Source organism: Pelecanus crispus, chromosome 3, assembly GCF_030463565.1.
Source record: "Pelecanus crispus isolate bPelCri1 chromosome 3, bPelCri1.pri, whole genome shotgun sequence".
Lineage (NCBI taxonomy): Eukaryota > Metazoa > Chordata > Aves > Pelecaniformes > Pelecanidae > Pelecanus > Pelecanus crispus.
Genome location: NC_134645.1, coordinates 20,287,507 through 20,399,067, shown reverse-complemented (window position 1 = coordinate 20,399,067; position 111,561 = coordinate 20,287,507). Strand labels below are relative to the sequence as shown.

The 111,561-nt window shown below is 41.0% G+C and overlaps 3 protein-coding genes across 4 annotated transcripts; 1 reads left to right on the top strand and 2 right to left on the bottom strand.

Moving 5' to 3' along the window:
• Nucleotides 1-1,645: 1,645 nt before the first annotated feature.
• Nucleotides 1,646-16,872, bottom strand: EDARADD (EDAR associated via death domain). Its single transcript, XM_075708208.1, has 6 exons — nt 16,842-16,872; nt 12,290-12,351; nt 10,583-10,622; nt 7,463-7,578; nt 4,572-4,617; nt 1,646-2,022 (listed from the first exon to the last, which is right to left on the bottom strand). Exons 1-6 carry the CDS (start codon nt 16,870-16,872, stop codon nt 1,646-1,648), a joined length of 672 nt encoding a protein of 223 aa, XP_075564323.1.
• Nucleotides 16,873-26,156: 9,284 nt separating this feature from the next.
• ERO1B (endoplasmic reticulum oxidoreductase 1 beta) lies at nt 26,157-57,101 on the top strand. Its single transcript, XM_075707121.1, has 16 exons — nt 26,157-26,264; nt 30,987-31,106; nt 36,837-36,920; nt 37,311-37,352; nt 43,179-43,261; nt 45,224-45,297; nt 47,928-48,048; nt 48,139-48,185; nt 49,309-49,320; nt 50,156-50,182; nt 51,556-51,648; nt 51,799-52,045; nt 52,879-52,948; nt 54,125-54,211; nt 55,691-55,824; nt 56,826-57,101. The coding sequence occupies exons 1-16, from the start codon at nt 26,157-26,159 to the stop codon at nt 56,884-56,886; spliced, it is 1,410 nt and encodes a 469-aa protein (XP_075563236.1). The 3' UTR covers nt 56,887-57,101.
• A 5,866-nt stretch (nt 57,102-62,967) lies between these two features.
• Nucleotides 62,968-88,315, bottom strand: GPR137B (G protein-coupled receptor 137B). Of its 2 annotated transcripts, none has more exons than XM_075707611.1 (7): nt 87,947-88,315; nt 79,150-79,199; nt 73,823-74,045; nt 69,810-69,963; nt 67,529-67,653; nt 64,500-64,624; nt 62,968-63,175 (listed from the first exon to the last, which is right to left on the bottom strand). In XM_075707611.1, exons 1-7 carry the CDS (start codon nt 88,313-88,315, stop codon nt 63,064-63,066), a joined length of 1,158 nt encoding a protein of 385 aa, XP_075563726.1. In that variant the 3' UTR covers nt 62,968-63,063. The 2 variants fall into 2 exon arrangements, with proteins under 2 accessions (XP_075563726.1, XP_009479455.1); XM_009481180.2 differs by having other exon boundaries at nt 67,529-67,657; nt 69,814-69,963.
• Nucleotides 88,316-111,561: the final 23,246 nt, after the last annotated feature.

Sequence of the window (111,561 nt, the reverse complement as noted above, 5' to 3'; positions counted from 1 at the left end):
TAAAGCTAATTTACGTCACCCCAGAACAAGTGCCTGACATTGAAAATGTTAGTCTTTAGTTCTAGCTCCTCTATAACCATATCGCTCAGTATCTATAGTATAGTATTACTAGAGGTCCCTTTTCATTCTCTTACAGTAAAAAACTCAGTATACAGCATTAGACTTCCCTCAGCTTTGCTACTAATTCTTAGTCATTTCTACTCAAGAAAAGTAAACAGTGCATCAACCTGTACCCCCATTCTAGTTTTGCACCACATCTTGACATACTGTTCACCAGTGCTTTGGTATGTACACCTATATACATATTAGTATTGTCTGAGATGCTTTTAGTAAGTGTAACAACTAGAAATATTTTTAAGTCACAACATTTTTGTGTGTGGCATTATAGCTATAAGTACTTTATACATCGTATTGTATAACTGATTTTTCAGGAGTTTTTTTAAAACATTAGAACACAGAAGAATGGTAGGAAAAAGACACAATTTCTAAAATATTTTAAAAGTAAACAGTGTAATTCAGAGCATCAGAATTCTTTGAGAAATATTAGTCTAAACCACCATAAGTGCTTTAATAACCGTCCACCTGGACTGTAGATGAATTCACCTGTTAACTTCCCCATTAGAGTGGCTTTAATCAATACATAAACTTGTGCTAGTTTTACCCAATTGTGCAACTACTTTGGTGTGGGACAGAAAGTAGGTCAACTCACAGGACTGTAAAGAAAACCACAGCCTGTGAAAAGGGAAGTTATACTCAATACAAAGGATATACTGTGGGTGAGGCATTAGCCATCACCTCACACTGCAAAGCAAGAGGCATTTGAGATAAACAGATAAGTACACTCAGACTGTATGCTGTCTTCAAAACTTTGGAAAGTAATTTTAAGTACAAAGCATTTTAGTTGGTTTTTTTGGTCCCTAGTGGTTATGGGCTGGAAAGTCTCTCTGAATTGCATGATTTCTTCTATAGCAAATATATGCCCTATGATGTAGAAGTATGCAAATAATTATTTTGTTTAACACCTATTCTAGTTTATAAAAGAGATTTAAAGCTTAATTTGCCTGAATGTGATGTTGAAACATTTAATCAATTGTAACATTCAAATCCAAACTGCTGCTTGGAACACTGAGGTGTTCCTGTGCCGAAAACAGTGTCATAAAGCTTAAAAACCATTTTTTTTTTTTAAAATAGGAAGAAAAAAAAATAACCCCTCATCTTGTACTAGGTAGAGCATATAAAATTGCAGAAGGGCTGCCAGAAAGGCCAAAAGACTTGCCTTCTAATTGTGGCTTTCCCAATAGCAACAGCACACAACTGACATGGTTCACAACTGCTGCCGTAAAACCAGTGGTCTGGCTTGCTCATTCCTCTTCTACTTAGGAAGCCTACAAACAGCAGCAAAGAAACTGAAGGCATTTGTAGACTCAAGAACACAACCTGCATTATTCCATCCATTTTTTCGAAGGTTATCTTTGCAACCCTGAGGGCACAAAACATATGTATGTGTATACAGTATGTAAAGCTTACACAGTATACAAACCGTCAGTACAGGCTCTCTCTCTCTCTCTTGCAAGGGAAACTTCCCAGGTACTAGTGGCAGCTAGTCCCAGCATTTAACACGTACGGACTAACAATTTTCTTTGACCTAGAAGTCATTCTGGTAAGTTCTGTTCCCTCTCTTGGGCCATTCCTCCTCCACCCATTTCAGCAGCACTTTTACAACATCAACTCTCTTATAAAATTTACAGAGATCAATCAGCTGCTCCACAGTCCTGTCACTATTCCGTAGCAAGAACTCCAAGGTGGGACTTTGGGGCTTCTGTTCAAGGAAACACAATTCATCATAAGTCATCCCCCACTTGCTTGCTAAATTTCTCCAGTTTTTCACTGTTGGGTGGCAGGGATCCAGCTTTAGCCTCACTGTGTACAACAAGTCCTCATCATTGAGCATGTCACTGATGGTCGGTGCACGGAATAAACACAAAGAGCAGGTGCCATTTTCCTTGCAGGTTTTCTTAAGATCTGCAGTAAAAACCATTACATGGGGAGAAGTTAGGATCTATTGCTGTGGTTTCACTGGGAACAAAGAGTTAAAAGCGCAAAGGTTTGAAGAGTATTATGTTCCTGTGAATTGTTTCTGAAAAAGTCAGAATAGTGACATGTAATGCCTTTCCTTATGAAGTAGTCATGAAATTAACTTTCTAAGACTTCTCTCTTCACTATGCTCATGGCTATAATCAAAAGGACAGTAATTTTAGAAGTACCATATTTATACTTTTATAGAAAAAGCATGCAATTCAATCCAGCGTGTGAGCTGCGATATTCCCCTTTCTGGTTTTTGGGAACTACGTCGCTTCCTTGAATCTGCCATAACCCCTGCTTACATCACCAACAGGATTATGCGCGCATTATGTGCATCTTGTATACATATGTTGTAGGATGAAGGAAAAGGTTTTGCACTTCTGAGCTGCTGCCTTCATAACAACATGAAATATTTGCACCCGGAGAATCTTTGCTGACAGCCGCAAACACAACTAACATCTAGTACTTCAACACAATTAAAAAGTGGAAATGTTCCTTTGCTTTGTGAGGGCTCTTACAATAAAAGCTGTCCCTGTTCTACCAAGCAAGCCTATTTTAAATGTACATTATGAAAAGGAATAAAGTGCATACTCCTCCATGTGTGAGAAAAATAAAAATACCAAGTTGCTGGAAGTAGGTGGTGATATGTTCTAAAATCTGCATCAAATACTGAAAATTGCCATTTAGAGGTCTCCCACACACAACAGTCAGTATCACCCTGGCATTGTGAACAATGTGGTGCTATCAGACTGTATTATATATTAATAACCCGTAAAAGCACGTAGAAACCAGTTCTAGTCATACTTCTAGTTAAATACTAATACTAAGACCTTTAACATTGCAGTGTTTTTTTAATGACTCAATTAACATCGAGCATTTTGGCTGCAGATATGACCTTAACTCTCCCTGCTCTTTTTTGAAGGCAGGGGGAATTTGGTATGTCCAAAGAGCAGTAGATAATGGACACAGCCTAGAAGCACTTTCTAAAGCTTCTGCCCTCCAGCCTCATTGTACAGCTTGGAATAGGGAAGTACCTCATTCTACCTGGGATAAAACTCTTTGAAAAAGGGACACTACAATAAGAAAACTGGTACTGATCAAAAGAGTGATTAAAAACAACAACAGAAAACAGTGACACACAATTTACAGTGCTGGATCAGTGCTGGTCTAAGAGACCTGAACTATATCTCTAGCAAAGGGCAAATCTGGTGTTTGGTGCCACCTACTCATACAGACAACAGCACCTATTAGGGTTTTTTTTGTTTGGGTTTTTTTCATTTGCAGTAATTATTGTCAGATTGTGTGAAAATTCCAGAAAGACCATCAAATTGTGACTTTTTTATTCTGAATATTAGTGCTGATAAAAGCTACTCAGCTGAATGTAGCTTCTGCATGCACTTTGTTCTTTTGTTTTTAAGGGAAGAACAGGGTATTGTTATTTTTGTAATATTGCTCACTGGCTTGGCTTTTTTAGCAGGCCAAAGACAACTTCTGAAGTTTTCAACAAGTTAGGACGTGCAGCAACAACACTGCTGCAGACACATAACTTCATACAAATGCTTAGATTCCCTGTTAAGGGGAAACATGTTCTGGTGACAGCTTTGCTCACCGGTATTCCACAGGCCTTGCAGCTGTTCTCTACAGAAATACATACGTGAACTATTCTGTTCTTCTCATGCACCCTAAACTCTCGCTGAAGCGAGACAAAATTTGCTTGCTTCGCTCATACCAAGATTTAGTCATACAAACAAGGCAAAATGAATGTAATCCAATCAAAGTTCTGGCTGAGCTCAAAGGGCAGGAGAGCACCCTATCTGAATTTCATCTTATTTTGCTTTGCAAGGATGCCAGAGTAAGTTTTATCCTCCAATAGAAGCAGGGAAGAAGGGGTAAAGAAAACACAGCGCACAGTTATAGGTAAACAAAACTAAACCAACCTGCTTCTTGTGCTATACCGTGTGCAGACTATCAAAAGCACTATAAAGAATCCTGCTTTCCTAAGATGCCCTGTGTTATATATGAGCAAATTATGATCTACCCACCTCATTGCATGATCCTAATGCTACGTGATAGTACAAGCTTCTTTACTAACAGGAAGTTCTCAGTTGTTCACTGTTAGATTAACAGGGCTGTATATCATCCACGCACACCCCACCCCCAGCTGAGCTCATAGAATTATGGGATAAGCCCCCACAGCCCACTGTGAGCTTCTGCTCTCTCCAGGTAGCTGTCTACAGACTTCTTCCAAAGATGGATGTACTAGATGTATGTGGAAAGCCCAACTTACACACTTTGTATGATCTGCGTGATTGATCACCACCCCCTTTAGAACAAAGAGGAAGCTGTAAATGACACTGGTAATGAAATGAGCTCCACAAACATTGACTATCCAGGCTGTCCTTGGTTATGACAAATAGCAGTTTTTAATAAAGTACTTTCAAAGAGAAGCTAGGAATAAAATATGTAGAACAGTAAAGCTGACATATTACCTGAAAGTGATTCGTCACTATGGTTTTGCGTGTCTTTGTCTTCTGGCTACAAAACAGAAAACAAATATAAATCTAAACAATGCCTCTGAACACCAGAATAACTATTTCACTAATTTACAAGTGGCAGGACATTACTTAGAAGAATCCTGAGCTACTTGTAAAGTCAGACAGGGAATATATCTGGTTTTGAGGAATTACTGACAATCTGCAGTCTTTTCCGGCAGCATTTTCATGCTTCGGCTCACAAAACTGCCCTGTTGGTTGTATCCACTGAACAACGTCATCTTTATTAATGATATGCTATGGGGTTACGTCTTTTGAATAATTTGTTCCTAATCCCTCAGCAGCTCTTCAACCATTCATATGGCTTGATTAAAAAGATTTTTTAAATGCTTTGCAATGAAAAAAATGAGAATTTTGCCTGTAACATGCAGCAGTAAGGGATTGTTTCATTGACCTAGGAAAAGTGGAGGAGTGTTTTTTACAATTTTCTTTACATACATAGGAAGCTTTTCTAGACAACAGGTGGACTTGAACATTTCTGCTGGTTTGCATGTAACCCTCCTCCTGTTTGAAGTAAACATTCCCTCAGTGGCTTTTTGCCTGCTAGTTAAACATAATGAAATTACTTAGCAGCTCGAGACTGCAACACACATTGTAACATTTCAATTCTAATATTTAGAGAGCAACATCTAAAAACTGCAAGGACAGCACCTTGATCCTAGAACTGGGGGGAAACTGCAGATGCCCTTACTTTAACTACGCGGGTGTGGAGCCAGGTGAAATAGCTTTCTTCTGTTGAGGATTTAAAGATGAAAGCAGAAGGGGGTTTTCCCCTTAGATAGCTGCAGTAAAGTATTGTTGATTTTTTTGTATTGCGTCATTCTTCCAAAACTACAACAGCAGGCTTCTTAACATTTTGCAGGCTGTGCATGCAAACACAAGTCAACTGGGTAACAATATAGTGTAATAAGATACTCTATTCCTGCCTGCTACACCTTCTTTACTAAGAAATCCACTAAAAATAGAATACAGGCAGCTTCAGTTGATGTGGTGAACATGCATATATTCACAGTCCAATTATAAAGAAGGTAAACTATCTCCAAAATATTTAAAGACTTTGTTAGGAAAAGAAAAATTAGCATGCTGTTTTCAGCATTCCTTTATTCCCTGAAAACTGCAAGATGATACATGCAACATCAATTCACCCCACAAACCATCTGCTCTCCGCTCAAGAGAGATCTAAAACTGCACATGCCACTTGCAACAGAATAATCCTTGCCATTATCTTCTAGTAGTTTACTTTTCCACTGGCACCACGTAAGCTTTCTCTGGACAGAGCTTTTTAAACATGAACTTGGCCTTCATGGCAACACGTCAGCACCCAAAGTTTAAGAAAAATTAAATCTGGAGATCCTGATTATAGTCATTGCCTCCATTCCCACAAATTCCTTAAAAATTCAAGGTAGAAGATTATTACTGAGCCCTGAGGAGCAAATCCCCAGAAGGGTAACTCATTGGGAGAACGAGGAGCTGCCTACCACAGCTCAGCCTCTCCAGAGGTCTGTTTCAAAAGAAACAAACAAGCAAATAAAAAGGAAAGGAGAAAAAAAAAAAAAAGGAAAAGTGGACAAACTTAGTTTGCAATAGATAAGTTGCTGTCCTGAGTTTCAGTAACATTTCCTAGACTTTATGAATTCAAGAAAGTTCAAACTGTATTGCAAAAGCTAATACATAAATGCCTTCAAGAGATGTCATTATACTCACGTCTTGTGATAAAAAATAACAAGAGTGGCGAGTACTGCAAAAAGTACAAACAGGGATACTTACCTGTGCCATACATCCGTTTTCAAAATTTGTATTTTTACTGATCAGTTATTATCTACTTTTGTCAAGTCAGATGCATTCAGGTTTATTCAAGATCATTTTCTTGTAATGTAATTGCAAGAAGACAATGTAGCGCTACTGCCCATGAAATTAAGGTATTAAGCAAGAATATTTTTTGCCCACAACTAAAATCCAATCAACATCTACAGGTCTATGCACAGTCTGAAGATAAGTAGAAAGTTTTTTCAGCTCTGTAGAGCCATTAACACCCTAATACATGGAAATATCTTTATAGTGATTCTAAGCTGGCAATAAATGCTCTCTTCTTGATGATGGGAATAAGACTGTTACCTCCATCATCTGTGAAATGCATACCAAACCCATGTTTGTTTCTGATGAAATTCAGCTGGGACTCTGGCATAAGGAATTCCTTTTAATTCTTCGTCTCGCTGGAAAATGCTCATTCATTTCTCTTCTCCAAGTTTTCTGCTCAACCCAAAGAGAATCAATTTGAAATTCAGCAAATAACATTTCACTTGAAAGATGGTAACTGTGGAGCATGGGGGTCACTCAGTATTGCCCACCCTATGGCAACGTAAGATTCCACAAACAGTGGAGAGTGTTTCCATTACGGGAAGAGCAGCCTCCCAACATGAAAGCAGAACAAGCCAAATGCCTCCCTAAGGGCAAAACACAAGGAGTCCAAAACCTAGGATTCCTTAGTACTTCTCTTATTCTCTGCCCTAGCTCTATTTTCAGCAGGAAAGAGGGAGAGCATGCATGACAAAGCCTTAACTCTTTGTCAGTTCTTCTTCAGAGCATCTACACACTAATCAAAACCTATTTAAACTACAAACTACATGTTAATGATTAAATAACCTTTCTTTTGCTCTTCTCCACAAAAGCTTACTTCATTGAACTCTTGAAAAGAGAGTCTATTTCTGGTCTGTTTTACTGAGTAATTCCAGGCTCTCCAGATACAGTCAAAAATATATTTCTTTGTTAACATACTTATTTAATCAATAGCAATAACTTAGTTCACATTCAGGTATCATTTTTCTTACCTGTTGGATTAGGCCAGAATCTGACGTAAGGGTCTTGATGTTCACAGATGCAATTTCCAATGTAACTTGATCTGTTAGGTATTCCTCATCTAAGACAAAGACTGTGAAACACTGGTCTTCCACCCAAATACAAATTTAAATAGTAAGACTATCAAACGTAAATTATAGGTGTCTAGCATACAAAATTTAACTCTATATCATGATCAGTCACTGGGAAATGCTGGATTAAAAGCCCAAAATATTAAAACAGCAGAGACTGCAACAATCATGCAGAGCACGACTGTGTGAAGAAAAATAATCCTTGCAGAGATCAGATATTAGCGTAGCAATTGTTTTTTAAGCAAACGCCACACTATTTTTGAAGCAAGAGTCATGTTCTTCTTTCAGAAAGCTGACCAGAGAATATTAACCAAACTAATACATCAAAGTAGGCTGAAGACAACTGTCGGAAGTCAATAAAATCCCTTTTTGCTTTGCTTTTCTCATCACACTTACACTGGTCATTATTAAAATATGTACTTCACCAATATTTACCATTTTTTCTACCCCTTTGTGAATTAGGCTATTCCTACTTATCTCTACTACACAGGAGTTTTCTGAAACACTGAAATAATCCGTTTCAAAGTGTGTTTATCAACTGCCCTGGGAGTCCACTGAAAAGCACAACATTCTCCAGTACAGCACAAACTCTATCTACCTTTCAAGCTTCACTTCAGCCCTCAACATAGGGTACAATGGATGCATAGCCCTTTGTGAACCTTGTGCAAACAGACAAATTTCACTCTGCATGATTAATAAGGTCCTCATCATCAAACCATTTGCATAATTCCCCCGGGTCAGGTACTGACCAACCATTAACATGAGGTTAAAAGAGGTTATATTCTACACATTTTTACACACAAGAACTCTCCATGGTGGCAACTACATTTGTAGCGCTGGTACATTTCCATTTGCTGTTCGTTTAGTGGTAAGATCTCATTAAAGAACAGCTTTTAGCTTTATGAATCATCAGATAACAGAAAGAAGACATATTTCCTTATCTAACTCAAGAAATTGATCTGAATCAAATAGTTCATCCTTACACTTGCAAGGAAAAAAAAAAAATCATGATTTTCCTCTTTTTCTGGTTTTATAAGACTGTTGAAACTTAAAGCCAAATAGTATTCCACCCCAGCAGGGTAAATGCTTAATAAGGATTATCTTTATTCTTTATGACTGTAGGTCCAGAGACAACACCACCACAAAAAAAAAAAAAAAAAAAAAAAAAAAAAAATCAAAAAAAGTCTGTCTGAAAATGCAGAGTATGGGCATCAAAATTCCACTTCATTTCTGTGGAAACATTATGTGTGAAATTTGTTCTGTATCTGGGTGGAGGTAGAATTATAATTAAAACATGATGTAAACATTAAGCCTAGTCCTGCAAGATGAGAAGTTCCCTCAACCCACCTTTAATGCATAATCAGTAGAGGGTGCTAAGAACTTTAATAAGTTATGGCCCCAAAATGGTCCATTAATTAATTGACCTAAAAAGCAACAAACCAGCCCCCACCCCACCCCCGGACAATGTAGTGTTTATTCAAACATTATATCTGAAGCAAACATAATTTTGTGTTACACAGAATCAGACCTGCATATCTGTAACACTTTTTAGCTCACAGATTCGTATTTCTAAGTCTGTATTTTTATGGAAATAGTTATGAAAAGTCATTCTCAGAAAACAATTTAAATCATGGAAATGAACAGAATATTAAGAGGTATTTGTATCACTTTCAAGTCCTAAGGGGAAGTGTCAAGATATATTAGTGCGTACTCTTTTTTTTTTTCTAAACTTAGCAAGAGGAAGCATAGACTAAAATTAAAAATAAAGTAAGTTCATTTCCTTTATACAGAAAGTGCTGAAATTTCTACTTCCTCTCAGTTTGCATTCTTAAATGAAATGCATTTAAAACATGCAATCTCAGATTTCAAACAGCTGTGACAAATTTGAAATTCAGGAATTTATCTAATTAATTTTGAGGGGGACCTGATGTCACAGGTGAAATAAAAGGACAGGACATGGAAAAGAATGTTACAGAGAAATTGCTTTAGTGTTCATAAACAATTTTGAAGGAACAAACCACCTGGCTGCAAATAAACAGAAAGTAGTTTATGATTTCAAATTAGTTTTCAACACACATTCTCCCTTCCTACCAAGCAGCACTTCTGAGAAGATGCTCGTTTCCTCTGGCTGGCTCCCCCAAGCCCCCAAGTTTAGTCTCTAACTTTTCTTTCACCCCAGTGGTATATTGCTCATGCTCCTCAGCAAAAGTTCCCATTATGACTAGCCTCTGCGTAGTTTCCTGTGTCTGTCCCTGCTGCAGACCTGCTGTGCAACACAGGATGGAAAACACACTACCTGCAGAGCACTCCTCAACTGAGCCCCTGCCAGTGCATTCCCTGGACAAAAAACAACGGTGAAGCCTGGGATGACAAAAAAACCCCACCCCACATGTCAAGGAAACCATAAAGGGGATATGCACACTATGTAATCCAAGTATTTTACTTCAGTGCAATGCAGAACCTGCACTCCCTCACTCCATTTTCAGTGAGGAGAGGCAGGAACTTGTGCAGAGTGGACCTATATTAGGTGCCCAAGTAGATGGTATTAATACCTACTGAAAGTAAAACATGGCATGAAGAGTTAATTGGTTATAGGGCTGAGAACGCAATCAGAGGCAAGAGATCTGGAAGGTATTTCTGGATTATATTTCTGGTAACCTGAAGGCACTGGTAATCTCTTCAAAACCACCTTCTAACATTACCACATCTCTACCATCTGTTCTTTGAACACTGTTTTTGATGGCACCACTGTATTTTCCTTCCAGATTGAGAACCAAGATCTTCTGATGATAGTTTTAGACTGACTTTTAGATCAAAACTAAACTTTGGAAGCAAATTTCAAAAGTTATATATATATACACCAAACTGACCTTAAAAATACAGAAGACGACACTACATTTAAAACTTAAAAATCTAGGAAAAAGTAAGAGTGTTTCAACCTGCTGGATAACACCAATGGTTTCATTGCACATAACACCACAGATCTATGACACCTGAATAGACAGAATTCACAATACTTACCTTTAGGTACTCCTGTGTCTTGGACAGGATATTTTTCAGTCTGTCACAAAAAGGCAAGAGACACAGATGTTTCTTATTTTGAGTGTAATTGTGCTGGAGAAAGAGTATATAAGACTGCATATATATAGTTACATAGTTAAATTGCTACTAGTTGATCTGTCTGCAATCAGACATAGTAACTTCTTATGTGGGAATTGAGATGCTACTGACACCACTGATTAGCACATGCAAAAGTAAGAGATTGCTGCTTTGCTGCAGTATTTTTAAAGGTATTACTTTTTAGTGAAAAAGCAGAGATTGGAGAAGAAATACTGCATTTAAGTAGCAAGATAATCTAGAAAAGGTAATGCATACCAGGAGGAATAGGGACGACTTCAAAAGCTGTTTTAGCAGATATAAGATTTTACTAAAATGTTACTGTACTGACAGAAAAAAATATTTTTCCCTTCTGCTTGAAAATTAAAGAGCAGATTAAGATGCGATAGAAAACTATTATTACTGAGTTTAAGGGGATAGCTGCTGATTTCCAGGCGTGTTATAACTTACTCTATTATACCTGAAATACACCTCTTTCCCTATGACCCCTACCCTTATATAAAAGTAGGTGTGGCTTTTATAGAAGCTCATAACCAAGCAAACAGATTAAAGACATCTTAATTTAAGGGAGTGGGGGGGATAAACAAACTTTTATTTGTCTCAGACATAGCAACTTTTCCCCACCTTTTAAAAACTCCCCTTAGCAAAACATAGCATCTAATTTAGTCAGTCCACAAAAACAATCACAAAGTCTATTTCATTTATTAAAACCTGCTAACACAAATGCAGGTACACAGACTGCAATAATGGATCCCAGTGAAGGATCCGCATTTAAAGTACGAGTGAAATTTTCAGAGTTTCCTGCTGACTCCCTGTTGCAAAGCTTCAAAATGGGAAGAAAACACCAAGGAAAAGCAATAGCTTGCTCACTTGCCATCCCACAAAATAAACGGATGCATTTCAATCTGTTTACGTAAGACATTAGACAACAGTCTTCTCTGGGCTACAGGGCACTGTAGCTTATCCCCAGAGTAAACAATCCATAGCAACATTAAAAAGAGAAACTCTTAAAAGACCTCACAGAATTTCGTATTACTTTTACCTGATATACTCCTGTCTCAGCATAAGACTGGCATGTTTAATATCCTGGGACACAAAACCTTGTCATAAAGGGTGTTACTCTGGCAGCAAGCACCAGGGAGCACTGCTTGGTCTCGCCCTAGGTTCACCCATGGTCTTACCTCTCCATGACTTCAACTCATCAGCCAAAATAGGTGCAGGAAGGAACAAGAACTTAGTACAACTGAAATTTTAAGCCGTAGGTGGGTTTTCTTATCCCTCCAACCCACATAGACAGAAGAAAGTCAGCACCCATCTTTCTCGGTTGTTGGGTTTTTTTAAATTAAAAAAATGGTACTGTCATAGCCTCTAGAGGCTCTCCCATGGATAGCTCAGCTGATACCACCCAATTCAGCTCACATACCTATTGGTATTTTTACTTACACTTGAATTGCACAAGATTAATAAATTAAAATTTGTTTGTACAATCATACAGATAAGCAAAACCCCCGATACACTCACAAGTTTAACATCCTTGAATGTTTTACCTCAGTTCTGCATTACATAACTGTAGAGAGCTATAATGATTTGAACTCTATTAGAAACACATACCATTGTTAAGGAAAGAGTGCTTGGATCTGTATCCTCCACTGGCTCTTTTGCTGCATGATCTGCTGGAAATAAGAAAACTTTATTACTGCATAATCCTCAAAATAGTTCTGCCTGGCAATTCATATTTTGCTTCTGTCTGACCAAGACAAAGCACAACTGTGCAGCCATTACATGCATTATGTCAAATTACATTTCCACAAGAAAACATGACAAACTAGAAAACATCAGACCTACTAGCACACAGATGAGAAACTACATGGAACAAGGAAATCCAACTCTAAGCTAACAAAAGACAGACTTAAATGAAAATTCTAAATTATTTTTAGTTAAAAAAAGAAAATCACAAAACAATTCAGCAATATCAGCAATAAAGAATAAAATCCAGTAAATCTGCTAAAAGCTAAGTTTTGTTCTCCGAGTGGCAGCACTGTTTTTTCTTTAGAGCAATAATTCAAACAGTAAACATACCCACTAAAACAAAAATTAATACTATAATAAACAGCAGACTGTAGTACAAAACCTAATAAAAAAAAATATGAGGTAAACATTAATTATTTGTGTACAATAGAATCATAAACTTCAATTATATTAGCATCAAAAAGATACAAAAATAAATCTTCAAAGCACTTGCAGGCGAATCATTAAATGTCAACCCCGCTGCACCGATGGCTAAATTGACAAATAACAGTGGGGTACTAACCAAAAGTGCACAGAGAACCTGAAACAAATCTCATACAGAAGTCAGGATTCACAACGCCACTCCTGTAATTTAACATCGTCATGCCATTTCCTCAAGGAATCTCTTCTGTTGATAAGTATCAAGTTTTCAGAAACTGAAGAGCATTTTAAATTATGTAGTAGGATTTTCACTCCATTCTTGTCACTCTCATTCTAAAAGTCCTTATACTTACTACAAGAACACATTAAATGCTTTCAAGCGCAACCAGAAAGAGGTGGCTGGAATCAATATTTGGTGATTACCTTCTCCCAAATATAGAAAATTTTGAACACAGCTTAGTCCCAGAAATGAATTACAAAATGCCCGGTATAAACACGGAGCCACAAAATATCACAGAAGTTACATAGGCACTATTCTAACCAACTCAAATTTAGCATAATTGTTTATTTTGGGGCCTGCTCCTACAAATCTACTCAACGCAACAGAACAACCTAAAGCATAAGACAACACAAGACAGCGCAATAAACAGGCCGGAAAATAAAAAAGGTGGCAGCAGCAGGACAGAAGCAGCGCCAGGGCTCCAGGACCAAGCTGTCCTCCCTCCTGCTTCTGTGAGGCAGCCCCACCAGCAGCGGTTCCTGGGTGTCCGGCACGGAGCCCAGCCCCTCTCCGCAACGCCAGGAAGAGCCTTCCCCAGTGCTGGTGCCCACAGGAAGACCACGCGCGTTCCCCAGGCAGGTGGCACACGATCCGAGGGGTCAGATCTACGAGGCTTGAGCACAGCGTTTGCACGCAGACACGCTGAACATCTTACACGGGCAAGATGTCTTTGAAATTTCAGATGAGCATGTTCACACTGCAGTGCAAGTGTAAAGTTTAGGAAGTTTAGGAAGACATACACAGAAGAGGAAAAAAAAACCCCAAATGAAAACCTCATAATCTTGTCACACACGCCCTTTTTGGTAAATATTAAGTCCCTGCTCCAGAAACATGGTATTAACAGAACATTCTGGATAAAGCCTGCCCTGATGGCAAGGGCCAGCACAGACTGCCATAAGCTTCCCAACTCAAATGCAGAGAGGGTGGGCGTCAGACTGGGATATGAGGAAATACAATAAGCTGGCGCAAGACCTTGTGCGAGAGTAGGGCCAAAAATGGAGGATCCAAGTGGGAACTGTAGCGGAGAGCTGCGAAAAAAATGGGAAGGAAGCTGGGGCAAAGAGAGAAGCCCACCCTGTAAAGGAAAGCTGAAAAAGGAGGAGGTACTGGGGGCCAAAGAAAGGCTCCAGGGAAGAAGGCCAGCCCAGGCATCCCCAGTCTTGCTGTTTCTCCACTGTCAGCAAAGACCCAACAAAGCCAGTGGCAAAGCATGCAATTTATCGTCAGTTTATTCTGGAGGTCTTACAGGTCCTCCTTATGGATTCGTGGCTGGGTTTAAAAAAAAAAAAATAAAAAAAAATAAAAACCTTTCTTTTGCCTTTGTAATCTAAGAACAACCTTAAGATAGATGAAAACAGACCCCACAAACAGTCCATGCCCTGGTGAACCTTGGTGGCTACTGTAGCTATGGTAAGGGCTTCATTCCCTGTCTTCTGTAACATCTCCAAGATATGGCCAAGGTACATTGCGACACTGGTAATTATTTACTTTCCACAATCCAGAGGGAAGCACTAAAAAAAATGGGAGAAGCTCCAAGAATATAGGCATCTGAAGTAAGGATTTGACAGACCCCAGGGTGACCCTACAAGAGGGGATGGGGTACAGGGTGGTACCTTTAATTGACTCCTGCTTTCTAGGTCTCACACAGAAACACAGTCACCATGAATCTGTGACTCTTCATCTTTCTTGCTTAGTATCCATCCTGAAAAATATTTTAAAACTGTATTTCTGTCCCTATACCTCATTTTCTTGCCTTTTGTTTTTTCTGGCTCTTTATGAAGAACAGCAGTTTCCATGTTTTTTAGGTTGTGGAGCACTACCAAGTCCCAACATTTTCTGTAAGTGGCATGTATGTGTATAAATATTTGTACCTAAGAATAAACGCTGCACATACTGGCTGCAGATGATTCACCATGGTCTTGTTGATCACTGATAGTTGGCAGATAATTTGAGAACCGCAGACTTAATATTTAATTGTGAATAAGGCAATTAAAATGCCATGTCCCCTCTCTCTTTCCCACACGTACCTCCCACAGCATTCAGCAGCTCATCTCCTACAGCTGGATGCAGGTGCACAAAACAGCAGGGAGGAAAGTTCTCTGTTTATCTCAAATGTGAAACATCCACAGTTTTGCATGTTGAAAGGCCAACAGGTGCAGACCGTCTGATTTCACAGTTACTTTGACAGACAGCTTGATGACAACATTATCTGGGACCCCTCAAAAAAATCCCTATCACCACACTCCCCACTGACAGCATACAGCCAGTGGCCTGCATTGATTTCCCCACACTTCTGCCAGGAACCACACGTGAATTGACTGAGATGGACATAAATCAGCACGTGCGAATTGACTCGGACAGACATAAGTCAGGTTCGATGGTCGCTCCCAAGGTTCTTTTCTGCCGCCCAGCACCTGCACACTGACCGCTCAGCGGCTGCCATGGCTCTTCTGCCTGAGCCTGTCCAGTATAACCAGTCTGCAACTGGAGCAGCAGGCTTGAACCCATCACCACCATATCTCTCTGCTCAATACCACTACTCTAACGGGGATGCAACGCTGTGCACTTAACAGTGTGACCAGTTTGCCAATTTTATATATACACAGGTGTATATATCTGTATACGCATACATATTCAAACTTCTAATCCTGCATCTGCTCTTCATCCTTGCATTGGAAGGAAGTCTGAAGGTGAGTTTTGGAGACCTCAGCATTCTGACCTTTCAGCAGGAGGGGGTTCACAAAGCACCATGTAGCAGAGACGGCATTCCCCTCTGTCAGAGTTTTTTCCCTGCAACGTAGCCTTGATGCCACCAGTAGCAAGTGAAGCGTGTAAAGTCTAGCGTAGTTATGCAGTTCAACCATACACATATAAGATCTGTCTCACGCCAAGGCAGGGCATACGCATGAAGAGTACAACTTCGTACAACTTGATGAAGTGATCACCCTAATACTAATGTTGCTCATGGCGATGAACCCTTTGATTAAACCCGAATCAACAACGGTGCTTCGACCAGAGGCACGTGACTTTCAGATTTGAGTAAGAGGAGGAAATATGGCAAATTAGATTAGAATATTCAGTTCTCTGAAAAATCAGATGGAATCACAGAAGCACTCACGCGTTTTTGTTCACTATTAACTACGGAAAACTTTGCTACTGTCTGAGCAGGTAGGTGGGGACAAACTGTGATGCTGGCACACCTGGGATGAGGTACTCAAAAGTCATTTGCCATTAGCCCTGCCAGTTAAAGAGCATGGGCTTCTTAAGCACCCAGAGCCTGGCGCTTTTGAGAAAACGGCTTTTTAATGTGCTGTTAGAAAGCCCAGCCTAACGCACGCACTAAACGCCGGAGCAGGCTTGACAAGACAAGTTGCACTAAATCGCATCGGCAGAGCACATGATAAATTATTACCATGTTTAATTGGCGCGTGCGGGGGGGGGGGGGGGGGGGGCGGGGGGAAGAGGTAGGGGAGCAACTAACGAACCCTTTTAATCTCGCCCGGGGCCAGGCTCCTCACCTGGCTCCCCATGAGCCACGGCCGCGGGTCACCCCCGCCCGGGGCGGGGGGAAGGAGGGCGCCGGGGGCCGCACCCCGCGCAGCGCCTGCCCCGGAGCCGCGGGGCAGGGGCGGGGGGCTGGGAGCAGCCGCCGCCGCCCCTCCGGGCACCACCCCGCCCGGCTCCCCGCCGCCACGGCAGCGGCGTCTTCCTCACCTGGGGGCAGCGGGTCCTGCGGAGCGGCCATGGGGCGGGCGGCGGCGGCGGCGGGGTCCCAGCGTGAGGAGCGAGCGGCGCCCGCCGACGTGCCCGGAACCGCCGCCCCGCCCCGCGCCGCGCCGCGCCGCCCCCTTCCTGCCGCCGCCGCCGCCGCCGCAGGTAGGGCCCCCCCCCCCCCCCGCGGGGCCGGAGGGAGGGCGGTGCCGCCACCCGCGCCCCCACGGGCACCACGCGGGTGGAAAGCCCGCTCTCCCGCCGGCACGTTAAGGGTTAACCCCCCCCCGGAGGCGGGAGCGCCCCCGGCTCACAGCCCAGGGGCGGCGTTTCGGGAGCCCAAGGATTGCGGAGCGACAATCAGGGAACCGCACCGGGTTTTCCACAGACATTTAAAATTCATCTTCTGATGCTACAGGCGCTTCCCGTGCGGTGATGATGTCAAATCTTTGTGTCTCGCTGCTTTGGGTCCCCACTGTCACCTCTGGCAAATTCACTTAAGGTTTCAATATACTTAAAGTAATACAGATTTCTTAAATGGGGTCCCTGCATGAAATCACTTTCTAAATAAGAAATATCATGTATTGCTATTTGTTGTCCAATAAACAGCAAAAGCAACCAGCACAACTCAATGTGCCATATAAAGACCGCATCTGTGTGTTAGCCACCTTACTCCTTTACTAACAAAGTAACTTTACAGCCAAATTCTACTCCGTTACACAGGGAGAGCTCCAATTCGGTCAACTGGCTTACACTGGAGTAACTAAAAGTAGCCTTTGGTCCATAAAGCATTAAAAATTGAGTACTTTTCCACAGATTATTTTCCATCTCTCATGCATGTTACAAATCTTAAAAAAAAAAAAAAAAAAAAAAGACCCACAACAAAACAAACAGTGATACACATTAAATTGCTCTTTTTTTCAGAATTCAGATTGAATACAGTGGCTCATCCTGCTATTTGGCTTTTCATGAATGACAATAATATTAATGTTTTTCAATGATTCTGTTATTGTGAGAGTACTGACATGGTATTTAGAAGATTCAGAGCATCACCCTTACTTCACCTAGATAAATGGAGGTTTTGCCATTGGGTTATACACACACAAACACATACATATACCTCTATGTATCTTAAGCTCCAAGCTAACAGATCACTAACGTTTCCATAATTCATGATGTGTAAAAAACAAGTATTTTTTTAGGCATATCATTGGAGTCCAGTTGTTCATGGTATGGGTTGACTCTGATTGCTTCCACATTAATCTTGAAACTCAAAGAATGGAGGCATTTCTTAGTTTAAAAGGGTAACATCAAGTCTAATTAGAAATAAAATTTCTGATTCTGTATGTTTCCCTAGATTTCCTAGGAGGCACAATGGTTTTGGTAATGGATAATCAGACTGAGAGTTAGAGGGTGGAAAAAGTGTATTCTTACCAACACAGAGCTGCACAAATGCTAGAGTAAGAAGTGGAGCCTCTCCTGTAAGTGTAAGGAATGACAAAGCCACAGTAGAGCTAAGAATTTTCTGGATTTTAAACTTGCCATATTTATGCCTCAATACAATGAATGCCATATCTGCCCTGAGGACCTGCACATATGTATTGCCTCTGCGTGCTGTTTGAAGACTACTGGTTTTAACCCCAGAAATAGATATAGTCAGCAACTACAAAAACCTTGGATAAATACATGTATAACCTATATAAAAATGCATTCATTAACATCCTGCAAAATATCTCTAGGGTACTATTGTTACACAGGTGGCTGTAAACTGCAGAAACATACAAAACATTGGCTTTGGGGGGCTAAGCCAGGTTTTACCACCAATGTGGCATTTACTCTTCTGATAACTTACAACCTGAAATCTTCCTATATTAGGATTAAAAAATTATTTTTGTAAAAAATAACAAAATAATTTTAGCAGAACAACACTTGTGCTAGCAGCCAAAACTGGTTACTGTTGTTAAAAATCATGTATTTTTAAAAGCGTATTGGTAAATTCCATTGGCTTTTCAATTTGGAACAGTTTTTTTTAACAAATTATTCATAAAGAACTCTTTAAAATAATGGCATTTAATAATAGAAACCAATACTCTAGATAACATTACTGCCTCCAAACTTAGGTTAGTCATCATATTTTAACATTTTTTTCCTAGTACTGAAGGAGGAGCCTGCAATTACATACAAACATCTCTAGAGCACTGTCAACAGTACAGATTAATCTGGCTGTTGCATGCCTGTTCTTGCATTATTCTTCAGTGAGTGATATAGAAGTCTTTGTTGCTTAACTAACTGACCGGTATGGAAAGCCAGCAATTATTTTGGCAAAACTAAATATAATTGTATCATAAAAACTAAATCCAGAATAAGATAACTTTAAGCAAGGGCATTCTCTAGAATAGAGCAAAAGAGCTCTCAGTCCCCAGGTGTAAGAAATCAGGCAAGGAAGGGAAGAGACCAGCATGGCTGAGTTGAGACCTGCTGGTCAAACTAAAGAGCAAGAGGGAACTGCACAGGCAGTGGAAGCAGGGACAGGTGTCCTGGGAAGAGTACAAGGAAGCTGCCCGGTTGTGTAGGGATGTGGTCAGGAAGGCCAAGGCACGGCTGGAGCTGAGTTTGGCAAGGGATGTAAAGAATAACAAGAAGGGCTTCTACAGGTATGTCAACCAGAAAAGGAAGGTTAAAGGAAGCGTAGCCCCCCTGCTGAACAAGAATGGCGACCTAGGATCAACAGACAAGTAGAAGGCTGAGGTACTCAACAACTTTTTTTCTTCAGTCTTCACTGTCAACCTCTCTCCTCACCCCTCCCGAGTCTGTGGACCGCAAGATGGGGACCAGGGGGGTAAAGCCCCTCCCACTGTAAGGGAAGATCATGTTCGAGACCACCTGAGGAACCTGAATGTACACAAGTCTGTGGGACCTGATGAGATGCATCCCAGAGTCCTGAGGGAATTGGCTGATGTAGTTGCCAGGCCACTCTCCATGATATTTGAAAAGTCATGGCAGTCAGGTGAAGTCCCTGGGGACTGGAAAAAGGGGAATGTTGTGCCCATTTTTAAAAAGGGAAGAAAGGAGGACCCTGGGAACTACCAACCTGTCAGCCTCACCTCTGTGCCTGGGAAGATCATGGAACAGATCCTCCTAGAAGCTATGCTCAAGCACATGGAGGACAGGGAGGTGATTCGAGACAGCCAGCACGGATTCACCAAGGGCAAGTCCTGCCTGACCAACCTAGTGGCTTTCTATGAAGGAGTGACTGCATCAGTGGACAAGGGAAAAGCAATGGATGTCATCTACTTGGACTTCTGTAAAGCATTCGACACGGTCCCCTACAACATCCTTCTCTCTAAATTGGGGAGATATGGATATGATCAGTGGACTGTTTGATGGATAAGGAATTGGCTGGATGGTCGCATCCAGCGGGTAGTGGTCAATGGCTCAATGTCTAAATGGAGACTGGTGACAAGTGGGGTCCCTCAGAGGTCCGTACTGGGACCAGTGCAGTTTAACATCTTCATCAATGACATAGATAGTGGGATCAAGTGCACCTTCAGCAAGTTAGCAGACAACACCAAGCTGAGTGGTGCAGTTGACACGTCAGAAGGACGAGATGTCATCCAAAGGGACCTGGACAAGCTGGAGAGGTGGGCCTCTGTGAACTTCATGAGGTTCAACAAGGCCAAGTGCAAGGTCCTGCACCTGGGACGGGGCAACCCCCAATATCAATACAGGCTGGGGGATGAAGGGATTGAGAGCAGCCCTGTGGAGAAGGACTTGGGGGTACTGTGGGGTGAAAAGCTGGATATGAGCCGGCAATGTGCGCTTGCAGCCCAGAAGGCCAACCGAATCCTGGGCTGCATCAAAAGAAGCGTGGCCAGCAGGTCGAGGGAGGTGATTCTGCCCCTCTGCTCTGCTCTGGTGAGACCTCACCTGGAGTACTGTGTCCAGCTTTGGGGCCCTCAGCACAAGAAGGACATGGACCTGCTGGAGCGGGTCCAGAGGAGGGCCACAAAAATGATCCGAGGGCTGGAGCACCTCTCCTACAAGGACAGGCTGAGAAAGCTGGGGTTGTTCAGGCTGGAGAAGAGAAGGCTGTGAGGAGACCTTATTACAGCCTTTCAGTACTTAAAGAGGGCCTATAGGAAGGATGGGGACAATCTTTTTAGCAAAGCCTGCTGTGACGGGACAAGGAATAATGGATTTAAACTCAAGAAGAATAGATTTAGACTAGACATTAGAAAGAATTTTTTTACAATGAGGGTGGTCAAGCACTGGAACAGGTTGCCCAGAGAGGTGGTAGAGGCCCCATCCCTGGCAACATTCAAGATCAGGTTGGATGGGGCTCTCAGCAACCTGATCTAGTTAAAGCTGTCCCTGCTCACTGCAGGGGGGTTGGTCTAGATGACCTCTAAAGGTCCCTTCCAACCCAAAGCATTCTATGGTTCTATGATTCTAAAACAGTGGATTAACTTTCTAATCAAATTTCTATACTTAAATACAATCTATATCTTATCTTGCTGTAACCCTGCAAGCTGCTACATTCACTGTAACTAATGATAACGTGAAGAGTTCAGGATTTTGTAAATTTCCATTCAAATAGAGAATTAATATTTTCAAATACTTCTTACAAATCAAGTCTACACATGCCTCTTCTCACCCCTTTCCTGGCCTCGTCAAAAAACCAGTAATCTTTGATGAGGACAGACTTTTCCCAAAGATCTGCAAACTATCTGGTAAGACATAGCCAGTTACTTTATTGTTTGAAATAGCAATTAACCCACAGTCTCGAGGGGTTTCCCTGCCTTCTGAGTGCAAGGCTGCAGATGAAACCTTTCTCCTGCCATGGACAATAAATTCCTGTCCAGCAAAATATTACTGCTATCTCCCCGCAAAAAGATATAAAACCTTTTTCTAACTGATCCTCTACAGCTTTTCCCCATGGAAATAAAGAATTTCTGTTCCAGATCACAAATGCCACTAACACAGTGGAACACTAATCTTCCCCTCCCTGACGGGGGTTGCTAATAGTCACAGTAACTGTGGGCCTGTCAGTATTGCATGGCAACCTCAGTTATTCTTCCTCACTCATTTGCTTTATACATTTCAAACATCTTTATTTAAGGAAGTTCATATTGAGTAAAATACTTCTGTTTCAACGTAAGCTTTTCACCTCTAATGTATTTCAGTAGAGTTAGGAAATACCTCCCTGCATTTTATTTCCCAGATATCCTATAGATAGCTTTCAACTGTCAGCAACTGACAGTGTGTTGCTAGGCCGGTTCTTTAAAATTCTGAGACCGTTTTGGAGTAGGAAGAATTAACCAGCAGCTAAAAAGTTAGAACTACTTTCTTTGCCAATAATTATACCGGTTTGTTCTTTTACAGTTGTACAGGAATGTCACAATTTTGACATTCATTTGACAGAAACAACATTATATGGAGAAAATACAAGAAATGACACACACCTAGCCCATCTTACGTAAGCCTGGGGATAATTTGTTTGCCTTACAGGACTGCATGATATGGGAATGTTCCCACCACTCTGGGAGCTGTGTTCTGTCCAAGTCAAACATGCACCACAGAAACAGTAAAACCTTGCTTTCTCTAGATTGACATACTGAAACTGAGCCTAATATGATTGATTTCAGGCTGCAGCTTATCCCTCTGCAGGGGCATTAGCAGAGTCCCTCTGCCTGCCTGCTTATTTCCACAAAATGTGTAATAATTTACATGAGATCTCTGCCTCATGATCAGATTTGTCGAAAGATAAGCACACAAAGTGCAAGTGCATAAATCTTGGGGTTTTTTTTAGAACAAGATTACTTGTATTCATCTGCACCTGCTATATTCAGAAGTTTGACAGCGTTAGTAGACTCATTTCTTTGTTAGCATTCCTTCATCAAAAACGATAGGTACTACAGGAATGACAGTAAGACTCCAGAGATTACTTTCCTCCTGTACTCTTGATTCAGACCATGCAGTCATACACTACACAGTGCAGTTTGTTAACATTCAACTATAACACACACAGGAAACATGGGAACGAGGATACAGGTTTATAGCTAAGATTTGTAGTTAATTTTTCACCACCTACAAAAACTTTTGAAAAAAATGTACTGCCCCTTTGTACTTTGCTATTCTTTATTTTTACTGCATTCTATCTTCCTTTCTCCTCTTTTTCCTCATATTCATTGTGAAGATATTGCTGTACGAAATGTTTATATTAAAAATGTTCCTTTTTTTCACTATACTGAATTTGACCTATTGTTTTGCCATTTACAGGCCACAGTCTTGACATTTCTTGTTTATCTAGACATCCATGGGTACTTTTCAAAAGTTATTTGCAACAGTTGCCTCAGACTCAAGCATATCTTGTGGTTTTAAGGCAGATATCAGTAGGTGAGAACAGGATGGCACTGAAGCATGACTTGCAAGGAAACATAATAACTTGCATCAGGCCTCAGGACAGCTGGATAAAACAGGGTCTGGGGCACACAAGTTCTTCAGTTGTAGCAGGCCTGATAGACCGCAGAACTCACGTGTTCCAGTACTTCTCTGGTTTTTGCAGTTACATCAGGTGGTTCACTAAAAGTTCTCACCCACAGCTTTGCCTTGCTGTATTGTCAAATCTTCATAACTAGGCTACCACAAGAGTTCCATTGCTCAACAGGCACTGCAGTCCCACTGCTGCTGTTTGCCAGACTTAAACAGAAGTTTGTGACGTATTGATTCCTCCAGTTTACTCTCCTAAGTTTAGAAAGGACTCATTCAAATGTTAATTTGGAAAAATAAATAAAGGTAAAACTTTCAAGGGCAAAAAATTTCCAGAAATCCACGTTTCAGGTTACTGAAATCTAGTTCATGAACTTGGCAAAACAGCTAGGATTTACCAAGCTTCTCCTAACGTGACAGGTGAAGCTACCCTGTTTTGCCCGTTCGTTCACTTAAATTGGTCCATAATAATTTCTAAGATACCTTTTTACATGGTTGATGACCACAGATCATGATTTCTGTGTACAATCAGAGTGCATAAACTCAATTCTGGTAAATAAGAGCTAACTAAAAAGCACCGATGGAGCTAATACATGAAAAGTAGCAGCCTACTGCCTGTACTCCAGAGAGGAAAGGAAGGAGCAATTACATCATCTCTCTGGGACCAAACTATAAAACTACTACCTACTCCATTTCATGGTCTCTGCAATTCATAGCTATCAATCCTTCATCTTTTCAAGCCAATTTTAGCAATGCAAAATCTGTGACATACTGGCACTTAAGCACGAATATGATGGAAAACTAATTTGAATTAATTTTTAAGTAAATAACAATGGCCAATCTAAGAACTTTTAAGCTCTCTGAAATAGCTTCCTCAACCTTAAAGCTTGTCTCCACACTCCAGTAAAGGAGTATTTTCCTCTAACTGAAAGGGTATAAGAAGAACCTGTGTTAGCAGATGGATTGAAGATAAAATCCTTATTCCAGCAACCCTGCACATGAAATCAGTGCAACGCTCATGTTTTCCAACAGGAATATGAATTTTTGCAATGCTGGAAGTGAATTACATATGTATATTTAACCATTGGGAGCAAAAGATTGTTTCTGCGCTATTATGGTTTTGGTTTCTTCTTTTTTTAAAGATTTTGAAAGGAACTGAAAAGCAGCAGCAATAACAGTCTTAGACCAGTTCCAATAGCTATTGGCAAAGCACAGCTAGACACATTCAACTGATGTCACACCGTAACTTTCAACCTCTCAAGCGCCAGCCACTCTACCTAAGGGGGCAGTAAAAAATTCATAAATAATAAAATGAAACTAGGTGTAGCTAAACTGACCTAACAGCAAGCAGCCACTGGAAGGGATGGTCCTACCCTCTCTTATTGCTACCAGGATACGCACCCTTGCCTCTTCGCCTGGATCAGGTTGAGTGATGAAGCAGACACACAGCTGGCTGCTCTGGCAGAAAATTATCCCTAGGGGGGGGGAAAAAAAAAAATCGCTCAAGTAGCTGAATTGATTTAACATGCACCTTTAGGACTGCTAGCTTAGATGCATGGGATAGGGAACCTGAAATAGGACTGCCTCTTTCCACACAACTCAGTACTTCATAATCTTAGCTGTAGTGAGAAACCACATCTTGAAAGCACCTTCTTCCCCTCTTGTAGGCTTCAATTTGCTACACAGTAGCCTATGCTTCCACTGAAAAAAAAAGTGTGTGCGGGGGGTGTGTGTGTGTGTGTTTACAACTGAAAAAACGAATTAGAAAAAGCCAGCGGATGGAGAGTTTATTGCTTTTCCATTAACTTTCAGCCTTGCTCTCAAAGGGAACAGGTAAGAGACTCAGACAAGGCAAAGCTGTATTTATTTCCTGCCTCCCCGCACCTGTTGCTGTTAAAAAAAAATATAAATTATGCGAGCCCACCTTTATCTAAATAGCGTCTCACACAAGAAGTTGTGCCCAGAGAAAAGGGCAGTTTAACCCCAAAGAAAAAAGCCGCTTCTAAGCACCCAACACGATTCACCTCTGGGGCACCTCCCAGCACTTCGCAGCAGCAGGAAGACGAGAAGTCTCTAGAAGCACTTTCTGCCTCTGCGAACACCCGCCCGAAGGCTGGACGCGGGCGCCCGGCAAAACACCGGGCATTTCAACCCCCCGGCGGCGGCCCCCTCCCGCCCGAAGGCGCGGGGGGGGCAGGACGGGGTGCGGGGAACCTGCGGGGTGCGCTGCTGCTGCCTGACGCGACCGCGCAGGGACAGCGCGGCCCCAGCCGTGAGGACGCCCCGGGGGCCCCCCCGGCGGCCTCCGCCGCCCCCGCCCCGCTCCTCGCCTCCCCTCGCGCGTCAGCGCGCGCGGGCCCGGCGCGCTCCGCCCACCCAGCAGCCGCTTGTTTTGGAGGCGCGCGTGGTCCTCTCCGATTGGGCCTCCGCGCCGCGCTCCCGCCCCAGGCGCGGGCTGCGCGCGCGCGGACTACAGTTCCCGGGATGCCGCGCGGCCGGCGGCGGTGGCGGTTACGCGAGAGGCGCGGGTGCGCGCGCGCGCGCGTCGGTGCTGTGGCGGCGGCGGCGGCGGCGGCGGCGGCGGCAACGGCAGCGGCAACGGCAGCAGCAGCAGCGCGCGGGCAGGCTGAGGGTGAGCGCGGCGCCCCCGCCCGACGGCTCCCGCCGCAGGCAGGAGCGGCCGCGCCGGGAGGAGAGGCTGCCACCGCCGCCGCCCCTCGGTCGGTCCGTCCGTCTCCTTCCTGTGGCGGCGGGTGCTGCGCGACGGGGTGAGGGCCGCCCTCCCCCGTCAGCCGCGGCGGGCGGAGCGGCGGCGGCAGCAGCGGCAGCATGAGCGGCGGCGGCGGCGGCGGTGCCGTCCGGAGCACGGTGGCGAGGGCACGGCCGGCAGCGCGGCTGCTGGCGGTGCTCAGCTGCGTCCTGACAGCGGAGGCCCAGGTGGGAGCCAGCGGCGGACGGGACGATGCGGCTGGGTCCCCTCACGGCGGGGTGAGGGACGGATGGAAGAGAGCGTGGCCGGGCAGGGCTGCCCCCGCGGCCGTGGGCAGGGCTGCGGACCCCCCCGAGGGGAGGGAGAGCAGAGGTCCTTCTGCGGCGGTGAGGGCGCTTCGGAGGGGCGTGAGGGAGAGGGCAGCTTCGGGCCGCGGTCTTGTGCAGCCTCCCCGGCGGGGAAGCCTGGCGATCCCTCGCTGGAGTCTCTAGCCCACGTCCTTCCTATGTGGTCCCCCGCGGCTGCCACTTGGTGGGCTCCAGCCCCGGGCCGGGCGGCTGGGTGCCTCCCGAACGCGGGGCCCCCGCTGCGGCCGGGGGAGCAGTGGTTGGACCTGGGGAGCGCTGGCGGTGCCTTATGCAACGGTCCGGCTGCACAGGGCAGTTGTTTAATCCAGGCAGCGCTGCTGGCTGCGGGGCGTTGTGTTGAGGAGCCCTGGGCTTGATCATGCCCTGGGCTTTAGCCAGAAACTTTGGTGTCCTTACGAAGTCGGTGATAAGCTATATGTTCGAAGGGTAATATCGTATGCCTGGGCTTGGCTTGTGCTTAGGTCGTGTCTGTTTGCCCCCATTACAGAGAAGGATGAGAATGCACCTTCCTTCTGTAAGCTGCCTTCACGGCTTCAGAAGGACAAGTGCCCGTAGTTGGGAGTTTGCTATTCAGCAGCAGCATGACCGCGACTGAACTGATAGCTGGTGTCAAGTAGGGAAAGATTTCAGCTGGGCCAAAGACATGAGAGTGAGATTATATGGAAATATGATGTCCACGTGGAGCGAAGTTTGCCTTCTGTAATTGATTATTATTTTTCTTATTTTCTGAATTTCTGCTTGCATAACATGCTATATTGTAAGTGACCATCCAAGGCAGTGAGTAGAGTAGCCTAGCATAAGTAGCTTTTATTGCATTTTTTTGTTGTTGTTGTAAGTTGAGGTTTTCTCAGGTTTAAAATTCCCTTATTTTAGTAGCTATTTCAGCGTAACTAAATGCTAATTGAATTGGGAGTCTTAAAGAAGCCATTAACAAACTGGCATGGTTTTCTTATGGTGCTTGGCAGAGAGATTGGTTGTTGCTATTTCAAAAAATTGTTAGCATATTGTATTCAGAGTTTAAATACCTCGAGTTTGACTTGCGTAGAGAAAAGATAAGCTAGCCATTAGTTCTTTGAGTCGTTACCTGTAGCTTTTCTCTTAGCCTGCAGCTATGGCAAAGTAAAACATTAAGGAACAAAACAAGGTGTCCCAGGTGGTCTTCTAATTGTTGAAGCAATTAAAGTACAACAAGCTGATAACACTAATAAGGTTGTTTGTATGAATAGACTGCTTGTTAGTATATGCATTTATTCAGTTTTTTCTTAATGTTGAAGTGCTGAATACATTTCTCTTCCCAGGTTTCATAAGAAGAAATTGATGCAGGTTGGACGTTGACCTTTTCTTTTGAAAGGTTGATTTATCTTGGCAAAGATAAGTTAGAAGTTTAACATCTCCAGTATAGCTCTGATATCTGTACAAGAACTAAAGTAGGTTTGACAATACATGGAAATCCTTTGATGAGCGTATTGGAAATACAGAAGTAGCAGCAACTATTCAATGACAGACAATTTCTTGAACGCAAATTACAGTAGGCTAATGCTTTTAGAGTTCCATCATAGAATTCAAAGTAATTAACAGATGAAAAGAAAGCTTGATACTTGGCTGTTGTAAGAAAAGTTGTCATAACTTACAGTACAGTTTGGCTCTGTATTTGTGGACTAAGTTGACTACTATAGTTCAATTAAAAAAAGGCAAAATACCAATTGTATGAATAGCAAAGTAGGTCTTGCAATACGTAATTTTAGCTGTGTAATACACTGTTCTTGTTTTGATGTCTCCAGTTTGAAAAAGAATTCACTGGAAAATCCAGATGTCAACAAAAATGAAACAATTTTCTGCATGTTCTTAGAGCGTTCCATCATTATGCAAGTGAGAGCACTGAAGACTACACCTGGACTAATAAAAAAACTCTAAGTGGGGTACTTGAAGCCTGTGTTGCTGTTGTATTAGCGTGCTATGAACTGACTCCACTGACGTGCAGTATTGGTGTTTCATATGTGCTGTCAAACCATTTTATAAATTGTGGTTTGGTACAGATATAGCACAGTTTAATTTTAGAGCATGCCTTCCAGGGAAGCGTTGATTTTGCTATTTTATGTATACAGGGAGCTAATTGTTCCAGTTTTGAAAAAGTTGAGAGAAAGAAATGGAGAATTTTGTTTGCTTGCTCTTGTTACTCTAAATTAATTTTTCTCTTAATAATTTCTTAGACTGGTTCTAGTTTTTGGGGAGGGTTTACTTCTGAAACCTCATAATGCCTCGTAATGTTTTAAGTAAACTGTACTGCATTCTGAAAGGTGTTCGGAGAATTGAGATTTTATCAGAGACAAAGGTGTGACAGCCATTAGTTTGCCATCTTAGTTGAATAAAAAGACTGCAGCTTTTTATTTTTTCCACGGGGATTTGACACTGAGTGTAATTACTGCATGTTTATTTAGAACATTTTCCCCTGAAAAAGCATTTTCAGTTTTGCATAGATGGTAAAAATATTTTTGTAAGCAGTGGATAGCTCCATGAGCTGGTCATCAAAATAGTTTCCTATTCCTTATCTTCTGAGTCCAAAGAAAATTCCTCAGATCTTTCCTACTGCTTTCAGCTTAATAAATTATTGCTCTTCACGTAAGGTTTATCCTGTTTATACAGTTTAATAATATTTGAGCAAAATGTTCTGAGTTATTTTTTTGCCTTTTTATATTATAATGAAATGTACTGCTGTTTGTTTGGTGGTATGGTGTTACCTGTAAAGACTGCAAAATTAATTTCTGCCTATGTGTGACCGATAAGAAAATTTGAAATTTTATTTCTGTAAGTATCAATAATAACAAGTTTCGTCTTCTGACTTTGAAGTTGGCAGTCATGTGGGCTGTGAACTTTCTTGGCTTTGTGAAAAACATGTAATTGTACGTAGGCTCCTTCATAGCTGTTTGCCCAGGTTTGAAGTTACGTAACGGTAACAAGGGAAGCATAACAGGATGGAAGACTTTGAGTAAAGTAACTTCCCTTAAATGGGTTTTACTTCATTGCCATATCTGCTCTGCAGAATTGTGACAGCCCATTTAGTACCTCAGGAAAAGTAGGATCTACATAAGGTGAATTTTCTACTTAAATGCTTTATTGCCATACCCTCACCTCTTTATTCTCATAAGGGGTTGGGGGAAATCCATTCTCCAGGCCTCCTTCATGCTTCATAAAGGAGCAGAAGCCTACAATTTGGTTTCTAGTGTCTCTTTTACATCAAGCTTGGTTATATAAGGGTATCTGTTCTGTAAAGCAGTGGAGTTATTTATCATGCATAAAACAGATTAGATGATTTTATAATCTCATCTATGTGAAATCTGTGGAGAAAAAAAAAGCCACAAAACCTTTTTAGTCTCCTTTTGCACATAACCTTTTAACAGTTAGAAGTTCTTCTAAGCCCATGCAAGATAGAAGATGTGTGGGCTTTCCTATTTTATACGCTTTCTAGGCCATCATGTATGTTGATGAATTTCCTGTCTGGCTGAAGAACAGTAGTAGTAAACAGCAGTGTTTGGTTCCATTCCCTTAGTTATGGTCTGAAGCCTTCAAATTTAGGTTTGAAAGGCCTTTCCAACATGTTTGTAGTTGTTTAAGAAGCTATGCTTAGGGGCAGTTAGTTTAGATTTAATGAAATTTATCATACAAAAGTTCATAGAATGACACTTTCAAGTGTTTCCACCTTTCACTAAGACACTGTCAGGGTCCCAGCAAAAGTGTTACCCTAGCTTAGTCTACTAAGTTAGCTGGGCCTGTCCTCTCTGCTACTTGCACAGTCCCGCCTTCCTCTACTGTGCTGGCAGTAGCGCTTCTGCACTTGTGTGCACTCCTTTTCATAGGGATGGTCTTAAGCTAGTGCAATACCTTGAACCAGCTTGCTCTCCTGGCACAAGAAAAGGGATGGGACGTGGAAAGTTCAGACTTACTTTCACAATAGATTTACAGCCTTGCAATATAGGTGCCTGCACCTCGTTTTCCTAGTATTTATTTGTAGAATTTAAGTGTGAAGTTACTAACTTCTTGGACACAAAAGTACCGATTCCCCTTTCTCCCGTGCCTCTAAAGAAACTAGCTGGAGTGTTCTTACGCTTTGAGAAGAATTATAAAAATAAGATGACAATGCATGATTGTGGGGTTTTTTAAGCAGTTCAACTAATGAGCGTTTGGTAGGGAAATACTTGGTATGCAGCTCTGATGTGCTGATATACCATGTGTTCGTAGTTTGGAAAATATTACTGCTTACTCTGCAGAAAGTTCTGTATGTTGAATCTGTCAAGATATTTCAGGGCTGAAAGTGTTAATCTGACTAACATTGATTCAACATTGCATTTGGAGGTGGACTTAAGCTCAGAAAAAGTGCTAAGGTCTGTTAGTTTCTAATTCTGAGTGTGTAAGGTATATTGGAGAATATTTTAATGATGAGAAATAAATTAATTGCTATGGAACTGCATTTCTCTAGTATTTCTTTTGACTGACATCTTTTTCTCTTTAGAGGATATTCCTGTAGTTAATATGGCATTTCTGGATTAAAAATAATTTTTTATGTGTTTTCTTGTTTTTAAATAGCTCACGGGGGTCCTAGATGATTGTTTATGTGACATAGAAAGCATTGATGACTTCAATACTTTCAAGATCTTCCCCAAAATACAGAAACTGCAAGAACGTGATTACTTCAGATATTACAAGGTACAATTAGAGTGGTATTTTCCTGAATAATTATTTAAATTTAAATCCAGAAAATATAGGGAGGATTACATATCAAATCAACTTGTCTATATTAAGTTGTCTTTTAGAAGCTCCCAGCTCTTTAATTTGGTTGTAGCAGGTTTTCAGTCCCTGACAGTTATGTTGGTAATAAGTCATGTTTGCTGTGTTAATCCTGGAGTCAGTAACAGTAAATCATGACTGCTTTCATTCAACTGATAAGTGGTAATTTTAAAGGCAGTATCTTTGTACTGCTGCATCTAGAAAAGGATTGTCTATTAGCAACTTTCTGACAGCGTGCAGTACTTGTCTTCTAAGAAATGTGCGTAATTTGAAATGGAAACATTGCAATGATTTCCTTTTCTTGTACGTTGCTGTCTTAGCTCTGATTTTAGTGTTTGCTATCTAGAGAACCGTTATTCCTTTGAAAAATAGGTAAAAATATTCAATTTTCAAGTGGTATGTAATCACTTTTTTATGACTTTAAACATTTTTTTCTCCGTATTAGAATCTGATGAACGAAATAAGACTTTGAAGCCTGATACTTGAGATATGCTTAACTTGAGAATGAGGTTGCATTTTGACTGAGCTAATCAGATGGTTGCTTGCCACTGGAAAAAGGAGGTTACACCCCTTTAGGGCAGACTGTCCTGCCCCTTCCCTACTTTTAGCTCTTGGGCTTGTCTGACTGTGCATTAAGCCATCACATCTCTTTAACCTGGTAGATTTTTAGTTTGGATGTTTGGGTTTGGTTGGGGTTTTTGGAGAGTTTTTTGTTTTGTTTTGTTTTGTTTTTTTCCCAGGGTGTAGCAAGGTATCTAGCTGATGTGGAATCAGACAAGTATTAAACTCAGGCAAGATGGGGTTATGAATGTGAGGAAGGAGAAAAAAAGCAGTAGAATATTCCCTTTCTAGTCTGAGCAAGCAGTAATGTGTAACTTCACCCTGAATCTCTTCCTGCTACATGATATAGTTCTAACTGCACTTTTCAGGAGAAACAAGGTATGTGCAATTTCAGTGATAATACATCACGTAGTAGTGATAATTAGATTCTTCAGAGGCAACAGAAAGATACAAAACAAAATATTTGAAGAGGAGCAGCAACAGGTATACAAGGTTTTGTACAACAGTAATTTCATCCTGCAAATTTAGAGCTAATCTTCACTTCAACAGCAGTTCTGCAGATCATACTTTAATGTGTGTTGCAATTTTTCATACTGATCTTCCTAACAGATGTGCAATTATAATGGCCAGTGTGCAGTGCCACCCATCACCACACATTATTTAGTACTTCCAGTTGTGACAGGGAAGAATTTGTGTTGAACAAATAAACTGAATAAGTAAGAACGTTTTTCACCCTTTCCCCTCTGAATAAGCAACAGAGGCTTTTTTTTATGTGCCTGCACAGAATCAGGGAAGTACTATTAAGCACATAAATGGATGTGGAAATTGTGAGGGTAGGCAATGATCATCTAGGTCAACTATAGTGTAGCTAAATACTGAAGAAGCACAGGGGGAGTACACTTGTTCTGGGAGTGAAAACACTCCTACTCTGAAGTAATTTAATTTGTAATTGGAATTTGGATCGTGAACTTTTCCCATTGTGTTCAACAGCCATAAAAGACCTCAAACTTTAATGTACAATACTGAATGGACTAGCTAGTTTCATTTAAAGCCCAAAGAAAACTTTCTTATTAAAGCCTTGCTGAAATTGTGCTAGGTGGTTTCTAGATAGTTAGTGGAACACTTCTCAATGAAAGAAATAAAGGAAAAAGAATTTTGTCTCTGTATAGTTTTATACATCAAAACACACAAACTATGGAAGCCTCATGATAAGGAGTCTAACTTTTAATCTGTGACAAGTATTGAATAATACTTTAAATGATAATAATGAAATCTAATACTTCAGACCTTAAAGAAAGTAGAACGATGTTCTATGTAGTCAGTGCATGATTGGTATTGATTAAAGTACAAGTGCTATACAACCTGTCCTGGTTTCAGCTGGGATAGAGTTAATTTTCTTCCTAGTAGCTGGCATAGTGCTGTGTTTTGGATTTCGGATGAGAATAATGTTGGTAACACACTGATGGTTTAGTTGTTGCTAAGTACTGCTTATGCTAGTCAAGGACTTCTCAGCTTCCCATGCTCTGCCAGGTGCACAAGAAGCTGGGAGGGGGCACAGCCAGGACAGCTGACCCAAACTGACCAAAGGGCTATTCCATACCATATGATGTCATGCTCAGTATATAAACTGGGGGGAGCTGGCCGGGGGGCAGTGATCGCTGCTTGGGGACTGGTGGGTATCGGTCAGTGGGTGGTGAGCAATTGCATTGTGCATTGCTTGCTTTGTATATTGTTATTACTATTATTATTATATTGTTATTATTACTACTACTATTTTACTTTATTTCAATTATTAAACTGTTCTTATCTCAACCCAGGAGTTTTCTCACTCTTACTCCTCCAATTCTCTGCCCCATCCCACCAGGGCAGGGGGAGTGAGTGAGTGGCTGCATGGTGCTTGGTTGCTGGCTGGGGTTAAACCACGACACCCACTCAGTTTGTCTCTTAAGTGTATGTGCGTGCTGGTGTTTAGTGCTCTTGAATCATTCTGGGACTAGTATATCTTGATTTGCAGGTGTTCTTTGTGAATTAATCTGCAGTTTAGACAGCAGTATTCTTTTATTTACAGTGTTCCTCTGTGTGAGAACAGCAACTGCCTAGTTACTTGTATCTTCATGAGTGTGTTAGCATTTATTATTGTTAGAGTTTACTTTGAAGAAGGTTGTAGTCTGACTATGTTAGCTGGTCTTTTTTTTTTTTGGTAGAAGTTGGTGGGCTGGGCATGTTTTAGATAATAGGTCTTATTGTGAAGGTGATGTAAAATGTAACACTTTTTTGTGCTTTATTTAAAAAAGGAAGATGAGTGAACAAGTACAAAAAATTCTAAAATTTTACATATTTTGTCCTAGGGATGGTGTTTGTGGATTGAATAGGAAATGGGGGGGGGAGGGGGATGACACCTAAAATCTCTGCTTTTAATGTATCTGTGCTAGCATGGCTTGAACTGTAACTAGAAGATAGTTGTCATAGCTCCTAAGAAGTCGTACCATCTGCTTATTGTCTTGTTAGGGGTTTTTTTGACTGAGGAATCTCTTCAATATTTTAAAGCTGAATTTATAATTCCCAGTCATGCTGAATAAGTACATTGAAATGGAATCCTGGAAAACAGTCTTTCATTTAGATGTTATATAGCAGTTAACTTTGTGTGCGTGTTTTGAAAATGCAGAAAGAACTTTCTGAAGGCTTGGTAGAGGAATTTAGTATAATAAAGGGCAGTTGAGCAAGTCAAACATTAAGTTTTGCTCTTTGGGGATCTTTTGTGGTATTGACAGAACATTTGAAGAGGGAATTCTTTTTGTTTTGCTTTAATTTGGGTACATAGTGCCAGAGAACAATTTATCCTTCAAGTATTAAAGGTTGTTTCTTTATTTCTGGTATATAATTTTGACAGCCAAGAAAAATCAAAACTAAGAGAATAGACTGGAGGGAGAGTAAAATCTGGAAATCTGGCTATAATTCATTTCAGATTCTTCATATTGTGCCTGCTTTGTATCAGAGGCATAATGATCTTGTTTTCCTTATGCTTAGTATATTATGTATAATGCTGGGGAAAAAAATTGAATTGGATTTTTTTTTTCCCCTGAGGCTCTGGTTTGACATTTCAGTAAATGTAGCCATTGGGCTTCTATTACTGTATTCCCCAAAAAACCAGGCCACCTAAACCAAATCACTGGTCCAGTATAAATATGCGCTGCCAGTTAAATGTGTTCAAAGCGTAAAGGTTTTTTTAATGGAGTAAGTGTTCAAGATGGCGCAGTGATTTCAGTTTTCCTCCAAATTAAAAGATTGAGTAGTGTGTTTCATCATAGCAGGAATCCTTCAGGTACCACATGCAGTGGACTCCAAGTTCATCAGAGCATGGGATTTATTGTTTGTTCAGTTGCCAGTTCTTTGCCTAAGGGGCTGCTCTGGCACTACTGTACTAGTTGTTTAAGCTTTGTTTCCTGGCTATGTTTCTCCTTATGTAAAGTGAAAGTATAGAGTATAAATTACATGAATTAGAAAAATGTTCCTACATGTAAGGAGAAAACATGTTTTTCTGAAGACTAAATTGATGAAGTGTTTAGTCTCAATCTTTTAACCTATTAGGTATAGCAAGAATACCGTTCTTTCTAGTGTGTGACTATTAATTTACTGTACAGCTTGTATATATTTTTTTCCAGAAGCTAGCATAAGGATTAGTTTTCTGACTTAAGATTTATAGATTTAAATAATCTTTATAAGCACCTTTATATTTCTTAAATTTTTGTGTTGAAACTGCTGTAGGGCCTGATGCCATCCTTGGGGTATTAGGCTTAATTTTACAGTGTGTTTTATAGCACTCTTGCTGTGTCTGACTACAGAATCAAATTCAATATCTGCAGCATTTTCAAATAAGAATGATACATCATATCATGCAAGATGTGGTTTGTTGGATATAAGTAGTGACTTCAGTTGAATATCGTCACGAATAGTATTGATCAACTGAAGAAAACGAGTACAAGCTGTGCTAAAGAAAAATGAAGTAAAAGAATAGAAGTAATTTTTTGTTTGTGTGGGTTTTTTTTTTTACTTTGAAAGTTTTAAAACCGACTTTTTATCTGGAAAGTAGTTGTTGCTACTGAGAATAAATGCTTTGTATTTTATTTGTAAAGTTAGATTTCAAAGATGGCATACTTTTGCCTTCTGCAGTGTTTCTGGTTGATCATGCAGGAAAACCCTTAGTCTGTAGTCTTCAGTTTAGGAGTGATGAGGTCAAAGTGGTTTCTATCACTAATCTTTGTTGGTATGTATAAGGCTAAGGTAAAGGAAAGCTGGGGTGTGGTGTGTTGTTTTTTTTTCCTTCACTGACTTTCACTTTGACCAACCAAGTGAAGCACAGTAAAGTGTTTGAATCTCTTGCTGTGTAGTATATACTAATATATGTGGTACTCCCTGCCTTTATTGTGCTATTTAGTGACAAATAGGAGCACTAATCATCACAGGATTTGCGGCTAATGTTTCTGAAGTGGTTTCTCTTCATTATTTATAATTGTGCTATATCAGCTCTCTAATTTGAGGCCATTATGATACTCATTCTTCCTTGACTAGCTATGATGTGTAGTAAAGATTGCCTGTTTTTATTCCTTGAAATCTGAAATCATCCAAGCACTTATTTGAATTAGTAAACTTGCGCACTAGTCTGTCCTCCATCAAATGTATTTTCTTGATCAATATAGTACAACTGATTCTAAGTACAACTGTTTGAGCTGCATATGTCTGGTTTGCCTTCTTTTTAGTAGTTTATTTACTGCTTTGAAGTTATGTTAGTGGTGAGAGATTTAATTTGTGCTTTAATATACTATGTGTTTGTGTCCACCGGAGACCATTATCACTAATAATTCCACTGCAGCAAGCTTCAGCTTATATACTCAGAGGGAGAATAATTAAAAGAAACCAACTGACTGACCAAACCCCCACAAAACACCCCAAACTTAAAGTACTGAATGTAACCCTTTTTTGTTGTATCATCCCCTTTAATTTGAAAGGATTTCCTGATACTGAGAGCTCTTTCTTTTAAAGTTGCCTTATGTAAATGTTGATTGTAAACTTTTGGGTTTGTATGTTTAGGTCAACCTGAAGAGACCATGCCCATTTTGGGCTGATGATGGCCATTGTTCTATCAAAGATTGTCATGTAGAGCCTTGTCCCGAGGTATGGATCAAATAATATAAAATAGAAAAAGGTTATTTGGTGTCAAAGTTTTCTGATTTGCAATGACTAATACTAATAATATTTACTAATGAGAACTTAAATTTAAATAGAGTGACAATAAAATTATTTTACATTTCAAAAGCAAAAATACAACCAAAGTATTTTAATGTCTTAGTCATTTTACCAATAAAATAACTTTAAAAATAAGTCTCTTCTAAACTCTAGCACTGTTTTGGGTATAACATGTTGAGAAGGTAAAGGAGCAAGTTAATTATTTAAATCCAAGTTTGCTTTGACCTCCGTAGGAATGATACTTAATTTGTAGGTTTTAAGCAAGCATAATCATTTCTATGAACAGTGTAAAAACTGTGGTTTATTTTTTGTTTTTAGAGCAAAATACCTGTTGGAATTAAGGCTGGGAACTCTAATAAGGTAAGTAGTAATTTATTTTCTAAGTTCTGATTTTTTTTTTTTTTTTTTAATCTTAACATTACAGTAGCGGTGTGACTTTTTATTACAAACCTTCAGCCTTGGCATAGTGATGAAATTGTTAACATAACTGATCAGTTCCTGTATGTGGCTTCAGATTTTTACTTTCCTGTATAATAGTGTTTCTGACATAGCTGGTACTGTCATGTCCTTCTGAGTCTGTCATAGCTTGAGAGCTGGTGCAGACTGAATCAATGAATGACCGGGAACAGCAGCACATGGCCACAGAATGCCTGATGCAAAATTCTTTCTTCATTTCTGAGTACAGGCCACCGTCTATAAAGCTATAGGCTAAGATGCACAGATGCAGTAGCAGTGCAGACTTCTGTAAGAATCATATATAACCACAACCTCTAATATTAAAAGAACCTGAATCATTACATGTAGTTTTGCCATGTCTAATCTTGAGCAGGTCATTAGTCTAAAGATAATTTGGTCATTATTCTAAAGACAATTTAGGCTAAAGTGGACAGTGCAAGCTTAGGTAGTCAGTCTGTGCTGTTGGCTTTTGCTTGCTTCTCTCCAAGCTGTCCTTCCTAGACGACCAGGTGATCTTAGCAAAGCCAAAAAAGTAAAGAGGGTATATACACCTAGAAAAGAGGTCAGAGCAGAAAGATAAACACCCCACCCCCAAATCCCAAACACAACACCCAAGAATAAGGATTTTAGCAGTTGATGGGATAATGGTGCCCAAATGAGAGCTCTTCCTGTTGAGTGCCTTGGCTGTGTTGGTAGACTCAAACTTACTCTTGCTTAACTATCATAACACTGTTCTCCCCAGTACTTTCCACGTCACTGGGCAGCCACAGTTGCTGCTTGTCTCACCTGAGTGTAGTTCACTGTATCATAAATGACCATTTGCCTTAGGTTTGGACTTTATGCCAAGAAAGATTACCAAACATAGCTGAGAGGAATACTTCATTGTGAATTGATGACTTCTGTGTCCTGCTGTCATGAACAGCGCAAGCAAGTCTGTCCAAGCTTTAGCTTGAGAGGAAATCTCGTCTCTTGTTTATACACATATTGTTAAGCTCGCTCTGAAATAAAGTCCACCTCCTCATTTAAAGGTTTCTGGTGATCAGAGAATAAACATCTTTTTCACTGACGTGACTTAAATGTCAGTCATTCACCGTTCCAGCACAAGCAGCAGTAGTTGTTCTGGGAAAACTTTGGCACTAGCTCTGGGCAGAAGGTCTTGAGTTTTATTTAGCTGGATAATCTGTTGCCAGTTCTCTTTTTCATTGACTCTGTTCTCTTCAAAGTTTGATTGTAGAGAAACTGACTCCTGGAATACCATAATGCTTCCTAAAGAGGCATTTTAAGACTTTAAAGACTGTTTTAGAAAGGAGTCTTCTAGTAGGCATTTGAGCTTCATGACTTACTAATCTTGAGAGCCTTAAGTAAGATGTTAATCATAGAATAGAATCATAGAATCGTTTAGGTTGGAAAAGACCTTTAAGATCATCCAGTCCAACCATCAACCTAATATTACCAAGTCCACACTAAACCAATTAAGTGTAGACTAGACTAAACCATGTCCCCAAGTGCCACATCTACCCGTTTTTTAAACACTTCCAGGGATGAGCACTCCACCACCTCTCTGGGCAGCCTGTTCCAATGCTTGACTACCCTTTCTGTGAAGAAATTTTCCCTAATATCCAATCTAAACCTCCCCTGATGCAGCTTGAGCCCATTTCCTCTTGTCCTATCGCTAACTACATGGGAGAAGAGACCAACACCCGCCTCACTACAACCTCCTTTCAGGTAGTTGTAGAGAGCGATAAGGTCTCCCCTCAGCCTCCTCTTTTCCAGGCTAAACAACCCCAGTTCCCTCAGCCGCTCCTCATAAGGCCTGTGCTCCAGACCCTTCACCAGCTTTGTTGCCCTTCTCTGGACACGCTCCAGCACCTCAATGTCCTTCTTGTAGTGAGGGGCCCAAAACTGGACACAGTATTCCAGGTGCGGCCTCACCAGCGCCGAGTACAGGGGCACAATCACCTCCCTGCTCCTGCTGGCCACACTATTCCTGATACAAGCCAGGATGCTCTTGGCCTTCTTGGCCACCTGGGCACACTGCTGGCTCATGTTCAGGCGGCTGTCAACCAGCACCCCCAGGTCCTTTTTGGCCAGGCAGCTTTCCAGCCACTCTTCCCCAAGCCTGTAGCGTTGCAAGGTGTTGTTGTGACCCAAGTGCAGGACCCAGCGCTTGGCCTTGTTGAACCTCATACAGTTGGCCTCGGCCCATCGGTCCAGCCTGTCCAGGTCCCTCTGCAGGGCCATCCTACCCTCCAGCAGATCAACACTCCTACCCAGCTTAGTGTCATCTGCAAACTTACTGAGGGTGCACTCAATCCCCTCACCCAGATCATTGATAAAGATATTAAACAAGGCTGGCCCCAAAACGGAGCCCTGGGGAACACCGCTCATGACTGGCCACCAACTGGACTTAACTCCATTCACCACTACTCTCTGGGCTCGGCCACTTCAACCAGTTTTTTACCCAGCGAAGAGTACGCCCATCCAAGCCATGAGCTGCCAGCTTCCCAAGGAGAATGCTATGGGAGACTGTGTTAAAGGCTTTGCTAAAGTCCAGGTAAATGACATCTACAGCCTTTCCCTCATCCACCAGGCGGGTCACCAGGTCATAAAAGGAGATCAGGTTGGTCAAGCAGGACCTGCCTTTCATGAACCCATGCTGGCTGGGCCTGATACCCTGGTTGACCTGCACTTGCCTGTTGAGTTCACTCAATAATAATAATGAATAGCCAAAGAGTATGCTGTTCTTAAGATGCTTCACATGAGCATGTTGAACTGGACTTCGGAAGTGAAAAATCAGCCACCTTTTGCTTTCACCACAACAAAGAAATTGGGTAGCTTCTTTGGGAAGCTATTGTTTGCTGGTGTATTTGCTGTAGTTGTTTTCTTTTTGTAGGTTGTTGCAACCAGCAACAGTACTGAAAGTTGGGCAATTCTGCATCTTTAATCTGTAGTAGAACAAGGACACTAATATCTGCTGCTTCTCTGTCAGAAAAAAAAAATATTTCTGCAGGAAAATTGTCATCAGGACTGACATATATCTCGCCTACACCATTTTCTTACTACTTAAGATTCAGTTAAAGATCTTTCTTGGAGCCAATTAAAAATTTACAATCTCATTTAATATCCCTTTTAAGGAAACATCAAATATCTTAGTATGAATGTTTTCTTTCAAGGACCATGCAAGTACTGTGCTATTAGCCTGTGCTTGGTCCATTTGGGAAAGTCCTGCATCTTGTGGATTATCCTTAAAGTGTTAGTTTAAAAAAAAAAACAAAACAAAACAAAAAACCAAACAGAAAAGTGTTTTTCCTCTGGGGAGATACATGTCCTGTTTCTGTCTTTCATCCTGATAGTGTCTGCCTTGGAAAGGTGAAAACAACCAAAGGCATCTTTTTAATAATGAGAGCTATATCTCTTGAGTAGATACACTCAGGGTAAAATTCTGTAGAGAGGTTTTCTGTGGTCTAAGTGCTTGGTTTCTGTGCAGTTTCCTATTGCCCTTCTCTTCTAATGTAGATGAGCTTGTAAACTTCTAGTTTTAGGCTATCGTGGGGGATTTTTTTTGTGTGCTGAACCATAGAGAGAACAGTTCTTCTTTTGAAAGCTCATCTAGCCATGAAGACCGGGGTTACACTTGCACACCTTCCCCACAGAGGTGCAGTTAGCAATAGAGGATCTCTTTAATTCTTAGCACCAACATAAGCTTTTTGAAATGGTGCTGGAGAGGCACAAAGGAGTTCCGCCTTCTATAGTCTTTTTTCATTTGAGTGGTGAACACATTTTGGGGGGCTAGACATGAAAGAACTGTCATGACAGCTGCTGTATTAATCTTTGAAGCAAGGGACAGGATGCAGTAACTCAAGGTTACAACATTTAACTTAATATTTTACTTCCTGCCCACCTCTTTTCTGTTTTCTTCCAGAAACTGCTCTTAGGAGATCCTGCTTTGGCAGGAACAGATCTAGTCCTGATCTAGTCAGTGGTCACAGAACACTGATCCGATAGCTGTTGCTGTTAAACACTGGAGAATAGTGAAGCCTGGAAACATGTTTTGAGACTTGAATGTTCATTCTGTTTGAAACCTTAAATTTAGGATTATATGCTTGCAGTAATTTTTTTTACTTCAGGGTAGGGATTGGTTTGCAACTCTAGACATGCAGAATGTTTACTTCAGCATCTCAGTATGTTATTTCATCAGCAGTATCTGTTTCATTCTAGGTCAGATCCATTCCTTGTTCAGATTTTTCCATTTAACATCCATATGATGCTAAAGAATGAGCCACCACACCTGGCAAATCCAAGAAAATTGAGTGAGAAGTTCCTTCTAGAGTAAATATTTGTTATGGGCAAGGCCCCTAACAAGGTTTAAATTATTTGGGTTTTTTAATCTTCTTCACTTCTTTGGTCTTCAGTAGGTTCTGCTATTTTTCTTTGTATTGATTCTGGCAAATGCATTTTTAAAGCAAGTCGTCTTGCTTACTCATCTGAACAGTTTTAATTAAATACTTTCTGTTTTGAGAAGTATTGTGGTATGTATTGTGGTGGTACTTTGCCTCTGGCATCTTGACCACAAGTCTGTCCTCAGAAATGAACTATTCTCTTTCTTTTAAAACTTATAAAATTATTATTGTTGTTTGCTATTTCTGAAGGGTTGACCAAAGCCTTTAGCTTATGTTTTTATTTTGAGCTGTTGTTGGATAGTAATCCTTCATGTCAATATGTATGTACCCTGAAGTGAAGGGAATCCAGCAGTTTAGCTTTATACAAGCTTTCAGTTACTTAACATTAAATCATTTACTGTATTTCTTAAGGACTGTGATAAGGTAGAAATCTGTGTAAATGTAAGGCTCAGTCTGCAAATGAAAACACACACACACACAAAAAAAAAATCCGGATGCAAAAACCCCCCAAAAGAGGAAATTTGGTTTGTTTATCTTTTAAGGGAGCACTGATACTATCTATTATGTTCCAGGACTGTTGGACGGATTTTTTTGAGCTTTAAGCTGACAGACTTAACAAATACCCTGCTGACAGAACCATGTTATTGTAGAATAGTGGAGTTTAATCTTTAATTCTTCCAATGTTTTCCTTAGAAGTATTCTAATAGTAAGTCTATTTTAGTGGATTACTTTTTAAAATATACTGTAGAATCAGAGTTCAGCTTACATACTTCAGTTCTGGCTTTAAAATAATCAAAATTTGAGTTCATCTTGAAAAGCCTGTCTTCCAGACGTGTGCACGCCTAAAGCATGCCAATGAATAGGATTAAATGAAACATGGGGAAAATGGCCAAAACTGATACATTTTGATACTGAAATGACCTGCGAAACATGGGGTATGATTATGCTTGCAAAATACATGGTATGTTTATAGGTGTAACACTGCTTGTCTTCCAAGGTCCTTTTACAAGAATGTAAATAAATATCTGAAACTCTTCAGAACTCCATTTAATTTAAACAAAAAAAAAAAAAGCAAAACAAACAAAATTGTGACATATTTAGTTGAATTTTCTGTGGTAGTTAAATCCACAGAGTGAAATTGGCCTGATGAAATTAAGTAAAGAAAAATAGAAATAAGAAATGTTCCAGAATTACTTACTGCTTCTAGAATCTGAGGATTTTCCCTGATACTAGTCAATTCACTGCTAAACCTAGAAATACCTTTCACAGCACCTGTTCTCAGAGAATTTGAAGTCATTCATTTGTATATTAAATATGAACTTTCTTACAGTATTCAAAAGCAGCAAATAATTCCAAAGAATTGGAAGACTGTGAGCAAGCTAACAAACTGGGAGCAGTTAACAGTACCTTAAGGTATGCTGTGATTTACAACAATAGTACAAAAATAGTAACAAAGGAGCATTTCGTCTGTCTTGTTTTTGCAATGTGCTGGTTTTTGTTCTTCATTCTTTCCATAGCCCATTAGAAAGTAAATGTCAAATGATGCAAGAACATCTGAAGGTAAAAGTGTTAAGTGATAACTAGACTTTCTTTTTTTAATTTAAAAAAACCCACTTCGTTATTATTTGAAAGATGTATCTTACAGCATCAAGAGTCAGAGGAAACGTGCAAATAAACCCTCCTTTTTTCTGCTTTTTACCAGTATCAGTCTTTGTTCTTGATGACTGTGCTGGATTAAGGGATTCTGTCCTGCTCTGTCCCTCTGTTACACTGATGTGCCTGTTTGTGATCATTCAGTGAACCAGATCAGGGAGCTTGTGAATTATTTTGGTTTTGGCAAAGTTATTTTTAGCTTGGATCAATTCCCTGATCTTGCTTATTGCATGGCATAGTCAAGGTTGGGTGGGAGGAATTCTGCAGGATGGTGTTGTCCCTGAGTAGGACAGTGTGGGGAACAGCACTTAGAAAAATGTGCATTCTACTAGATTCCCCACCTTGAAAAAATAGAAATAGAAAAATAAATTCTTCACGGTTGATGGAGAGGTGTGGTGTCTTTGGCCACAGATTTCAGCAGTTCTGCCTGATAAAGATGTTGAAACTCTTTCCTGTCATCTGACAAAATGGGACTGCCATGAAAAAGTGATGGCTTCTGCCTGGTGTGCAGTGTTTTAAACCAAACTGGGTAGAGCCCTTATCCAAGGTTTTTTAGGGGAAATAAGAAACCATTAGCTTTCTTCCACTCCTGCAGGTCAAAAGGATATGAGTTTGAGTACACACACGAAAAGCTAAAGAGAATGCCTTTTGTGAGAGTAGGATGGATGATTAAAGTTGGGAGAGGGCAGGTAATGGATCCTGCAAATGCAGGAAGAGTTTGTCCTTTGTAGGCAGACCTCCATGTTCTCTACCTAGTAGTGCATCATCCTCACGGTTTTGGGTTATTTTCCTTTATCAGCTGTATTTCTTGTGATTATCAAATCTTGCCTGCTAGTAATTACTAGAGAAGTTCCTCACCTAATGCCAAGTATAAAGTCTCCTATTATGATTTGGCAGAAGCTTAGAAATGTATCTTGTTACAGAATTGCCTCTGTTTGTAGAATTGAGCTAGTACTAATTTGATCAAACAGAATAGGTTGTTTTTATTATTTCAAGGTGTTTCACTGCACCCTGGAGCAGAGTTCCCAGTCTCAAATTTGCTTACGTTTTGCTGTCAGTAGTGTGGCATCAGTAGTTCTGTGCTGCACATATGCATAGAAGAAAGCATTCAGCTTTTGGCACTGTTTGTGTTTCGCAGCGTGGGAACTTCAAAGTACTTGTCTCTCTGGTACAGTACACCTTTGAAAATGCTAGGGTGAGTGAAATACCATTATTATTTAAAAGGCTTAAGACAAATCATATTCATAGAGTAATTTAGGTTGGAAGGGGCATTTAGATGTCCAGTCTCTCACTGAAATCAACTATTGTGATCTCATTGAAAGTACAGGTTACGAAAATACGACAATTCCACACACATCCCCATAGTGACAGCTGCTAAAGTAGTACTTTGAAAAATGTTAAAAATGTATGCTATGAACGTATTTTACCAAGCACTTATTGAAGGAGAAGTCACTGCCACTGCACAGTTAGTTCCAATAATGATGATGAAATCTTTCTTGCTGTCTAACATTAAGATGACTTTCTGAAGTATTACGGTTGATGCCTACTTGAATCTCTGTGCAGCTAACAAGGGGTAACTCCATATGTTCTTGAGTTTCAGATCTAGGAATTCAGAATTCAGTTCTAAGTTAACTACTATGTGTGGATTGTGTTTCTTTCAGTAGCTCTTATTGATGTTGTTTGTTTAAAAGTTTAAAATCAAATGTATTTTTTTCCCCTCAGTAACCAAAGTAAGGAGGCTTTCATTGACTGGGCAAGATACGATGATTCACAGGATCATTTTTGTGAACTTGATGGTAAAATGTTTAAGCTTTTTCAGAGTGTTTGTTTTATTTGCTGTTTCTTTAAAAACACAAAAGATTATAGTTTCTCTGCAAATAACCATTTCTAAAAGGTTTTAATTTTGTGCTAAATGTAGATGTGACAATTCATATCATCTTACATGCAAAGAATGCAATTTTTTACAAGGAGCGTTTGATAGTCTATACGGTGCACATTCACTGTTACATCCTGTTAGTATAGTGAGCAGGAGGCTTTTATGGAAATAAAAAAGAAGGTAAATGGGAGGGGATTAGCATATATTTTTTAAAAAAAGCTTCTCACAAGAGTTGCATCTAGCACAAATATAAGACAAATTACTTGCAGCTGAGTCAGTTTCTTACTGCTATATTATCTTTGTTGCTATTCTACTGTCTATGCTTGGACTGAGTTTGTTCCTCTTCCAGACTTGCTATGTTTCCAAATGATCTCTGCACTAAATTCACCCATGTTTGTAAGGACTTTCTTGCTGCTAAAACATTAGGATACTAGATTGTGTCTTCCCTCTGCTCCACATATGTGAGTCTCTTTATTTGCTTGTAACATTCAAAGCTCAAAGGAATGTTTTTCAGATAAACATGAGAATTGCCAAGTTCAGGAATGACTGCTAAAGGCCTTTTTAATAAATACCTTAGAAAGCTTTCTATATTAGGAAGACTTAGGGCATAATGCAAGATGTTTTAATCTACCTTTAGGCTAATGTTTGGTGTCACCTGGGAAAGTAGCAGCTGTAGTGGACTTACCAACTGTGGTTCTCTTTCAGCACTTTTGCTGCGTCCTATGTATGAACATTTTTTATATAAGCTGCTTCTGTCATAAATAGGCAGTGAGCTGTAGATCTGAACTGTTATATTCAATAAGCTGCTTTTGTCTCTACTATCTTCAAGTTGCCTGCTTACATTTTTAAGAGGACTCAGCTGGGAAAGGTACAGTTTAGGAGCATTTCTTTTAGAAGTAATACTAACTTAAGTAGTTCCTGATTCTCCCTCCACCTCTCCTTACATCATGCCCTGCTGAAGGAGGATGTACTGCCCCCAGCTGTGTTCTTCCAGTGCTTTTTTTTTTTTGCACTGGCTCTGGTGTACATCTTTCTGCGTGGTAAGCTGGTTCAGCTTACTTGAATAGTGGGAAAGTAAGTTGACATCTCCCTCCTATCTCCCAGATGGTTGTGATGAACTGGCTTATCAGGTGAGTTTGTGAGCTGGAACAGGGAGAGGTGAGAGAGAAGAACTACTGGGAGTGACTGGGAGGAGGTGGAAACTCTTGTTCTCTTCCTCTTCTCTCTTCCTGGTGGTGAAAGAGCTCTTAATTCACTCAACTGTAGCACGAAACCGTATCATCAGTTTTACTTTTTACTAGCTTTTTGTTGGGCTTAGTGATAAACTAGATAAGGGAATTGATCTAGCTGAAAAAAACTTCATAACCAAGGCCAGCTTTCCATCTTTGTGTTGCACTGCCCCACAGACTCAGTTGTATGTGGATAACGAGAATAACAAGTGGAGACCTGAAGTGACCAGGAAGTGTAGGAACTGCTTAGGTTAGCCATGCTGTCAAAGAAATAAAGCTGTAATTTGACTTTGTCTCATTTGGCACTCACTGTGTTGTTGTGCATCTTGTGTCTGTTTCTTTTCTTTGTTTTTGCTACTACTGCGGAAGTGATGCTTAACTGCTCATGCAGAATCATCTCTTCTTTTTAGAGCTGTTTTCACTCTCCATTTCTGTGGCTTTTTTTGACATCTGAGGAAATAGTCAGTGGCACTCCTTGCCCTATTCCTGTGAACAAGTCTCTGGACTACTGGCTTGTATTGTATGTGGGGTTTTTTGACCTAGAATTTCAAAGAGGAGAGGATTCTTCCTGCATTTTACTGGTTGTAGCTCAAAACTTAAGTTTCTATTCCTACAGAGTTTTTAAGCAGAGAGAGTACTGTTTCACAATTTGCTTTGGATATGTTGCCTGAATTTGTAATGAACTTTAGAGATGAAGGTATAACTTGTTGAAATGCTGCTTAAATAACACGGTGCTTGCCATAACCAACAGAGCGTTCTGCAATATGCTGAACGTTTGTTCACTTAAGCAACGTGATCCAGACGTTCTGCCACTATACAAGGGTATCTGGGGAAAAAGGGAACTTAGCTAATAAATATACAATACGTACCAACTACAAGATGCACTTCTTTGACCTTGTCTTTATTAAGAAGCCACTGTAGCAGTATAACCATTTCAAAAAAGCACACCCCCCCACCCAAATACTGCTGGACAAATAAGCCCATTTAAAACAAAACGACGTTTATACCTTAGCATAGGGTGAAAGAACATGTTGCATGACAAGTGTTTATGGTGGAGTTGAAGAAGCCGCATAGAAGGTGTTCAGACATTGTAGAAATTATGGCCACACAAGAGACTTTGGAATAAATTACATATTTCTGAACTTTCTATTTAGTGTGTATATTGCTTTATTTTTATGTACAAGACATTTATAATCCGACTGGAAGACAGAACAGTATTATATGAGACCTCTTACTTATATTTAATTCTGTGTGACTTTTTAAAAATCAAATCTTTTTTAACTGATCAGTTAGAATATGTAACAAAAGGTTTCCTATTTAGATGAGAGATCTCCAGATGCACAGTATGTGGATTTGCTGCTGAATCCAGAACGTTACACTGGATACAAGGGGCCTTCTGCTTGGAGAGTGTGGAACAGCATCTACGAAGAAAACTGCTTCAAGTAATTGGAAGGGAGAGGAAGCACGTTTCTTATACTTGCACTTCAGTTTAGCCTAAAACTGATTTCTGTGTTTTCTAACTTATTTTCTAGGCCTCGATCTGTCTATCGTCCTTTAAATCCACTGGCGCCTAGTAGGGGTGGGTCTTGCCTGTTTTATTTTCTAATGCAGTTGTTTTAACATAGTGACTATTGCAGTACAGGTGATATCAATAGTAGTCTTCAGTCTGTAGGTGTGCTTTCTGCTTTTTTAATTTCCTCTGTAGAAGTAGCTGTCCATTTTCAATATTTAGACTAAGGTTTGTGATACTTGATTACATACATGCTTAATCTTATGCATATGGATAGGCTTATTAATGTCAGGGGAGCTAATGTGAAAACTAAAGTCTCAAACTGTTCAGTAAGTGTTACAGTAATTTTGCAGTGTGGATGGGAAGGAGTTAAAGTTCAATAAAAATTTAATCACTCTTGTATCCTTCCCTTGGTTTTTTTTTTTTTTCCTAGAGCATTTAATTTAATCACTTCAGCTCATAGTCATCCTAGTATAATGTAGCTGTATGTTTTCCATCCATAATATTTAGTGTATTACAAATGTACAAATAATTGCATTATTTGAAGAAAGAGTGGATAGTTGGGGAGGGTCAGTTACCTGTAAGAATATTTAAAAAAAAAAAAAAAGTAGTATGCCAATGACTTGGGGTTTAAGTTTTCAAATTTAAATTGATAACTATAACCTGGTGTTCCAAATGAATCAGCTTTCCCCTGTCAGTGTGTCTCATTTCCCTTAAAAATTAACTATTAGCCAATAGATTGAGTTAGGAAACATCACCACACATTAGAAAATCAAGATAGTAATTATAAATGTTGAGCTAATATATTGCTGGTATACACAAATAAGAAGAATTGTAAGAGCAGTTTAACTTGGGGGATCAGAATTTCAGAAAGGAGCACTGGTCAGATTGTTGAACAATGTGAACTGAAGATGACAACTTCCTAACCATCTTTCTGAAGCTAAAACATGGCTTTCAAGAATATGTAAATCAGCTGCTACTAAGATTTCAAATCTTAGTGACTTCCATTATTATAATATATTTAGTCTCAGGTGGTCTTGAGGAGGAGGAAGAGTAGCTTATTTTTTTTGTAGATTAAATAAGGTTTCTTGCACTTTTTCAGTGTTTGTAGTAAAGCATGTGTTTCATTACTATTTTGCTGTGGAAATTATCTTTTTAATGCTTATGGATTTTTTTTTTTTCCCCCCCTAAGGAGGAGATGATGGTAAGTCATTTTGCTTGACTTGCAGAAATGAAGTAAGCGTTAAAGAGTTTTGGACATCTAATTTATTCACTTTATAGGTATTGCATTAGAGGGGAGGAAAGTTATGTTTTTATGCAGATGATTGATCAGAAAATGTTTTAATTGGGATAATTCTTTCATTTGGTGTAGGGGGAAGGAGTGGGTAAGACCAAAACATGGTTCTGTTGTTGGTTCTTATCCTTGTAAGAGAATATGTGTTGTGATAATGTTATTAGTGAGATAACTCGAGATGCATAAATTAAAGGATTCCTGGGTCTCCTCCAGAGCCCATTGATACTGATGTCAGATCCCTTAAAAGAAGAGGGATGTTTTTTTGTGTACTTTCTTGAATGGCCTTGATTTTGGGAAGGTGGGGAGGAAAATCATTTGGTCTGTCTACAGTGAGACAGACTTTAAGATTTTTTCAGCCAACTGAAAATTCTCAGGCAAAAGATCTAAGCCTACTGGAAACTTTCAGACAGTCAGCAGTCAAGGTAAAGGCTGTCAGCTACAATTACACTCTTTTGTCGCATCTTTCACCACTAGTGCATATAATCAGGCTCACGCTTCCATGCACTGCTGAATGCCCTGACCAGTAGCTTAGTCATGCTCATTCTTGTATTTCTCCTGTTATGACCCCAACAGATCTAAAGTAACCTCAAAGTCCAGCCACTTCAGTGCCTATTCTCACTTTAACAGCTAAATTATTTAGCTTTATGTCCAGATGGCAACTAATGTTAGTATGAATAGTAATATAAAGATACTGTAATGTTGAAAATGAATAGTCTTCATTTAACTATATACTTTGTTTTTACAGGAGAATCTTTCTACACATGGCTAGAAGGTAAAGGCTCTTGGATGGGTTAATAAAATGTTAAATTCACTGGAAGAAACACTGTAGTTTTGGGGTTTTTTTTATCTCCCCAAATGTTTTTCACAGTGTAGGCTTTTTAATAAATTGTGCAGAACTTCTGTGTGTCATTCAAAGAATATTTTTTTTTCCTTGAGGGTCTTTGGAAATTTTCTCATTCACTTAGATTGTATACTCCTTAAACCCTTCAGTGTTTTATTTTTTATAAAGAGGGAGTTCACTTCAATACCAGTTACCTGGAATTTTCTGCTCATTTTAGGTATTTAAGCAGGGACATTATTATTAGTAACATTGCTAAGCGTTTTTATTTGAAAACAGCTTTAAAAAACATTAAAGTTTCTTATGGTTCTGTTCCCAGTATATAAACTAACATAAGTATAATGTGTATTCAGAAGGCAAAGCAATTTGCTTTTTATTCATATTTAAGTGGAAATTATTATTAGAGTGGTAGCAATCAAAATTGCATTTTGGAGGTGTACAGAGAAGTAAATGAGTTAAATGTACTTAATTTTAAATTTAGTTCATTCTGCCTTTCATAAGCCTTTAGTTGTCTAGTTGGAAATCTCTAACTGGTGCTATTGTAGGAAAGCATACAAATTTACACGCTTTTTAAAATGCGGTGTCTGTAAATGAAGCCGTATCTCAGCCTCATAGATAGGCTTCACCATCAGCTTTTCCTGCTTCCACTTGTGGAGATTGGAGTGGCAGGAAATCACCCAAATATATCTTTGAGAAAGGAACAAACTCCTACATTCCAAGCGTAGTGTCTGTCTCTGGGTCTAAGTGGTATTGTAAGTAATTTCTGCATTTAAATTATATTTTGGCCGCCCAGTGCCATTGCGTTTCTGTTTATGCTGTAGAAGTCTGTATCCATCAGTGTCACATTTTTCAAGGTTTTGCTCTGTGCATTTAAATCTTCAGTGAATTTACAGTAGAGCTGGGAAGAAATATTTTTGCTGCTTCCCGATGCCATAAGGTTTTCTGGGGGTTTTGATGTTTTTCTGTAAGGTCACTACTCTAATTCAGTGGTAGCTTTAATTCTAATTAGGATGGATCACAGTATAGTTCCGGTTTCCAGCCTGTCAAAATTCAAGACTATTTGAAATTTCTTGCTCAAACAATGTAAGCATCTTTTATTTTTGTGTGGCAGTTTTTCTGTATTAATTGACCAGACACTTATTTGCCTATTTATTAGAACAGTAAAATACCAAGTAAGAAATGTCAAACATCACTCTTAGTACTTCTTTATATAAAAAATAAGAGATAAACTTCTCCTATGATGGATATACGGGCTTGTTAACAATGCTGAACTACTGTTCTTTTTTCCTGTCGTTTTTCCTGGACAGGTCTTTGCCTTGAGAAAAGAGTGTTTTATAAACTCATTTCTGGACTCCATGCTAGCATCAACTTGCATCTGTGTGCAAATTATCTTCTTGAAGGTAATTTAAGTCTAGGTAAAATTGCTGAATGGAATTCTACAATATCTGTAACATGTATTTGGGTTTTTATGAAAATTTTTCATGTATACTTAGTTGCTTTCTTTTTCTAAATACGTATGCTTTACTCCTACCCTTTTTTTCTCTGTGTAGAAACCTGGGGGAAGCCTCGCTGGGGACCGAATGTGAAAGAGTTCACTCGCCGCTTTGACCCTATTGAAACAAAAGGAGAAGGACCAAGAAGGCTCAAAAATTTGTATTTCTTATATTTGATAGAGCTGCGTGCTTTGTCAAAGGTTGCACCATACTTTGAGCGTTCAGTTGTTGACCTTTACACTGGAAATGGCCATGAGGATGCTGAATCTAAAGCTCTCTTACTAGATATCTTCAGGGATACAAAGTAAGGCATAGTGGGTTTTTTTATCAATAGTTTGAAATTCTCAGTTATATTTGCAAGTGAGAAAAGGTGACTTCTTGATAGGAGAGGACAAGGAGGAGAATGGAATGAAAAAACAAAATTAAGTAATGGGAGAGAACAAGAGGAATTTGTACATTTGACGGGAAGAGATTAATATTTTTGAGGTTTGAATATACCAATCTTGAAAAAAACCAACCAAACAAAAAAAACAAACCCCCACACAACACACTGGGTTACTCCCTATTTGTTGCTTTTTCTGATTCTTCAGTGTAAGATGCACATGATTTATTCTGAAAAGGAAAATAACACATATAGTCTTTTAATGATCCAGTGAGTGATCCAGCTTTTATCATAGACTTAACCTCTGGGGTTTTAGCCATCCCTTCTTCCTTCTGTTTATTCTGTAAGGTTCTTTAGTTCCTTTGCTCACCTTCTCGCTAATTTTTGTGATTGCTAAAGTGCTGTGTGGCTTCATTGCTGTCCCTAATCATAATCTTGCTAGGTCTTTGAGATGTGGTCAGACAATGATCAACTGAAAGGCAAACATGAAAACAGCTTCAGTGTGTATTAGAAAGAAATCTTGATCAGTGGAAATGGAGTGAAGAAAATTTTCAACAAAACTGTAAATAAGGGATTTCAAGTTACAGTGATTGAATAGTAAAACTGATACCATTCAGTAAATGTAAGAGCTATTCTGCAAAGACTAGAAACTCTGAAAAGTATTTTACACTGGTGGTACTAGCTGCACACCAAGCTTGATGGAGCACTGTAGTTAATGCCAGCATTTGGTTTTTTTTGCATTTTGTCTTTATTAGGTCCTTCCATATGCACTTTGATGAAAAGTCCATGTTTGCTGGAGATAAAAAAGGAGCCAAGTCATTAAAGGTAAAGCTAGTTTTCTGAACGGCATCCAGAATATCCATTTTGAAATTAAGTTGTGTTATTTTAGAAAACCTCTCTGCCTATGAGAAGCATACTGCTGCGAGTAGAAAAGGCAGGGATAAAAACTTACAGAATTGTATCTGAGGCCTTTTAATCTACTTTATAGTAGATGAATACAAGGTGTTGTCCTGAACCAAGCAGACTGAAATCTCTGGTTTAGTGCCTTGGGTCTGCCATCAGGACTGTGGTGAGGCAGATGAGTTGAATTGGTATTACCAGTAGATGCAATGCTGTGTTTTAAATAGGGTGTCTGTTTCACATAAGTATCTGAAAAAAAAAAAAAAAGTGATGTTTGCTTAAAAAACAGATGCCTAATAACATATCATATTATACTTAACATTAGAATAGCATAGTTCCTAGACATGGGAACGTAATGTGAATGCTGTTACTACCTAGCAACGTCCAGCGTTAACATGCTGGCGTTCAGATTGGTACGCACTACAATTCCACAGTTGGAGTGCGGCTCAGTAGTAAAGGTCTGTTTTAACACTTATTAACACTTTTAATGGTTATTTCAGCAGTAGTATAGAATTTCATCAACATTAGAAAGAATGCTATTAGAAAGGTGCCAGTAGTTTATCAGCCCAGCTAGTGTTTTTCTGACCTTAAATATTTAATTGAGATCATCTTAATTAGTTCTGTGCTGTGCTTGCTTCCACTCTGACTGAAACTGCAAAGCAACCATCTACCCATAGCTTTGGACCCGAAATGTCTTTTGTGAATTGTAACTTGTTTGCCTGGTTTTTGAAAAGGTAGGTTGATTCAAAAGGGATTTGAATAATAGAAGAAAAATTGGGCAGGGACACAGATACAGGACTTGCAGCTTAGAAAATTTTGAGAAAGTTGGTAGAAACTCAACGTACAGAATCCAAGCATTACCTTGCATGTCTTGTATCTTGCGGGGTTTTTTGAGGAACTAACTGTTAGCAGTGGCTTGGAAACAAGATTCTGGGTTAACGTGGACCTTTGTTATGGCCTGACCACATAACGTAGTGGTTTTGTTCAGTTTTAGTAACAGAGAATTGATATTTTAGTGGAACTAGATTAGTTAACCTTCTGTTTTTGTAAAGCTAGGAGGTACTTTAAGTTAACCTTTTTTATTTTGTTTTTAACTGCTAGGAAGAATTCAGATTGCATTTCAAGAACATATCCCGCATAATGGATTGTGTTGGATGTGACAAATGCAGGCTGTGGGGTAAACTGCAGGTACAGTTTATTTTATGTGTATAGGCGTGGTGGAGGTGGAGGTTAGAAGATAAGCATCTATTTCAGTTTGGCAGGATGCCTCTTACCTTAGCATTCAGACTTTCTGCACATGGCTGGTCTTTTGATATCCTTACCAATATATTAAAAATAGACATGTTTAGCTCACTGTTAAACACTTTAAAAACAGTAATTGTTAAAAAAATGTTTATTTTGCTTAGTCAAGAGCTGTTTAGTTTACTAAAGGTACAGTTTGTATTCTCAAAAAAAAAATGTATTTAAAACAGATGTTTCATGGCAAAGTCTTACTGGCAGTCAGTCTCGTATCTGTATTCAGTGATCAGATGAGCCTTTTAGAATCACCTATGGGAAGCCTTCCTGGAAATACAACACTTGCTTAATTGTTAGAAAAGCCAGCATGAGATTTAAGTCCACAAACTGAGCCATAAGGAAAAGAAGTAATTCAGATTTTCACAATTTATGCAGAAGGCAACAAATGAATGCAATGGTGCACAGTAAAGCTGGAAGTTGAAAAACAATTTTAGTTTCTGGACACACTGTTTTTATTTTGTTGAGAACAAGATTTTAAACCTCAAGACTAATCTTAAGTCCAGACTGAGAAGAGTTTTTGCTTTGGGGTGCTTACTGTACTGTCCTGCTCTATAGCATGAAGCTTATCAGAACTCAGTTTTCAAAGAAATGTATAACATTAAAAATTTGGTGGTGTCTGCTGAATTTCTGGAGTTCTGCCTACCCTGTCCTAGTTAATGCTTCTGATCTATTATTGTTTTTTCCTTCTCACACAAAATGAAATAGGGCCAGATTTCCTGACCTATAAAATTCTCTTGCAGCTAGCCTCAGCCACTTTTTGTCAAAATCCAGTGGTTGTTTCTGTAGCCCGATTAAAAAGGGAAATAAGAATAGCTGCTTCTGTTCTGTTTCTGTGTAGAAAAAAAATAGGGGTTGAAACTGAAACTGCAATGTCTGCCACTGGGGCTGGAGGTGGAAAAAACAGAAGTGTTGTGATACCTCATAATAAAGCCTAGTTTGACTTTGAAGGGGGAGGGGAGAGGAAAAGGGGAGATCTGATCCAACAGCTCCTACAGCAGTGGGGCATCTGTAAGGTAAGGGGTGGGAGGGAGCTGGAAGTGTTGCAAGAGGCGCATTTTCATATGCATCTGCTGTGGCTGAGAAGAAAAGAGATGGGAAAGCAAGAGATTAAAAACACGAGGATGAAGAGCAAATATACCTGAGGAAACAAGTGTTCTTAAATAAGTGACTGAACCCAGTTCACAATTGATGGCATGCATTTGCATTAGTGTCCTGGTTTGTGTGCAGTTATTTGGGTTGAGGGAGTGTCAATATATAAGAATTGGTACTACAGTTTGCCTGGATTAGTAATTTTTTAACTTTTTTACGGTTTTCTGAGCCTTCAAAGGAGTGATCTTGTTGATGTTAAAACATTGGACTTTGTTTTTGTAGACTCAAGGCTTAGGAACTGCTCTGAAGATCTTGTTTTCTGAGAAAGAAATACAGAGCCTTCCTGAAAACAGCCCATCAAAAGGTTTTCAACTCACACGTCAAGAAATAGTTGCTCTTGTAAATGCCTTTGGAAGGTAAGTTTTTATCATTTGTATAGTAGAAAACACATAAAACTTCAGTGTCAGCACTCAAGGTCTGTGGAAACATGGTATTGTACATGTAGCTGTAGCTTTTTAAAGGTTGAATTACTCTTAGTGATATTGATAAACAATGCCATCATACTCAGTATGTGGAGTGTTGATTATTGAGCTTGGTCATCATTCTGTGTTTGGATCCAGTTCAACTCTTTATCTCAAATCTCATAAATTCCACCTTGTGAAAGATGGATTTAAGTCTCTTAAACAGTCGTAAGCATTAGACTTTGAGTATGTCTCCTCCTTTTTGAACACTGACTACAGCTGTTCTAGATTTTGTATTTCTGTTTTAAATGTGTGTATGCAAGAAGTAGTGAAAAGGAAGAAAAATACTTGGAGACTTTTTTAATGCTAACTGTTATTTAGCCCTTAAGTTTTTGGATTTTTGTGTATGATGTGATTATTTTCATTAAAAGTTTAGTTTTGATTAATTTTTTGAAAGTTGACCCCATTGAAGTGATGAAAAAGAACATTTTAACAGCTTCAAAAGATGTGTAGAACTTGCTTTGTTCATCATGCTAGTTCTTTGGATCTTGAATATAACAATCTGTTCCTGTTTAAAAGAATTTAATAAACATTATTACCTCTGGTTAGATTTTTAGATGTTTAATGAAGTTGGGACAATTAAACATACACATAAACTTGAAAAACTTACGATATTGACTTGGTAATGTTAGGTTAATGGTTGGACTGGATGATCTTAAAGATCTTTTCCAACCTAAACGATTCTATGATTCTAAAGTTTTATCCCTGTCATATATTATACAACTATAATGGAGAGTCAGATAGTAGATCTTTTGAGGGAAAGTAGTATCTTAAGTGTTCCCCTTTGGAACAGAATTGTGTTCGGGACAAAAAACAAACAAAAAGATGGAAGAGGATGATTTGCACTTCTCTTTCGCAGTTGACTTACTAACACTTCAGGGGTTTTTGTTTTACAGGCTTTCCACAAGTATAAGAGAGTTGCAGAATTTTAAAGTTTTATTACAACAAACTAGGTAATGAAGGCCTTTGCACAACCCATTAGTGAAGACCATTTACGTGACTGCATTGAGCAGAAGGAACTGATCCTTACAGGACTCACATGAACTGAAAAAAGTAAAATCAAATACCAACTTGAATATTTATGTTTAAACTGGGAATGGTTATTAATTAGAAAAGATATTTATGAATAAAATACATAGTTTTTAAATGTGTAAATTATGCCGATCTGTTTATTTCTTAAGTTCTCTGCTCACAGTTCTGTTGTACTGAAACTTCATGAATTTTCTTTATTTCCTTGTCTGTCTGAGACAATTGTTTTATATGAAAATGTATGTACCTCCACCCTGACTTGGCCTGTCCCGAGAGGGGTGGTTCACCTCTCCTCTCTCCCCAGTACTGAGCTTCAGTATATTCTGAGGATTGGGTATACTGATTCTGGCTGTCTAAAAGGAGGAAAAAAAACCCAAAACAAAAAAAAAACCCACCCCAAAACAAAACAAACCCCAAACAAACAAACAAACAAAACCCAAACAGAAAAGGAAGTAAGGCTCTTTTTGAGTTCTGACTTCTTGCTGTAATAATGAAACTTACTTAAAAATAGGAAATTTACTGAGCAGAAAACTGTATTTTGTACTGACCTCCTTTGCATTATGCTGAGATCAACATTTTTTTCCTTATGTGCTGCTTTTCAGAATTTTCTTCTTTCTTTAAAATAACTGCCATGTCTCTGATGCAGCACAGTTGGAAGTGACTTTCCTGCAGCCCCTTGGCTACCTCTATTTGCTTGGGGGCAGGGATCAGCGCAGGGGGAGATGGTTAGTGGAGTGCTGCTAGCTGAAAAGCCTCAGTCAATCAAATTCACATCTACCCCATTTTATTTTCTAGATTGTAATCACAAGTTCAGTTTCCAGAAATTGTCTTTTTAATGTGTAAAAAGTTAAAATAGCACACCTCAATCTTTGAGCCGTGGAAATAGATTTGCTCTTTATTATGGGCTATGGTTCAGTGCTATGTTAAAAGGTCAGTGCAAAAAGTAAGAACTTGTTTTTGTAGTCACTTTTAAAAAAAGATGCTTTTTAAAATTCATAATCACACTGATGTTTAATACCACATATTCTATCTATGCAATCCCTAACTGTATCTTCTCTAAAAGGATATTCACCATGAAAAAACGGGTATGTTAATAACACAACTTTCATAAAATAAGAAATTACTCATGTATCATCGTCCACAAATGTCAATGATAACTTACCATTGTCCAAAACAGAATTCAGAAACGGCACTACTGATAGTAGCAACCAAATATTGGTTTAAATTTAAAATGAAGTAATAATTTTTTTTAAACCAGCATGTTTCAAAGTGAAGTTAGGAGTTATGAATGTAGGAAGTGCTGGTACAGTGTAGATACATCTCTTGTTTTTAAAAATAAGTCTTCACAAAATAAAGTGCTCTTAAACATTTTTCACCCTGCCAGACATTTAGTGACCTGTTTATATAATTGATTGTAACTGTATCGGCTTCCATAACGTGGTCCTTTACAGCTGAGATTTTCTGAAAGCTGGAATATGCTCTATGTCCTTTGTTTCCAGACTAGCCTCAAATTTCTACCTGACTGGAAATGAGATAGACTAACCTGCTGACACTTGCTGTTATAAAAAATACTGTTTCTCAAGAAAGTAAACCCTCTTGAGTCAAACTCAAGATAAGCTAATTGGCAAACTGGTATCCAGTCGGAAGTCCCTGTTTAAGCCAGTAGCTAATTTAACATGGTTTCAGAGAAAGCTGATGCCAGTCTGGGAATGTTACGTTCTTATCCAGCAGCCTCTCTTGCCTGTGGGCACCCATGTCTGAGCAAGTCACCACCGGCTTCCTTTTTCTAGTTAATGGAGAAGGGCAGGTGATTTCTAGGTGGTTTAATCCAGCCTATTCCGATCTCTCTCTGAAATACTCCAGGATGCAGTGATTTGCACCCTAGAGTTTTATTTTTCTCCATTAAATTGAAGTGGGAATCTAGGTAACTAGCTCAGATACGAACAGCTGTGTTTAGTAAATGACTTACACCCTGAGTATCTAACTCTCCTGAGTAATTGTATATATTGAAAGTGTGTGTTTTTCTGTTGGCCATTAATTCTTTGCCTTTTGGATTGACCTGCAAGGGCTAGGACCTGTAGGCTCACTTGTGTGAAGAATGCTGTATACCTGGGATTTATCTGTATTATATATTCTAGTGCCTAAAGCTTTAGGCAGGATTTTCTAGTTGAAAATAAATTGTGTTGTCTGTGCTGCCCCAGGAAGGATCTGAGTCTCAGAATTGTTTCTTCCCTTTTTCCTCTTGCTTTATGGGAAAGTGAATCGCTTCCAACCTTCTTCTGGGGATGCAACTTGCTAATTTTCTTTTTTTCCACCTGTGCCTGCTAAAATCTACGGACACTGAAGCAGCATCACATACCAGCATCGTGCACTTGCTCATGGGACAGGCGAGAGATTCAGGCGTGCAGATCTTGAACGCCTGCTACTTGCAACCCTCCTTGACATGATGCAGGCAAGGTTCATACCGTTGGGTAAGGATGTAAAGAGACGGGAAGCTTTTCTGCTTTTCCTTGGTGTCATGAAAACACAGGAATGCAACTGAACAGCAAATTCTGTGTGCGGGGAAGTTCTGTTGCATTTGAAGGTACATCTCGCTTGGTGATCAAATACGGAAGGCATTCCACTTCACTGTCATTGGAGAAATAGGACGTAAGCTTTTTCCTGTTACAAATCTAGTTGAAACAATTTTCCTGTCACCATCTTTTTTACTGTATTTGATGTACATTCTGTGACTATGCTGCCTATGAAGTTTTGCCATGTAAGTTGGATGACTTCTTTATATGTTAAATTAAATTTTAGAAATTTACAGATCTGTTTTTGTACTAAAGAATAAGGTTAGTGACACTGTCCATGACCTGTGAACTATTTTAAATTCCATCTCCCCGTTGGAGATCAGCTTGTTAACATTGTCTGCCATTCATTTCAGAGTAAAAGTACGTTTCGTTGTACAAATGACACAATGATTGTAATCCCAGAGGTAGCGAGAAGACAAAGACAAAAATGTTTCATTTTTCCCAAGTCACGAAGACTTGGTACAAGCTGCATAGGTAAAATGTAGGGCGCTGTTGCTGAACAACTTGCTCTTCAGTGCCTGAGGAGGAAGGTGAGAATATGGATTTAAAACAGTAAAACATAGAGACTCACGTAAGCTGGACTAACAAGTGTTTTCCTATTTCAGCTGGTGATTTGTGCTGTATGTCATTGTATGTGCATGAAATACACTGTGCCACACTTTCTTGAGTTGTGTTTTGATGGTTGGGTTGCCTTTATCTGACCTTGCTTTGTGCTTTTCTGGGAAATGACCTGTAATATGTTGTAAATAATCTAGATGCTTACGTTTATAAAGTAGCAATCAGCAATTCATCACTTTACAATTCTTACATATAGCTAGCCTATTAAAATGTAATATTTATTAAAATAAAAATCAGTGTTGGAACTGCTTACTGAGATCTAAACACCTCTGAATCTTTCCTATGTTTGAATCTATGAAATGCAAATTAAAGTATTTTCTGCTACAACTTCTTTTTGTGAATGTAATTTTTGGGTTTTCATTTGAAATTTTTTTTTTTACTTTTCATTTCACCTACTGTTCAACTACACTTGGTAGAAATGATATTACTTAAATTATTTACATGTCAGTCATTTAAGCTTAAGATGATGAGCAGGCTTTCATTCTCTTAATTCCGTTCCAAAGATGAATGTAACCTGTGTACCTGTTGCTGTGTACAGCGTATTGTAGCGTGTCAGAAATTCATGGGGCAGAATTGCAATATGTTTCTGTGTGAATACAGCCAAGTTTAGCCACTGTTTAAGTCCAATTGTTTTAAGAGGCAAAAGGCCTTATTTTGAAATCAAGTTTGGTCCGTTCTGTCCCTTTCTCAGAATAGCTTATAAAATCAATTTTGTAAATATTTTTTTCTGGCTGGTTTACCCAATGGGGCTCTTCATGTGAAATTATTCCCCCTAAGGGTTTCTGCAGCTTTCTGTTTCATTCCATGTATGTATTTTTAAGAAATTATCTTACTAAAAATTTGATACACGTTTCATCCTCAGATTAGGTGGGTAAGTACCTGTTACCCATGTGATGTGGCACAGTGTGATTATAGTGATTTAATTTAAATTCAAGATCTTACCTTGCACATTGTTGTTTAAATCTCCTGTGTGTGAGAGTATTTAATTCATGACTATGATTGGTTATAGTCACTTGTAATTCCACTTTTTTGCATGCATACTGTGGCATAGGGATTAAGCTTGTTTTAAGCGCAGAATTCTCATAATTAAATTTTTGCTGTGCAGCTATATCTACTGTGAAGAAAATGTAATTCCTGCAGACTTTCCTTGCACTAGATCTTCAGGCAGTTTTGTACAAACATGATTGTAGAACTCCAAAGGGTTTAATAAAATTTCTGTTCTTCTCCCAACCCTGTGGCACCTCTTTTAATCTCTGGCTGATAGTGTAATTGGCTTTTTTTCTTCAGTGAACATTCAGAAAGAAGTGAAGAAACTAATGGAAGCTCTGGAGGGCAAACAATTGGCAGAGCACTTCTGCCAGCAGCAAGGCTCGTGCTTTGATTTTACTGCAAAGGCCCCAAAAATCAAAGACCCTGTGTAAGACTTGGCATATGAGTGTGGCACTGCTATGCTTTCCGCTTCCAAGCAGACTTGATCTTTTTTTCCTGTGTGTCCTCTGTGAAATGTATGCGAGAATTCTCTACTTGTACTTCCTGAAGTTGCATATGAGGAAAACATCAAGCCTGTCCACCATTTGGGGATGCTGTAGTACACCTCGAAATGAACTACTTTTATAGAAGTAAAGATTACTCTAAGAAAGATGTTTTTCTCCTAGGGAAGTGTGGATTGCATTACAGTATTTGTTTCACATGGGGAAGGAGAAAGAGACGTGGGGGGTGCAGAGTTCTTCACAGTAGAGCACACAATAAAAAGGCCTGAAGTGTAGAGTTGGGGTTCCTGCTCACTGTAGATTAGTATTAATTATTTTTAGGCTTACTGTGTGCAAATGTCACGTATCGGAATGGTATTTATCCACCATTTCCACCACAAAACACCGAATTTGTTCCTGAATATACAAGGCTGAAGCACGGCTTTGCTGACCTTCTGTTAGTTCTGCAGAATTTATCCTCTAGGTCCACTTGAGGTTTTTCTGCTTTCCGTATTTCTGGCTCTTGTTCTATTCCCAGACTGTACTTCCTAGGTTTTTATATTTATATAGGTTTTTATATTTTTATATTTGTTATACTCTATCCCAGCCGAAACCAGGACAGTATTTGACTTACTCTTCTACGTAATGCACCTAGAACTCATGGACAGAGATGATCACACAACTTTAATTTTTCAAACTTACAAATTTTCAGCCTGTTTTGCAGTTCACAATGCTCCACCCAGAGCAGATGCCCATCTCTCTCGTTCTGCGACTGTCCCTATAGCAGCTGAGAAGATACGATTTTCTTACTTTCTTAGAAGAGTGCAGTGTGTTTTGAGATCATAACTAGAGTACAGATGACTTCTAGCCTCCAACCATCTTTCCATGTTGAGTAAGCAGTGGTGATCCAAAGAGTAAACTGTGCTCCAAGACCGTAGCAGTAACTTGAAAAGACAGTATTTAATCGGGTTGATATTTTTCCCTTACAGGCTTTTATGTGCCTGTTGTAAGGATTGCTACTGTCATGCATTTGAACAACCATTCGTGTGTTTACAGTATATTCATCATAATAATGTATTTCTAACCTGATACACAGTGTAAAAATAAAAAATACTTAGAAAATAATTATGCCATTTCACTTCATGAAATTTGCTCTTTTAAAACGAGCATAAAATGATTAAATTATAGCCTCTAACAACTCTATTCAAAGCCAAAAATACCATGGCTTAGAACAAGGTATTAATTAGAACAGTCTTCAAAGTTTAAATCATTAGCTTATACTTCTCCTTGAACTACGAAAAGCTCGTGGCAAAGACAAATTCTTCATTTATCTGTGCATAGGAACACTTCTAAAAACCAAAAGGTGAAGAAAAATTGCTAAGCTTTGTTTTTGAGAACATTTGTTTTAATATTGGAATGTCCTAGAGTGCTGTAGTTGACTGCGGTTATATAGGGCTCGGCCGGTCTGTGTCCAGTGCTGGATCTTGTTGGAGGGATCCTATGTAAGCCGTGAAGCTGTTGTTCTGATGGCCCCAGTCGTAGTAGTCTGGAGAGAAACTTAAAAAGAAAACAGAAGAATTAGTGACTGGCAGGTTGGTTCTGTAGATGCCTGGCTAGCGAACGTGGGCAAAAGGTAATCATGTAGCTGTAGTTCTTACACTGCAGTGCAAAAATAAAATAAAACCCCAACCAGGGGTTCGGGCAGCTGTTTATTTTCCGGTCTGCCAATTATTTTGGCCCATGTGTTCTCAACTCACTGTTTCCTGATTCTTGTAGTTCACTAAGGACCCACCCCTTTCCACTTTGCTAATCCAGAAGGTGTTTGGAAACGCTGGAAGCGGTGCTGCTAATCCGGGCCGAGTCCTAGCACCGCACGGGCCTGTCAGTGACAGACCCGACCCTCCTGTGTCCGTGTACAAGGGAGCGGTGCTTGGTTAGCCGCTCCGGCATGCCGACTCTTCTCCCACAAGCAGCGTGAGTCAGCGCACGTGGCCGGTTTGGGCCTGCGTTACCGGCGCGGCTGGTTCCCTCGCGCCTCTGTGCGGAAGGGAGGGCGCCTTCAGTCTAAGATGACCGATTACACTAATCTACTGCTAGCGTTCTGTAGATACAGAAGCAGCAAATGAGTAACGTGTGACTGAGCCTCCTTGCAGGGCAGGATAGTGTCCTGGCAGTGCCTTGCCTTCTCCGCGCTGGATGCTATGATTCTTGCTGTGAACTGCTCCTTCCTGGAAGGGAATCCTTAGCTAAAGCTCACAGTTACGCAGAGAAAACAGGCTTTTTGTGCCAGTTCCGGGTTGTGTGGGATCTCGGCAGTTAGGTGGATCCGCCTAAGCTTTCGGCAAGCGGGAAAGCAAATGCCCCCTTCATTTCAGGTAAACCCCAAGACGTTTAGCCATGTTACAGGGCAACCTAAGTTGAGAGGCTTCTTACTACCACATCGCAAGCTGCTGCCTGCGCTGTCGAGCTTCTCCCTGCTCTCCCTGAAGTCAGGGAGACAGCTGTTTTTCTAGGTTGCCTCACTCGCACACTTAAACTAGTAAATGGCACTTCTTAGGCCACTCTTGGAAGAAACGGAGGGTGAAACATGCAACCCAAAGGTCTGACCTGAGTTTTTCAAAGAGCGGCATGCTGTTAGAATTCTTAAATTACGTAACCGTTTTCATTCTCGTGTCCTTGCAGTCTCTGCGGGGCCCCCAGATCCCTACAGTCACTCGGTGCTGCCTTTCCACTTCAGCTTGCCCCTTCACGTCCTCTCACCCCCTGGAATTTATGCAACGATCGGAGCTAGACAATTTACATTAGTCTTGGGCACTGCGTGAGAGTTCTTTCTCCTCCAGCTTCTGTTACAGGAAGCAAGCGGTTCCCTCTCATATCTCACCTGCCCTGTGCCCCCTGTGGTGCAATATTCCATGCTAGGTCGTCATCACTGTCGTATCTGCGAGGATTGTCAAAGAAATAAGATCTGGGACTGAAGCCATGGCTTGGGACCATTCCTGCATTGGCCTGAGGGAAGGGAAACCTTGGTCAGTACTTGCAACGGATAGATAAACTACTTGGTGCCTGACTTCTAAAGGAAGTTACTGCAGACTTACCTCCTGGCTTCCAAAATATAACAGGCAATCTTACATTTGCTGTAGACAAGAGACATTTTTTTTTGCATTTTGCATTTTCTCCACCAGCATAGTCTACTGATCTTAATGCCATTTCTTCTTCCTTCCTTCCAGCTAACAGATCTGATCCATTTCTGAAACCACCCTCCAGTATGTGTTTAACCTGTCTGCTGAATTCCTGTCCATCCTGGCCACTGTGCGTTTTTAGCTAGCTGACTTGAAGTGAGCAGTAGGGAAGCGGCTGAGGAGCTGAAGGATATGAAACACCTAAAGAGATTTGGGTTTACCTCCCACATTTGTAATCCTTCCTCCTGGTGTGTTACCTCCCTTGCGTCAGGAACTGGTCATGCTAAACCTTGGCACCCTGCTTAACAAAACCACAGCTGAAGAGCCCCCTAGGACCTCTCTGAGCAATTTCAGTATCTACCCTACGGTGCTGTGAGGGTCAAATCCCAAGGAAAGGTCCTTTGATAGAACAGGGAAAGGGGTGTACATGTAACTCTTTCATTTACAAAGCATTTTGCTCTTATTTCACTATGAATCAAAACAGAAAACATACAAGATTCAAAAGGCCAGTTTGATTCTGGAAACAGTGCAGAGAGACATCTAGGACCCAGTTGAGCCCCTTCCACCGATCCGCTGCTTCCATCCCCAGGGAACAGGCTTCCCTGCACCTGTGGATAAGCCAGGATGACATCTCCTCCTTAGCCTTAAGCAGGAGAGCAGTTTAATCTCTCCCTATTTTTTTAGATGTTAAATAACTTTGACAAAGAGGAACTAAAAATAGGTCCATCTCTGTCGTCTCCCCATTTATGACATTTGTCTGGCTGAAGGTATGGCAAGGCGAAGGACCACGCGCTGCAGTTACCCTGTGTCAGCAACAAAGCACACAGACAGCTCCTTCCAGGCTATAATTGTCTGTGGGGTGGAGCTTTGCATTTGAACAGTGCTGAACGCAAGCTGCTTCTACTCAAACTTTTCATTTCTGAAGTCCTGAATGAAACGTAAAACCAAAGAACAAAAATTTCTTGGGATTGTTCCTTATTAAAAAAAAGAACATTTTTGATTTTTACTAAATTGGAGTTGTTGTTAAGATTTTTTTAACTAAAAGAGTGTTTGTTTTAATTCTAACCCCATGCTTTCTGGCCAAGTATTTTCAACCAGTGCTGTAACAGTTAATCTCCTGAACACATTAGATTTAAGTCCTGTGGCCTTTGGTCTCCCTCTTGTGGCATGCTTGCTCTGAAGTTCGGTTTTGCCTTGCTACAGAGTTTCTTCACTCTTTGTTTCTTTCTAACATTGTTGTTTCCAGTTCTCCTCTTACCGTGATATTGTTTAGCATAAATATTTGTCTTGTGTAGAAAAAAATCCATATATGACCTATCCACTATGACAGATAATGTCCATCCTAAAAGAGATACCCATAAAAGAAGTGATATCACTGATTGGCTCTTCTGAACTATATCTTTATGAAGCTGGAGATTTAAGGCTTTCTGCAAATCACAATGCAAAAATATAATATTATATGTATTACTGCAGTGTTCTTTGACTTGTGAGAGAATGCTGCCTGGTTGACTCCATTTGAGCTCTTCTTTGAGTAGGATTCCAAGTCTTTATGTGATCAGCTTTTTGAAAGGCGAGATTAGACCACATCCCTTATTTTCATTCTCTGGTGAATCTCTCCCACACTATTCAAACTTGACCATCAGGTCTAGCCTTACTAAACTCACTTTAAATAAAATGAGATCTCTCTGTGGTCACTTTTTAGAAGAGGAGCACCACTGGACTGTACTTTAAAACATTTTTCTTTGCAGTTATCCTGGCTAACTCCTAAGCAGGAGTGGGGCTGAGGGTTTTTTTTGTAATGGACACTGGCGTCCATGGGGTTTCTTAGTGTGATGTCAGGTATCACAGGTGAACAGTAAGAAGGGCTTTATACAGGACAGGTGGGGATTTGTTACTTCCTTGTTCAGCTTGGCTTTATCACTGCTTCTGAAATCTGCACGTGAGAATAAAAACCATCGCCTTCTCTAAAAAGTTATTCTATTAATTGCTTCTCTTACTTGTGACTTTACCATTCACATCCTTCTTGGTTTGGTTTGGCCTACAGAAAGAGGCATTACCTCGGTAATCCTAGGGCAGGGCTTATGTTTCCCATGTGCCTGTCAACCAGCATACCCTACGCTAACCTGGAGATGTTGCCTACAGCTATAAAAAGATGCTTGTCCATCTATTAACTACCTAGATAGTAAGGATACTTACAGGAAATTATCCTTACAACCCACCCCTTAATCTCTGCTCTGTTGAAATAGCAAACAAAAATGTCAGCAAGTGCTTATTATGGCTACTGGTCTTTGATGTGGAAACAATTCAATGGATATAGGGCTGAAAGAATTCAATCTATTATTTCATACATGCCATTGAACAGTTAGCGCACAACCATTTTAACTGCTATGTGACAAAAGATCCCAATTTTGGGTAACAAACTCCTTTTCCACTGACTCCAGTGAAGTACCATATTAACCCAAAGGGAAGATGTCCCTAAATTTGAGAAGGTTTCTGATTTTTAAGGTAAGCTATCTGAGAAACACCTTGTCTTCCTTTGGGGTAAATACGATGAGTTTCTCTCATAAGGACTTAGTATAAAGAAGTGGGAAGTTTGCATTGCTTTTATTCTGCCAAGGACACGTTGAAAAAGATCAGTCAAAATTTAAAGAAGCAAACCTCCCTCAGAAGCTGAGCCCTCCAGACCTGCCTGGACATTACACTAACAAATACACTAACAAGTTCCACTTACTAGGTCTTTTGTAGGGTTTCGGACACGGAAGAAATACACAACCAAGGAAGTAGGCAAGAGCTCCCAGATGAAAAGGATCACACCGAACACTATGTAACCTGCGTCTCCCAACTGACATTTCAGATCTGCCTGTTGAAAAGTCAAAGAGAAAAGCATTTAAAAATAAAGATGGCAGCTCATTTAAAAGGTGCAGGAGGGAACATGTCTTCTTATGAAGACCTGTATTTAAGTGGCTGAAATGCTTGACAACATGCCCAGAAATTCCACCCAGTAAAGCCAGATTAACGTGGCTAATGATTAAAGGCATACTAAAAAAAAAAAATCAATATTCTATCTCGTTGGGTACATGACTTCCCTTTTACATTTCTTCCTCTCTCATTCTCTTCCTCCTATCTTTCCTTCAGTAAAATCAAAGTTTAATGCAGGGGCCTTCCCAGTCTAAGAGCCTGGCAAGCAACCATTTGATCAAGTGATCAAATCGAGGTAATGAGAAACTAGTTTTCCAGTTCTTTTCCAGCTGGGAATAATATGTGAAGAAACAATCAATGCCCAGATGTTCAAGGGCATTGCTGGCAACCTGGCTTTGAAAAATTAAGGCTTGGATTCCTTCAAATTGGTGCACACTGATAGCTTGAATAACCGTGCTGTTACTCTAGCATTAGCGTTGAACTGCTCCTTAGATTTCCCCTCCAGCATTCACCATTACTAGCAAAGGGCAAATCCTGTCTTTTCACGTGTTTTGTACAGAAGAGAAAAGGGTAATATTTCTGACAGGTGACCTGAGGCAGTACCACAGTACAAACATTGGGCTGTACTTTTAAAAGTGACTCGATTCTGGTATCAAATTGAGTACCTCCTCCTTAGTTCCAGGCCCTTTACATGTCACTCAAATCATTCACTCCAAAATCCAGGCAACTCTAATGTCACAAGTCAGATCAGATGTTCAAATATCAGTAGTAGTGACCTAAAGCCTAAAGCATTCCACTGAGCTCCCTGTGAACAACCTCTGCCTCCACAGAGGAAACAGGACCAAATATTCTGGCCATAAAGTTCCAGCCCCTGTTACTGCAGACTGTAGGAGTCGGCACAAGAAGTGTCCCCTACAAGGGGTCAGCAGCAGCAGCAGCAGCAGCAGCAGCAGCAGCAGCAGCAGCAGCAGCAGCAGCAGCAGCAACACTCCAGGCCCCAACAACAGGAGGGAAAATATTTGATTCAGGAGGTGAATCACAACCTAGTGCCCTTCCGCCTAAAACCTGTGTCTTCTAATTACACGGAGTGGCACCACCTAGATGCACTCCTCCACACCGCAGCAGGGTTGATTAGTGGTCCCTTGACAGACCCTACTCAACTAACTCATAATGAGGTCCTCTGGGCAATCCTTCCCTACTGTTTACCTACTTCTTATTTACCATTTTATCTACTGCTCGACAGAAACTTGTTAATGGCTCCAGGTTTGCTTGGCCACCCTGGCAATACAAGGCCCTTGCGTGGCTGGGAACACTGCTTTTGGTCTGCAGGTGCTTGCTGAGAGGGTGGGGAGGTGTCACAAGTCCAGGATTTTGAGGTCAAACAAAATGTACTCATGGTCCAGACCCAGTCCTGCCATTTTGCCCAGGCTTGACAGAGCTGGAAAACTACCGGGACTTAACTACATGCTTCAAAGCAGAGAAAGGAGCTGGATGCCCAAATTTCTTAATATTCAACAAAGAATCCCCTGCTATTTCCTTCAGTGTTTTTATCATTGTTAGTTTTCAGTCTGAATTCTCACTTGCAATTAAAGGTTGGGAAGAATCATAGTCTTATCCTCAAACTACAGAAGGTATCACACTAATGACAGAATTAATAATAATAAATAACTCCACAGTAAATAACTCTGGATGGCAATTGGAGATTTGATTATGATTTCAGAACTAAGCATTTCAGTGGAATCAAGTACTGTTTTTCTGCTTCTCCAAGTACAGTACATTCTTTCTAATGGACAAAAACACCTGCCTCTTTAATAAAAGGATTTTTTTACCAATAAAATCAAGGTATATAAAAGATTGATTTTTTAAAAATTATTTGGCTAGTGGTTACTTCTTTTGTTTAGCACTGGGATTTTTTTTCCTCCTTATACTGAAATTACCAGAAATTTGTATTCCTGGAGCAAAACAATCTTAGTGCATTGAATAAAAGAAAAAATTAATAGGATTTTAATATATTAATTCCTCTTGTAACAGCATTTAGGAAATCAGCCATCACATACAGGATGAGTTTTTCTCGTTAGCAAATATTTTCATACTTGCCTGATCTGATACGTTGTACCAATCGTAATCAAAAGAATTGACTTTCTTGGTTTGGGAAAATGATAAGATGAACAAGTTGTAACAGGCTCGTGAGGTATAAAGTAGTATAACAGTCACTCCTATACTTGTCACCTGACAGACAGATGAGCCCTGGAAGAGATTTAAACACAGGTTATTATTCAGAAGGGCAGTTGACAAGAATATTGCTTTGCATGGACTCTGAGCGTTGTCATGCTACTCTGCCTAATGCGACTGACTTCTTCTCTTTCCTTCTTCAATCAGTATATCCTATGCTACCTACATTCCTGTGTTTTATCAGTACAGCGGTTTCCAGGCAATGGTAGCAGTTCCAGCCCTTACCAAGATGGGCTGCGACTAATTTCTACAACTTATTGTACAAGCACTGTTTTCAGAGCAATGAAAACACATAAGAACTACACTTGGTATCAGCTGGAGCAAGAGAATTCAACCTTCAGCTGTGCATTAGCTATAGAGCATCCTGTATCAGATGCTGGCTAGCTACCATGATGCAATCTTGCATCTTTTTGCAACTGCTTGCCGTGCACCTATTTCCTAAGTACAAAGCAGATCATAACAGTCAGCAGTTAAACACAGCACAGACAGGAACAGAACATCCTGCCTTGCCTAATGTCAACACAGAGGAGACAAAGTAGAAGCGCGGCCTACGGGCAGACCACGGCAGGGCAGTCTCTGAGTGACCGCTTGGGCACAAGGGGAGGAATGAGACTGCAAAGTGTGAAATCAGCACAAGTTCCTAAGCCCTAGAGAGAAAAATGGACAGAGCAGGGGAAAGAGCCTAATCCAGTGTGAGGAATAAGTGAGACACCTGACCACTGTGTCAAGTGGGGACGGCCACTGTGGGGGACTGAGACGCCAGCCCAGGAGTTGTTGTAGCAGCAGGAAAGGAAGGAATCCAGGAGCCATGGCTACAGGGATCTGTGTGAGTCTGATCACGGAGGCATGCCAAAGTACAAAAATGGGACTGGCTTTGAAGGAAGAAGCTCAAAGTTAATTCTGCGCAGTTGACTCTATGCCAACTGGCTTCATGCTTCGTACAGCCAAAGGAAGTAAGATGGCTTAAAGTGCTGTGTGCTTTCAGAGGAGCAAAATACCTTGCAGTCATTTGCTTCATGAGCCCTGCCCTCTCCCTCTCCTGGCAGAGATCCACACCACCACGAGGATGGGCTCCTCTCACCTGTGTGAGACAGAGAGGCCGCGAAGGAAGTTGCTCCTCCCCTCACAGGACTTTTTACACCAGTGCAGGAGATGGGAAGGTCTGCACCCTGTTCCCTGCACTCACACACTCTGCCTCCAGGTTTGCAGCCAAGGAGCAGAGGTCCAAAGCACTGGGGCAGGTAGAGCATAGGCATAACTGAATGGCTACTGAAGAATCAGGGAACGTCACCAAGCCATCATGTCCTGAATCCCTGGCCTTCAGGAGACTACCAGGGCCCCTCCGCTGCTCACCCACACTGGTGGCCATGATCCCTGCAGCTCTGCCAGCCAAGCTCCTCGGGCTGGGTGTTCCCTGATGGGTGTCAGTAAAGAGGAGCTCAGGGAGTAGACAGAAAAGCTTGCAGAAAACTAGCTTGCCTGTTTTCCCAGCAAAATAATATTGATTCAGGGAACAGTCAGGCTCGGGAGTACTACAAAATCCCCAGTGCAGTCAACCTCTCTGACTGACTTCCTGCTTAAAACACACTGGAACTACCACTGCCCACCAGGCTGTAACCTGCAGCCGTGTCAGGAGTGAGCCAAGAGCCCGCTGCTATACGGGAATTGAAGCCAGATACATCGTAGGCAGTGGTGAAAGCTGTGGCAAGACCAACAACCAGGAAATGCCACAAAGAAGAAGTGTTTGCTAGGCACTTCTCTATTCCCCTTCAGTATGAGCAAGTCAGCGATGCTGCCATGGAAACCAAGGGTGAGAGAGCAGGGAGAAGCTGCTGACTGGCACATACCATGTCCCAGCTCAGTGGCATTTACAGACTGGTGACAGCAGAAGTGAAAAGCAGAATGGGGTCGGTTATTTCCCTATAGAGGTTTCCCTACATAGTTGTCATTCTTTGATAGGTAATAGTTAAATACGCTAGAGATGTAACAAACTTCAATCCCACCAAATATAAAAAAGGGGGTAAAAGTGTCCTGGTTTTGCTGCCAGTCAAATATACTTAGTGGCTCAGGGAAGGGAGAGTGCAGCAGTAAAAGTAAAGCCAGAGGAATCCTTTTTCAGTCACAGGCCCCTACAGAAAAGAGGGGGAGCTCTGAGTTTGTAGCATGTCCCACTACATGATGCTTCTGGCCAGCCCAGAACTGGCCCAAGTTGGCACCTAAGGGCAGGGCTGTGCACCTCTTTGTGCTGCCGTAGCCTTGGCACAGAGAACCAGGCCGGTCCCCACACCAGGTCATGGAGGTGAACGTGTTTTCACTTGTGGTCAGAAGATACGTGCCAGCAGATGGGAGATGCAAATAAAAGGCTGCCAGTACCGATGCCTATCTACATGCACCGCAGAGCGTGTGTTATCTCCAATGCTACTTCTATCACATCATGGCAGAGAATGGATTTTTCTTTAGCTAGTTTTTTCAGCACAACAGTAGCAGATTAAACCAGGATGTTTTTTCACTGCCAGAACCAGCCATCTGTATCCCTAAGTATGCGCAGTCAAATCCTACTGGAAGTCCCCAGGGGAACTCCCATTTCAGGTCAGCAGAAAGGAGCAAAATGCTTTTTAATTCTCATTTTCACATTCAAATTTTCATCAGCTGAGCGTTCTGTCCTTTCCTGTCTGCAAGAATGTTAAAAGTTTGTTTGGGTTTTGTGAAATAGCTTGAAGTAAAGAAGATCGAGTTTCCTGCAGGAGGAGGAAACGGAACAAAGTAATCTACCAAAGCTTCCTTTAGGTTAACACTGCTTTGTTACAGAGATTTACGCTTCTGTGATTTGCAGCAGTAGAAAAACTTCTCTCACTAGTAAAAATAATCCATTGCCCATGCCCTTTGGTCAGCAAGTGACAGGCTTGAAAGAAACACAACAAGCTAATCTGTGTTTTTAAATCGTGTATTCATCCCTGAACTTTCAGTTGTTGTGCAGTACAGCCAGATTTGATTAAACAGGAGAAGTACCCCTTTCATCTGATTAAGTAAATGGAGAGAGGATTTTTATTATAAGATTTTCTAAATAGTAGCTGAAACTTACATTTTTTAAAGGTTTGGTGTGGTAATGTGCTATTGGTTAAACTAATAATTTATTTTAAGATTTAACTATCTACTGCAAACACAAGGACCTTTGAAAGCCCTGTTTCATTATTTATAAGTACAAACGACCTTCACTGATTTTATAATAAACACCGCAGGCTTATGTGATGCCACCCAGCGCCTTGACCACTGAATGTGTCCAAAGCTGTAAACCTAACAATATTTCTTTAAAGAACATTTTCTAGAGCGATATGAGAGATTTCTTTCCGCTTCTCCCCACTTGGCTGAATTTATAACGCATTAAGTCTTTTAAAACACATTCTCATTATCTATAGGACAGTATGCAAACATATAAAGGAAGATTCATGTTCCTCTACCTGGCTTATCTTCAGCACACCGCTACCTTAAACATTTAACTTAATCAGGCAATAATTTGACAAGCTGAAGGATCCCAAACTATAGACCACTTCTAGGTAGCAGCACTGAAACGAAGTGGTCTTCAGACGGGGATCTGGAGAAAGCAGTGTCTGCTTGAAAAACAGCTGTGAGAAACTCCAGCCAATAAACTGTGTAAACTCTGCCTCAGAAATATGTATTTTGAGGTCACTGGTGTTAGCCAAAAGCCCCCTTGCTAGCACTTAGTATTTAATTCATATATTGAGCAGGATGGCCAGCCAAGCGCAAGCTGTGAAGTTTAAGGCCTCCAGCTGTCAGGGGATCTCAAGAACTGTGTGGCTTTGCCTTGCAAAAGTCTCTCAGAAGGTACTTGAAAAGAACTGAAAATGTACCTTACCTTGGACTCCAAGTAAATGTTGGCTAAAGACATCTTGGAAATCTTATACAGGCAGATGGAGAGTGAAACAGCGCACAGCACAAACAACGTGTCATTAATTGCCACCCGGACAGAGACAATGACTTTTCTCTCTGAATTCTGTGTCCTCACCAATACTGCACATGTTAAATTCACCAAGAGGAAGAGGAGACTTATGAAAAGAGAAGCCAGGTAGAGGGGCAACCTGGGAGAGTGAGGAGAAAACAGTTTTAGCGACATTGTTTGGCAAGTGTCAGTCATGAGATGGAAGTTGCACTCTGAGCAATGAAAGCTGCACGTGTTGGGGCTGCCACAGCTGACAGAATGACCAGCTGCCCGAGCCCAAATCAAAGTGCTCCAGATTGCTGGAGAGATTAACTTATCTTATTTCAAACCTATTTTTACTGTTACACAATAAGCTGTAAGTAAAGAAACTAATGTCAAGCAGCAAAACATGGAAGAGTGTTTGCAGCAGAAATACAACAGCGCAGTTCTTAAAAACTACTTAAAATACACATGTACTTTCTTAGAGCGTGCACTTCATATACAGCACAAACCCTCTGACTACTCACTAACAGGAAAAACACTGCAAAAGGTTGAGTTGCCTGGAATGCATGGGTTTTGATCCTGGTTTTACTACACCACCACCGCCATGAGAAGCGTCACTGACTGCTGATGTTTGCCATCAGATTTCATACTCAATTAGAGATTTTTCCTACTGTTAGACACTTCCCTGGATCACTGGCTCCCCAGCATCTTTCTCTGCCCCTTTTCCTAAATAACTTGGTCATGAGAAACCTCTTGAAAGAAACATCAAGAAATATGCATATTGATTCTGGGTTGGCATTTTGCCATCTATGCCAGGCAAAAGGTTTGCTTGCACAACCACAGGAGCAGAGCTGGAACAGAAATGTGACAGACAGAAGCCCAGAAGCTGGGCTGGTTTTCTTCATCTGTTTTTTCCCACCTACCCAGCGCTGATACCTGCAATATAAGTATACTACGTACTCAAGGAAAGCTGCTTCTAATTCCTCTTTACTCCTACACACAGCTGTGGAGTTTTCACTTTAAAAAAAAAACCAAACCCAAAACCAAGCACATGTTTCATTTCAGGTGTTTGCTTACTTCATTATCATTGCTGACCAAGGCAATTACTGGTAAGGGTCATAATTTGCAGTAACTGAACAACAGGTGCTGGCCACAGCTTTTCATGCCTGCTGGGAACTTTGAATTTGGCTGACAACAAACATCCAGACTGTCCCCGAGGAATCAATTTCTGATTGCTTAAAAACTCTTTACCCAATGGTGATCTTTTTCTTTCACACGTTCATATGCTTTTGGGATAGAATCAACCCAGCTACAAAGCTGAAGCATAGCTGTGTTCTTTTCAGAGGCTAAGAAAGGAAGGGGTATACCTTTGAGACTCTTAAAATGTGTTAGAGGGAAAACTGAAAGCCTAAAAGTCCCTGCTTGTGAATCAGTGCCCTTCTTTCCAGCTCTATCTGGCAGTGAGCAAGGATGCTGTCTTTTCCTTGCCAGTCACGGAAATTCCCTCTCAGGGGGAAGATTGTGCTCATTCTTAACCTTCCAGGGCATGGCTCTCTTTTTAGGATAAGCCACTAGAGGTAGTTCCTTTAAACTTCACAGTCTAATGTTGGAAGCACTGCAGTCCTGAAGCTCCTGTCTCACATAGTTTCCTCTGAAGAATGCAGTTCCCAGTTGTAGTGGTGGTACATTTACAGCTTTCATTAATACCTCAAAAGTCTTTAAGTGACTGTCATGTGTCTTCATTTCCCTCCCCTCCCAAAACCTATTTAATAGTCACATCTCTGCTCCCCCATTGTAGTGCAGGTAAAATATTCTTGTGGGGTTTGGGCTTACGAGGAAAGGTATGCTCTTACATGCTGCCTGCTTGAGGGACTGTAAGTACATGCTCTCTTTTTGCTCAGCTTAGTCAGAGAGACCTTCTGCTTCAGCACAGCCTGCATACCTTTGATGCTGGCTTGCAATCAGCAAGGCTTAGAGGCTTCCAGGCCAGGCTCCTCCGTGACAGTGTTTAGCAAAAAAAAAAAAAAAGCACTGTCACGCTCTCATGCCCATACACTCCCGTACGTGCCAGGGTGAGCCGTCATGGCCAGTCAGTTGTGCAGCTCTTCACATAATGATCTTCCATCCCCCTTATTAACATGATGTGGCTGGGGAAACGGCTGCCTGTTTTGACAATAGAAGCATTGTTGCTGAACTTCTGAATAAGCACTGATGGAGATGCAGGCTGCGTCTCTCAGAGCAGTTTTAGGGTCTCTGCAGCTGCAGAAAGCATTCCTAACTCACTTAAAGGCAGAATGTATCCTTACAGCTCAACTACAAGGTGACCTACAAGGCTTGAATAAGCATATGGGGTTTTTTAGAAAATAGAAAGGCAGGGCAGGAGAGGTGCTTCCAGATTGCACCAGTGACTTCAAAAGCCTATTTTGCCTAACCCTCATTTTGGGGCTAGTCCCTTAAAAGGAGCTGTGTGTAATCTGGCTTGGTAGGGGAAGGCACGTGCCAGGGTGTTCTGTTCTTTCTGTGTCAGGCTGGATGCACCCCTGCACTTTTCTTTGAGCTTAAAATCAAACTTCAGATGAACGCAGTGAGTTTTGCCTTGTTTAACTGGAAAATCTGTTTGAAACTACTGCATTTGGTATGCGGTTTCCTCAGAAACCATACAGTGTCTGAGGCTTGTGTGTAACAAGGCATGCACACACAGCGCAGCAAGCCTCATCCAAACCCAGTGACTGTAAGAAACTCCCAAGCCCAGGGTGACGTGCAGAAGGACTTATTAAATATGAAGTTGGGCTGGCACAGGCTTCACCTTGAGCTCTTTTGCCACAGTGACTAGCATCATGAAGGCTGTGCTGAGTAAAGTTTGCTTGAGATTCTGAATCTCTGATAGGATTTTATCAATTTTTTCCATAACTGAAATGATTCTGATTTCTGAGACCTCTGCCAATACACAAATAGCAGTCCTACCTCTCTCTTGCCCTGTTTATGTTGCCATTATCTATTGCAGAAATGCCAATACCAGGCAATAAGGTCTGACACTTATTAAAGAAAATGAGGAAAAAAAAATCAAAAAGTCAATGAAGAAAAATCAAATTCAGTAAGTGCAGACTCCAGCCCCTGTTTGTAAGCCATCCATCTTTCTATCATCCATCATCCATCTCTCCATCAGGATTTGACCAACCTGATCTAATGAAAGTTGTCCCTGCCCATAGGAGGGGGGTTGGACCAGATGATCTTTAAAGGTCCCTTCCAACCCAAACTACTCTGTGATTCTATGATCTTTCACCAGCCTGTTACAATTAAGATTCAGGACCTCAACTGCAGGTGTGCATGCATTACACCATTTCAATTGCCCTGTATAAGATAGGAAACGAGGTCAGCTTTATTTATATGGCTCTTTTACACAGGCTAACCACATTCATGTTAAGAGATCTAGATATTAAAACAAAATACTACTGAAGTCCTTCACCAACAGAGATGAATAAGAGAGAAAAGGCTAGACCAGATCCAAGAGTCATCTGTGTTAGAAATGCAGTAGGCAAGAGTCAGGGTGGACATGGAGCTGTTGTGGGAGAGGTAGTCTGTGCATGACTAATTCCAGTCACAATACATAAATGTTTAGGAATGGAGACGCCCCAAGAGCTATACATGGGGTGCTAATGTAGTCAATTCATAGGCATCGACTAAATATCACAAGATCCCTTTGCTTGAAGACAGACATTTTCAAGCAGTTTTCAGGAATAAAGCCTTGCCACAAACATCAGTAACAGATGAGGTTCAAAGCTTCTACCTCTCACCTCTAAAGCTAGCCAGGACCATGTTCACAGACCTGCCCTATACCACCCTGACCTGCAGCCCAGGCTTTGTGCAAAGTTGTCCTCTTTGTTCCTCCTGCCTATGCGTACCATCAGGAGCAGGCACGCAGGGACTGGCTGGAGACCTGGCTGGTGTGTGCTGTGCTTGTCTGCCAGCCCTTACTCCGGGATTTCCTTCCCACAGAAACCGGAGCGCAAAGGGGGTGAACATAGTTGTATGCCACGGTGTTTACTGGGGAGCATCCAGCTCTTGCCCTTTGTGGTTTGGGATGTGGCCAAGGTATGCACGCAGACCCACTAACTTGAAAGCATTCCTGAGGCCACGAAAATAGATGCAGCCTCTCTGTTCCCATCCTGACAATTTCTGCATCAGCTGCAGTTCAGCGTGGAGTCCACATCGCTCAGTCGGCCATCACACCCTGCGTGTCCCATACCTGCACCAGCCCAAGCACAGCCCACCCCAAGCCTGCTCTCATTGTACTGCCATTCTACCAAACATGGTTTCTGAAGCACTTGCTCCAGATGATCGCCTCTCCAGCTGTATCAAAATCCAATTTGATAACAAACTTTCCAGAGCAAGGACAATATTAATATCTGACCTGTTGATACAGTACTGTGTTCTCCTGAACAGTCAGCAAATAACAGATTTCAGTTTCAAATTACTCTACTTTCCCATCCTGATTTCAGATTGTAAATTTTTTCTTTAGAATGGAGACAACCTCTCTCTCTTCCCCTGTCTAAACAACATTGCCCCCGACTGAGGCTTTTAGGCATTGCCACAATAAACATTAATTTATTGAGCTCTTCCTCAGCTTTCTGGATATTACTGCCCTTTGGGGAGCTTTCAAGTAATTCTTGACCATCCCTCCTGCTCAACAAAATCCCAAACGAATCTCTCCACCTAAATTCAAAGCTACCATAACCTCAACTCTGTGGAGTCAGGGGAGGTCATCTGTGAGCTCCCAAACATCATCAAGTTGAATCCATTCTCTCTACCTCTTTCCTTTCACAACTCTTCTCTCATCTTCCCAAAACTTTTGAGTCTTTTATTACCACTGACCTCACAGATTAATACATACCCAGTCCCACTCACTCCTGTCACAATAAATACATCACTCAGCTACCTTTACCAAAGCACTGGATCTGAATTTACCTAGCAATACAACTGTTAAGAACCTGTAAACAAATGATCAGGGTGAGTGTTTTCTGCTTTCATTTGAAATATTTACCTTTGAAATATGTGAATGTCTAAAAATGGTGCTTGTGTTGGGAAATGACACAGACTTCTAAATGTCATAGGAAGAAGCTGGCCTCAGAACCATCACCATAAAACATTGATATATAAATATGAATAGCTGAGATACGAGCACCACATTATCAAAGACGTAGTGTTTCTCAAAGAGCATGGCTACTCTTCTTTACCACATTGAATGTTTGCATAGTTCTTACCTGTATTTCAGGAGCTCTGGGGAATATTTTGACTTAGCTTTGAAAATCACCTGCAAAACAGAAAAATACTGCATTAAACATAGGATACATGTAAGTAAAGAAAGATGCTGTGATCCGCAGGAATCCTGTCTCACAGGTCACGAGAAATGTAATGATAGGTTTCATTACATAACAGATTTGCATTTATGGCTTATCCATGGCAGGCAAGCTCTAAGCAAAGTATTAAAACCACTCCGCAGGCGATCATAATGTACTTGTATACAAATTGTCTACACTATTATTTTCACTTACTCTGGCTTGTGAATAAGGTTGTTTATACCAGTTTTCACAAGAGGACCAATGCCAGTATAATCATAGAGGCAAGTAATTATTAGGCTCTTACATGACCTAACAGTACTTGTCTCTCATGTAGGCCAGCTCATACTGGCATAGTGGGTCAGATGCCCTGTTCACATGAAGAGCCTGTCATAGTACCCTGGCCTGAAATTGGATATGTACGTTTGTATCCATGTTACATTGCTAAAAGGATGCTATCGAGAACCAAACTCATTGTTTTACTCTGAGGTATACTTGGCTTCTGCTGACTGTTCACTATACAACAATATGTATTTTTACAGAGAGATAGCGCATGCCCAGTAGTTACCTTGCTGTAACAGAAAAGACAAAATACTGACCTATTTTCCGCAATGTACCTAGGTAATATCAGTCACAGGCGTTTAACCACCATCAGAAATTATACAAAAATATATTAGCATATTTTGTATCTTATTTATTAAAAAAATTATAGGGAAGCATCACTGTTTTTTCATAAGCTAACATGGTTTCCAAACACACTCAGTTTACAAATGTTCATTTAAACCAACACCGAAGCACATTGATTGCTAGTATTACAAAAAAACCATGCTCTATGACTTATTCTGGGTTGTTTCCTAATTGTTTTCTCCTCAAGTTATCCTGCCTTATCCCTTTCACTGGGTTTTGCATGCTCTTTAGTATAGCTTGCATAATATTTGCTGTGATTATCATGCTTTCCCAAGGAAACAGGACTTACATGATCACTATGTATGTGTAGGCATGTGTCTGCCTGTCAACCTGTTTATCTGTCCTCCCGCTAATCTTAAAATACTCTGGTCAGAGAACTGACGGAAAAATACTTGAAGCATCAAAGACATGATTCTTTATCACCCTCCTAAAAATTAGTGGCCCAACAGAAGTAAGGAACCCTATAAACACATCTGATATATGACCTCTGTGAGGAGAACCCTGCATAATGATCCTACACATCACCCAATACGAGAAAGTCTGCATAGGAAAGTATTGTAAGAAATGCCCCAGTTACAGAAACAGCTCCAAGTCAAGCATGAGACATAGATCTGGAGAAAATCAGGCTTCACTTGTTCCAGTGCTCCTGGAACAACTTGTCATTTAACTCCTATTCACCATAAACAGCTGCCTTGACATGGAAATTATTTTTGTGACGCATCAGCCTGCTTAGCACTAGCTGAACCAGCAGAGAACAGTGAGCTTTTCAGCAGGCCCTAGAAAAATAATAGCTGAGAATGAAATTGAAAAGTTGGGGAAAAAAACCCTAAAAATATTCTGCAACCATTGATACTGTTTTCAAATAGTTAACATCTTTGGCAGCATCCCTTACAGAAGATTTTTGTGATTCATTCTCCAAATTCCTGGATCATGAATTCTCACAGGAGTTCAGGAAGGAGTTTTATGTTGTTTTACTTACTTGCTACTGAAAGAAGAGGTACAAGAGGCTTGTGAGTGTTCCGCATTTCTGTGGCACACAAAGAGGGGCTGTCAGTTCTTAGAGAAGAGATGGGATTCCAAATACTCCCCGTACGCTTTTTGTACAAGATTTGTTGCCTACCCTGCTTATTCTGGAAGACACTGTGGGCAAGCGGGAGAGAACAGATTCCTGACCTCAGTGAAACTAAACAGGTAAAACTTGTCTCTAGGGCCATTCCACAATCCTCACCTGTTCTGAGTAGCACTTACTCACACATATTGTACCGTTAATTTTGACAGCTTTCAGGAGTAGCACTGAACAGAAGTGTTTAGAGCCTGTGCAAAGAACTGTGCAAGACAAGCAATTTGCCGTGGGCAATGAGCTGTGCTGGGTCCACAAAACCTAGAAAATTCACAGGTTCCTCAATACCACCTCCTGTGGTTCCCCAAAAACGATCCGTTCATCCCTATAATGTCACAGAGCAGTCTTGTCACATAAAGCACTCCAAGGCTGCCATACCCAGTAAAAGCTCCATGGGTAACTTAGCTAAAACCAAACATGATGTTCCTGCTGCAGATCCAGCAGGATTTCCAGATGTGAGATCACCAAAACAGTTGTTCCTGTGATTCTACATTTGGTGGACCTGTCCCACCTGATAAATGCTTCTGAATTTTATCAGGGAAAAATGACCGTTAAGAAAGAAAATGATCACTGCATAGAAAATGGATGCTACATAGAATGAAAGCTACAGTATAAGGCATGGACACTCTTACAAGTCCACTGCTAGACAGAAACACAGGTGGCCAAGTTCTGCCACGTTTGCTTAAACACTGATGGGGCCTTATGTCGTGAGTAGCCTTGCTGGAAGCAATGGGATTGTCACAGAATAAAGGGCTCTTCAGTGGGAGTAAGGGTGTCAGAAGCTGATCTCAATATACCTTACATACGTGGGTGCAGCTTTTTGCTTTTAACAGTCATTTAGCTCAAGAGACGTGTTGCTCAATGGCCCCTCCCCACAAGAGTGTTGAGAAAGCTTCCAGTCAATATCTGAGTCATCTAAGCAAGTCTTCCAAACCAGAGCAAACCAGGCTATTCCTAAGAATAGACTAAACAGCAAGCAGACAGCAGACTTTTTTAAAAAGACCTTTCAGAGAGCCCCAGGATGAACAGCAACATGGAAAACTCAGTGAAACTCCGTGCTAATTTTCTAATGTCTAAAGGCTTACTTCTTCTTCTTCTTGAAAGTGTTTCCCCTTTTGCTTGTTCTTTAAAGGAGAAATATCCTGTTTTGACTCCTTGTTTTTGCCGAAGGACTGGAAACCTTAAATGAGATTCTCACACTCCCTCCTCCACTCCCCTGAGGTACATGTCTGGCTTATAAAACTGCAGCAAGTACAAAAGGACTCCAGAAAACCCTTCCTACAGCCAGGGGAAAATTCTGTTGCAGGAACCGACGTAAACAGCTGACCTTAAAGACATTTTACCAGGCCCCAGCAGAGGAGCAGTGGGGATGGCATGGGAGTCCATCAGCAGCTTGGCCGCAGAGAGCTCTGCAGAGCTGCTGGGCAGCAGAGAAAGCAGAGAGGGCCAGGCTGCTGTAGCTTAAGGGGGTTCCAGCTATGGTTATGAAAGTTAAAAAAAGAGCCACTCTGGCCCGGTAAGTACCAATGAAACAGGTGTCAAAGCCAAGTCACGTATTCCCAGAGCAAAAGAAAAAGAAAACCTCACTGGAGCAATTTTCAGTCCATGCTCTGATTTAGCTGAACTGACATGACGGCGGGTCTCCACTGTACCTCTAGTGCTAGCTGATCAATTCACTTTTACAGGAGCCACAGCTCACCTCACCAAAAAGCCTCAGGTATATGTTAAGTGCTTGCATGTCTCAGTCTAGCCCTCTGCACAGGAATGAAGTTCAGCTTTATTTACCAGTTCTCATTTCAAAAACTCTGTAAGGAGCATAGCATGTACTTTTCCTTCCCAGTTTCTTTCACCACGGCCCCTCTCTTCCTCTTCCACGCTCCATGCAAACTTCTCTTTGCACTCTGAAAATATGCCACAACATCATGCAGGCCCAGAGCCCCTCATCATCATCACATACACCTTTCCTCTGCTGTGTATCTTCCAGCCCCAGGCCCACCTTCCCCCCGCCCTCTTTCTCCCATGTTCATTCTTTCATTTGGATCAGATTCACCAAAACATGCAAGTTTTCCTTCTGCTTTCTAAACTCTACACAGTTTGTAGGGCCTACAGACACGGGCAACATGACTCACTACCACACTCAGCCTTGTGTAAATTGGTAAAAATAGTCCTGAAAGTGCAGGGACCATTGGAGGGCTGGCAGCCACAGTAAACTTGCATGTGTAGCTTTCCGATCAAATTATTTTCTAAGTCAAATGACCTCATTCTTCATGTGAGATGCTGACAGCCAGCCAGTCTGCAGTTGCAATTTGTCTCCTATAGATCCAATACTGAGGGCAATGTTTTACGCCAAACGTATTTGCTGATGCTTTATCATCCATAGTTAGACTCCTGTGTGGTTCTACGTACATCTAAAGAATGCTTTAAATTAATAACAAGCTTTATAAAATATGGCGTATTCATTTCTACTAAAAAATAAATATTTCTCCTAAATAAAAAGCCCTCTCTGTTCTCTCACTGGTATTATTACTTTTGAAATGCTATCCCCAGTAATTAAAGGATGAGAAGTTCTCTTAATTTTCTTCCCAGAACTAACACGTATCCCAGTTCCACTGAGATACACGTAACCTCTCTGAAAGCCTTGTGCTGATTTTACCCCACTCTGGCAGGCACTTCCAGCACGGCCAGCTCCCCTCTAAGCTGCCTTACACTGCACAATTTCTCTTCATTTGAAAGTCCCTGATTTTATCAGCCCTGCCTGGGAGGCAGGGTAAGCTTCTCAATCTGGATGCCAGAGAAAAGGGAAGATGGTTAGGGAGGAGGAAAGAGACGTAAATCTGCCTACCAGCCCTTCTCCACCCATACAGCCTCACAGTTCTTTAGCTCAGCACCATGTTCCCTAGGTCCTGGAGAACTTCCCAACCTGGTGATTAAGCCTGCAGCCCACCAAATGGTTTGCTGTGCCTGGCCACAGGGGAGGCCCGGGATTTCCAGCATCCCCTACGGCTCACAGTCTTGGGCCCTGACCTTGTTTTTTGAGCCTGTAATGCTCCATCTTAGCCTCCCTCCTGCTTCATTTGTATACTGTTACCCAGGGAAATCTGAAGTCTGAAGCAAACAGGACAAAGTGAAGCAAGCCCTTCTCTGCCCACCCCTCACACACACCAAAAAAGGCAATTTCTTATTTTATTTCCTCTTTACACTTTTGCCCACAGCACTGAATAAAGCCTGAAGACTCATTTCAGTCTCCCCTTGTCAGGGGCAGGGAAGATTTGGCTAGGCAGGACATAAATAAAAGAGCATCTGAGTCTTGGGATCCTCACTGTCTGGAGTCACTTAAAGTGGAAAATACGTTATTTGCCGATTTACAGTCTTAGCTTTATCGAGCAGCAAAATAAACCTGTGGGAGCTGCAGGTGTGAAGTGAACATATATATGGGCTTTTTGGTCTCTGTAGATGGAAACACACTTCAGCTCCCTATCTGGAGGATCAGGACAAGGGAGCTGCTCTGGCTTGGTACAATGCAGTTATTTGCCGGTGTTGGGCTACTGTTTTATGGACGTGCCACTGGATCTCATCTTCACTTGAGATTTATTTTAATGATTTCTAAGTAGACAGAGGCTTATCCTGAGAGGGTTAGTCATGTTATTTTTTTTTTTCTTTAGAAGAGATTGAATACAGACACAGGATTAAAAAATCCTAATAAATTTAGCACTTTCATTAGAAATCATATATATTTTCTGCAGTATGTGATTTCTGAGTGGAGCTAATATTATATAAGCCTTATCTGCAGCAGCCTCATCTTCTATTCTGCCATAAGTAGGGCATCAAGACCATAGCGAAGGACCCTGAATTTGGCTCTTAACCCAGAGATCACTCAGGATTTGTTCTGAGTCAAAACTCATTTGATTGTAACTTGTCTTTCATCCACCTGCCCCAACACATTACAGCTCTTTCTGCTGTATCTGCTGATGGTAATGCTCAAGTCTAGGAACAACCCCTGTTGTGCTGACACCATCATGGCTTACTTGTCTTGCTACACATAAAATACAGCCTAAATTTGCATCCCCATTGCTTTGGGATACCTATTGAAAAGAGAATAGTTGTGGCTAACTTTCTGTCAAGTTCAAAGGTACTTATTATTCTGAAAAATGCCCCAGGCACTTGCCAAATGAGTTTTTTTGTTTGGCCAGGAGGATTTGCAATATTTTTGGAATCACTTTTTCTTCTGACATCTGTGTCTAAAAGTTTTCCTAGCAGTGCCACATGTCTGGGTGCTGCACAGCAGATAATAAACACCTGCAAATTCCAGAGACCCATGAGGTCTCTTCCAGTCCTCTGTTCCTATACTAGACATAGATCACTTCTTTCACTCCAGCTAAGCACCAGTTAAACAGCATGGTTTTCATGCAATGAGACACAGCTGCAGACCCTTCCTGCCTTCCTTCTAGAGAGAAAAGGATAAAAGTTGTTTCTGTCTGTGAAGTTATAAACCATTACTGAAAACAAAATTCTCTCTCCCCACCCCTTTCACACTAGTTCTTGCTTGCCTACTGTGGAAAGCTAGATGCACATTTAAATATACAGTCTCAAGAAGATGCTGAATTTCAAGCCAAACCACCTTTTAATGGTTAGAAGTAAAGAATTAATAACAGTGAATTAAAAATATGTGCACTTATTCTGTGTCTTACATTATATTCCTACAATGGCTGTGCTTGTATTTCTTAAGGCTTTGTTTTGGCTGGGGAGATATTTCAGATGAAATTTCACTGGAAGCAACCAGCTCTAAAGCAAACAACCATACTAGTAATATGCCTGTCTACAGTGACCCACGATCTGTAAAGATTGTGACGCACATCACAAACTCTGAAAGTCCCTTGCAAATACTGTTTCAAAAGCCTCACAACAGCTCTTCAAGACAGGTAACTATTATACTCTTTTACAAAGGGGCTCAGAGGAAGATTGTGAGGATTCATGGTGACAAAGCAGAAATTGTCTCAAAGGCAGAACCAATAACCTTAGCATTTTTTCTCTTTCCAACCACTGACTCGTACTTCCTGAATGATATCAGACAGCAATGCCAAAAATAAGTTAAAAGGACATATGTGTGCATTCTGTACGCTCTCTTTTTAGATCTTGCTCGGACAAAAGGAATCAATTACTCACCACGCTAAGCCCCCAAGTGCTGGCACTCTAATGTACAGAGTGGGGACTGCTGTGCCCCCTCTGTGCTCATGCCAGCCTCAGCTTCTCCTGATGAAGAGCAAGGACGCTGCATTCTGCCTCCAGACTTCCACAGCAGCCCTATGTGTGTGTCTGAGGGAAGAACCTAGGGCTATGACTTAGTCCCAGCCGCTGCGATGGGGATGGACTGTGTGATGATGGACGTTTGCCCCTGGGGAACTGCACCATTATCAAATGACTCTCACAATAGCTATGGGATAAAGCATAGATCACCACATGCCTGAGCTGGATTTGAGTAGCATGTAGATGAAAGGTGCCTGTAATCCCTTAATAGCTCTCAAGTCCCAGGGAGTGGAGTGCAGTGAGTTAGCAGTGTTTGAGACACTGAATGCAGAAAAGTAAACCTAAGCACAAAACTGTGTATGTGGTTCTAAGTATTTAATACCCTCCACAACTCAAGCGATCCTCTTATAGCTGTCATGCTTACCGTTGCTGCTTTTTCAGCTCTGAGTTGGCAGCTCTCACAAGGAGCCTGATGTCTCCAGTCAGGCTGTTCAGAATTGACAGGCCTGTAATCACTAGGGCACTGTTAAACACTGTAGGCACTAGAGAAGCACCCAGACCCAGGCAGAGAGCTGGTTCCAAGTTGGGCACACAGCAACACCCGAAGACTCCTGAGCACTGCCGGGGGTGCTCCAACGCTGGCCGGTGCTCTCCTGGCTGACTACCCCTGCTCTGGGAAAGGGACTTCCACAAGGGTCATCTGAGTGCAGGCTTGGCTTCCTGCTCCAGGCACTGTAGTGGGATTGAGGAGACAGAGAATCCAGTCCCTGCCCTCCCGCAAGCTTCCTGTGAGATCTTAGGCAAGCCCGGCAGCCTTTCTTTGTTTCAGCATGCCAATATCCCGTCCTGTAGCCCAGTGCCAAGATACCCAAGCTCACCATAAATACTTCCAAGCAAGTCTAACTGCAGCAACCAGGAGTGCTGTGCAGCCTAACTCATCTGGCTTCTTAGCTGTCCGTAGCACAGATACACTCTCAAGACCTTGTTCAGAAATGGAGATACTATTTCCTTTACCCCACTATGCAGCTAATTTACCTTTATATCACAGTATACTTGAAATAGAGGGTATATCTCTGTACGGCACTTAGCACTTACTGGGGTCTGGAGTCACTGTTATTTGTCATACATATCATTATAGGAATTTGGGTCCGCAACAGGACTCAATCAACAGTCTTGACTGTGATACACAGAACAGAAATTGCACTCAGAAATGTATTAGCCAACTTATGAAGAACTGGGGTGGGAGGTCGCCAGCAAAATTAGAAATTACAGTTGACTGCACACAGAGATCAGGTCTGCTAAGCCAGGCAGTTCATGAAGTCTAGTAACAACAACCACAATAATAAAGAATAATAATAGAACTGCATTTTGGATGTCCAGCTTTCAAGCTCTCCTACACATTTTTTCCCTAACCTTTAAATTAAATGACAGCCATTTAATAGACAGTAGATATATTATTTGCCATTCCTGAAATGATCACTTCAGGCTCCACTTTCATTGTAACACTGATCCCTTACATATAGATCAAAAGTTAAAATTCCCAACTAAATAACCGGAATTTGCTTTTTGCATTTCCAAGGTACATTAAGAAATTACATTTTTCTCATGATTCTTACAAAATAATGCTTTATCATTCTGTCAGATTTAATCAACCAAATATCTGTTGCTTACCTGTGTGAAGTAAAGATTCATCAGGGTCAGGGTGAAAAACTGGAGGCAGACTGGGAAGCAGTAAAGAAGCCAGAAGATGAAGGGGCTGAGAGAATTTGCTGTGACAAAGTCTTTGAAGTAAAATGAAAAGAGCACAGTCCTAAGAGAGGCCCAAAACAAGCACAGAAACAGAAAGACAGTTTGGTAACTGAACCTCTTGTGCCTGTAGTGAAGGACCAGCCAGAGCTGGACGTAGATGAACACAAAAAGCAGTGAATAAAAAACAGTATATACAATGGTCAGGCCCAACTTCACATACGGAGGGACAGCTGGCGTCAGGGTCGGCGGAAGGGTGTCATTTTTCAGTGGGTCCCACTCAGGGGCCTCCATTTGATATCAGGAATCGTCAGAATTATTTATTAAGTTTGGCTGCCGCTGTTGCCTCCTCCTCCTTCTCCTTTCATCTTCCTACAGCATAGGAATCAAGAAAATGAAAGAAAACAAGCTGCACTTCCTCTTTGGCAGCTCACTGTGGGCTGGTAGCACATGATCACAATTCAGAATGATTCATTAGGACTGCCTTTGTCAGCAACTGGCAGCGAACAGCTCAGAAAGCTGCCCTTCGCTGATGTTTGTGCACAAATCTTTACCATCCTTAAGAAACAAAGAAATCCACCAGCCCCTGAACAGTTTACTGCTGATTTTTTTCCTAAGGAAAATTATCTGGATTTTAAATTAGTTAAGCAATGTTCTATTTTCTACAAGAAGCAGGTACCTGGCATTTTCCCAGTGGCAGCCACATTGCATCTTTGTAGGATTTTTTTGTCTTTTTTCCCATTTAGCAAGTATTTTATTTAGCTGCATTTCATTAGGAATAATTTTAAGCACCTTAAAGTACTCATGAAATTCAAACCACTGTAATAAGCTCTAACAGTTCAGCTCTGCATTGCAGAAACCTTTGTGTTTATAAGGAAATACACAATTTGCACACCAAATCTAACACATTCAGTATCTTCTTTTTCTTCTAACATAAGGCATTTCATTAGAATGGGAGGAAAGGCACATCAAGGCTTCCAAACATGGTGGATACAGGAATAAATAAAACCCCCTAAATACCCAAATTCACTAAACCGTACATGCAGCTACAAGTTCTGTGCTTCTTGGTGGTTGTCTATTTGTGCCATCGCTGTGGCAACAGCTGACCAGACACGCCTTCTCACAAGTGTGCAGATGTGCCCTTGGGATTAAATCTATAAATTAATAGGTGCTATGGCAGGCTGCTGGGTTTGACTCACGGGGGTGAGAAGTGAGAACTGAAACTGAGTGGTTTAGACATTTGTAGCATGGTGGAAATGCTTCATATATCTCTAGGTCATGTATAGCATCATATACCATCAAAACCCAAGGTTTTTAAAAGATACCTTGGTTATGGCTGGAGCAATGCCATGTTTTGTTCTATCGTTTTTAGTAAGCTGATTACGAGAAGTACTTGTTACCTGGAATAATCCCCAGGGAGGACCCCACATGTCTGGTGAGCAGTGAAAAAAGATTCCTTTAGTGAAAGAGTCCATGTAGTGCACTACCACAGTGCTCAGGGTATGCAGATACTGATACTGACACTGAGTACTAACTAAACTAATGATTTCCATTATTAATGCCTCACCCCAAGAGGAGTTCAGAACTACTATTTTGACAATCATTGTAATTGTGCTTATTAGTATAAATACAGCATACATAAGTTTGGATAGTTCTTTAAAAAGATCTCTAAGTGAAGCCCATCCTGCCCTAAAAATACCCACATGGAACACTTCAAGCTATGTTCGAAAATCCATGTTTCGGTACTGAAACATAAGCACTTTGATTTTACAGGTGCTAAGCAAACTCAGCTCCCATTGACTGGAAAGGGATCTGTGGGTTCTCTGTGCTTCTGTAAATCAGGTCACTTCTATTAAGATGTCTAGATATGATTTTGAGACCCTTACCAGGAGCAGTCACCTTTGGAAATCCTGGATAAACAGCTCACAGAAGCAGGGTGATAGACAGCACCAAGTGGCTGTGTCGATTTGACTATGTATAGAAATACACAGAACATACAATGAATGATGGGAAAGAGGAGGGAGGATAAGAAATGTCCAAGCACTAAAAATCATGTACATGTACAGAGATAAGTTATAGCTTGCACAGAAAGATAATTTTATGGCTTCAACATAAACAAACTTGGACTTAGTTTTAAATTAGCACCTGCTCCTAGACCCTGCGTATTTCCTGGAAAAAAGTAAAATTGACTCAATACCAGGGTAGAACATGGAAAACTGAGCAGTTTCTGAAGCAAGTTTGTCAGAGAAGCTGTCTGGTGTCAGGCCATCACATTCATTAGGCAAAGATGGGGAAGGTAAAGGGCATGGACAGGAGTTTAGACAATATGTATAACAAATAGAATAGATACAACAAAATATATTTCAATACATACTACAGAAGGCTCCGTCTCCCAGATCAGGAAAACATCTCCCCTAGACTGATACATACTTCCTTCTAGCAGACAAGGAAAACCTAGCCTTTCCCAGTTCCACTAACAGGCCTGCCTTATACATCCCTTAGCCGCCACAACCCCAGTGCACACATGCACTATCTAGAGGCCAGAGTACAGTGATAATAAATTCAGAGGGTTACGCACCACCTCCCTGCTCTCTGCACAAACCTTCTGATCATGCTTGTGGCTAACATTAACCCACGGTGGCCATAAGCACTCTATTGCTTTTTATCAGTGACCTATAACAGCCCTTCACATCTTGTGCTATAAGACTTTAACCCGCTAAATGAGCGTAAAGGCTTCCATGGCATGCCATCAGCAAAACCACCAGGATTTTAAGACTGCCACATGCCTGAAGTATACTCTGAAATGTACAGAGAAGCAGGAATCCATTTCCACTCAACAAACTGATGGTCTCCCTTAGTGCCCCTGTGGATGTGATTGCCAACTCACGCTTCGTGGGCAGCATGTTGTAAACAGCCAAATAAAGCTGCTGCTCCCTTGGTCAGGTGTTGACAAGGGACAGCAAAGAACAGTGGTCGCACAGACTGTGTCACAGATGTGTGTCCTTGCCAGCAGGTGAGCAAAAGTTGGTTGGGAAACTCTGCATTGCAGCATTACAAGAAACTTCTTAATAGACCAAACCTCCCATGCAGCTCTCCAGTGCTTAAGAAGTTCAGCCACTGTTTGGTCTTCAGCACATTCCTGCTGCTGTCTAGGGATGTTGGGCAATTCCAGGCGATTTGTTTGTGTTACTGTTTTCTTTCTAAGGGTCATTGTCCAAAGGAATAAACTTGAGTGGAGCTTGAGGGTTCAAAAAGTTGTTCAGCTAGGCTGTCCCACTGTTATTTGACTGGAAACGAGCAAAAGTAGATAACATAAAGTACCTGGATTCTGCTTGTTGAACTGCTGCCCTGCTCCTAAGCAGAGAGGTCTAGAGTTCTCATCTTTGATGTCACTTGCAGTTAATGAATTTGCTGGCAAGACTGTTAGCGAATCACTGTGTGCTAAAGCACCCTGCACCTAATGATTCTCACTAGTGCGTAGTTCAAAAAGTCTTTTGGAAAGGGTTTTGTAGAAAGAGGCACTTCTAGGAAGTGAAGAAAATAAAGTGATTTAAGATTTTGTTAGATACTGAACCATCTTCATCTTTGATTTCATATGGTGGTAGTCCTCAGTAACACCGGCAGGTTTTTCATTATTTTGAGCTTTCATGATTTCTTGGATTGTGTTTCTTACAAATACCTGGCTCTCATGGTTTAAACCTCAAGTACTGAGTAAAGTATCATAGCTGGACCTTAAAGTCTGTCCTTCTTCAAAAGTTGCTTTTCCCTAAAGTTATCTGAAAAATTATGAGAGGCCAGTCTATCCAGTTCCACCCGAACTGAGACATACCAGGAGAGGTTGACAGATAGGCAGGCCTCCTGCCAAACCAAAGAAAAAGAAAATGGTATTCTGGTTCAACATTTTCTTTTGCTCCATGCTCCATGAGGTCTACAATTACAAAACTCAACAACAACATTTTGAAGGAAATAATTCTTGCTGTTTCTACTCAAAAAACAAGTGGGACAGAAATCTGCTGTTGAACAAGATCCGTTAACTAGCTGGTGGAGAGTGGGAGTATTGAGACTCTTTGAATTAGACAAAAGATACTGTGGAATTCATGATGATTTAATTCACCCGAATTTGTCACAACACTTATACCTCCTCTCTCTTCATTTTGTGTCCTGCAGAGATACCAGCTCACATCCTTGCAGTCCACTTGTCAATTCAAATAATTTTTTGGGAAGGCAAATCCCTCTGAAGCCCTTAGTAATGTGGCTATTAGAATAGATAAATTTAACTATGTGGTATAAGCACAGACCTTCTGCGTCTAATACTTAGGCCATTGCAATTTGGTGCATTATATGACAAGATGTCAGGTTTCCTGATGAGAGATTGTGGCCAGGATGCTGAAAAGAATGGAAATTCCCTTGGAACAGGTTCAGGAATCTGATTTAACTACAGGGCAGGCACCTAAACTACTGCCTGCTCAACATGATGGATGAATTAACCAGTAAATCCTGAAACTGAAACTTCTCATTTGTCTTTGGATTCTGAAAACCTTATATTTCAAGCTTTTTGAATGCTAATGCATTGCAGAGCATGAGTACTTAGCTCTGGAAAATACCGCTGATGGGATACTTCCGTCCTTCACTCAGTGTGGACTCCAAGTCGTGGACTACGTCACCATCTTTGGGATCCAGCGTCTCTGTGCCATTCAACATTTAGCAACTCTGGCAAAAGCCAAACAGAGGGTTGGGAACCAGTTTTCTCAAGGGAAAAAATGTCCTTTCATTGTTAGTCTTTCTCTGTGCGTGGGCATGTTAGATTTCACTATTAGTTCTGACACAGACCTCATACTCAAAACATGTCTAAATAAAGCCCTCAAAATAAATCAGTATTTATTATTCTAATCGCATTTAGGTCATACAGTGGCGTACAACAGTACAAATGTGCAGCCTTAACCCATAATCCTTAAGGCAGCCAAAGCTTCCATTGGCTTCAAATAAAGTAATGCTTATGCACAGAGGGCAGGAACTCACCCGCACAAACTAATCAGAGCAACGCAAGTAGCTTTAAAGCAAGAAAACTGTGGTTCCATGGTTCCATAATTTCAGCCAATACTTGAACAGAAGAAAATTTCCTAGAAAAATTGAATATGTTACTCAGTGAATAGAAGGTGGAAAGAGACATATTCCGTGAAATAGAAGCATCTGTTCTCATCAGTGCCTTTGTTTCATTTTGGAGTTTTGTCTCTATTAGGGTGGTTATACATAGATTTCAGGCTCTCCTGCAGACTTCCCCATTGCACAACATGCAACAGGAGCAGACTCAAGCTTGGAGATGCAGTCTGCATTCCAGACTGGTAAGAAAGTCTTGAACAGCCTGAAATTTCTGTCCATGCTGCACGTTCCTTGGGGTTTAAAACGAGACTCAGCAATCTGTAGATCTGAGATTAAAAAGCACTGAAAAGGATTTATTGCTTTTCACTGTTTAAATCGTTCTTTGCAGCCTTCAGTTTCCCTGATGCCTCCATAACCCAGAAGGATACTTTAAATCTGTGTTAGCTCAAGCAGAAGATATTCTCTCCTTTGCTAGCCTTCTCTGCTTTCTGTGACCTAGGCTTTACCTTCTCCCTTGCACCCCTCCCCACCCCCCACTGGAAAAACCCATAAAAGAGGAACTAAAGCAATTAGGTATTTCCCTTCAGTGGGGATTCCCTTAGATATATCGGTCAGCTGGGTATGAGCTGACTGGAAAAGGGAGGTGGGCTAGATGTGGGCTGACAACAGAGGGAGGTGGATTTGAGTGCTAAAGATCACTTTGCCCAGTGTCTTCTGATAACCCAGGGGTTTCATATCATCTATGACACATCCTGGCAAGTTACATGTCTTCTCTTCACAAGAACCTTGATGAGTAAAGAATAAAAGCCCATTTAGAGAGGGGTGATTTTAGCCACATCTAGTAAAGGGAGTTAATTCATTTTCTTCCCTTGGCTTCTGGTACTTAGATAATATGAAGCATCTGGCTCACAGCAAGTAAAGCCCCACATCTTAGAAATCATCTCCTTCAGCCCTGATTATCTGCTCATTCAAGCAGCTGAGAATTCAGCTGTGGAAGCAAAAAGTCCTGAATCTTGTCAAATTTTTCTCAGACTAACCCCAGTATCCTCAATCTACTCCAGTTGGTGCTGATATCCATACTAGCTCAGAGGACTGTGCAATGTTAGGAAGTGCGCTCACAGACAGTCTGAGCAGCTTGATGTTTCCTCACCTTCCTAAACTGCATTTGGCAAGGCTGCCTTCTAAATGGTCGCTGCAGAAACTTTTCAGCTGTAGGGCTGTCCTTGGAGTAGCGATGAAGACCTTTTTGTTGGTGAGGGGCCTACAGAACTCCAGTCTGGCCTTTCCGGGATAAAAAACCAGAGTGGAAACAGGTAGTCAGTGTGGCTGGAAGCAAAGGATTGAGTCTGGGGCTGCAAGGTGACGTAGCTGTGCAGAGGAATAGTAAATTCTTGAGATACGTCAAACCTACGGCTCAGGGGTGAATTCACACAGGACGAGGTTTCTTCGATCATTAGTGAATCTGTACTTAAGACATCTGCAAAGACCTGAGAGAGAAATGTAACTCCTGGGCTAAAACCAAAGAGGAACCAAACCTTTACAGCAAATTTGTGTTCAACATTTAACACACAAGATTCAGCCAACAGCACCCTTCCTTGACCTGTATGTGTGTATCGTTTGTATGTTGTATCCTATGTTTGTACGTGTGTATTTGTGCTGTTACTTCCCTGCTGCCATGTGACCTGTACAAGCTGTTAGCCTACACCTGTGGGTGAAGGACTCTGGTAGCCCCTCCAGGTTCAAGCAGAGGAATGGGAGAGAGCTGGCACCCTACTTGGCAGGGCAGAAGGGCGTCATCTATAGCCCCCAGACTGAGCTGTGTCCTCACCCCCTCCGAGGTGCCTCTCCATCAGCAGAAAGGAGGCGAAGACAGCCTGGGACCCCTCGCCCCAAGCCGCCGGCTCCCCATCCCCGTCCACCTACAGCAAGGGACAGGTCGGGCTCATCACGGCCTCCCCCAGCTGCCCCGCTCCGGGAGCGGCCGCGGCACAGGCCCACGGTGGGGGGGGAGCTGGGGGCACGAAGGCAGCCCCGGGCCCTGAGGAGGACGAGGAGGGGCGAGAGGGAGCGGTGAGCTGGAGGGAGGCGGGTTCTGCGCGGCCCTTCCCCTCAAACAAGGCGGGCACAAGGCCGGTGCCACCCCGGCCCGCTCCCCTCACGCCGGCGCGGCGCCTGCCCGCGCCCGGCGCTCTCTCTTCGGCACCACGGCGCGCCCTAGTGGCGCGGCGCCGTGCCTGCAGCTCCGGCCGGGACCGGCTGGAACCGGACGGAACCGGACGGAACCGGCTGCCGGCGGCGGTGCGGTGGCCGCCGGGGTGTCGGGGCTTGGCTGCCGGCCTTGCCGCTGAAGGCTGGGCACGGCTCTGTGAGAAGAAAATGAGAAATGGGAGAGGTCTTACCGGCTGCTTGCCGATGGGTTTAAATTCCGTCTTTGGGGTTTCTTTTCGTTGTTGTTATTATTTTGAGGGCTCGCAGGGCAAGCACAACAATTTCATAGAATCATAGAATCGTCTAGGTTGGAAAAGACCTTTAAGATCATCCAGTCCAACCATTAACCTACGCTACCAAGTCTACTCTAAGCCAATCAAGGGTAGACTAGACTAAACCATGTCCCAAAGGGCCACATCTGCCCATTTTTTGAACACTTCCAGGGATGGGGACTCCACCACCTCTCTGGGCAGCCTGTTCCAATGCTTGACCACCCTTTCCATAACGAAATGTTTCCTAATTTCCAACCTAAACCTCCCCTGGCGCAGCTTGAGCCCATTTCCTCTCGTCCTATCGCTAACTACTTGGGAGAAGAGACCAACACCCACCTCACTACAACCTCCTTTCAGGTAGTTGTAGAGAGCGATGAGGTCTCCCCTCAGCCTCCTCTTCTCCAGGCTAAACAACCCCAGTTCCCTCAGCCGCTCCTCATAAGGCCTGTGCTCCAGACCCTTCACCAGCTTCGTTGCCCTTCTCTGAACACGCTCCAACACCTCAATGTCTTTCTTGTAGTGAGGGGCCCAAAACTGGACACAGTATTCCAGGTGCGGCCTCACCAGCGCCGAGTACAGGGGGACAATCACCTCCCTGCTCCTGCTGGCCACACTATTCCTGATACAAGATTTCCTCTTGGAAACTAAAGGGCAGGAGCGGGGTTGGGCCGGGTGCCGGAGGCGGCGCGGCAGACGGCCTGCCAGGCCCGACGGGTGACCCTGGGGTGCGAGCGGCGGTGCCGCACAGGTACCTCAGCGTGTGCTGCGGCCGCCATGTCGCTGGCCCCAGAGGGTGCGAGGGTTCTAACCCGTGTGCTGTGGGTCGTTGATTTCATTATTTGTTAAGGCTGCCGCATATGTATATATGGAGTTATATAGGAGCCAGGGGGCTAGGCAGGTAATTGCCTCCTTTTTGCCGATTGCCTCCTTTTTGCCGATTGCCTGACAAGGACACATTGAGAAGAGATGGCAGCTGCTTGCTTTCCCCTCCAGCTCTGTGTGTCCTGAGGGTATCTGCTTTTCTGTAATGCCTGCCTATGAAGATGCCTGTTTTCTGCATAAAACTCCCCTGGAAGAGGAACAGAAGCTGTTCGTGTCCTTCAGCCAGCTCCATTTAGCCAGGCTGTTTCCTGTCCCGACCAGCAGCTTTTCCCGATTTATCCCTGTTGTGAAGCAGTAACCAGCATTGTCCCGCTCTTTGTTTATTGCTTCTGCAGGATTTTATTTGTTCATGAACCGTGGCTCAGTGGCAGACATCAACTGAGCTTTATCTCATCCTCCTTAACATCATTAAAATATATTTATGTGGAAAACAAAGTTAATAGTAGCTGGCTTAACAAAATACTGGTTTTATTGGGGGAAATGTGCCAAGAATATATATTGTGTGTGTAAATGGAGCTGCTTTTGCTTTTCTAACACAGTAAAATAAAAGGGGATCATTTCATGAATTTAATAATCATGCCAACTATTTATGTTTGTTTATACCATGACAGAACATTAAATGCATTAGACTTAAAAGGGCCCAGCTGAATAAATTGCCCCAGTGGGTGGAGCAGAGCAGAGAACTGTAGAAGTGTGAAAAAAGAAAATAGTGAAAGAGGAGGAGAAAGTTTGAAGAAACAGAGCTGCAGATGTTATTACAGGAACTACATTAAAGAGAAACTGCTTGGGGAAAGTACTATGCAGATATCTTAACCTTTGGGCAATTCTTGTGAAATTCTCACAAGCAAGTTGTTTGATGATACCATCATGTGGATAGCAAAAACTTTGTCTTTCTCATTTCTTTTCATAAACCTGTGTCTATGTAAGTTTGTTATATTAAACAAGCAACTTAGCTACAATTATAGTTCCTTAATAATCATATTTGATAATACATTTATACTAAAGAATAATTATAAAAATAACTAGAAACATGTAGCTATATTAATTTTATACATTAATGTATTATTAAATATAAATATTTAAATTATAACTAGATAATAAATTAGGAAATGGTGGAATTACGGTTGTCAGTGCCAGTTTTGTTTGAACCCCTTTGCAAGTGCTTTTTGGTGTTACCTTTAGTGATTGTTTTTCTCCCAGAATCCTTGCTTCATTCAGAGGGCAGAGTGGTAGTGCAGCAAGTGTTCTAGGAGAACCAGACTTGTAAGGAGGTGATACGGTTGTTTGTAGGGTGTAAGATATATGCAAATTGGGGTTTGGTAAAACAAGGGTTTGCATAAGGGCATATCAGCTCTTTGTAACTCCAGGATGAGGAGAGCCGAGGAGCTTTGCAGAGAGGAGAGAGTAGAAATTGTCCAGTGCTACATGCTGTGAAAGGAAAAAGGATAGAATGATTTAACAGCTGGGATGGAGGGCAGGGAGTAGGTATTTATGCTGGACATACTTCTATCACCTCCAGCTGTGCTGGCTGTAGCTTATTTTGGAGCAAAATCCAGTATAATACAATGGCAGATTTCCAATCCTCTTATAGGACAGCATTGCAGTAAAAGGACTTCAATCATTTTTGCTATTAAAATGTTTTAAGAGGTGTGTTCCTGTGTACAGCTGTATCTGTTTCGTCTTAACCATGCCATTGCAGAGAATGGTTCATCAGAAGCTGCTGTCTTTTGGTTTATTATTCACATTTTGTTGGCCCAGAGTTTTTAGAAAAAGTAATGAATGTCTAAATCTGAGCTAGGCAAAGGTGGTATAGCCACTTGATGAATGAATAGAAAAAATATACAGAATTTCAAACTACCTTTATGAAAGAAACTGAGCAGCTGAATTTGAGTCTGATTAATCAGTATGAAATGTTTTGAGATAAGCGTAACCTAATTTCTCCGTTCAAATGTGAGAGATGTCCTAAAGAGACCTCCATCAGTGACATCAGTGACAAAGCTAAAATCAAAAGTGATTTTAACTAATTGACAATGCTTGTTGGGATTGTCATATGTTGGGACTGCTTGTCCCAATTGTTTCTCAGGTCGGTGACATCAGGTGTCCATCACATGTGTCATGCTAAGTATTGGGTTTTTTGAGAATACAAATTGTAGAGAACCACAAGTATAAAATGGTAGTCTTACAAGGCCTACAGCACTAGGCTGTTTATTGCATCTTGCTGAAAGTGTGTCCTGTGTTTAAAGACATGGCAAAAGAGTATAAAGATATAGAAAGGTACAAAGAAGAAAAAATTTCCAGGACTGTATCTTCAAAGGTAGGATATGGAAGCCTCTGTCTGTATCTTCAGACAGCTTTGGTTATAATTTAGTTAGGATCTTCTCAAATCTATTCTAATGGCCTACCTATTTTATTGCGTTGATGTCTGTCAATAATTTTTAATTGAGAGAAGCAAAATAGTCATGTCAGAGAAAGTTTGCAATAAAAAAGACAGTGTGATCTGGTAGCCAGAAGTCAGTTGGCAGGTGGGGGGGTCAGTTTCCCCCATAGAGCTCTATAAAAATGAGTTGCACAAGAAAAATTCAGCCTTCCAAATGTTTTCATTGACACACAGTAAAGGTAAATTGTTTTCATTTGTTCAGTTTGCAGGACTTTGTAAAAAGGATGTGATTTTTGTTAAACAAATGTGAAAACACAAAAGATGGTTATTAGCGCAGTATATCCCCTTTATAAAAGGCTTATAGTGGTATATCAAAAGTGAGTAACAGTGGTATATCAAAAGTGAATTTAATGTTAGAAGAAATGAGGTATATTTTGGAAAGAAAAGTCTTTTCATTAAAAAGTAAAGCAACGACCTCTCCTTCTGTGCTTTCTATTGAAACACAGTGACTGAGAGAGACCCTGGAAAATTCTCAGTCTTTTTTAATTCACTGTAAAATGCAGAGATTAATGAGGAGAAGATACAAATGTCTCTGTCACATTTTGTGATAGATACCTGTGTATGTAAAGCAGTTAAAAATCCTGAAAACTCAGCAGTAACAAATTCCATCCTTTTAGGGGGATTCCACTGATACAGACTTAACAGCCTGACTGGGTGTGTTAGCTCTCATTATATATTTTTTGCTTTTATTAGCTTCAACCACATTTTTCATAATTTTTTACATTTAAGCAATTTTATGAGGTTTTTTTTTATTCACTTTGATAATACAAAATCTGAGCATTTCTAAATTCCGTAAGAACCTACACACTGCCAGACTGTTAGAAAGAAGCTTGAGCATCACTGGAATTGGAATAGGTAAATTTACTAATAGTGCCACCACTTGTCTTTTTGGACAGATAATGTTGATTTTATCCCCCAGCTCAGGGCCATATTTCTGTCTTGGAACCTATGATTGCTTTCTTAGTTGAAGTCACTGTATATATTGATTTCACTCAAATTGTATAATATACTGGCTGAAGATCTAATCCAATGTGAATTCTTACACATGGTCAGGGTGTCCAGGAATTTGTGGTAAGAATTAATCTAGTCACTGCCTATGTATTCTATGCCTATCCACTCACATGATCTTGGAGAGCATATTTCAAATGCAGTCTATCCATTTAAATTCCACATAAATATCCAAATTCCATGTAGTTACAGTAAGCAAATGGAAGGGCTATAAATTACCTTTCCCAGCTTCAGTCTAGGTATTTTTGGTTATGTAATTGGTAAGAGTAATCAGAATCAAATATACATATCAGCCAGCTCTTGGAATCACTGCTACTCTGCAGGAACAGCCGCTAAAATAAAAATAAACTGTATTAACTTGCATGAATGCACATATGCTAAAAAGAAAGAAAATATTCCCCCCCCCCCCCCCAAATAAATATGTAATCAGATAATGAACTGGTTTGGGTAGACCATTATTTTCAGTATGGACCTTTATCCCCTTCTGGCAAGCATCCTCTGGGAAAGACAAATGCCTTTATTTCTAAAAGATGCTCAGACTGTGGAGTGAGATGTGTCAAACAACAACCTAGTTATATCTTTCCATGTACTTACTACTATCTTTTTCCAAACGTGGGAACATACGTAGGCTTGGGTAGTATTTTCTATTACACAGCTCTTCCAAGAATACACAGAGCAACGAAGGTTTCCTGATTTGTTTTTTCCATATCTGCATGTGTTTTTATTATTTGGTACCTCAGTATGGCTAAAGATTTTCTGTAACTACACAAAATAAAAGATTTTTAGATCAATAATTTACAGGTAATCTTCAAAGAAAAAAAAAACAAGTTAAAATGTGCTGAATGTGCTTGATCACAGAGAGTCACTATTTACTTTTGGATCAAATGAAAGACTTTTTTTTGCAAGCTCTCATGCATGCAGACACCCTGTCTTCCTCATGTGCAGTGGCTTACATTGCCCTTTTTTTGTTTAAATTTTGCATATATCCAACGGCGAGAAATCTTGGAGGAAAAAAGATGATGGTGATAATGCCCAATTTAACTTTTCATTACAAGCTCCCAAATAAGGTTGGTGCTATAACTGAAGTGCTAATTAAGATTAGTCTGTTTGGGAAATACATCTTTTCATATATGGTAATATAACTTACGAATCTTGTTATTAACACTAGAATTAAGTGCTCTTTCTGCGCACGAGCTGCTTTCTGTGTCGCTGCCCCTGCGTTTAAGATATGTATGTGTATAGTGACTGGAGGCAGCCGGAGGCCACTTAAAGAGAACATGACCTATTAGTATGTTTAGTAAAAGGGTGTATTTCTATAGATGCAACACAACAGATCTAGCAGCAGCTCCGACCAGCCCCTTCACTGCAGGTGCCTTCCTGGCAGGGGCCAGCGGAGGGTGCTGTTGTTACTGCTCTGTACCAGAGCATGGTGGAAAAAAACCCGGGAGAAACGTTGTCCCGGGAGAAGTACAGTGTGCCAGCGTGGGGTCCTGCGGTTCCCCTCCCAGCATGGCCTGTGCAAACCCACCACAGCCTCGAAAATCTACTTAGTAGTTGATAATGGTTGGCAGCGAGCAGCACCTCCAGTCTGAAAGACGGGGTGTATTAGTTACGGTGCGACCGGGAATGCTGGGGGAGCAGGAAGGGAACAGCTTGCTTTGAGAAGGAGTCCGAAAGCTGCTCCAGATCCTGGGACAGCAACTGAGTTGTTGCTCTGCTGAAGCAACACACGCAACAAATGTTTGTACCTGGTACCAAGAGGAATAAAGCATGTTCGATGAAGGTGGGCTCTTTGGAGACGACAAAAGTCTTGTCCTTAGGCAAGGCTGAGCAATTTGGGGGGATTTCTGTGTAAGTCATTCTGAAAAGCCTGAGAAAACTGTAGTACACTGTAGGGAACGTTCAGAAACCGTGGAAACTGGAAAAAATTATCAGAGTTAGTGGCAGTGAAATAATAAGGGTAATGTACTTACAAGTTCTTTTGTATGTGTAATACATATGATACTAAATATAAGCCCCAAGGTCGCAAGTGCTCAGGCAGGAATATTCCCAAGTTTTGGAGAACGCTTAGATACATGAAACATGCAGGGCATGTTGATGAATATGTGGAAATGAGCATCGGCAAACAAGAAAAGTTACTCTTGGTCATAGTTTGCTATGTAAAATGGATGTGATCCTGTGGAAGCTTTACAGGTAAGGTGTTACTCAGGCAAGAATCGTTCCAAGCAGAAGCTCCTCTCTAATTCTCCTATGTTTGTACTTTGCTGTCTTTGGATAGAGGGTTATTTGAAAAACACTGCACTGTCAGGGGTGACTTGCTGCTGCTGTTGTGTTAAATCAGTCTGTTTTACTTTGCTCTGAAGCATACATCCTGTTTTCAAAGTGATGGCAATATTTATGGAGATCAGAAACAGCTTGCAGATATTTAAGACCAACCTTTTAATTCCTCCACCACACAGAATAGAAATTGTTGCAGAAGTTTTGTATCTTTGCTTACTGAATTGTAATTTTTCAGTCATATACTCCCCGCAATAAGGCTGAATTTGGCAGCCAGCAACAGAATTCTTTGCTCCATATTCGCCTTAAAAAACTGACTCTTAATTTTTCCTTGTGATTTTTTTTTATTCATTTCTGCCATGTGGTAGCCCCCTGAATATCTGAAGTCGGTGAGCTTTCCTACGGCTTGTGAGCATTAAGAACAACTACGCAGCTTCACACTCTGCACGCTCACAGAGACAGTTATTAGTTGAAACTGGTATTTGTCTTGGGAAGAAACATGATCTGCTCCGCTTCAGCAAGCTACTTCTGATTGTCAGGAAATCTCCACTGAGTTTCCTGTGTGTCTTCTGATTTTCCACGGGGACAAGCTGCATTTCTTTGGTGCTTTGATTTTTCTATTTGTGAAGTGGAATAATAATAAGAGTTTCTTAAATCACCAGGAAAAGTTTTGAGATTTGACAGAGTAGCAATGAAAAGTGCTGTTGAGACTATTATACCGTGATTGCTGTATAAAAATCTGCTTTATGCTTTAGCACTTTTGCAGGGAGTAGGCTGCAGAAAATAATTACATTTTGGATGAGGCAAAGTCCTGTGCTGAGTCCTTAAATAACTGAATTGTATTTACTAATATGGAAGAAGCAGAGGGCAGTAGATTTCCATCAGGAAGAACACAATGATCCTGTTTGTTCAAACGCTGTGGCTCATGCTTTAGAAGTTAGATTCCTTCCTCAGATGATAAAAATGTACATATCAGTACATCCAGAAAAATCAATCATTTTTGTTAAAACTTAGCTCCAATGTAATACACATTTTTTCCCCATTGTTTGTTTTCAATAATTGCATCTCCAAATGTTTTCACACTATGTAAGCTGTGTACCCGTGGTGAATAGGGATCTGTAAATGGCAATTTCATATTGTATTTAATGGCTCTAAAGATGGGTGGGATTGCTGGATTGGATCATTGTTTTAAGGGACAAGTGCATTAAATACATCAAATGCATAAATAAGAATTGCTGTATTTCAAGGGGAAAAAAAAGAGAATTAAGGACCAGATTTAGATGGTCTTGTTTTGGATGATATTTTTTCTTTCTTAAGTCATTTCCTCAAGTTTAGTGGCCTTACTTGTAAATAAGAATAACCCATGCTGGCAGCACTGTGCTTTGAAAGATCTGTGCCGCTGGAAAACATTCAAATGTTTTTCGTGCAGGAAGTTTGACAGAATCATAAAAGATTTGCAATTAAAGGAAAACAGACGTGGGTTTCTCTGAGAAAGAACTCAAGGAATGAGAACTGGTCAATGAGCAATAAAGTGGGTCAGCCCTAAGATCTCAAAAGGTTAATAAAGAGCCCCTTCTGGAAAAAGACAAGGAATGAAACTAGGAAGAATGTAACCGGTACAGAGTTAAAGGCCCTTGCGGGAAAAGGTGAAGGAGGAGGATGTTAACGGTGGGTTCAGAGAGCTCAAGGGAGAGAAGACATGGCAAGAAAGATCATTTAGGTAGAAGTCCAGTAGTGACTGTAGAGCAAGAATAAATCATTACTTGAAAAGGGTTTTAGTAACCTTTCCTTTGCAAGTGTCACTTTTTCCATTGTAACAGTCTTGCTGTGTCTCCCCCTTGAAAAACTTAGAAATACGCCTCTGACAGCAGACGTACATCTGTATTGCTAAATGAGAGAGGGCCAGGGATCTCTCTCATGCAGTGGACCTCTGAACATCCAGGCTGCTTAAGTGTTAGCTGATTTCCTGCCGGCTCCAAATGGCTCTTTCCAAGACAAGGCACAGGAGTGGTCTGAGGAGAGTTTGCTCCAAGGACCACGCTCAAAAGGCAATCACAAACCAGGACCAGACTTTGTTCTTGGCCCCATCTAATCTTCCAAAGCTAGCCCAAAGGCTTTGCGCCTTCAAGTACCTGCACGTACCCTGGTGTCACAGGCTGTGGCGTGTCACATGTACCCTTAGTCGTGTGCTGTAACTAAACCGCTGCTGGGCTGCGGAACCGTTCACTTTATTTCAGATACTGTGAGCTGGGGGCCGGGAGGGGATATTTGTGTCCTAGGGCTACAGTAACCCCGCAGAGATCATGGGCTAAGTGCTACATAGTGTGGACACAGCCAGTGAGATCTACGGGTTAGCAGTTTGGACACAATCCAGTCCTTGCTACTTGGCCTCAGGGATCACACCCTGTCCTCCTTTTAATTGGGAGCGCAGACTACACACAGAGCTTGTTCTCAGCAGCCTCTTGTAGGAAAAAAGAGAGTTCCAGCTTTTCTTGCTCCTACCCTGCCACTTCTCCAATGAATAAGTTATTGCAGCAATCCTAGTGTTTGCAAATAATGCCTCCTATTCCCAGGGGCAACATCATTGTTTCTGTGCAGAGCTGCTTTAGTGCAGGTCCTCATATTTTATTGTTGCTTTGTGACAAAACTGCAGCGTTACATCCTAGGCTAAAACACTAAACTGTGTTTGGGAAGAAGTGACTGGGCCACTGATTGTATTAGTCTGCAGATTCCAAGTGAGCAGCAATATAAGTCCTTGGGTCAGGAAGAATAAATAGCTGTAATTCATGGAATTACTCCTGGTTTTTTTGGATCTGGACTGTTTCAGGCCAGGGGAAAGTTCACAGTCTTTACACAGTTTTTAAAAAAAGAGGAGAGAAAAGTCTTCTTTCAGCATTATAAATGCACAGCCAGCTACATGTATTATGTTCAACTAATTTTAAACATAATTTATCTCCAAGCACACAAATTAGGCCTTCAGATTAAAATGTACAGTAGGTTCTTGAATTTACATATCTAATCTAAGAATAAATTATTGTAGTTACAGGACCTCATAGCTACAATTTCAACTGAAGGTACTAGAAATCTTATGAAGAAAAAAGAGAAAAAGAAATTTTAAAAAATGGTGAAAATACTCAATTCTTTAGCAGCATTTTGTGTGGAATGATCAGCAGAATTGTCACTCCAAAACTTTGCCTGTTTTCAATGTTCCTGGAATCTAAACTTGTGATTCAGCCATCCTCAGGCAAGCTTTTGAGAAGAAACATTTTACCCTTTGAGCACACACTTACACTCACCCCATTCAGCAAATTACCTTACGCTCATAAATAAATTTGAGTAGCTTGTAGGAAACTTTGGTGTGTGCTGAGTGGATTCCTGAAGGCAGAAAGCTTTTGGTGTAGCTGACTTTGAACAGTTGACCAGGAGAGGTCAGGAAACACTTAATCTTTTTTTGGATGGAGGAATTTTCTTTCTTAGTAGACCTTGTCCAACAAAGAAAGCCTTTACAAGCAACCTCATTAAAGGAAATATTAGTACCTAGTGTTCAATCTGGCCAAGCATAGACTTGTATAAGGAACTTCATTCTCCCTCTATGCAGGGCTTTCACAACTATCTCTACATGTAAAGATGAACCACAATCTAATTCTGAGACCATACAGTTAATAAGGTGTTATCTTTATTAAATATTTCTTCCCTTATCCAGTCCAGTTGTAAAAATCAGTAATTAACATTGTTGGCCTTTGCTGTGCCACAGTATCATCTACCCTGAATGAAGATCAGTTTCTCTGTTTTACTCACAGCTGCTCAAGGTAATGCCATATTCTCCTGGGTGAATTTCGCTAGTGTAGGCAATGGATTCCACTTCAGAAAATCAGTTTCAGAAATAAGTCTTTTTCCTTGTAAAAGAGATCATCCAATCGTGATGGGGGAAAATGAGTTAAGTGTCTTCTCTAAATTGTCATGATTATTTGGACTCATCTGAGAAATCATGTGTTCTTTTTCTAAATGACAGTTGTTGCAAATTGTATTATTCTAGCAGGCAGAGAATCTAGGCAGGGCCAGGCTGCATGAGGCTGGGTGCTCTGTAGGCACAAGGAGCAGATGTGAGATAGTTCCTTGGCTGTCACAAGAGAGACTGTGCCAGTGTTTCAGACTTTATTAACCCTTTTGAACATTTGTAGAAGTGTTGAGGCTGAGCTTCTCTCATAACCATTTGTTACTGAATTTCTAGCCACCACTAGCATCAGACCAGTGCTTGGCCTCTCTTTTCTTGTTGATTGTCGTCTAGAAGCTTTGCTGCAGGGACTCAATGCAACATCTTTTTTGTGTTCCAGGTACAACTGAAGTTCACAATTATTGCAGTCAAAATCTGGATCCCAAGTAAAACAGAATACAAATTTAGCAATGCTTTTGGTTTGGGTGTGTATTCAATCTGAAGTGATGATTTAACTTGAGATGCATTAAATACCATCTCATCACCAGACTACAAGGAGATGTGTTTTCCCTGCGTGTATTATTTCTGTTCTGAAATCTGACACAGGAAGATATCAGTGGGTCAGAGTAGTTATTTCTTTAGTCTCGGAGTAAATAGGAGGTAAAGGATACCTTTTCCATATCTGTCTTCCTGTCCCATTCAAATTGCTTTTCCACATGCCATTCCCATTGTTTAAAAAACAATGTTCCTTCATATTGTAATTGTTTTTTGCATATATGAGAAACTGGTCATACATTTTGTCTTCCTGTGTCCTGTGTGTTTTTTAAAAGTCTTAAGTCAGTTATTTTTGTTTGGAGTCTTTTGTTGCACAAAGCTAAAACTTTTGGGTAATAACAAAACTGTAAGACTTGGAGTAGGTGTAATAGTTGGCTTGGAGTAGGTGTATAGTTAGTGCTGTGATGATTATTTAAATAGAAGACTGATCATATACCTTCTTGCCCTATTACAACTCTCTCTTACTACCGAGAAATCCTAGTATTCTTACTGGATTAGAGACTCCATTCTTGGAAGACAACAAGCATTAGGATATAAGAAGGATATTTTGATAAAATATAAAAAAAAGATAAAAAGCATCATATTTTTCATGTAGATACATGACAGATAGGAGGATTGTGGGGCTGCTTTTTTTTATCTAGCCAGTTTCCATGATGCTGATATTTTTCTCTTCCATTTTCCATCTCATTTTTCCTAAGCTATGAACTGGGATGAAGAAAAGCGTTCATGCTTCTGTATAAGCATAACTTCACTGCATAACTTCCTCCATGATAATTTTTTTCTGTCCCTTATTAATACAGTCATCAGTTCTAATAATGAGACGTAGGAAATAGATGAAGGTAACCCCGGAAATGTAAACAGTCTCTCCTGGCACCAGACCTAGGAAAAGCCTGAGAGATACTGTTTCTCCCATGCTTCTTGCCCTGCTCCAGGCAGTTACTAATCTGTTACTGCTATGTAGCATTACATTGCAGCAGTATATCTGTTCTGTACTGACCAGGTCATTGGCCAAGTGTTAACAAATCCCCATTCTTGCCCAGCTGTTCTCCAGAACAAGATATGAGTTCCCAAGGAGCTTGTCCTTTTGTTGCCCTGCAAGATCTCCACATGAGAGAAAAAAAAAAAGAAAGGGATTCTACAATCTTCTGTACCCTGCACTAATGGGGAGGGAGAGATACAGTATTGCCCTTCATGTGCGACTCTTCTCAAGAGCATCTAACAACGCTTCAAAATCAGTCTCTTTCTGTAGAGAGTTGTGCTGCAATATGTGGTTTTTTTTGAAGTTGTTCCTGAGTCTGTCCTGAGTCCTCCGTAGGGATACAGGCTCATGTAGAATTGCAGAGGGAATCTCGTCATTTTCCACTCTAATGAACAATGAACATTCAGTTCCAAGACCGAGTGATTTAAATTTATGATGCTCACTCCATGATCTTCCTGCAAGCCTTGCCTTTGCTTGTGACCCTCTGATTCCCATGACCTTGTCTCTCTAAAGAATGCTCCTTCTCAGCAGACCTCAGTCCTATTCTTTCTTGTCATTATCCCAAATGCTTAATTCTCTCCAGTTTATTACCACATGGTTACTCTGTCCATTGATGATCCATCCACTAGAATGCTTTGTCATCTTTGGACAGCAGAAGATCATCATGAGGGGCCCAGGGCATTACTTTCCTTCCTCCAGTCATGCCAGTGAAGGGCACACTAACTCCCTTTTCTCTGTTAATAGAACCTGGGGAGGAGCTTGAGAAGGTCAGGAGAGTCACAATATCTGCAATCCCCTTTTCCAAATCTCCTCACATGTAGGCAGTGGAAGTTTTCAAATATATGTGCATATATACCTGTGAGCTATTTTAGTACCGTATGAACATAGAAACTCAGGTCAAAATCAGTTGGGCTGTCCCGTCCCATGATCAAATACAGAATTATTCCTTAAGGTCTGTTGTTTAGTAATCCGACCAGCCTAGTGTTGGACTACTCAAAGCTTTCTGTCATTCTGCCTCCACTATGCCTAATCTATGAATTTTCTGAAAATAGACCCCAAAAGGAAGCATTTTCTGATACTTGGTTTCATGGCTTCTTTGAGTTATTTTGATCTCCTAGTTATCTGTACTCCTCAAACTCACCTGTATAATTCCTCCGTTTGATACCACTCTTCAGATATTTGAATTGAAGGTGCTCCATATCTTTGATGGAGTCTCCTCCCCATTGTCATTTAGCCAAGTACACATTTGGTTCTTTAACAATTCCTCGTACATCATTCCCTCTGGTCCTCTGATCTTTTTTATTGTTTGACTCTGAATTCTCTCCAGTGGTGAGTTTTCTGTGAGATCTCTGATCTCACAGGCAGTCTCTGGAATGGCAGTGTCATTATATCCCTTTAGAAAATGTCACTTCCCTCCTTGTAACACAATAAAACCTGCTCATTTGTTGTACAGGATCTCAGTGGCTGCTCTGGGGATGCTGTTGCGTTGTAAACTGCTGTCATATCTGATTTATGATCCATTGAAAATGTAATGTTGTTTTTGGCATTTACTAGCTATGTTCTGGGAGATTTTTCTCGATGTTGATATTCCCATTTGCATCTGAACACATTTCTTCCCTTCTTAAATCTCGCTAAAGTCTTTTGTGTTCTCCATTCTGGTTGGTGCTAGCAATTAATATCTCCCAGTTAACTACATCATATGTAAGCACGCTTTTCCATCCCTTTTTCAGGTCATTACTGAAGATGCTAGAAAGGACAACTGAAAATATTTTTTCAGTCTTAGAACTAACAATTCTCATTACTCCTCACAGTGGGAGCTGCATACAAGGTAAACTTACTCAACTACAACAGAAACACCGCAATCCTCTTAAGGTAAAAATAGACTAAACAATCACAATATACTGACTAATGGTCAAACGATTTGCCATGACATGGCTGTTACTCTGTGTTTTAAACATGCAGATGTAGATATTTAACTCTTCAGCCTTCAAATCCATTTCAAATTTACTACAGTAAGTTTCTGGCTTCTCAGTGGTCCTCATCGTCCAAATTCTGGACATAATACTGGGAAATCATGTGGATCTGACAGGAAAATGTTACCCTCTCAGAGTTTTCTTCTTGTTGTGCTTGTATCTTCTTCTCATTGAGGCTGACTTTCGTATTGAGGGAAAATGTAGCTATGGAAAACTTCAAGCGTAACAGAAATGACATTTTTACATTGTGAACATGTGTATGGGGTTCTGAGGGTGTTATGGAGTTTAATTTAGGCTTTCTCTTTGCTATGGAGCTGCATTGTGCAGGCACACCTTGCCTTTAGGTTCTGCAGGTTTGGAAACAGGCTTATGCTGGAGAGGGGAGGTTGTAAAGGGAGGGTGATTTTGTGGTGAAGGCAGCTGATAGTATTCCAGTGTACACCTTTAATGTGGGTAAGAAGTTACAGTTTGCCTAACTGCTTGTAGTTTAAGTATCCATTTGTCAAATGAGGAGAAAGATGCCTCGAGTATCTTTGTGGGTAAGGCTATGCTCAGATGTGGTGGTGATCCAGCCAAGAGACTACTTTTGTAGCAGTGGTTAGCCAGATATCCCTGAATCCACCAGTTCCTGTCTTACGGGCTCTGAAAATGTGGAGGGAAGTTGCAGGTGGAAGTACAGCAAGAACTGAATTGTGTGGAGAGAAGAGTTGTCTTCCTTCCAGACCACTGTGCTACTTGTCTCAGTGGCCGTTTTCCCTGAAATACAAATGTCAGTTGTAAATAGTTGCTAGTGATAATAATGGTGATTAGATATACAGATGTGTTTCTCTCTTTTAGGTAGACATGGGTATAGCTCTGCCCAGGCATGTCTTGTGCTCTTGGAATTCACCAAATGCAAAATTATGTTTTCCTACCAAAAAAATGAGCAGGTGTTTAAAGAAAAGTGAAAAAGCCATGTAAAAAGCATGTGGGTAGTGTTTCAACTGCCTTCCCTCAGGTGATTTTCTGCTATAAACATTCTGTGGAAATATCACAGCATACACTTTACTGGACAGGATTTAATCCTTAAACACTGCTGTCTTCGCTTGGAAGCGTTAGGAAAAATGTGTGAAATGTATCCATTCTTCAGTTGCTTCTGAGTGTTTCTTGGGAGCAGGACTAGGCTATAAAGCAAGAAGACATAGTCAGAAAGGATGTGTTTAGATATCCCATATTTCTTCTCTAGGTATCTCATATCATCAGTGAGTTTTCATTTACAGATTTTTTGTTTGTTTTATTTTACCATCAAATGTAAATCAATGTAGCTCTGACATTGACGGTGTTAATTTACGGAACACATTCCAGTGTATTTCTTCATTTCCCCCCTGATAATAAGCACCTGGTGTCAAAATTATTTCCGAGGACAGCACAGGGATTCATACTTTCGTTTCACGTCGGTTTTGGTACTTCGTTTCAGGGCGTTAGCCGTTGGCATCCTGGTGGAAGACACTGCAGCAGCCGGGGTAACTTTGCGTCCGCGTTTCCCAAACTAATGCAGAAACCCCAGCGGTCCTGGGAGGGAGCTGTACCCCTGGCAGCATCTGTCGGATGCCGGCAGCCCTGCACCAATTTGGCTTCCGAGTTCCTCACCCCGCAAAGTGGGGGTCCTGAGAGTTAGGTAAAATTTCTTCACGGAAAGGGTGGTCAAGCATTGGAACAGGCTGCCCAGAGAGGTGGTGGAGTCACCGTCCCTGGAAGAGTTCAAAAAACGTGTGGACGTGGCACTTCGGGACATGGTTTAGTGGGCGTGGTGGTGTTGGGTTGATGGTTGGACTGATGATCTTAGAGGTCTTTTCCAATCTTAATGATTCCTAGTTTTTACTTCCATTATAAATGACCCAGCCACCAAGCCAGGAGGCGTGGGGTTGCTACTCTC

Bases quoted from the DNA above. Each gene is read 5' to 3' on its own strand.
- EDARADD (XM_075708208.1), bottom strand. From the start codon at position 16,872: ATGGCCGCTCCGCAGGACCCGCTGCCCCCAG. The intron at 12,352-16,841 runs GTGAGGAAGACG...TCTTATTTCCAG, and splicing joins GCAGGACCCGCTGCCCCCAG to CAGATCATGCAGCAAAAGAG. The intron at 7,579-10,582 runs GTAAGTATTGTG...TTTGGGTGGAAG, and splicing joins AGACACAGGAGTACCTAAAG to ACCAGTGTTTCACAGTCTTT.
- ERO1B (XM_075707121.1), top strand. From the start codon at position 26,157: ATGAGCGGCGGCGGCGGCGGCGGTGCCGTCCGGAGCACGGTGGCGAGG. The intron at 45,298-47,927 runs GTAAAATGTTTA...TTTCCTATTTAG, and splicing joins TCATTTTTGTGAACTTGATG to ATGAGAGATCTCCAGATGCA. The intron at 52,949-54,124 runs GTAAAGCTAGTT...TTTAACTGCTAG, and splicing joins AAGGAGCCAAGTCATTAAAG to GAAGAATTCAGATTGCATTT.
- GPR137B (XM_075707611.1), bottom strand. From the start codon at position 88,315: ATGGAGGCCCCTGAGTGGGACCCACTGAAAAATGACACCCTTCCGCCG. The intron at 69,964-73,822 runs GTAAGGTACATT...AATCTCTTCCAG, and splicing joins ACATTTACTTGGAGTCCAAG to GGCTCATCTGTCTGTCAGGT. The intron at 63,176-64,499 runs GTGAGATATGAG...TTTCTTTTTAAG, and splicing joins CCACAGGGGGCACAGGGCAG to TTTCTCTCCAGACTACTACG.